The 144,179-nt window shown below is 43.9% G+C and overlaps 1 protein-coding gene across 2 annotated transcripts; it reads right to left on the bottom strand.

Annotated features, from left to right (window-relative positions):
* Positions 1-23,696: 23,696 nt before the first annotated feature.
* Positions 23,697-121,014, bottom strand: ARHGAP25 (Rho GTPase activating protein 25; the record flags this gene model as incomplete). 2 transcript variants are annotated; one of them, XM_080711302.1, is made up of 11 exons in its annotated part: positions 23,697-23,904; positions 27,223-27,755; positions 31,165-31,361; positions 32,184-32,305; positions 34,061-34,134; positions 36,428-36,560; positions 42,960-43,167; positions 65,467-65,580; positions 70,653-70,740; positions 78,410-78,609; positions 120,954-121,014. In XM_080711302.1, 11 exons carry the CDS (start codon positions 121,012-121,014, stop codon positions 23,697-23,699), a joined length of 1,938 nt encoding a protein of 645 aa, XP_080567428.1. The 2 variants fall into 2 exon arrangements, with proteins under 2 accessions (XP_080567428.1, XP_080567429.1); XM_080711303.1 differs by lacking the exon at positions 65,467-65,580.
* Between the last annotated feature and the right edge of the window lie 23,165 nt (positions 121,015-144,179).

The following is a 144,179-nucleotide window of genomic DNA, read 5'->3' as shown; positions in this document are numbered from 1 at the left end:
CATGTTGGAGATGCCCGGAGATCCTTGGGTCTCAGTCTGTCCTTACTGTGCTCTTTCCTTGTGGCCACTTCAGAGTAACCAGACTTCTCTTAAGGTAGCAGAAAGCTCCCAGAGTGTGTGTTTTGATAGAAAGAGAGACAAGCTGGATGTGGTGGTGCACACTTGTAATCCCCACACTTAGGAGACATAGACAGGAGCATCACGCAGGTTGGAAGCCAGCCTCACTGGCTTAAGAGACCCTGTTTCCAAATAAAATATAAAAAAAATAGGTCCGGGAGTGTAGCTTGGAGGTAGAAGAGTTCCATCCCCAGTACCACCAAAAAAAAAAAAAGAGAGAAACAAATTTTATCTAGCTTTGAAAGCCATGCAGTGTTGATTGGAGTTACTAAGACTAACTGGAAATCAAGGGAAGGGAATTAGACTTATCTCCTGATAGGAAACATGTTGATTAGTTTTCAGACATCTTTATAAACTTTATAAAGACAGGATCTGAGAAACCTGCGCACTGTTGGTATCAGGTTTCTTTCTATGACTCACCCTGAAGGTCGAATCCACGCCCCCCTCAACCAGGTCTCTTCTCTATCTCCCCAGTGGACCAGGTCACCTGCCTCTATTCTGACCTTGGAGTTACTGAGTGGGATACAGACTTAAGTCTTTCATGTCCTCCCCATCCTCAACCATAAGAAACACATATCAAGTTCTCTAATTTGAAATAACTCTTGCTATATTTGAAATAAAGGATGTTCACGCCTTCCCTTCCCTCAGTTCCAATAATCAGAACTTAGGCAAGCAAACAAAGATACATTCAAACTGAGATAATAGTCACTAAAACAAAATTTTGTAGAAGACTTCTTGGCATGGCAAATAATTCCTAGTGGTATAACAATCTTTCTTAAGTCAAATTGTGTTAGGTTTTTAAAAAAACTTGGCAACTCCAGATGGCCAAACAACATATTTAAGCAAAGCTATAAACCTCTTCTTTTGTTTATTAGTATATTTTAAATCATCATTGGTGTTCTTGCTCTTTGGGAAGAGGAATCAAGAAACTTAACTGAAGTTACTTTGTCGGTCACTGGAAGGATTAGTCCTAAGATCTAGATTTTGCAACTTCTGAGATCTATATTCAACTTCATGTGACTATGATGTTTTTTAATGGAGTTTTATTTCAGGCTCTGCCTCAATACTACTTTGGTTTAATGAAGCAGAAAGCAAATGAGCCAACAACAACAACAACAACAAAAAAAAAACCCTAGCTCCTACTGGACCATATTTCGCATTTTTCTAACTTTTCTAAATGTATTTGAACAAAAGTCAGCTTTTAACAAATAAATACTGCCAATTGGTATTATTTAATACCTAGGGATCCGCATGATGGGACAGAATGCCAGCTGTTTGAGGAGTTGCAAAGTGAGAAGCAAAGTGCTTTTGAGACAACCCAGGCCATGGTGTTGAAAAGCTGCGTGTGGAGTAAGCCAAGGTCGGAGGCAGGGTGGATTCACACCGCGAGTACAGTAGCTCAGTCCCATGATCTAGCACCTTCAGGTTTGTTGTGTTTTGCCATGACAACTGCTTATCTCTGGTACATGTTTTTGGATCCATGGCTGACACTTGAGGAAGTGGCTTTCCTTAACTGGCTTGACAAACAAAGACCAAATATGAGAATTCAGCCACAGAGCAGAAGATTTCCACATGGAAGATATTACGGGGTTTATTACAACTGCTCTTTTTGTGACCCCATAAGTGATATGAAAAAGACATTCATTGAGAAATACTGATTACTCTCAACTCCTGATATCACCAATAAGATGCAGCTAATCAACCACCTAGAGCTAATTCAATCATTTTAAAGCTTTCCCTGGGGCTTAAAACTGTGCTGGGAAGATGAAACTTTTGCCTCTAACCCTTGCATTCCAAGTCAACTAGGCCGATCTGAAGTCTCAGTGCCAGACTGCAGACTCCTGTGCCATTCAAAGCCCGCATGGTCATCTCTTGTCCAATTGTAGAGGCCCTAGTTTCTTTCTCTTGCACTTAATACCTTTTTTGTCTTTTTGGAACTAGAGATCAAACCTAGGGCCCTGCACTTACAAGGCAAGCACTTTGCCATTTCTAGTTTCTTCTTCTTAGACTATCAAAGGATTCCAGGGTTTTATGAGCCCTTGGAACGGGGATGGCAACCCAAAAGGCCAGGCAAGAAACCAAAACAAGGGCAGTATGGACCACTGGAGTACTCAGGTGCCAGCTGTCAGCAGCAGCTGCAGCTATGCAATTCCATACAAAGTTAGGCCACATGCTCTAAATCATCACGACCTTTTGTAGATAAGCTAGAAATGTGGAATTTAAAAGTTTTCAAAATTTTCCATCTGATTCCAGAAAGTGTTTACATTCTGGGATGCACACATAGGTGCCTGTGTGTGAGATAAATCAGACTCCTATTGCCTCTTTTATCCCTTTTGACTGTGAGGATAACCTGAATATGGGGAGAATCACATTCCTCCTGACTGGACCAGGACCATCCCCACTGAGCCCATAGATGTACAACGTGAACAGAATGCAACTGTTTCCTTTGGGGTCCATCCCTCCATTTGACTCTTGGCTGCTGACCAGGAGTTGGGTCAAGTGCTTCCCTGTGCCCCGAGTTCCAGGCAGTTTGCTTCTGCTCCTTGTTGATACAGAGCCAACAGCATCTGCTAAGTCTCCAATAAGCCTGTTAAGAACTGTGCTCATTTCTAGCCTTGTTCCTGCAGCTCAGAATTAGAATGGACTTTCTTCAACCAAAAGCATTCTCCTCCTCCTCTTCCACCACCTCCTCCTCCTCCTCCTCCTCCTCCTCCTCCTCCTCCTCCTCTTCCTCTTCCTCCTCCTCCTCCTCTTCCTCTTCTTCCTCCTCCTCCTCCTCCTCCTCTTCCTCTTCCTCCTCCTTCTTCTCTTCCTTCTCCTCCTCTTCCTCCTCCTCTTCCTCCTTCTTCTCTTCCTCCTCCTTCTTCTCTTCCTTCTCCTCCTCTTCCTCCTTCTTCTCTTCCTTCTCCTCCTCTTCCTCCTCCTCTTCCTCCTTCTTCTCTTCCTTCTCCTCCTCTTCCTCCTCCTCCTTCTCTTGGTACTGGGGATTGAACCCAGGGATATTCTACCTCTAAGCTACACTCCTAGCCCTTTTTATTTTATTTTTCATTTTGAAGCAGGATTTTACTATGTTGCTGAGGTTCTTACTAAGTTGCTGGAGCAGATTTCAAACTTTTGACCTACTGTCTCTATCTCCCAAGTACTGGGATTGTAGGCATGCCCCACCACACCTGGATAAGAGAACTCTAATGGTTTTTAAGCTAGCTTGTGCATCAGAATCACTGAAGGGATCATTTCTAAAATAGGTTCCTTGATGTCATCTAGGAGAATCATATTTAGCCAAATGCATATGACATAGGACAGAAGTTCTCAAAGCATGTTATTCTTAGGACTTTTTTACCCACTTAATAAGTACTGACCCCCCAAAAAAATTTGAGTTTATGTGGGTTATATCAACTAATATTTATCATATCAGGCAATGAAAATTTTCAAAATACATATTGTTTAATTCACTTTAAGATTAAAACCTTATTGTACATCTTCATAAATATAAATAACATTTTGGTAATAATATATTTTTAAAACAAAATCTATGTCAAGAGAAGATCAGTACTGTTTTACAGCTTTGAAAATTACATCAGTGTATGACTTCATAAAGCATGGCTTCATAAAAGGCAAATATATTCTCCTACTACATTGCAATCTGTTGTTTTGATCCAAATATATGAAGAAAATGATTGTGAATGTTCTTCCATGCTACACTAAAACTTAACGAATGATGTTTTTTTAAATATTCTAAAATTTATTAGTCATTTTTTAATATTCAAAAGTCAACATTTCCTGTTACATATTTTCACTCACCAGCTTAAGAAAGATGTTACAGATCTCACTGTCACCACTGTAATACATTTACCTGTGTCTCAAGTCAGCCACATGGACCAGCTTGGGATGCTGACCATCCATGCCCATTCTCCTCTAGAATGAGGCTTGAATGACAGTTTCTTGAATGTGAGTTGCAAGGTGGAATCTTAAAGCATATCAATGAACTTTTATATTTAGTCACATTAAAATTCACTGGTCTTCTGGCCCTTTTTGACCAAAGCACAATTCCAAAACATCCTATGTTTGCCATTTTGAAAATGATCTGTTCACAAATCTTCTAAATGTTGACACATTTCATTATACAATATCATCACTTATCCCCTGGCCTCTGGAAAACTCCCTTTTCTGTGAGAGGATGAGAGTTATAAAATAATGCCTTAGCATTGTTAGGAAAATAATTTGACATCTATGCACCCTCTGGTGTAGCAAAAAGATCCCTTTTCTAGAAATGCACGGATCTGCATGCAACATTGGTCTTTGCTACTAATTGGCTAAGTAACCTTAAGAAAGAGGCTTCGACCGGGCATGGTGGCGCACGCTTGGAATCCCAGCATTCGGGAGGCTGAGACGGGGGGGATCGCGGTTCGTGGACAGCCTCAGCTACCTAGTGAGACCCTCTGCAACTCAGTGAGACAGGGTTTCAAAATAAAGAATAAAAAATAGGGCAGGGGGTGTAGCTCGGAGGTCGAATGCCCCTGGGTGAGACCCTCTGCAACTCAGTGAGACAGGGTTTCAAAATAAAGAATAAAAAATAGGGCAGGGGGTGTAGCTCGGAGGTCGAATGCCCCTGGGTTCCATCCCCAGACCTGCAAAAAAAAAAAAAAAAAAAAAAAAAAAAAAAAAGAAAAGAAAGAAAGAAAGAAAGAAAGAAAGAAAAGAAAGAGGTTTCATTTGTCTGTGATTCAGTTTCCAACCACGCAATGGGAAGTTTGAATTTGAGTCAGTGTTTATCAGCAAAAGTAGAACTATATTTGAGGCAGAAAAAGTTGTTGTGAGGGACTGTCCCCCATGTTAGATGATATTTAATATCCTTGGCCTCCTTCCCTGAATACAAGTAGCAACATACCCAATCATTATAAAAGTCTAGAGCCCTGGAGATAAAACCCTTGGAGGGTAATAGTGCCTCTAGTTAAGATATACTGGACTAAATGAATTTTATATTTTTTTTATTTCTTTCAATTCTGTAGCAAATTTTATTTAAAAATTTAAAGTGCCCATTTTAAGAGATATTGATCACATTTTGAGTTCCTTTTGCTGTGTTTATATGTCTATTAAAGGATTTTAGATATTCTTTTTTTATAATTTTAAAACAGAGTATTGTTAAGTTACAGCTTGCTGTCCTGAACCATCCTGTCTCAGCCTCCCAAGTACTGGTATTAAAGTCATGCACCACTGCATCTAGCTGACATTCTTAAATATATTTTATTTGGACAAATGTTTGTGACCACACGGAAAGGAATAAAACTAGAAGAATTGGAGTGGGGGGAGCGGGAAAGAAAAAATGGAATTATTCTCCTGGACACATTTTATAGACTACAGATTCCTGAAATCCTTAGCAGGGGCCAGTACTTTGCACATACCCTTGTTCAGCTGACCAGAGAATTGAAAAGGAAGCGCTAAGATCTTCCTAGGCCACCAGCCTTCGGGGACCTCAGACAGACACAAGGGCCCCCTGGCCAGCCCGACTCCTGCCTGTTCTGAGGGTGAAACGCTGGTTCTGGGGCTGTCTTTGGATCCCAGCGTGCCCCTCATTGGCTGTGTTTCCTTAAAAAGTGCCTTAAACTTTCTGTCTGAGCTCCCTCATAGGTTAAAAGAATAAGCACTCCAGTCTCATAGTTTGAGGCTTAAATGTGAAGGTTAAGTGATCGTGCATTCAGAAAGTTGTGTGTAAATCCCAATGGGTAAGGAACAATACATGTCATGTACGTCCCAGCGCCCTCCTCTGACAAGCCTGGGCCACCTTTCATGTTACAGCCACCTTCCCCTCTAACGTATGTTTTTGGTATTCTTTTCCCATAAGGTCTTTTTTTAAATATTTGTATTATACTTCCAGGTGTACGCATTGGTGCTGGTTATGATAGAAGAACCATCTTTTAACCTTGGGTGGGTTCAGCAAAGGGCACCCAGATAGCTCTTATACTGTCCATTCTGTGAAGCAAAAGACCTTTCCACAGCCTGTAGGGCTGGCACACCATATGTCTGAAACTGGATTCTCTTATCAATGAAAGATCCACAGAAACAAGCCAAAATGAAATGCCCAGCCTCTTCAGTTTTGCAGTGACTACTGAACAAAAATTCCAGATTTTTAAATTAAAAAAAAAAGAGAGAGACCATCCTTGGCACGTGAATATATGAGCCCGTCCTCCTGGCACAGCGAGCGTTTGGAAGCTCTGGAGGTGGCTCTAGGGGAGCATTGCCTCTCCTGAATTTGGCAGTTCACTCAGAGGTCGCGTCTTCTTTCTTGTCCTCTTCCAAGAAGGAAAGAGCTCGGTTCAGCCTTGCATGATGCTCCTTGCAGAAACTCCCTCCAGGCTCCAGAGGATTTTCGCTTGAACATCTCCAGAGAGATGAGGGAGGTGGAGAGATAGAAACAGAGGCACCTACCTCGGGTTAATCGTGGACCGACTTGTGACTTGGCTTCCGGCTGACTCACGGGCTCTGAGGAAAGGATTCTGACAGATGTGTACGTTCCGTCAGCATTGCACAGATAAGCAAGGTGACCTCATGGCGAAGCGTCCATGCGCTTGTGTCTCCAAGTAAACACTCTCCAGTGGGGCTTCTGGGCCTGCGTTTCTCATTTTTCTTCCTAAGTGGTCCTGACACTTAGCCACTCTTCCCTCAAGATTCTACTAATGACCCATTTAAGTGCTTTCTTGGTAATTGGCAAGATGGTTGTAGGGTCTTTTCCAATCCCGGAAGTGTACACATCTAGATATCCGTAGAACTAGAAATAGCTTCAGAATTCACCCAGCTTAACCCTCATATTTTCCACATGAGAGCTGGAGCCAGATGTTGAAGGAACTTTATATAGCAGGGCTGGGTTGAGAAGCCTCAAATCATAGGTCTTTTTCTTACTATAGGGTTTTTGAAATTGGGGTCCATGTAATGCCCTGAATGGTCTATGTACACAGACATGCAAATGCTCCAGGATGCATCTTGGGGCCTTTTCCTAGAATTTCACTTTTACCCCGCAGTCAGTACAAAAAACAGTTTTCAAATCACACATACCACTGTAGTTTTGGCCCAGCAGAACAGAAAACATTAAATATTTGTTGATGAATATTTAAAAATAAAATATGCATCTCATTAAAAGACTTTAGTTTGCAATGAAATTTTTTGCTATCAGAAACATGTCAGTCAAAATATCTGGAAAAATTACAGTGGTGCTACAATCCATGTCTCAAAGAAGATATACTATGATGTTTGTGTGTCTCATTTATCTTTCTATATATTTCCAAAGTTCAGTGTATTTTGAAATTGGATGAAGAAAGAAACTGCATCTTTTGTTACCCTATCTGAAACACAATTCCTTCCCTCCCCTTCGATTGTAGGTATTCTCAACCTGCATACCCTTTTATTACTTCTCTGAACTCCTAGAGTAAGTCTCCAAGTACATGCTACACTGCACCCTATCCCTTTAAACATTCAACACACTTGATTAATGTCTGTCCTCCCAGTTACACGGTGGGTTCCTTTCTTGTGGCACACAGAGTCCATTTTGGTCTCAACATTCTTTTTGCTATGGCAAAATTGTCAATATGGCAATATTCTTTCTTATTGCCTTACCCAGGACTCCCAACATGATAGGTTTTTAACAATGTTTAATGGAAGCAGAATTGAGTTTCCTGAGCTAATCATAGTAGTGATTGGAGGTACCTGGCTGGTCCTGCTTCAATAGGGAAGCTCAGCCTGCCAGAATATTAGCGGCTCACTTCATACAGGGTATTAGACAGTGCCCAATTTTTCTTTTTGTCTCTTTGGACTGGGGATCGAACCCAGGGTGGTGCACTTGCCAGGCAAGTGCTTTGCCACTGAGCTACATCCCAGTCCTGCCCAATTTCTAAAAGCTGAAACAGATACAGGTCACTGATTGTTCAGACCCAGTGGCCGATCAGGGTTATTTGTCCATCTCTTCCACCAGGGTCACCAGTTCTCAGAGTCATCCTTTTACCCTGCTGAGAGCTAGGAGAGGGAAGAGGTTCGTCAGGGAAGCTGAAGGAAACAAACAAAAAGTTCTGGTCTGAAAAAGTATTAGCACTTGAGGTCAGGAGAAGAAGGATTCGAGAGATATTCTCAGGAATAGAACTGCCTGCACATGGGGAGGGGAGGGACAGGATGGGACTAGAGAACAGAGTGTAGGCAATTTCAGATGATTCGTGTTTTCTAGCTCAGGTGATTGGTTGACTGTCAACCCTATTAACCAAGAATGGTGACAAAATAACTAAGTATGGCAAAGGAGCAGGGGACATCTGAGGGGAAAAGCAAGAGTTCCAGTTTGGAAATGTTGGGCATTAGAGGCCCGTCCCTGCAGTGTATCTATCCAGCAAGTAGAAATAAGAATGTGGAGACATGAAAAAGGTCAGGGACAGACACCTGTACTGGGAAGCTAGATGGTTTTGGTCTGCCAGTCACCACCTGACCTGCTCTGTTTACATCTCTCTACCCAAGACCTTGAGGTCTCGACCTTGATTGACTCCATCCCCTCTCTCAATCGGTGGTCACTGTGTCTGTGGCCTTTGAGTCAGCAGGACAAAGTGGCAGTGGCTGTGACAGCTTCAGTGAAGACATGGGTCAAAACCTGGAACTGCTCCACCCCCACTGAAGATTCAGCAGAATCCAAGAGGTGGCAGGGCCGCTGGAGTCCTGGCTCTGTCGGTGATGCTTCCGGAGGTAGAACCCATCAGTGAACAGGTCATAGAAATACGGAGATTTGCAGGTCTTGATAGAAATATGTAAACATGTGAACCATTTTGTAGAAATACGAATGTCAAACAAGGTCAGCTGCAATATGTGTAACAAGCAGATGGGAGTGAATTTATTCTAGTCTCCTAAGAGATGCAGCTCAGCCCATCCCTCTGGATGCTCAGCCAAGTGTCTACCGTCTCTTTGTTGCTGAGACCCGTTCCTGGACTTAAAAAGACCCCGGCTTCCTTGACATTCTCTTCATCTTACCCTAATTTATCAGCCCCGTGTCTATCTTTCACAGATCTAGCATCCATTGGTCCCTCCACCCTCTCGCTTACGTTCTCAAGTCACCTTGTCTCTTTGTCCCCTCAGCTCATTCACAGGGTAAAGTGTCAAGCTTAGATTTATGCCACTTTCTGCCTTCTTCAGTCCTAGTCTCAGGAGGCTGATGCAGACTCTCTGTGGTCTCCTGGTCTGCAGGCCACAGACTGTGACAGTCCCGTCATGCATCACCACACTCTCCATGTTTTATTGAAGGGTATTCCAAAGCCTTAACTTATTTTCATGCTCTGGAGCCTTCGTCCATCCTTCAGATCTCAGCTACTGCCGTAGCTTCACCTATAACCATTAGGTCCTTAAGTTTATGTGGTGCAGAGCACAGGTGTGCACACCTAAGAGTGAAAATGGAACAATTACACCTAAAACTCCATGCTACAGCAAGGGGTGATGAGAAGGGATCACAAACGATTAAGATAAAATTAAAAAATAGTAGCTAACACTTACTAAGTTCTTACTAAGAGCCAGGCAGCGTTCCAAGGGTGTCACCTCATTTAATCCTCATGACAACGTCATGAAGAAGTGGATAAAAAACAGATTCCTCGTTTATGCATGCTTCTCTGCTAAGAGAACCCCGATTTAGTTCATCACCATGGCACGTTTAGGGAGCCAAGATTAAACACACAAGTCAACAGAACATCTGGGGTGAAGAGAAAGTGATTTTAGACTCCAAAGAGGGTAGAATGTAAAAGATTGAGTATAGAGAAAGCTACTGCTGGAGGTTTCTTTCTTTCTCTTTTCACTCTCTTTTTCTTTCTTTTTTCTTTCCTTTGTTCTTCCTTTCTTTCTTCTTATCTCTCCACAGTCTTCAATACTTATGTGGAGACTAGAGAAGTTAGAGACTGGTCTATGGGAACACAGAGATATAGGTTATTATGAAATATTAAAGACATCAGACTATCTGCCCAATAGATGAAATATTTTCAAATAACAATTTAGTCTTCATAATTCCTAGTTCGATTCTTCCAGTGGCCACACTGGGAAGTAGAAGAAAAAGGGACCAAATGGAGTCAGACACAGATATTGACAAACATAGCTGGCACCAGGCGAATCTGCAGTGTATTTGTTAAAACAAAGTGTTTAAAAATCCAGAGTTACACGCCCTTGGTTTAATCCCCAATACCCCTAACCTTCCCCCCCCAACAAAATCCAGAGCTTCACCAATCTGTCCAGTAGCAACATTTTTAAAGTTTGAGCTGGAACTAGGGCCCCACACTGTTAAAGGCTCTTCTTTGAGGTGTGAATTTGGAACAATTAGTATAAAATCTTGTCACCTTGATTTCAATCCAATCTTTTCTTACTTCTTCTGGGACCTGGTTTTGTACAGCCAGACTGCCTGCGTGTTCCTGAACTTACTGATGACTTTGCCTTGCATACTCTTGCTGTTCTGAACCCTCTCCATCCCTGCTCCGAGTCCTTTCTTAACTACTTTCTGCTCACCATAGCACTGCTCAAAGGCCATCTTCTCCAAGTAGCTACCTGCATTTGGTATTGGGTGCTTCTTTCTGCTTGTTCCAACAGCAACCTCCACATGTCTCTATTATCACAGCTCCTGTTGACCAGGACATATCATATCTATGTACTGGGACTGTCCCTAATCACTTAATCGCCATATCTACTAGGAACATTGGCTTTGCCAGTCCTTCTACTGGAATGTTCTTTTCAAAGCGCTCTCTCTCTCTCTCTCTCTCTCTCTCTCTCTCTCATTTTAATAATCCTCCTGATTTTCAAGCAGAGCACCTTATTTGTTTCTTTAATAACATTAATCACAATCTGTAGGTCCCTTTATTATTTGCTGCCTTGTACTCTGTCAGTCCCCTTCTAGAAGGATCATGTGAAAGAAAAGACCTTGCTTTCTTGTCTCTATTATAAAATTTGTCTCTATTATAAAATCTGGCACATAATGGCCAAAACTAGTACCTAAAATTCAATCTGGGGGAGCTTTATAGTATAATTTTTAAAAAACGAATTGTCTACAATTTTATTGCTGAAAAATATTTAATTTTACTTTTTGCAGTACTGGGGATGGAACCCAGGGGCATTCTACCTGCAAGCTGCACCCTCGGTCTTATTTTTCAGTCTTTTTATTTTTTGAAACAGGGTCTCACTGAGTTGCGAAGGGCCTCACTAAGTAGCTGAGGCTGTCCAAAAACTGTGATCCTCTGGTCTCTGCCTCCCGAATGCTAGGATTACAAGCGTGCATCACGCTTAATTAATTAATCGCTTATATTAATTTCACTCTAATATAATACATAAAACATCCTAAATGTTTAAGTAGAAGCCAGGCAGAAGGTTCTTGCATTGGCATGGAATCTCCCAGTGACGAGGACTTTATACTTCTCTGGAGAATGTTGAATCTTCATGAACTTTGAGTCAAAGCATATCCTCTCTTGAAATGACTGGTTGCACCCTTCGGCGCCGCTTGTGGCTGGCAGCTGCCTGCACAGGGCCAGTGTCTTGTCGATTTGTGCTCCCAACTCAACCAGCCAATTTAGGACTACGTGGTGGGCAGGAGTGGGGCAACACATTCAGGAAACATCGCTTCCTCGATAGTTGGTGCTCCTTTGTTGCCATGGAATAGAGAGGACAGAATCTCCTTTTCTTCATGTTGCTGCTTTACTTGGCCTTCCTGGCCCTCAGCACCTTGCAGTGATGTAGAAGAGACGATGGGTGGGGGCCTCTGGCCTGCTGCTCTCGCCCGGTCACCTCAGGGCAACTAGCTCTCCATGCGCGATTCTGCCTCTACTCTGAATGTGCACCCTGGCCCCATGAGGCCCACCTTCTCCCAAAGCCGCCATGGCTCCTCTCAAAAGAGCAGCTTATCCTTTGGAAGAGAGGCAGGCTTGGCTTTCTTCACCTTCACATTTCTTGCAAACTCAGGTCACAGAACTACACAAAAAGACATGGGAATTTACTGAGCCTCACTTCCCCTCCCACTGGTTCACATTAGTAACTCTGGCTGGCCTCTAAGTCTGTCTAGTCTCTCTCTAGGAACCAAGTTTCCCCACCAACTCCTCTGTCTTGGTGGTATAATTAACAGAGAGCACAGCTGGTCTGAATTCCAACCTGGTTCCAGCTGTGAGGCTTTGGACTAGTCAAGTGACCTCACCAACCTTCCTTTGTTTGTTTATTTTATTTTGGGGGGTGGGATACTGGGAATTCAACCCAGGACCATTCTACCTCTGAGCTACACCCACAGCCTTATTTATTTATTTATTTATTTATTTATTTATTTATTTATTTATTTATTTGCAGTACTGGGGATGGAACCCAGTGGCATTCTACTCCCAAGCTACACCCCCAGCCCTATTTTTTATTCTTTATTTTGAAACAGGGTCTCACTCAGTTGCAAAGGGCCTCACTAAGTATTAGCTGAGGCTGTCCATGAATCGTGGTCCTCCTGTCTCAGCCTCCCAAATGCTGGGATTATAAGCATGTGCCACTATGCCTGGCTGCCCTTTTTATTTTGAAACAGTCTTGCTAAATTGGCAAGGGTCTCATTAAATTGCTAAGGCTAGTCTCAAACCTGCAATCATCCTGTTTCTGCCTCCCAAGTACTAGGATTACAGACATATGCCACCATTCTCAGCTTGTCTGTTTGTTTATTTTGTGAAATAGAAATTATCATCCTACTAATACTTCTTAAGACTCAATCATTATAAAATGGAATAATCCATGTAAACTGCTTATACAATGTCTGGTATATTGTTAAACCTCAAATTTAACAATAGCAATAAAAGTATAGCTAATTAAAGGTACAGCTAATTGTGATATATAATCAAAATTTATCATCATCATGGTAAAAAGAGCAGGTGTTAGCATAAAGCCAACCTACAATTACTTTTTTTTTGTTTACCACTTATTCTCATTGGGTTCTTTTCCTCCCATATAAATGAAAATAATAATCTCCCTCAAAATATTGATAGTCAGATTAAGTGAGGTTGTGTTCAAAGTAAATAAGTAAAATCTTAGGGGCTGGCTAATAGCAGCTATTTAATAAATAGTAAGTGTTCCAAAAGAGAACTCAATGCTAGCACTTTCTTCTTTATAAAAAAATCAATAATGTTTTTTTCTCCAAAGTTGTTTTTCTGTCACTATGAATTAGATTGTGGGTAAAGTGACCAGACACATATCTAAAGGTATCAGTCTTCAGTCTACCAGTCAGCCAACATATATTAAGTCCGAGGACTCCAAACCTTTTTAGTTCCTAGTGTCCTTAAGTTCTTAGAAGCTGTTTTGTGATGCCTCTGGCCCAAAAGAAACACCTAACTACACCGTTTATTAAGTAAGGCTTACATAATTTAGTAATCATTATGTCCTAATAACTTAGTGATATTTTTCAATATATGTGAAAAAGAATGTACATATATTAAAAAAGAATTCTTTTAAAAATTTCAATTGTTATTAATTATAATTGCTGGTGGGATATGCACTCTTATTGGGTATTGATAATTTCTCAAACCTCAGAATCCACTAAATTTGCTTTGCACATTGATTTGCATGTGGTACTTGTGTTTTATCTCACTATCAACCAAAACCCTGGCTCCAAAATATTTCATGTGATCAAAAGAAATGCAACCTCCTGGTGAAGCTGCAGACTGCCTCGAGCTGCTACTCTGCTCTGGGTGTCTGTGTATATCAAAGATCACAGCTTATAATATATCATCATACCGAGCCAGGCGTGGTGGCACACTGGTAATCCCAGTACTTGGGAGGCCAAGCAGGAGCATCACAGGTTCAAGGACAGCCTCAACAACGCAGCAAGACTCTTAGCAACCTAGTGAGATTCTGTTTCAAAACAAAAAGTAAGCTGGGCGTGGTGGCGCATGCTTGTAATCCCTGCGCTTGGGAGGCAGAGACAGGAGGATCACGCAGGTTCGAAGCCAGCCGCGCGCTGGCTTAGGAGACCCCTGTTTCCAAATAAAAATGTAAAAATGGGTCTGGGAATGTAGCCTGGAGGTAGAAGGGCTTTCAGGAACCCCAGTACCACCAAAAAAAAAAAAAAGTAAAATAGGACTGGGGATATGTCTCAGAGGTAGAATTCTTCTGGGTTCGAAAGAACTGTGCTCAGCACTGAGTCTAATTCAGCCATGCAGGCAGGTGGTCTGTGATCCATGAGTTTTACAGTTAGTAGATGAAGCCCACATGCATAAAATAATCTTGCCAATAAATGTATTACCCCCAAAAGATGATAAGCACAGTGACATCAACCAGGGAGCTGCCAGCTAGGCCTGAGGGGGAAACCTATCCTCATTTTGTTCTTAGCAGGTGTTTCCCTTGGCTGAAACAAACCCACAATTGTACTCGGCACCATCCTTCCTAAAATAATGACTCAGATGGGGAAGACAATTGGTAAGTACCGAATTATGGTATTAAAAATAACAATGTTCATCTTAATGAGATGCATCTGGCTGGGGCGGGGGACGTCCACATCCTACATTAGCCTGGTGTTCAAGGAAGACATTTAAAAGGAGCTCTCCACGAAAGATCACTTCCTTGTTTCAACAAAGCTTTTGCTACAACCCTGGGAGTTGGGCTGGGCAGGAGGGTTGGGGATTTTAGGATGAATGTCTTTTGTCCAAGGCCCAGGTGGGCTGAAGCTTATGACCTAAAAACAGGTTGTCGGGCTTCCTGGGCCTCTGAGCCCTGGACCCTCATCTTCATCTCCAGATCTCTGCTCTTCAAACTTGCACATTTAAGGGGCAGAAGAAGCAGATGTAAACTCCAGGCTTCTCTTGCCAAACTATCTGTGTGGAGTCATAGGACTTCCAAAGATAACATTGTAGAAAAGTTTTGGCTTCTGTCTTTCAACCTGTGGCCCCAGACCCAGCAAAATACCCTCTCCCTGGATTCTAGTCCACCCTTGAGTCGATGGAAAGGCATGAGCCTCGAGCGCCCACTAGTGGCAGGTGTGGGCACCAACACTGCTTGGCTTGATACTTGTTTCTTACATTGGGCTTAACAGCCAGGTCTGTGGTCTACTAGAAACACAGTTCTCCAAACACCCATTCCAACAATGAGTGGTAGAAAATAAAAAACAATTAAAAGCAACTGGTAGTTTTCCACGGACTTCTGGGGAACAACTAATGCTTCCGGGCCTTTACCAAAGTCTCTTCATTGTTGACCTCAGCTACTACAAGGGAGGTTTGAAGTCAGCTCATTCCTATCGTTGCCTCTCCCTTCCCCTACTACATTTTTTTTGGAGAATTGTTCAGGATTAATAAATGTGTACTTTTTCACACACAAATGCACCCTGACTTATGTTTCTTCCCTTTCACCTGCAGGGAGACAGCTGCTGGGGAGGTCTGGAGTAGTTGACTCGGGGAAGCTGTGCTCAGGAATTAGGAAGAAGACTCTCCCCTTTCTTTGGCAGTGTTTTCACAGGGTCTGCCTTTCCATGGAGTCAGGATGCTGAGATGGGGGACCCCAGCATGAAGGAATAAGGATGCTCCTCAGCCTTCCCAGAGTGTAGACCGCAGGTCCACCTTGTGCTGAGGAATGGTGACCCCTGTGCTGCCTCAAGGTTCAGCCCAGGTTCCTGGGGGATCAAACTGTAGTTTGGGGAAGACTCTTAATAGTAGTAAAGAATGTGCTCGTCCGGCATATCACTACAGATCCATCGCAGCTATAGCTGGGCAAGTGTAGGTCAGGCACTCAGGGTTCCTGGGTCAAGTTAAATCCTGCCTCCTTACTCCAACTGATATAAATAGTATTATTCATAATAATACCATGACAAGTAATTCAAGATTAAAAAAATGCTGAGTATCACAATTAAAAGCCAGCCTATTATGACCCTGTCCAGTGACTTTCTGGTGACACCTGTGGTCAGCAAGACTTTAGAGTTCAGATCTTATTTATCTCTAGTGGTAGAAAATAAAAAAACAAAATGAAATAATAGCCTGTGATTTCTAGTTCAAAAGATATTAAAACTGGGCATGGCGGCGCACACTTGTAATCCCAGTACTTGGGAGGCTGAGACAGGAGGATCTCAGTTCATGGCCAGCCTCAGCTACTTAGTGAGGCCCCCTGCAACTTAGTGAGACCTTGTTTCAAAATAAAGAATAGAAACTAGGGCTGGGGGTGTATCTTGGAAGTAGAATGACCTAGGGTTCAATCCCCGGTATTGCAAAAAAAAGATATTAAGACTGTTACTGGTTGGTTGGGGAGCGCTGAATGATAGGGAGCCTTCTTCGTTAGAGAGTTAAGTGGCCATACTCAAATGGTTCCCCAGGGCGAGGGGCTAAATTGTGCCCCCTCCCTCCAACTCATATGATGAAGTCCCACCTCCTGTGATCTCAGGACCTGACTGCGTTTGAAGATGGAGACTTTAAAGAGGTGATTAAGTTAAAATGAGGTCATTGGGTGGGTGCATGCTAATCCAGTTTGCCAGGTGCCTTCACAGGAAGAGGTGGTCAGGCACAGATGCCAGGTGAAGACATAAGAAGAGGCTGGCATCTGTAATCCCTGGCCTCAGATGCAGCCCACACTGACCCTGCCAACACTTTGACCTTGAGCTCCAGCCTTCAGAATTATGAGAAAAACGTATTTCTGTTGCTTAGGCCCCCTGGGCTGTGGCACTTTGTTTGAAAGCCCTGGGAAAGTTCTATACCAGGTGAGAGTTTCTCTGACAGTTTTAATGGTGGTGATGCAGAATTCAAAATAATGTCATTGAACATAATAGAGCTAGGATCCCAATTTTGGTCGTTCTCACACTGTAGTTTCTATATAAATGGCAAATATGAGCTGTTTGCCACCTTGGGCTGTTTTATAACAATTATTTTCAAAAGATTGTTAAAGAGCATTTTGGAGGTGGAATGTTTTTAGTGGAGACTGCTTTTCACACCCACAAGGCTTCACAAAGCTCTGGCTGAACATGTAAGGCTGCTTCTGTGTCTGTTCCAGGTATTTCCCCCACGCCGGGTGTCCCATGTGAACAAGGGTCCTGGGAGGAAAATGGAGGCCCGGAGCCCCTTGGGCTGTGTGAGTGCATGGCTGGACCGGAAGCTCATCATGTGCCCATTGGGTCAAAGACTTGAAGCTTCCCAGAGAGGCTTCGTGTGCCAGAATCCAGAATGACCCATTTTAGCAGGCTGCATCAGACACCCACATGCTGTCTCCATAGTGTGAACCTTTATCCTGGGCCCAATTTACTTAGACTTTCTGAGAAAAATTTTAGTCCCACGAGGAGATCAGTGCAGGGTGACAGGGCTCACTGTGACGGCAAGAAGGAATCAGGCACACAGCCTGCTTTAAGGAGAATTCCTCATCTGGAGGCCCTGAAGTGCAGGGCCTCTCCATCCTCATTTAATAGCTAAACTCCTATAGCACTTTCGCTTGTACTGGCTTATTTTGTCTCGAAGCCCATCTCGTGGGGTGAGTAGGCCAAATATCTTCAAACTCCCAGTTACACAGGTGAGGAAAATGGTGTTCCCTCAGGGTGACCGAAACTGACACAGACGCTGCCAGCCAAATAATAGTATGGAAATGTGCTTGGAAGAGATGCCCTAAAGCAGCTGACTGCTGGTTCCTGCAAAAACACTGTCTGAGCATTTGTCCTGAGGCCTTAAGGGAATGAAACAAAGGGGGGTCGAGGGCCATGCAGAGCTGACCCAGAAGATCTCATGGTAAGCTGGGACAAAGGGTGTGTGTGGATGTACATGTGTAGGGGCACAGATTCTGCAGAGGGGCAGCCAGACTTGCTATTCTCTCGTAGCCAGAATGAAGGTATCTGAGCATCATTGGCAGACAGGTTTATAAGGCAGAGTGGTGCCACACAGTTCTATCAGATGCACAGTACACCATAAACTAGACCTAGGAATTAAAATCTGGAACAATTGTCCTAAGGTAATACCCATGATTCGACTTAACCAGCACCACCAACCACCTGGACTAGAGAAAGAAAGTCACTTTTGTATCAGAAGTTCAAATTCCTAAATTTGCAGCCTGATGAATCTCTCCATTACTAAATCTTTTTCATCTTGACTTCTTTGTCTGTGAAAAGATCTCCCTGTCTTCTATAAGTAATAATAATAACAATAGCTTTATTTACTTAAAAAGAGCTAACTTAAGATGAACATTTTGGAAAATCTCTTGAGACCTGAGAATCCCTGAACTCCTTGGGCCTCTGAGTTTTTACCTGGTGGCTATTGGTAATAGTGGTACGCCTACACTTTCTCCTTCTTAAGGTGTTAGACAGCCACCTCACTCCACTGCTCAGACAAGCTGAGCTGGGCCACATGTTCAGCTAGCTCTTTCTCTAAAGGCAAATTACTGTCCTCTTTCGCAGCCCGAGGAGGAACAACTTCAAGAAAAATGAGCATCTTAGCCGGGCGTGGTGGCGCACGCTTGTAATCCCCGCGCTTGGGAGGTGGAGACAGGAGGATCGCACAGGTTCGAAGCCAGCCTCAGCTACTTAGTGAGGCTCTCAGCAACTTAGTGAGACCCTGTTTCCAAATAAAATATAAAATAAGTCTGGGAGTATAGCCCGGAGGTAGAAATGCCCCTGGGTTCCACCCCCAGTACCACCAAAAAAAAAAAAAAAAAAAAGAAAGAAAAATGAGCATCTTGATTCCTTGCCTGAATATTAGCAACGATATAACACAAGAAGCAAAGGCCAAGTCCTTCAGCGCATGCATAGATAGGCCTTGTTTCAAAGTGTTCTCATGGTGATGCGTCCTCTGCAGGTCCATCTACCAGGGGTGTTCTGAAAACAGATGATCATGTGAAACAGGCTGAAGACATTCCAGTGCACACCCCAAAGCTGCAAACCCCCAAATCTGCAAGCCCCAGCCAGGACAGACAGGAACTTCCACAGGACACAGCCTATATTTAACTTATGACTCATCTCAAGATGAGGAACAGATGGGGAAGGCATGACCCTATTTCCTCTCACAGTGCCACACCATTCGCACCGAGTCCTTCATGTGAGCATGGAGACATTTTTCTTCCCCTTAAAGATCTCACTGGTTAAGTATACCCTTCAAACGTATACAGTCTGCCCTACAGGACGCCCTCCTGGTCTTGTGGGAAGAAAAAAGACTTCTCTAAGTGGAAAAGAAGGTTGAGGATAAGCAAAGGAGTTTGACACTGAGGTCTGCAAGGCTTCTTAGCTACAAAGGGACCAGAGACTCCAAAGAGGCCCTGATCCCAGAATTAATCCTGAGAGGTTTGAGAGGTTTTTTGAGGGTGAAGCTGATACATGGGGACCAGCTGGGCGTTTAAAAATAACCAATTCAGAGCAACTGCCGAATATTCCAAGTTGATAGAAATGGAGTGGGAGCCGAGCACCAGATTTGTAAAGAAAGCTCCTTGAATGATTCTACTGTGCAGTCAACACCGAGAGCCACTGTCGTACGACAGCATCGGAAACGCAAAGTAGATGAAGAAAATGGTGCTTTGTTAGGTGGGTCTTGGTTGCGATCTTAAGTTGAGGCCAGGTTTGTAGTCTAGAAGCACTCAGCCACTGAGGTTTGGTGAGTTACACATTCTTCCTAATATTCTCGGTCGATTCCTTGTCTGACTTGCTCCTCGGAGCCACAAGCCCTCCAACTCCAGCCCTCTCTGCTGTCGGCCAAATGCCAGCCTGGGCTGGTGGCAGCTGGGTCTTGCCTCTCCCGGCCTTCTTCTGCAGGATGGAGGACTCTGTGTAATTCTCGTGAAGGCTGCCCATGTTGATTGCGGAGGGGGTCTCCACGGGTTCTCTCTGCTCCCCGGCAGGCAGGCAAGCACATGGCCTGCTCTCTGCTGGTATCTGCACAGGAACTGCTGGAATTTGGAAGTTTACCCGACGTCCGCACACACGCGTCTTCCCGTTCCCAGCCGGTGGAGCCCAGCCAGCGGTGGCTGCGGCACTGCGCTGCTCGCCTGCCTCCCACCCTCTTGGCTGCCACTGAGTCTTTTGCTTTGGGCTTTTTTAAGCAGAGCTTGAGGAAGTTGGTCAAAGCAAAAACTGTTTACTGCTTACATCCTATGGGGCAGTTCTGCACTAGAAATGCTACACTGGGTCCCGCCAAGCCTCAGACTCTGTCTAAAATCTCCTGGGAGGAAATGAGCCCAGACTATCCCCTAGTACAAACTGTCCCACCCAACACACAAACCTCCTGGAGAACCACCAAATTGCCTTCAACTGAAAATAAATGTGAGCCAGACATGGTGACAAACACCTATAATCTCAGTACTTGGGAGGCTGAGACAGGAGGATTGCAGGTTTGAGGCCAGCCTCAGTAACTTAGCAAGTATGTTTCAAACTTAAAAGTTAAACCGAAAAGGGACCAGGAGTGTAGCTCAGAGGTAGAATGCCCCTGGGTTCAACCCCTATTACCAAAAAGAAAAAGAAAGAAGAGGAGGAAGAGGAGGAGGAGGAAGAGGAGAAGAAGAAGGAGGAGGAGGAAATGTGTCCCTAAAAATGTGCTGTGTTCATGGCTGAGAGGGCAAAGAAACCTGGGCAGGAAGAGAGTGAGGGGTTCATTTTACTTTTTTTGTGGTACTGGGGATGTAACCCAGGGGTATTTTACCTCCAAGACACCCCTAGCCCTATTTTTATTCTTTATTTTTGAAAACAGTGTCTCAATGAGTTGCAGAGGGCCTCACTAAGTAGCTGAGGCTGGCCGAAAACCGCGATACTCCTGTCTCAGCCTCCTGAGTGCTGGGATTACAAGCATGCGCCACCACGCCCGGCGAGAGTGAGGGGTTTAACGTGCCCATCACGAACTGTTTCAGGTTCTCAGCTATGACCGGAAAAAGGTAGATTTAGTACAGTCCTGTCCATGGGAGGCCTTTGAAAATAAGGGTGTGACTTCCTGGATCCAGCCTGACATAGGCCAGTCTTCAGGACGGTCTTCCAGAAACGGGCCCCTTGGTCCTGGAGAAGCCTGACGCTCTCCCATCATGCTTTCCATGTTTTTCCTTTCGGGGTGTTGAGAATGGTGATGCCAGATCTTCTCTGGCCCTTCCTTAAAACTCAAGAGCAGTCCAGGAGGATCTCTGCTTTTTGTGGAGAAAGACACGGGACCAAGGAGTGGCAACTTAAGCAAGCAGATCCTTTGACTGCTCGGTGCTTCTGAAGCTGGGGTGGGCGCTCTGCTGTCCCACAACACTGACAGGGACAGAACAAGGGGTATCGCCAGGCAGGCGAGGGCTGGGATGCAAATATGACTTTCACTTAGCCTGAGCTCTAGTTGCCAAGCCTAGCAAGGTACTAAACACGGGCTTCAACCCAGATTTCAAGGCCTCCTCTTTGGACCCGCAGACAATGGTTCCTTGGAATATGGTGACGCTTCCATACTCTGCTTTATCATCTGGGTCAGTATGAGGCATGTGTGGGAGAAGGCAGAGATGTGTGCTGGCAGAACCAACCGTAGGCATGTGTCGACTCAAATCAGGTATCTAGTAAGTGTCGCCATGTTTGTGACTCTAATTAAAATGCAAGTACACCCGGGAAATTAAATATTTTATTGCTTTTCTTAATAGTTCCCAAACTATCCCCCCACCTTCTGCAAGCAGGCTTCTAGGATGATGCTCTGTGCTGCTGCCCCCACATCAGCATGGTCCTTTTGGGAGCTGGGGATGGCCAAGCAGGGCCTGAGAAGCAGGAATAAGAAACATGGAACTATACATCTGTGCCTTTTTCTCTGTGGATAACAAGTCAAGGCCAAAGGCAAAGGGAATTAACCAGAGTGAAGAAAACAAAGAGAGAAAAAAGATTAAGAACCATGCATGCGGGGGAAGGCTAAATTCTCACTGTGGTAACCAGATCAGAAGTCACTAATTATGCCCACGTGGCTTCTAGAGTTCAAGTACATTTAAAGGTGTAATGGAACACAAGATATAAAATTGGCGAATGTAATACCTGAAAGAAAACCAGATCAGTGATCTCCAGACCATAAAGCACATTGGTGAACATTTACTAATCTTTGTTTTTAATTTCATTATTATTCAGTATCTGTTGTGTGTCTGTTTTATAAGATACAGGATATGGTAACAGAGTAGAAGTGCATGCATACTTAGTCATCCCTCAATATCTGTGAGAAATTGTTCCCAGGACATCTTGCAGATGCTCAGATCTGTGGATGCTCAATTCCCTGATATGAAATAGCATAGTATTTGCATACAATGTACACACATCATCCTGCATCCTTTGAATCATCTCCAGACTACTCATAACACCTAACAATGTAAATGCCGTGTTAATTGTCGTTATGCTAGATTGTTTAGCAAATAACAAGAAAAAAGTCTGTACATGTTCAGTACAGATGCAGTTTTCCTCTTTCAATTTCTTTTTTTATCTGCAGTTGGTTAAACCCATGAAAGTGGAATATGTACACACAGAGGGAAAACTGTAATTTATAAATAAATAAATATATCTATATTGAAGATGTGTGCTCAAACACTTTCTGTTGATGGAGTATATAGTCAAAAAGTACTTGAAGGCTCCCTAACTCAAATGGTGACAAAGCCACCATAACAGACTCAACCAGTCTACCTGGGGTTCAGGGTCCTGACCAGGGACTTCTGCAAGGCTGACTTGACATGGAAGAGGAATAGTCAGCTGTCTGCTGGAAAAGCCTCCTCTCCTGGCTATTGTCTGATGTCCTATATCCCTTCGCAGGGTAAAATTGATTGCATTTTAGCAAAATAGAAAAAAAAACATTATAACTATTATTATGTAAACCAACAATGAGCCTCCGAGGAAGTCCCATCATAGTATGAAGCCTTTGCTATTCCATACATGACTGGGGTCACCGAAAGGCAAGAGAAGACTGGAATACAGCCCACACCCTGCTCACCAAGCCCTGTGCTCCTTAGAGGGCCGCATCTGCTTTAAGGAAGGAGTGTACTTTACTGAATTCCACAAAGGCATGCTCTTTGCTTTTTTGACTTTATTCGAATGCAATTTTGTCATCAGGTTTGCTCTTATAAGCACTGTTTATCACTTGTTTATTCTTTGTCCAATGTTAAGTCTGAGAACCCCTGGAGAGTGTGCATCATGGTAGGGAAGGCAGAATGGAGTCCCGGCTTCGGCAGATGCAGCTTCTCCAACCAAATTCAGTCATCCATGGGTGAGCAGCTGAGAGCTGAATATCATTGTCTGTCTCTGTGTCTCAGCGGTGCCCCGAGGCCATCCGACTAGAGTTATTCCACACAGAGAACACAGATGAAATATGCCTCAGCCCAGTCTCAGGTTGGGGCCAGCCTTCTGCCGGGGTCCTGTGATGTCTGCCTCAAATGTCTCCATTGGACCGGGTCATCCACCATGGAAGGCCCCATTTCACTCTGCCCAAGACCGCAGTGGAATAACTCAGTCCCTTTGACTGCAGCAATGGGTGGTCATAGCTGTCCCTGTCCACTCTCATTTCTCTTCCAACCCCATTGATTCGTTTACTAGGGAAGGTGACATTTCACTCCAAATGTCCTTTCTCTCACAGGGAGCAATTTTTCTCTCCGGTTGCTTAGTAGCACTGAGAAGAAGACAAGAGTCGAACCTCTCTCGGGTTGTTCCCGCGGTACTCCTGGGACCTTCAAGCCTCAGCCTTGGGCTCCTTCATCGATTTGACAAATTCCTTGACTTCCTCTTCCAAGACCTTGTTCCTCCTCTCCACATCCTCCCGGGAGCGCTCTACGTTGCGGAGGCTGATTTCCAAAGCTTCAGACTTCTTCTTTTCCTTCTCCAGTTCTTCATTAAGCCTCACCACCTTAGCCCACACCTCATAATTTTCCTTCTCAAGGCTACGAGAAAGGAGAGAATGAAATAACAGGTATTAATTCTAGAGTCTTCCTTCATGACCCTTCATCACTGCTCACAACGTCCTGTTCGTCTCCCTTTTGCAAACCTCTGCCTCTTTTATTTCCCTCCTCCCACATGAAGACTTCCTGGTAATCCTGAATTCTCAGAGCGCGTCTGAGTTCTTTGTCATTTAACACCCTCTTGTGACAGGTCTTGTATTTTTTTCCTGTTGTTGTATGTTTTGTATCTTCAAACAGGTAATAAAATCTTTGAAAGAAGGGGCCATCTCTAATGCATGCGTATGTCCCCCTCTGTAGTACCCTGTATCTGTCCTGTTCAATAGAAACTATGGAGGAGAACTGGCTATCCATTCTCCAGATTCCCAGCACCTTTGTGTACATACTTCCTGTTCCTGTTCCCATGGGATGCACGGTTCAGCACTTTCCTTACAGAGGTCCTCCTGGGGGGTGGGGTCAAGATTTGAAGAAGCAAAGGAAACTCCCCAGGCCAGAGAGTCCCGCCCTGGCTCTGAACCTTGCTCTAGGCAAAAAAATCTACAGGTTTCCTGACTTTTGGGGTTTTCATTGTCGTTGGCCCAAATCCTAATATAGTTCCCTTAGATATGAGTGTACACATTCTATTTTTTTAAGCAAAAGGAGAAAATTTCGGGCCTGTGGGGTGAAATTCAGATTGTGTACTGGAAATTTCCTTCAGAATTTCATCCTGTGGGGTACTGCCTTCAAAATCTCCAAACAGCTTGCCCACCATCATGTGCACACTGAGCCCAGGCCTCTGAGTTGATCTGCAAGGGCGTGGGCCCATTCTGCATGCCTCTCTCGGAGCCTTGCCTGCCCCTGCCTATCTCTCCTGAGAACAAAGTAAGTCTCATTCCTTTTGATTCTCTCATCACAAATCTAGTTTCCCTCTCTAAGTTCCCCATACTCTTCCAGCTTGGAAAATAGCCCGAGGGAGACACCATGCTGGATCTTGACCACTGATTCCAATGGAAAGGCAAATTCTGTGTGGGCTCAGGAGCCTGGCTGACCTAGACACCGGTCCCGACCTCAGCAATGGTTAGTCATATGACCTTGAGGAATGTTTTTATACACCTGGGCCCCCATTCTCCTGGAAATGGGGCTACTACTTGTTCCACAGAAGAGCAGTGGGGGTTCTATGAGAAGATGGTTCTGAAGCACAAAACTTAAGAGTGGGCATTGGCAGGCTGCTAATCTTCCTCCCTCTGCCATGGACGGATAAGATCCCCTGACAGATGGCCTCACAGGACTCTGTCTGTTCAGGGGGAGCAGCCACCTGTGTGGCAGCCAGTTCTCTCCTACTCTGTAGATGACACCCGTGGTAGAGCATAATGTCAACCTTCTGCGGGGCTGCTCTAGTCTCACCAGTATGTCACAGAGTCTTGTCATTCCACCAATGATTGATTTCATTGATTTCAGGTTCTTAGACAAGGGAGCTACATTTTGCCTTCAGAGGGACAGCCTTCTGTAGGAGACCATTTATGGGGACTCATAACAGTCTTTCTGTCACATACCTGAATCTTAATAGATGACAGATGCATAAAAATAAAAACCCATTCATTTACATTTTAAGAACTTCTGGCCAGTGTTTATAAGGGCGAAGCTAGACCGATATTATCTCTTGTGGAAATATAATTTGTTGGCCAATCAGTAGTGTGAATCAAGGTTCTAAGAAAATGCTTTACCTAACCAATAAACTATGGGCAAGCAGTCTAGGAATCTGCATGAGACTGTGGCAGTGAGTGCCCAACTGGCCCCGGTGCTCCATGGGAAGCCAGTGACCAGATGAAGCGGAAGCCAGGTGGTAATTATCCAAAAGCTTCCTTAAAAAGGCCCACCCGGCCCTGGCTTCCTGTACTTTGCTACCCCAACTCCTATCAGTCACTGGTCCCTGTTCCAGGTACTTCTCTCTGTGCATCAGCAAGGCAGACCTGCTCCCTTAGCATGGCTCTGCACCCACAGTTCTGATTCTCTTTCCCCAACATGCTCCTCCTCCATCTATGGACCAACCTGTAGCCTCGTCTCCTTCAGGCCTTCACTTAAACACTGCCTTCTTGGTGAGCCCCCATCACATATGCACACTCCATTTAACCTTAGAACTTCTAATGAACTCCCTAACCTCCCAACCCACTTTAATTTTTCCCCATAGCATTTCCTATCACCTGACATAAAAGATATTTTAATATATATATATATATATATATAGTGGTACTGGGGATGGAAGCCAGGAACATTCTACCTCCAAGCTACTCCCCCAGCCCTATTTTTATTCTTTATTTTGAAACAGGCTCTCACTGAGTTGCAAGGGCCTCACTAAGTGGCTGAGGCTGTCTGCAAACTGCTATCCTCCTGTCTCAGTCTCTCAAATGCTGGGATTACAAGCATGTACCACCACACCTGGCTTCAATATATATATTTTATCATCTGTCTATTCTCATTAGACTTTTATCTCTGTTGTTCAGTGCTATTCCTCAACACCTTGAATGGCCCATAGGCGGTGGACTTCAGAAATAATGTGCAGGATCTATAAATGACATTAACATAAGAGTTTTCCAAGTTCCTCTTAATTCATGAACTCATATTGACCCTTAAAGAACTTCTACCTGGAATTTATTGATTAAGCTACTTAGACCAGATATTTAAGTTTTTATAAATCTAATCTAAAGTTTAAGGTTTTCATTAGTTTAATCACCTCATCACTTCCTATGCCTTTTTTGTTTAGGCTCGGATGCTATAAATTACTGTCTTCCTTTGGAGGCTGAGACAGGAGGGTCGCAGTTTTGAGGCCAGCTTCAGCAACTTACCAAAGCTTTCAGCGACTTTGCGAGATCCTGTTTCTAATAAAAAATAAAACAGGGCTCAAGGTGTAGCTCGGAGGTAGAATACCCCTGGATTCAATCCCCAGTACCAAAATTAATTCATTAATAGGTGTGGTGCGGTGGCACATGCTTGTAATCCCAGCATTTGGGAGGCTGAGACCAGAGGTTCACAGTTCACAGACAGCCTCAGCTACTTAACAGGGCCCTTTGCAACTCAGTGAGACCCTGTTTCGAAAATAAAAAACTAAAAAACAGGGCTGGGGATGTAGCTCAAAGATAGAATGCCCTGGGTTCTATCCCCAGTAACACACACACACACACACACACACACACACACACACACACATTAACTACTGTCTTCCCTGAGATATTTTATCATGTGACTCTGTTGGCAGATGACACCAATCTCTACCATTAGTTGGATCTTAAGCAAAGTCTTCCCAGTGCTTCTCTGCACACAACTTACCTTTTAATCTGTTCCTCATACGTTTGCTTCTGTGTTTCTATTTCCTTTCGTAGGTCCTGGACCACCCTCTGCAGAGACTCAAGTTCCTCTTCTCCAGAGTTCTTCCTTCCAGGCCTAGTTTCAGAGTCTGTGTTGCTAAGGGCATCTCTCTTGGAGTCACAGACAGGGGGAGAGAGGACTCCCGCTCCATCCGCGGGGGCCCCTGGCTGGGCAGGGATATTATCGTAGGTGGAAGTCCGCTGGCAGTCTGAAAGTTGACGCAGGTCTTGAGACACGGTTCTCCTGTGCCCTTCCCCCGCCTTTGCCTCTGATGAAGGTGACCAGAACTCATTCTGAAAGATCTCCACTTTGCTGCTGTTGGCACTCTGAAAAGCTGATGTCAAGAAACATTTCCGATTAGGGAGTGTCTGAGTCCTTTTTCGGGACTGCATCTTCCAGTCTCCTAGCTTTTCCCTGGGGGCTCTGCTGCGGCCCTCCTGAAGCCGGTCACCTGGCTGCGGTCCAGCAGGGCTTGTGGCATCAGAATCACTTGCCTGGGAAAAAAGACCATGGATATTACACAGGTTTTTCTACCCATGTATCACACGTACAATATATGGATTAAAGACCTGGAAGAAAACGTTTCTTGTATGCGCACCTGTGACTCTCTTAACTAGAGTACCATCTCTTTTTATGTGTGTGCAGTATTAGGGAATGGACCCAGGGGCGTTCTACTACTTTGGTACACTCACAGACCTTTTGGGGGTTTTTTTTGAAGCAGGGGTCTTGCTAAGTTGCTGAAGCTGGCAGTGAACCTGTGATCCTCCTTTCTCAGCCTCCTGAGTATGGTGAGTACAGGCCTGTGCCACCACACTTGCCAAAATACCATCTTTTAATTTACCATGTTAGTTAGCTAATTATCTGCATGGCAATTTTTCGAAAGGTTGTTGCACTTAAGAAACGTGTTCATACTCTAGAGATAAAGTGTTGAGTAATATCATTTGCCTCTTTGTGGTAAAAGAATTCCAACCTAGGATTTTTTTTTTAAATAAGGTTAGAATGGGAAGTTTTCCTCACTATGACTCAAAATCCAGAAACCATAAAGAAAATTTTAATAAATTCAACTGACATGGACTTCCAAAACCTCTAAAATTAAAAAGAACAAAATAAGAGAAACAAACACATGTTAAATTAAAAAAAAATCAAGTGATAAATTGGCAAAAGTATTTCCAGTGCCGATGGTAAGTAACTCTCCCTAATATATAAAGGGGTCTATGCTTGTTGGCTACTCTTCCTATTATGGAAAGCTTATAAAAGCTGAGAATGAAGACCATGTCAATATAAGTATGGGCAAAGGGCAAGATTAAATGATTCATAGAGGAAAAATGCAACTGACCCTAAGAAAATAATAGAAAAAGCACATTAAAATTAGTGAAATACTAGTTCTAACCTATAATATGGGTAAAACCCTGAAATTAGACATAACACTCTGTTGGTCAAGTTGTAGGAAAACAAGTTCTTTAATACATTTCTTGTGGAAGTAGAAAATGGCACAAATTCTAATAATTTTCACCAAAATTACACATTCATTTCTACTTCCCCACCAGCCCAGAAATCCCGTGTCTAGCATTTATCCCAGAAATAGATCTGTCTACCAAAAAAGGCATGGTCAAGGGTATTCATTGTAGCCTTGTTTGAAATGCAAAGGCATGAAAATAGCTTGTTAATCTATAGCATTTGGCTAAGTAGATTATGATTACATGTACAAAATGCAATTCATATAGCTGCCAAAAATGGGAAGTCATGTGAGGTAGCTGTTTATGTATTAACAGGAAAAAGTCTCTAATACTAGTTAAGAAATATAATACTGCTACATTAAAAAACTGTAAGACACAATGTAACGTGTGTGTGGCAAGAAAGTGGGGGTGGGGAGAGAAAAAGAGAGATACATACAGATTATACTGTATTTTGGGTAAAAGCAGAGGTAAAACATTATTTTCATAGCTCCTATTTGCATAAAATATTAGAAGCATGAATAAACAAATAAAGGCAGGAAGGGAGATGGTATGGGACAATAGCAGACAGAGTAGGACTTTTAAATGTATACGTTTTTCTATGTTTTTTGACTTTTTGAATCCTGTGTCTATATTATATATTTTTAAATTAAATTGTAAAGAAAGGGAAAGGGTGGTGGTGGAGGGAGCTAAAAACATAAAATGGGAAAAACCGAGGCTCAAGCCCTCTTTCTACCTCTGAGCTAGTTCCCTACTTCGCAACAGCCCGGGGGTCAGAAGCACCTGGGGCCTGAAGTGGGAGCTGGGCCTGGGTCCTCCCCAGTATGGTACAGTTTTGCCATTTTGGGACAGCTGGTCAACCTCCCTGGCTTCAGCTCCTCAACCAAAAAGCATGCATGGAAACTTCTGCCCTATGGTGCCACAGTGAGGGCTTCGGAGGTGATCTGCTTGACTTTCCCAGCACAGCAACTACACATAACAAACACCAGATAACTGGAACCTGTTTATTGAACATAACAATGTCTGTACTCAAGGACTGCTGAGCTGACGTTATTGCATGAACTATACACTGTGTGTGTGTGTGTGTGTGTGTGTGTGTGTGTGTGTGTGTGTGTGTGAGAGAGAGAGAGAGAGAGAGAGAGAGAGAGAGAGAGAGAGACAGATAGACAGACAGACAGACAGACTGGGGACTGAGCCTAGGGTCATTCTACCTTTGAGCTATATCCCCAGCCCTATTCTTATTTATTTCATATTTTTATTTTGAAACAGGGTCTCAATCAATTGCAGAAAGTCTCACTAAATTGCTGAGACTAGCCTCGAACCTGTGACTCTTTTGTCTCAACCTTCCAAATATTGGGACTACAAGGATACTCCACCACACCCAGCTGCATGAAATATAAGTATTTCTAAACTGCATTTTAGTTTTAGAGTGTTAATAAGATGCCTGTGTCTAGGCTAATCTAAAAAAAAAAACACAGGCACTACCACTACTACTATTTAGTTTTCATCTTTAGGAGTAATAGTACAACAGGTCATTTTTTTCTTTTTAGTACTGGGATTAAATCCAGGAGCATTCTACCCTCTGATCCCTTTTAACTTTTTTTTGAAACAGGGTCTCACTGGGTTGCTGAGACTCTTACTATGTTGCTGTGAGGCTGGCCTTGAATCTGCAATCTCCTATTGTAGCCTCCCAAATGCTGGGATTATAGGCATGCACTAACACAGCACCACACCCAGCTATAGGTGATTTAAGTTATCTGGTCAACCAGAAATCTTAAGTTTATTTTTTGGCCACACATAAAGAATCAAGCTGCTATCTAAAGTTCACACGTTCTTTTTAAAACTATTTGTCCCTAAAAATATATAAAAATATTTGACCTTTGTAAATTACTGCCCTCAAATAGTCTACATTTTGGAGTCTGCAGAGCTTTTGGACACTGGGAACGTGAGCTTCAACCCTTCATTACAAATTAGGGGGCTGACATCGCTGAGAAAGCTTATCAGGGAATGAGAAATAATACACGAACACATCACATACCCTGAGAAGGGAATCACGTTTCAGGGTTAGCAGGAAACCAGTTCCTCTCTGGACTGTCACCCAGAATTTGCAACGCCTCTCAACAAAACATTTACAATGTGAAATCTATTTTTTCCCCTTAAACTTCCTTGGTCTGTGTTTGAAAAGGTCTCTCAGAGCTGCAGAGAAGGCCCTGGTGCCCAGTCTTTGGGCATTTGGTCACATCACTAATCGTGCCTCCAGATGCCAACAGATAGAAGATTTTGAAAGAGCCCAGGCTTAAAGATGTGTCCAGAAGGGTTTGTTCCCACCTCACCCACTGCCACAGCATTTTCCATTACTCCCCATTTGCCACTCTGGAGTAGCTCTTAAATGGAATGACCTGGACCAAAGTCAGAGTTCCAGAGGAGGCAGAGTCTCTCTGTGTCTTACCACATTACTGAAGCTGTCTGTCCTAGAGACCGGGGGGTCTTCAGTGGCATCCCAGCCTACAGAGCTTCGGGGCACTGGAGCTTTATTGGGATCATGTTTTGGGGCTGGAGGAGACAAGGGTGCATCCTTGGACTTGGGGAAAAGGACTTCATGGTCTCTGATCATCATGGTCATCACTCTCTGGATCTGAGGAGTTCCTGAAAGAAGAAGGAAGGAATTTGTGGTGCTGGATGGGATGGGAGTGAGGTAGCCCTCGGTGGCTTCTACACATGGGATGTTGCCATACTTTGGCCCTAAAACCACAGGAGCCTCAAAGGCCTTGGCTCCTCCCAGGACCTTTCTTAGTTTCTTGGAATAGGAGATTATGGTGAAAGGGATGGATAAGAAGGAGGTTGTAGAAGTAGGGTGAAAAAAGGGATCGATTTTCAGCCTATATTAGACTGGATCAGTTTTGGATCCGGATAATAGGCAATGTAACAGGAGAGGAAATAAAGACATCTTTCTCCCTTGATGTGGTCTTTAGCTTGTCATCTTGTTTTTTATTGGACACACAGAAAATGTGTGCTAGGCACACTGCATCCCCATACTCATGGCAAAGATGAGCACTCTATGCCAGGGCATTTGCTTATTGAGACCAGACACAACCTCACAAGCCTTCTAAATCAAGCTTTCTAGCAGCCCTTTATTAGGCTAATTTACACAACAAAATCCTATTTACACCATCTGGCTAAGTGTATTTAAGAGTGATAAAAGACCAGGAAACACTAGCTAGTTGTTTTCATGTAAACCTACTATGCTGTGTGACCATGGGTATAATCCTTGCCCTCCTTCCTCTGTTGTGGTCTGGAAAGTGGGCCTTATTCCTGCCCCGCTTACCTCAGAGGGCTATTAATAAGATCCACACAAGGTGATCAGCTGCAAAGGCTTAGAAAGCTGCAAAGCAGTGTCCAACCCTGAGGGACAGCGCTGCCACGGTCACTCCCTCCGCTCCTGCCTCCCTTGCAGGACCAGCTATGTACCTCTCATGATCACAGCAGGGTCTTCAACCTTTGACCTGATGAGATTCACACCAATCACAGTAGCCAGGTTGTCCACACTCATCTTGTTGATGGCACAGTTGAGCTGAATTTCATGCAGAAACCTGAGGGTGGCCAAGAAATCCTATAGTAGCAAGCAGGACGCTGCCAGGAGAAAGCACTTCCATGTACCAGCAAGGTACTTGCTGGATTCCAACCCCTTCCTCCTGTCTAAGGAATAGAACCAGGCTGCTCTGCCCACAACTGGGTCCTAAGACCAGGGAGGATGAGAAACCATGGGGGTCTGCCCAGCTGCTGGGATGGGATGAGGGCTAAGGAGGCAGAATCACATCAGCAGGTGACTGGACCCAGTTCAGGGAGCTAAGAAGCTACAAGGAGGACTGAACTTTGACCTCCCACTTGTCTTGCCTTTATAGGCTGACTCTCCATTCTCAGAACCCCTCCCACCCACACCACCAGGGAGGAAACTATCAGCGAAAGGAGGGCTCAGAGATGGGGATTCCATGAATTCCGGTGCCTCGCATAGAGCACAGAACACCTTTAACTCTCAGTAAGCATTCAGTAGTTAACAATGCACTTCTACATTTTTATAATACAGTTCTACCCATTTGGTGCATGAAACTCTCAGTTTCACTGTAAAACAAACAAAAAATTCAATCAATCAGTAAGGGATTTTCTAGATACTTTTTCTAAAACCAAAATTCTTTTTTTGGGGGTGGGTCCTGGGGAATGAACTCAGGAGTTTCTACCTCCAAGACACATCCTCAGCCTCTTTATATTTTATTTTGAAATAAGGTCTCAATAAGTTACTGTCTCCCTAAATTTCTGAGGCTGGCCTTAAACCTGTGATTCTCCTATCTCAGCCTCCCAAGTGCTAGTATTATAGCAGTGTACCACCATGCCAACCATCTAAAAATCATTAAAAAATGAATAAACTGAAACAACATGAGTCCATATGTAGATAAATTATTAGATAGATGGTGTCCAAATAATAAAATATTATGGAATATTATAAATGTATTGTCCTATTTTATGACATAGGGAAATGTCTACAATATAAGAATAAGTCAAAAAGAAAGATGCAAATACACAAACACACATATATGTGTATGTAGTAAAATTTCAATTCAATCTAAATGTTCTCTTTCATTTTTATTGCTGTATGAAAAGATATGTCACAGAGAGACAACATCCAGAAAGAAACATCCCAAGTATTCACAGAATTATTCCTGGATATAGAAGGGGGCTGTCCGTAATTTTTATTTCTTATTTACAGTTTGCTCTATTTTTCTGGTTTCCAAATCAAACAGGTTTTTTTACTTTTATCATTGGAAACTGCAACACATTTTTTTCTACAAAGTAAAAGACAAAATTTAGGTTTGTGTGGGGTGAAGTCTCAGACTCTAAGCCCAGCAGACCAGGGTCTATCAGCACACCAGGAGTTGCCACAGGAAAGGCACAGAGCAGGTTCCCAGAGAAGGCTAAAGGAAGCCAAAAAGAGTGGTCCAGAACCGGTGTCTCCAGGGCATTAAGTTATGGTCCTGTGTTGGAAAAACTGGAGATAATTCTAGAAACATCATAAGGATTCTGGGTTCTCTTGCGCATCCCAGAACTCTGGGCAGCACTGGGTCCGGAGAAGAGGAGGGTGTGTGTGCAGTCTGTGTGCTGAGCAGGGCTTCCGGGATCCTCAAAATTATCTTGTGCAAACAGGAAGCTCCCTTAGTGCTGCATGGAAAGGGGTGACCCCTTAAGGTACTGGGCTAGAATCTCTGTGATCCCAGAAACCCTCCCTCCTCTATAAACAAGGGGCTTCTGATGTGGCTGAAAACTGTCGAGTTGGTGGGGGGGGGGGCTCTCACCTGCAGATGTAGCTCAGGAGACTGTAGTTGTCCCGAGGAAGGCTGGAGAGCTGCTTTATCAATTCCTGCTGAGCCTGTGAAGAGGTTTTTAACACCAGTAAGTGAATCTGCCCATGTGCTAGCAATGAAACCAGGCAACATTCACTGGTGAATCTGTGTGGAAATGATACTTTGGCAGCCATTCCTGTTCCTAGAGTTTTGTTTTCATTATCTAGGAATAACTGTACATTCTCAAAAAGTTGCAAGAAATGCTATAGAAAAGGTTGTAGCTTTGGGTACCATATATTTATTATATTTATTTATAATTATGCCACCTTACCCCCAAATTTGAGGCCCTGTAAGTCAGGAACTATTTGACAACTCTCTCACACAAGAATTGTTTGCTTAATGAATCCTTGAGATGTAATAATCCACCGAAGAATTGGGCCACAATCAAATATCTCAGAATCCCTTTAAAAATGGCGAGGAAAGGGGGATACTTCTGAGAAGGCTTTCAGACACTGTGGCCTGGCTGAGACCTGCTGGGACACAAGGAAAGGATGACCAAGCTGGAGGGCAGGTGCAGGGCTCAAGCTCTGTGATGGCTACAGAGGTCAGTGGTGGTCATGTGAGGAACACGTGTGCCTAGGAGAGGAAGTAGAGGGAGCTCTTGGTTCTTTTCAGCTGTTAGTAGAGTCTGTAGTCACCATTTATGACCTTACACTTGTGAGAGGGCACAAGTTCACCCAAGTTATGTGCATGCTTCTCAGACTCAAGGACTCCCTCATCAGGACCCTCACTTTCCTTCTGGAGAAAATTCACCCTGCAGCCTCATCAGCCTGTAGAGAGCATGGTGGTGTAGAGCCTCCAACCCAGAGCACCTGCTTCATGATGACATCCCTCCTCTTCAGCGAAGTGGAGTGAATTCTTTGCGAAAGTTGCTACTGACTCGTACCTCCCTCCCAGCTACCACCTCTGCCATACTTTCACCTTGGTCCCTCTACCCTGCTACAGACATAGAAACTCTCATATATGTTGCGATTGGGAGAAGTTTGGGAGTAGCAGGTCTAATGTGAAGAGGTTCAGGGGTGAGTGTCTCAGAACTGCATCTAGGGCCCTCTTACTTTCTCAAGCACTGATGGGTGAGATACCACCTAAAACAGTTATGTTTTAGCCATCTGAAAATCTTATTCTATTACATTTTATTACTTTCACAAAGGTGAGCCAATATACCTGGCTAATTTAGGATTTTTCGTATCTCACAAAATTAATAAATTATATATAAAATATCCTATATCAGAGCATGTGACTTAATATTTGTTTGGAAAAACAATTACAATAGTTACAGCAGGTTAGCTATGTCTTAATTGTTCTCTTCCTGCTGTAATTTTGAAATGTAAAAGAGCCTTTGTTGTGCCAATAGCTACTCAAATTATGAGGCTTTACACTACCAGTCAGGGTGGAAATTCTCACAGCTGTATTTTCTTTTTTTCTATTTATTTATTTATTTATTGTGGTACTGGTGATTGAACCCAGGGGCACTCCACCTCCAAGATATACCCCTAGACTCATTTGTGTTGGGGAATATAGAGGTAGAATCCAAGGGCCTTCTAACTCTGGGCCATACCCCCAGATCTATTTTATTTGGAAACAGAGTCTCTGATGCTGTCTGAGAACCTGTGCTCCTCCTGTCTCAGCCTGCCTAGTCCTAGGATTACAAGTGTGTGCAACTGTGTCTGGTTTATTTAATTTTATTTTTGAACAAAGTCTGACTAAGTTGCTGAGGCTGGCCTCAAACCTCCAATATGGTGATTGTTGACTATAGGGTCTCTCTAGAAATAACTTATATAAGATCAAAAATCCTGCCAGTGAACTTATATACTCTCACATGCATGATGTTGCAGAGGGTGATCACAGACTCTACAGGCAGCTGTGGCTGAAAAGAACAGAGAAAGCTCCCTGTCCGTCCCACCCTGGCATAAGCATTTCTTAAAATCCCACACCTGCCACCCACAGCAATCACAGAGCTTGATTAGCCCAAGCCTGTGCCTGCCCCCCAGCTTGGCCGGTCTGTCCTGTGCCCCAGCAGGTCTCAGGCAGGCCATAGTGCTCAAAAGCCTTCTCAGAAGCATCCTCTTTTGCTCATCATTTCCCAGTGATTATGAGATATTTGCTTATGGTCCATCTCCTTATTGGATTATTACCCACTGGGAAGGCTATGCATTGCCAATGACCGGTGCTACCTGCCTTTTGCTGCCAAGGAAGTCCCAAGGAGACTTTCTCAACAAAGATTTTGGGGACTCCTGACCCACTGTCACCTACCAGAATAGTATTCAGGAAATCTACTGCTTTCGTTAGTGAAGGACCACTAACGAATGAGACACAAACCTTTGTCTCATCTGCATTCATGAGCTGCCCGCAGAGCAGGAACCCCTCGTACTGGTTCCAGGGAACCACTGGCTCTGGGAGGTCTCGGAGGTAAAGCTTCAACAGCGAGGCCACCGTGTGCACATCCGTATCTCTGGAAGAAAAAAAGGAACACTCTTTTGCAAAGGACACTCCAGAACTCTCCTCACTGCCGTTGTCCAGATGGTCCACTCAATAGAACTGTGAGTTCTGGAGGGGACTGTTGTATAGGAATCTGATAAAGAAGAATCAGACAGAAACATTTTTGCTAATTCCTCTTTCTGGAATAACAACAACGAACATTTCCCCCTCTGCCTCCAAGGTAAGCTTAAGGCCTACCTTTTCATTTAACATTCTCTAACTATTTTAGTCTTTGACTGCTTGCTTCTTTCTTCAAATCATTTAGTAGCTCCCAGCTAGGACTGTCCAGTTAGTCTCTATTTTTTTAATGTGTTAATTTCTTTATATCCTTGACCTATTGATCTCTTTAATCTTCCAGCATGCTTAAAATAGTTCTGAGAGTCATTCATGTATTTCCTCACTAATTCATTCAATCAATAAGTGATGATTGAGCCCACATTTCATTTTGTTTTGTTCTTGTCAAGCACTAAGATTATAGTAGAAAACTCATAGGACACACAGGACCCCTGGCCTCACTGGATCATAGAGCTGGGGGTGTGGCATGCCAATGTTACCAGGTCCTTACAATACTGTGTGGTTGATGCCAGGATATATAGGGAGCCCAAGAAGGAAGTATATGGACTTCCCACCGAGGAAGCATATGGACTCAGGAAGTATACCATATGGAAGTATAGAAAGGGATGCCCAAGAGAGGGCTGGGAAGCCATCAGTGACTCTTCAGATGAAGCAGCATCTCAGGTAAGATCTGAAGAGTGGCAGGGAGTTACAACACGAGTTGGTGGCCCGTGTGTGAGCCTGGAAGGTGGAAAGAGGATTCCCTGCTGCAGGAGCTAAGACAACATTCAGATGATTGTCTGAGGCGGTTCAACTTCTCCAGTTTACAGCTGGACTTGGCAAACCACAGCCTGGGAGGCAAACCAGTCCAATGCCTGCACTTGTCCAGCCTGCGAGCTGAAAATTATTTTTAGCTTTTAAATGGTTGAGGGGAAAATTCTAAAGAAGACTATTTCATGACATGTGAAAATTATACAGAATTCAGATTTCAGTATCCATAAAATAAAATTTGAGAACATAGCCACACATGTTCATTTATGCATCATCTTTGCTTTTTGCCCTAAGAGTATCATGTAGTTGTTGCAGCAATGACGTCTACCCTACAAAGCCTAAATATTTAATATGTGGCCCATTAAGAGAAGTTTTCTGATCACTGGCTTACAAGGGCTATTGCATTTATTCTGTAGCGCTGTAAGAGAAAATAAATTTGAATCTACCATATACAGTCATGTGTTGCTTAACAAAGGTGATCTGTTTGTGGGAAATGAGTCATTAGGCAATTTAGTCATTGTGTTAACATCACAGTGTATTACCCACACCTAGATGGTATAGCCTACTATACACCAAGGCTGCATTACCATATACTGTCGACCTGTGGTCTGTCGTTGACCAAACTGTTGTTATATAGGACATGATTGTACTTGAAGCTCATTAGTGAAGAAAATGTTTATGTCATTAAGAATTGGCATTTTTATGAGGAAGTCCTAGCAATATCTTGAAAATTATATGGTGGGAAGAGGGGCAGGCAAGCTGGATATCCCCTTGGTTTCAGCACTGGGGAACTATAGAATATATGGGTGGATGTGCCTCTTGGAGGAGAGGAGGGAGGGATGGATTTGGCAGGAGAAAGAGACAGGGGCTGCTTGGGGCAAGAGAAATAAGAACACCAGGACTGATGATTGTAAAGCTCTGTCTTTGAGTTTTGTGTACAATTTTCTTTATGTTCTTGTTCTTGATAGCCAGTTGTTGGCTCTGTCTTCTGAAAGGTTCCCCTCTCTGCAAAAGGAGAAGCTAGATCTGACACACAGTCCTGCCTCTGCTCCGTGGCTACTCTCAGGACACCTAGACAGGGACCATTCACTTAACAAGGGAATTCTAAAAAATCCTATCCTGCTGAGTCACTGTTTAAAAGTATCCTTGGGCAAAATTAAGCTGGGATGTTTCCAAGAAAGTGGCAGAAAGACAATCTGACTGACAATCTGCAGGAGCCACATTCTTCTCAGGTCCTAAAGCCCAAGGCTCCTAGTGTTCCTATGTTGCAGTCCAACCTGCTATCTTTATCAGAATCTAGGACTCTGGTTTGACCAGAGCCTCCCCACCCACATAGAGTAATTCTCCCAAGTCTCCTCTATTCTATTAGTCTAAAGTCATGTGAATGCCTCTAAGCCCCTCCTTTCCTTTCGTTGCCCCATTTCAGAAGGTCATTGACTTTTGCCAGGATTCTGCTCCAACCTCCAATCTGATGTCCTCTCTCTGGCATCCTGCTCACTGGTGCACTGACCGCCTTCTGACACAGCCCCAACACACAAAACACACCCACAAAATGAGCGAAGAAAGCAAAGAATTCAAACTGAGGGAAACCGCATAGATGATAAGACAAAAAAACTAGATCTCTTGAAGGGAAACGATGACAAGAAAAAGGGCAAATAGTTTGATCAGAAGAAACAAAAGACAGCAAAAATATCTAATATTAGGAGAAAGGGATTATACCGACAGACATAGCAATAGTATGGATTATGGATAGTTCAAAGTTATACTCCAAGGACACAAATTATAGATAGATGATAGATAGATGGATAGATAGTAGGATATATAGACAGATATCATCTTGGAACCTCCAGAAAACCCAATTCATTTTGCTAGTCAAAGATGATGCTGAGAAGTGATGCCCCTGCTGGGCCTGGCTGAATCCTCATTCTTGCTTATCTGGTCTCAACATAAACATCATTTTGGGGGGACCTTCCTATATCCAGCAGACCATGACAAAAACTCTCCGTCACAACTTTTCATAATACTCTCCTTTTTTATTTTTAGCACTTGCCATAATAGAATTTAGTTCTTTCTGTAAAATTCTGCTTTAATATCTGCACTCCATCGTATTAGGGCTGACTCAGGGATCACTCTCATGGTCTAAGTTTGGGGCATCGTTTTTCCTGAGTTGGCTATTTCTCTAACTTAATGGAACAGCCTTAAATAATTTCTTTTTAAAATAAAAAAAAACTGAGAGTAAATCAGGAGCCAGATGGCTTCTGAGTTTAACAGTGGATTCATCAGAGATCACCCAAAGCTTTCAGAAGACTCTGCCAATCCCTGTCAGAACACCCCTGATGCTTAAGGTGCCGTGCCCACAGAAATAGAGGCTTGGGGAACACATCGGCTTTGTGGCTAGGCAGCATGCAGCCCAGTAAAAACTTGTTAAACAGACTTTAATTGGAATGTCTGTCATTAATTAGAATCTTACCAACAAGGGCTCCTTTGAGGCAATGGGGGGAATTTGGTGGAAATCTGGTGGAAATGTGCATATGGTCCATGGAAAGGAGCTGGGGGATGCATGTTGGCCTCATGCCAGGGACACCTGGAAGAGGCCCCTCACCCCCACCAAGTTCCTCTCTGCCACCCATTGACTTTGAAATTTAAAAAAATATATATATATATTTGGTGGAACTGGGATTCCTGGAAGCTCTTCTACCTCCGGGCTACACTCTCAGACCTATTTTATATTTTTTATTTGGAAACGGGGTCTTTTAAGCCAGTGCAGCTGGCTTCTAACCTGCGCGATCCTCCTGTCTCTGCCTCCTAAGTATGGGGATTACTTACAAGTGTGGGCCACCACGCCCAACTGAAAAAATTATATATATATATATATATATATATATATATATATATATATATGTATGTATAAATATATATGTGTGTATAAATATATATATATATATATATATATATATATATATATATATGTATATATATATTGAGCTGACAGAAAAGCTACAACCAAAGTAAAGGTTTACTAAGCCAATAACCAAAGAGAGTTCACCAAAACTGGTACATTGACTCTGAAGTGAAAATGCCCAGTGTTGGGATGGTTTCCTGTGAGTAGTCTGTCCTGGAGGTAGGAGAGAGGTGGGAAGAGGCTACTTTGGGGACTGTGTGTGTGGAATGAGGAATGGGGGGTGGAATGGGCCAGGAGAAAGGAAGAGTGTTTGTGGAGTCATCAGTGGCTCCAGATGAGAGGTTTACTCTTTGTGTGTGTGTGGTGGAGGGTTACTGGGGCTTGAACCCAGGGTGTTCTACCTCTCAACTGTACCTTCAACCCTATTTTATTCATTTTTAAGAATTTGAAACTGGATCTCATTAAGCTGCTGGGGACCTCACTAAATTGCGAAGCTGGTTTCTAACCAGCAATTCTCCTGTCTCAGCCTCCCATGTACTGGTATTACAAGCATGTGTCACCATGCCTGGCTTCAACACAATTAATCATGAAGCCTACTCTTTAGGGCTCAGGAACAAGCTGCCTGGATGTTGGTAAACTGCTTAATCTTTTTAAGGCTGCTTCATCACATGTAGAGTTACAACAATTTCATTCTCCATGTTTGTCTGGAGGGTCAAATCATAAAATGTGTGAAATTCACTTGCAAATTGTTGTTCAATGTTTAATTGGGTACTCATATCATGCCCTGAAGGGCAAAAAAAATGAAAAATTGGACACTGAGATGAACTCTACAAACTCCCAACTATTCTCTAGGCAAAAGCTCATAGGATGCTATATTCTGATAATCTGTAGATGAAAAAGAAGTCCTCTCCATTTAGGACACACTCTTAGAAGTCTTGGCCCCTAAATATGTTTGAACATAGCTAAACAACAGCAGGAAAATGCACCAGTCCCTCCTCTCCAAACAGACTTGTTCTCTTAAGAGTCACGTGGGCCTCAGAGTCAGTCCATGGAGGACCCAGAAGAGGTCAGGTGACCCTTTCTGCTTGTGTTACTCCCCCACCCCAGTCCTAGAGGTAGAGATGCCATGACGAGGTGTGGAAACTTTTCTTTTTTCTAGCCCAAGAAATTTATGGGAATTACTGATGCCACTACCCACGCTGACTTGATTGTGGCTCAGCTATAGCCTAGGGCTGTTATTGGCAAATCATGGCAATCTCTTCTTTCCTTCTGCTTTACTGTTTGTTTGCATTGTTTTAGCAACAATCCAACTATATCTTTTGATCAACTCAATGCTAATTAAAAACTTGAGAAGAAAAATGGAATATAAAGGTGGCTGGCAGATTGGGACAGGTGCCTACTCATGAAATGCAATTTATGGTGTTGCTGAAAGGTCCCTCAATCTGATGCCCAACATTCACTATAGTTCTGTGAATGACTCTACTTGATGTTTCCCTAGCAGATGCTATGGAACTAAAATGTACTCCCTTGGTAAATTAACCGGTGCCATGCAGAGGGCAGGAAAGACAGACATCTCTTGGTCCAAATTAAGACTTTGGCAGTGGTGGTAGAGAGGAACAGACGGACTTCAGAGATACCTCAGAGGAAGAAGGAGCAGCGTTGGTGGTTAGAGTGGGGGACAAGGAAGCAGAGCAAACACTGTCACCACAAGCATGACCCGAGTGTTCTCAGGATCTACCATTCTGTCCTAAATAATCTCTGCAAGTTTTGGAAACTTGGTAGGGTGCTCATGTATGTTACCAAATCTTGGTTTATAATTTGGCTGATACACATTAGGGTTATGAATTTTGGCTGATAATTTGGAAAGAACAATCAGTCTTATGCCAGCTAGATAAGTGTATGTAGATGGCTGGGGTGACTATGGAGGAGGGACAGGCATGAGGTCAGAGTTGGGGACGGGCTTGTGCCATCTGAGTGTAGCAGAGAAGGAAACCACAGCTAGGTGGCTGTTGGAGGTGGAAGGCAGGGAGGAGCAGGATAGTGGGGAAAAATATCACTGCACCTAATATGCCTCAAACAGGCCTGGGCAACCTCCACGGAGGAGACCCGTTAGAACTCCCGGCTGATGTGATGGTAAGTACTCCCTCTGAAGGCCTCAGAACTGAGTTCAGCAACACCATTCTATGGGCTTGGAAACAGGAGAAATCCTGGTCCTGGCTACTTCTGGAATCTTGAGCAAGATCATTGGGTCTAGATATGGTGCCTTCACTCCCACACATGCGTTTGCATAGCCAGCTCAGATTTCCATGTTTCTCGTCTGTCTAAAGGGCAGACTGATCCTAGGTCTCAGTTTTCTCCCCTATTCTACATTCCCTTCTCCTATATCCTGGACATCACTTGGATCTTCCCAGCAAGGCTCTAGTCCCAGGTCACATTATAACTCTCACATAAACTAACAGTATCCCCTCCTAACTGTGCTCCAGGTGCCAAATTTCAAATTGCAAGCAGAACAAAAAGGCTCTTTCTGTTGGAAGCCAGGGCCCTTGGACACTTCCATGCAAGTCTCAGTTGTAACAGAAAGGTCCTGTCACCTAAGCCAGGCGGGAAGCATGCAAACGCAGCACACCGCAAGCGAAGACAACACACCTGTCGAAGGAGGGCCTCTCGCCAGCATCGAAAGCGTCCCTCAGCTGCTTCACCAGGTTGTCCTGCCCAGGCAGGCGGAAGATGCCCTCTTCATTCACGCCATGCTCCAGGATGAACTCTGCACATTTCTCCACTAGGATGGGCACCAGGTGGGGGCCGAACTTCTGCTCATAGGCCACAGTCTCATCCAGGCGCTGGCCAAAGACCGCTGGGAAGAAAGAACAGTACCTGCCCATCATTCTCATCATCCTTGGATCTACTGATGGATCAAAGTGCTTTGCCTACGTCTTGATTTTTCTGTCACCTGTGACTTTAGAGGTATCGGTACAACAATACTATAAACGTAACACAGAAGACAAATTACTTATAGTATTTCCTGAGGCTATAAATTGGAGGACTGTATGTTTGGGGCAGCCTCTGTCAGTCTTTTTTCTATTTACTCACATTTTTCAAGCAATTAAAAATTATTTTTATTTACTTTTAATTTTTTATTGGTGCATTGTATTCACACATCTTAAGGGGATGTGTAGTCACATTTTTACATAGTTAAAATAACAGCTGGCTTTTACTGAGTACTTGTATGCTAAGAATTGTGTTGAGTACTTTTCACATCTTTTCTGATTTAATCCTGTTTTTACTTTTTTGATAATTGTATTGGTGCACTGTAATTATACAACATAATGAAATTCAAAGTGATATATTTATATATGCACACATCACTTGGTGTGTTTCCTTCTGGATTCCCCCAACTTCCCCATACCTGTTAGTGAGATTGGTAGTGATACCTTCATATATGTACGTAACATTATTTGATCTGTTTCCTTCCTTAAGCCTCCTTTATCCCTCCCCATTCTTACTCCCCCAATTCCTTTCCATGATTCTACTGATAGCTTTCCTCTTATCTGAAGTCCACTGTATTTTCTATTTTCTCTCTAGCTTCCACATAAGATATAAAACCCATGACCCTTGACTTTCTGAGACAGGCTGATTTCACTTAGCATAATTTCTCAAGTTCTATCCATTTTTCTGCAAACAATGTAATTTTGTTCTTCATGGCTGAGTAAAACTCCATTGCGTGTGTGTGTGCGTGTGTGTGTGTGTGTGTGTGTGTGTGTGTGTGTGTGTGTGTACACCACATTTTCTTTATCCATTCATCTGTTGACAGACGCCTAGACTGGTCTCCTAACTTAGCTATAGGAAATTGTGCTGCTAGAAACATGGGTGTGCAAATATACTATAATATTATAACTTTAATTCTTTTGAAAAGATACCAAGAAATGGTATAGCTGAGGCATATGGAAGTTCCATTCTTAGTCTTTTTACAACCTCTATATTGATCTCCACAGTAGTTGTACTAATTTACAATTCCACTAACTGTGTATAAAGGTAATGATGTTGAACATCTTTTCATATATTTGTTGGCCATTTGTATTGCTTTTGAGAAGTTTCTATTCAGTTCAACTGCCCATATTTGCTTGGGATATTTGTCTTTTTGGGTTTATGCTTTATAGTTCTTTCTATATCCTAGATATTAGTCCTCTCTCAGTGGAATAGCTGGCAAAGATTTTCTCCCATTTTGTAGGCTCTTCCTTTAGACATTTGTTTTCTTTGCTGTACAGAAGCAGATAATTTTGAGAGAAACTCCACAAGGTGGGGCATTGTTGTATCTACTTTATTGTTAAAGACACTGAACCTTAGAGGTATTAGTGAATTTGCCAGCTCAGGCAGCACAGGGCATGGCATGGTCAGAATTCAAGTCCAGACAGTAAACTCCCAAGAATGTGTGCTGCACCACAGCATCCAGCCGGCTGTTTTGAATTCTGCTCGTGTCATGAATCACCAAAGCCTAATAGTCATATGCACTTGTCTCATACTGTACGAAACCACTGTAGAATTTAAAATAACTTACGCTGCCTACTATATTCTACTATTATAAACATTGCCACAGTGAACACATTCATTGACCTCTCAGACTTCTTGGAATGCATGTACTGCAAATGCATAATGCTTAATTAATTACTTCATTAACTAATTAACATTTAGATGGATGAACAGAGACATTTGATTCTTTTTAACTATTTTCACGGGGCAAATTCCCACACGTAGAATTACAGGGTCCAGGGGGTTGAACATTTTTATGACATGATGCTATGCAAATTGCTTTCCAAAAATATTTTTCCAAATTGCACTGCCTCCAGCAAAGCAAGCGTGGACCAGCTCCACCTCAGATCTGTCAGCATTTGGCTCTGTGATTTCCCCACCCCCATGTGTTACAAAATTAGTTTCTAAATGAAGATGATCCTTGCCTACCTTTTCTCCCACCAGGACCCGAGACCCTTCGTTTACTGAAGGTTCCAAAAACAGACAAGACTTCAGTTCTGTCCTGCCTGATTTTCCCTCAGCCATAACTGGGGCTCTGCTGCACCCAGCATTTCAATCCCTAAGACACCAGTCTGCAAAGTCCCTTGATTTTCCCCATGATCCCTTGCCCTCTACTGATTCTCTCTCTCCAGATCCTAATTAATGTAGACCCCACCTTAACATGCTTCTACTATGCCCTGGAATCTGCCATGTCCTCCTGACTTCCACTCCTGTCTGTAACTGCCACAGTGTCTTTTGTCTGTTATTTTCAAAAGCTTTCTGCTATCTGTCTTCCTAAATCACTGGATAACTCCAGGACCATTTCCTCAGTTGTTTTTTGTTTTTATACTGGAGATTGAACTCAGGAACATTCTACTTCCAAGCTATGCCTCCAACCCCTTTTTTATTTTATTTTGAAACAGGATCTTGCTAAGTTGCTGAAGGCCTGGCTAAATTGCCCAGACTGGTTTCAAGTCTGTGATCCTTCTGTCTCGGCCTCGCCAAGTAATGATATTAGAGGTGTGTGCCAACACACCTGGCCACTGTTTTTTTTCCATTGGTACATTATAATTATACACAATACTGGGATTGTTTGTTACAAATTATACATGCACATAATATAATTTGGTTAATTTCATTCTACAAATTTATATTATATACTAATATAATATAATATATAAACAAAATATAATTTCATTCTGTAAATGCCATGGCACTGTTCTTTTATATTTTTATTTTTATTGTGGTAATGGGGATGGACCTTAGGGTTGTTATACCTCTGAGCAACATCCCCAGCACTATTTTATTTTTAATTTTGAAACAGAGTCTCACTAAGTTGTTGAGTCTGGCCTTGAACATTCAATCCTCCTACCTCAGCCTCCCAAGTACTGGGATTACAGGTGTCTCCCACCATGCCCAGCTGGCCATGTTCTTCAAATTGTTCCCAAAAGCCTGGGCGCTCCTAGGCACCCTTTCCTCATCATGTCCTAGGTGCCAGGACTTGAGGGTATGAGACCAAATTTCAACCAGATCCATTGCATTTCCCTGAGACCTGGTTAGATTACTCTTTCTGTGGCAGCAGTTTTAAAACCAAGGCTGGCATTCTTTGGGCTAGCCTGGCATCTACCAACCTTTTTACTGACCTGTCTCCAAAGGTTCCTTACTCTGATGCTCCCCAAACGCAATGCTCTCCAGTCTCCACGTCCCTGGACAGTCTCTTCTCTCAAATGACATGTTTCTTCCATTCCCTTCCTGCTGGAATTCTATTTGTCTTCTCTGGCCCCTCTCAAATATTGTCTCTGCTGGCCCTTCCCCAGCCCCTAAATGGGGAGACCACACCCCTTCTCCATGCACCCATATCTCTCCTTCCATTTCATGCCTTCCATGTGCCTCTGCCCTCTGCATGAACCTGGGGCTGGGAGTACACAGAGGGTCTCTTGTTATCCCCAGTGTTTAGCATAATGCCTGGCACAAGGCAGATGGCCAACACATTTTGCTGAATTACTTAATGAATTAATTTCGTCTTTTAGCAAGTGCTTCCCATGATCAATGGACAATTTGATATTGCTATTTCTTTAGCTAAAACTCAAGTAGGCATCCCCTGCTAGGTGCATGTGAGCGCCCTGCCCCATATCAGTGGCAGCCGGGTAGGATGGGCTGTAGAGGTGAGGGACATGTTCAGATTGGCTTCCTGCTTCCAGTGAGCTTAACATCCAGTTATGAAAATGAAAGGACCTACACAAAAATAGTGGCATACAATCAGGGAATGTCAGACTAACTGTACTGAATTAGGTTTCTATTTGTCTGTGAATGCACTCTATAGTTATTTCCATCAATTTGGAAGGATATGATTGGTATGATATGACTTCAAACCCAGACACGTGACACTGGAGAAATTTCCTTTGAGGGGTCCAGGGAGAGGCAGACAATTTTTGGAGCAGTTAAATCTTGGGCTCCAGGGACCCACTGGGCTCTGATGGCTCCAACACAATGTCAGGCTAAACACAGAGAAGTCCGTCTTTCCTTCTCATCCAAGTCCACTAGTCCTGCCTGTCCAGCCACTCTTCCCCCGACACCCACACTCAGTCAGTCCTATGGTCACTCTCACCAATACATCAATTACCCAGCATTACTTTTCCCTCTGACATCTGCATCCTGCAGTTAACCCTCCCCTCCCCACACCTGCACCAGGCCCCTGAGAGCTGTGAGGGACAGGGCATATAATTCCTAATTTTGTAGGACCTTGGCTCTAAATCCTCACCATGTACCCCACTTCTGCTTTCCTCTCCTCTCTGTCTCAGCAGGTAACCTCTCCAAATGGAGGAGACAGTAGACCTCTCACCACCAGTGCTGCCTGTCTGCCTGTCCCTCCTTCCCCCTCTGCTGACTTCCTGTCCTCTCTCAAAAGAGGAGAAGGCCTGTTTCCCCTCTAGGCCACATTTCCCCAACTTTCAGCTCCATCCCTTCCATTTCTCCCAGGATTTATGCTTTCTCTTTTCTCTCTGTACCATAATATTGGGGATTGAACCTGGGGGTGCTCTATCTCTGAGCTGCACCCCTAGACCTTCTTATCTTTGTTTTGAAACAGGGTCTCACTAAGTGGCTGAGGCTAGTGTCCACCATCAGCTCATACCTTACATTTTACTTCTTTGATATAAAGAACCCATGTTAGTCGAGGTCTTTGCCAATTTATTAACAATCGCCCACCCAACTCTCACGCAAATGACCGATGCTAACCTTTTTTCTCTCCATCAAGGTAAGCATAGAAAAATGTGTCTCTTTTGTCCTCCCAATCCTTCATTGCCATTCACGCCTAAGCCTCTCAGCCCATCGAGATCCAGGTTCATTAGTCTGCATCTCTCCATCAACTCTTCTCACTGAGATCTCTGGCGCCGAATCCAGCCTCCGATCATTCCACACCTTACTGATCTTCCTGGAGACTATGCTGACACCTTCTTCCTCTTAAGATCTTCCGATGTGGCCACAAAACTATGCATTCTCATACTGTTTCCACCTCCTTGAGGAGCCCTTTAGGTCTCCTCTACTGTGTCCCACCTTCCACCTGCTTCTTTAGTGTGTCCTTCTCTGGCATTCCAACTCAGACTTATTTTCCTCTTATTCCATACATTCTCCTTAGAAAAATTCACATGATTCCACACATTTGGAGATCCCTACAAACTGACAACATACACATCTGCATCACACACACACACACACACACACACACACACACACACATGCACACACCTCACGTTTATAGATGACCCAGATCCCCCCTTCTCTGATATCCCCATGAGTCCTACATATAATGCAATCCTACTAGTGTCTTCTTCAGTCTCACTCTGCTCCCCTTGGAGTCTTCCCCACAGGCAATGACACTGAGCCAGTTAGTGAAGTACTACAGACTCTCCCTGTCACTGGAACACAGAGCTGCTACACAAGGCACCTGCATCAGATGACCCAGTTAATAAGACTACAAGCGTGAGAATGATCCCTTACTGCCTTCTTCCCCTCCAGACAGATCAGTGCATCCTAAATATGCTTCTGCCGGCTTTCTCTTCTCACTGCTACTATATAGACAATTCTGTCTAAATTATTGTAAGGATTTCCTCTGCAACTCTGTTTCTGGCAGATTCCTTTCACCAGAATTGATAAAAAAAAAAAAATCATTCAGCAAAGATAGACTGGGCATCTGCTCTGGGTCGGGCTCTTTGGGAGCTGGAGATAAAGATAGAAAGAGCGCAAGGTGGGGTTTGCTCTTAAAACCTCTTAAACTAATGTCCTTCCCCTACTCCTCACCCGGATACCTAGTCTTTCTGAGTTTAGAGGCGTCTCAGTGGAAGTTGGTCATTCTGGGCTTATAGAGCTCCCTGGGCGCACCTCTATTTTATCACCTCTCATGTGGTTTCACGATGATTTATTTACATGCCTCTCTCTTCCCCTGGACTGTGGGCTCCTCAAAGGCAGACAGCCCGTCTGGCTCTCTGTCTATTTTTATTACCTGGCACAGAGACTGGCACATGATGGGCCTGTCCTGCCAGAGCTATTACTACCTGCTGCCTCCCGTTCCTCCCCTCTGCAGCCTTCTCTCTGCTCAGCACTTCTCCAAACTGGCTCTTATCAAGGAGATCAATGGCTTTTTCATTTTTAAGCCCTGATCTCCACTTTACCTTCTTTATTAGCAGCGTGCAACCCAGCAAGTCACTTCCTCTTGACATACTCCCCTGCCTTCGGTAAGCCCCACTCTCTCCGTTCCTCATTTACCCTCTTGTCTGCATCCTCTCAGCCTCCTGGGATGATTCTTCTCTCCCTGTCCTCCAAATGCCAAAGCCTCCCAGGGCCTCCCCGCCCCAACTTCACATTCTTCCTCGTGATCCAGTGGCATTAAACATTGTTCCTATGATGAAGACTCCAAACTTTACATCTCCAGCCCCGAAATCAATCAAAACTCCTTCCTCCCATTGAAACTCAACACTGCCTGCTCTGGAAACATTAGGGCACATAGCATCCCTTCTTGAGCGAGAGAAAGCCCATTCTTGCTTTCTTTAGTTTGCCTAGGTCAGGGTTTGTCACTCTCTCAGATAAAATGTAAGGCATTTGGAATTCAAAACTTCCACAGAACTCCAAAGACTCAGTCCTGAATTGTGCTGACATCTGATCTCCAGATCCTTGTCTCCACCCTTTGTTTCTGGATAGAGATGAAAAGAAAATCTAGATGTAAGGAATAGATGAACAGGGAAAAGCCAGGGTAATGACCAGAGGGGCCTGTGGGTCAAGAAGACATCAAGGCAGGAGTTACTCAAAGACCGCCCCCTGCTGGGCATGGTGGTGCACTCTTGCAATCCCAGCTACTCAAGAGGCTAAGGCAGAAATTGTGGGTTCAAGGGCAGCCTGGCGAGTCTAGCCAGATGCTGTCTCAATATAAAATTTGAAAAGGGTTTGAGATAGCCAGGAGTGCTGGTGGACGCTTGTAATCCCAGCACTCGGGAGGCTGAAACAGGAGGATCGCCGTTCGCAGACAGCCTCAGCTACTTAATGAGGCCCTCGGTAACTTAGTTGAGACCCTGTTTCAAAATAAAGAATAAAGAATTTTGCAGGGGGTGTAGTTCGGAGGTCAAATGCCCCTGGGTTTCATTCCCAGACCCACAAAATAAATAAATAAATAAATAAATAAATAAATAAATAAATAAATAGGGTTTGGGATGTAGCTCAGAGAGCCCCTGGGTTCAATTTCAAATATATATATAAAAAAAACCACTTTCCTCCGCAAGGACAAGAAAGGGCAAAACCAGGCTCCCCGTTCTGTACCATGCCCTCCTAGGGAGTATCCAATCCTGTAGGGGACTGGTGTTCCCCAGCTCTTTCTACCCTCCGGCAGCAGGCTGGGGTCTAATCAACTCAATTACTTAGAGCGCATCAAACCGTTAAGCCAGTTTCCATCAGCAGAGCCATTTCCACCCTAACGGTTAAAACTCTTCAAATTTTAATTAATTATAACTATTATGCATATTGTGCTTGTTATAATTGTTAAAGGTACTATAATAATTATAACAAGAAGCCAGTCTAATTAAGTTGATTTTATTCTGAGAACCGCTCTAGTTGCTTTCCCGTGTGCTACCTTTAACCCTCAGGAGAGCCCTACGCAGTAGGTTGTTCCATTTTACAGATGACCAGACTGAGGCTCAGATTAAGAATCAGCGTAAGGTCCCATTTACCCTGTGGTACTATATTCAGGACCTTAACTCCTTTTCCTCAAAGTCATTTTAATAAAGCCTCAGACACCATTGAGTCTCATGGGGAGGGAGTCAGGGGTTGAGATTCCCTCTGAACCCGGCCCATGCCACCCCACCTCCTCTCTCCCATACCCCACCTTGCTCTCCTCCAGCCCCCAGACTTGAAGCTCTAGATAGAAGGTGCCCCATTGCGAGCCATCACAGAGGGTGACACCCCATCACCACAGGCTGGGCAACTGTCCTTTCTCTGCTCACAGCTCATCCTTCACCCTTAGCCCCAAAGCCCGCTCCCTCAACCAGCCAGGGAGCTCCAGAACACTCGGTTGGTCAGGGGGAAGTCAAAATGGAAAGGTCAGCTGTCACCTCCTTCCTCATCTCATTCTTTCTTGTCATCACTCGAATACTGGGAGTTCAGGAGGAAAGCCCCTCCCTACCCGCCTCCGGCCAACCAGACCCAGTGGAGAGCCCCCTGCCATCCCAGCACTGGTACCTGCTTCCCAGGGGCTCAGCTCCAGGTGCATTCCCCATTCCAGACAGGAGAGTGAAGAGGAGCTGGGAAAAGTGTCTCATAGTAAAACAGAATCACAAAATAGGAAGAAAATACCTTTCTTTCGCAGCTTAGGGGGTTTCCTCCCAAAATCCCAGCAAAAGAGCAGCGCCAGGGCAGGAAAGCCACAGCCCAGCTCCCACCGCGGCATCCTGGGGATACGAGGCATGGCGGCCCGAGGACCCGCAGCCCCTGACGCGCCAGCCTTGGGCCTTCTCTCCTCCCCACGCTGGATGAGCCGTCCTCTCTCCCTTCCACATCAGCACATGCCTGCAGACACTGCTCAGCCTCTGACTGGAGCGCGGAAACCATGGGCTCTGCCTGCACCTGCCCGGCCCTCCAGGCCTCCCTCCCACATGCTTCCCCTCCACACTCACCTTTACACACAGGACTCGTGGCTTTTAAAGAGTGAACATAAAGCTGTCAGGGCTGCAATAAAAGTAAGTGCCTCCTTTTACTTAGCAGCTAATTGTCAACTGCCATTCAGGGAAATATCTCGGAGGCGGGTGGAAAAAAAAAAAAAAAGAAAGAAAGAGAACCCCACGCGTAAGCCCTTACCAGCATCGCTCCATATATCAAAGTGTCTGGCAGGAACACAGAATTTCACTTAGCGTTTATGAAGCCAGCCCACCCGGCCCTGGATATGCTTTCAGAGCGGCGCGTGGCTCCCAGATAATGATCTTGGAGGTGGGCTGTCTACCAGACTGAGATGCTTTTTCAGCCCTGTGGAGAAGATTAAGCAAATAATGCCCCCGCTGTCCAGATGTACCCGGGAAGCTTGCGATGAACTCTGAGCCACAGAGGAACAGGGTTGTCAGGAAGGGCCGGGAGCAGCCGCACACTGCCAACCCAAGTTCATCCTCTAGTGCTCTAGGCCGGGAATCAAGGGCTTATCTCAGACACACCCCCTCCTCCACTCCCACAGGCTGGCAGTGTTATTTCCGGGATGTTGTGCAAACCTGTTAAATCTTCTGTGTCTCCATGGCCGCAGCCCTCGTCTAAGCCTCTGTCCGCCCCCTCTGGCCTGGGTGACAGCTTGGATTTCCCCTTTAGTCCCCTGCCTTGGCTCTGATCTGCTAACTCCAGCTCCAGCCATTCCTCACACAGCAACTACAGGGATGTTTTAATAGAATCCGATCTTATTATCACTTTCTTGATTGAAACCTCCCAGTGGCTACCTGTTGGTCTTAGGATGAAGACTGGTGTCTTTGGCTCTATTGATGGCAACTTGCCCTCCCTCCAGAGCCCGCTCTCTTTCCTGCCACAGGATTTTTGTACCTTCTGCTCCCTCTGAGATGCCATTCCTCTTTCCCTCTCTATCTGCTTAGTCTCTGCTGAGTCTCTAAGGGGACACTAATTCAACACTAGCCCAGGGAAGACTTCCCTGACCTTCTTGACAAAGATATGTTGTTGTTTTTCCACCTGGTAGCATCTCTCTTTCCCTTCCCTCTTCCTTCCTTCCTTCTTTCCTTCCTTCCTTTCTTCTTCTTTCTTTCTTCTTTCTTTCTTCCTTTTTCTTTCTTGTACTGGGGATTGAGCCCAGCATTCTACCTCTGAGCTGCAGCCCCCCCACCCAATTCTTTTTATTTTGTGGTTGTCGTTGTTTTTGTTTTTGAAACAGGGTTTCTCTAAGTTGCTGATAGTATCATTCCATTCTGCAGCTGTCCTCAAACTTGCAATCCTTCTGTCTCAGCCTTCCCAGTACTGGAATTACAGGAGGGTGTTACACCCAGTGGGCACTTTTCAAAAATGTCATTTTGTGGTTTTCCTTGGTTTTTTTTTTTTTTTTTTGGTGGTGTACTGGGATTCCTAGAAGCCCTTCTACCTCTGGGCTGCACTCCCAGACCTATTTTATATTTTTATTTGAAAACAGGGTCTCTTAAGCCAGAGAGGCTGGCTTCGAACCTGCGCGATCCTCCTGTCTCTGCCTCACAAGCATGGGGATTACAAGTGTGCGCCACCGCGCCCAGCTTCCTTGGGTTTTTAAAATTAATTCTTTTATTTTTTTTTATTGGTGCACTGTATTCATACATCATAGTGGGATACAAACTTTTGTAGACATACATGCACACATCGCCCAGTCAGCCCCCACCCGATCCCCACCCCATTCTCTCCCCATCCCTCCTTCCCATGCTTGGCTTAGTGGTTGACATCTAGTATTATAGCAATTTATCCAAACTTAAAAATGATAATCTCACATAACAGTTTCATTTGTCTGATACCAAGCTTTTGATGACTTAAAGATAACATTTCAATATTTCTTTTTACTTTCTTTCTTACAAGAGAATATTTTTTTTTCTATTTTTTTAGGTGAAACTATCATATATTTATATATTTATTTTTCAGAAAAAAAATCTATCCTAATATGGAATATGGACTCTAGATACCCAAAACGATCTTGAAAAAGAACAAAGCTAGAAGATATATATTTTCTGATTTCAAACCATATAAAGCTACCATAATTGAAACAGTGTAGTACTATTCTAAAGGCAGATATATAAACCATTGGAGTTAAATAAAAGCCTAGAGCTAAATTCTTCCCTATATTGTCAAGTTATTTTTGACAAGGTTTCCATGAACATTTGGTGGTGGAAATAATAATCTTTTAACTAAATATTGTTGAAAAATAATAATTACATGGAAAAGAATAAAGTTGGACCCTTACCTAATCCCATATACAAATATTAACTCAAAATAGATAAAAGACCTAAATATAAATCTTAAGACTATAAACTTTTAGGAGAAAATCTGGGTCATTAAACCTCACAACATTGAAATTGGCAGTGATTTCTTGGATATGATTTCAATGGCACAGGCAACAGAAGAGTATACAGACTCCCTAAAAAATAAAAAAAACTATTGTATATCCAAAGACAATGTAAACAGAGTTAACAGTTACTAATAGCATGGGATAAAATATTTCCAAATGCTATATCTGAAGGTATATTAATATTCCAACTAGAAATCCTAAAAATTAACAACAATAAAGGCAAACAATACCATTTAGAGATAGGTAAAAGACTAACATAAGTAATGAATCTCCACAGATAACCAATCTTAGTTGTTTGTTGGATGGAAACTCTTGTTTCTCTGGTTCTGGTGTGTGTTACCTATTTCTTCTTTGTAGTTAATCTCTTTGAGTATTTTCTCTAGTGCTGGTTTTGAAGACATAAATTCCTTCAGTTTCTGTTTGTCATGGAAGCTTCTTATTTCTCCATCTAATTTGATAGAAAGTTTTGCTGGGTAGGACATTTTTGGCTGGAAGTTGTTTTCTTTCAGAATTGGGAATATGTTACTCCAAGCCCTTCTGGCTCTCATAACTTGGTTTGGGAAGTCTGGAGTGATTCTAATTGGTTTGCCTCTGAATGTCACTTGGCCCTTTGCTTTTGTTGCCTTTAAGATTCTCTGCTTGGCTTCCACATTGGTCATTTTGACAATTATGTGGCGTGGGGATCCTCTTCTCCGATCCTGTCTAAAGGGAGTTCTATAAGTTTCCTGGACCTGTGTATCAACCTCTTGCTCTATGTCTGGAAAATTTTCTGCTATTACTTCCTTGAAGAGATTGTTGATCCCTTTGGCTTCACTTTCTTTTCCCTCCTCTATTCCAATTATTCTTAGGTTAGCTCTCTTAAAATGGGCCCATATTTCTTCAATATCAGATTCCTGCTGTCGGATATTTTTTCCTAGATTAGAAACTATGCGTTTATTTTTGGAATTATCGTCTTCTAAGAGAGAGATTCTGTTCTCCATGTGTTCTAATCGGTTGTTTGTGCTTTGAATTGAGGCCTTTACTTCATTAATTGCATCCTTTATCTCTTTTTGGCTCTCTCTGAGTTCTTTTCGAAGCACCTCTATTATTTCTACAGTTATTTTCCTGATTTGATCTTCTAGAAATCTCTGATTTTCTGTTTTATCGGGTTCTGATGTTGTGGGATTGTGGGCATTCATTGCTCCAGTATTATTACTCTTTCCCATGATTTTGGAAGTTTGTGCCTTCTCTGGGTTCTTCCCTTGGGTCACTATGACTTCACTTAAGGTGTTCTGGATCTCGAGTCAGTAGTATCTCAGACCCCACTACTCCTTTACTGGGTTGTATCACAGAGTCTCTGACCCAGAGAGTCGATAGAGGCCGCTTTAGACTGTGGGGGGTGCCAGGTTGCACATTCTCCTATGGTGTGATATCTCTGCCGCCGCCCCTCCCCCACTGGGTCAAGTCCCAGGGAGTACAGTACTGGGATTTCTCCTCTGTGGCCTGCAATTTGACTCACTGTTCTTGAGTATGCAGATGTAGCTCTACTGAATTCGGTGAATTCTCTGCTGCTGCTGCCGGTGGCAATATGGCGCCGCTGCTACACCCTCGGCCGTGAGGCTGGCGTATTTCTTCTTGGTTTTGATTTCTACTCTGAATCCCTGCAGCGTGTGCTGAGCTCAGCCACTAGGAGCTTTAGATTTTACCTTCGGCGAGAAATCCTGCCTGGCTGTTCCGCAGCGGCTCACCTCGGCTTGCTGTAGCCATCCGGTGAAACTGCTGCTGCCACCGCCAGTAAAGCACTACTGCCGCGTCCTCGGGCGTGAGGCCGGTATATCTCCTCTGTGGCTCTGAGCTCTGTTCTCAGTCCGCTTTCTCTTTGGAGCCTGGTGATTTTTTTGTTTCTCTGGTGATGGTGTTTTCTGGCTATGAAAGGCGCTGATTTTGTGGTAATGGAGATTGGTTGTTAGCGGGGCTCTTAAGCCCCGCTTTTCTTGGTCGCCATCTAAAATTAATTCTTGAACCTTCTAGTAGACTAATCTTTTTGAGAGAAAGGATTTGTTTTATTTTTCTTTTCTCTCCCTCCTATCTCTCCCTCCCCCCACCCCTCTCTCTCTCTGTCTCACTGTTTTATCACCATGGCTTGGGCTCAAGAAACAGTTGTTGAATAAATGATTAAGCAAGTATCTGCCATGTGTTAGGAGCTGGGAGGAGAAGAAGATGAGGGAATTAGTGGAAATGAGTAGAAATCATTCCCCTTAGTATGCCGTTTAGCTAGAGAGAAAGGACAACATCCCCCTACCCCACAGGCTAAACTGTGCTGCGGTGTGAAACTATTCACTGAAGGATACACAGAACTGAGAAAAATTATAGGAAGAAAAGGCGCTCACGGTCGATAACAACCCAATATTTACCTACTATACGCCTTGTATTGGCAAAGTTAGGGTAACACAAAAAATAACACACACGGTTACTTAAGACTCAGGACCTGCTCCAGGGCCCTAAATTGGATGGGGCGAGCAGAACTTTGAACAATCTAATGTACTCCTTAAGTGCCCAAACCTGCACCCAGAACCTCTGGGGCAAAGAGTTGGTCTAACCTTCCTAGACAGGTCCTTAGGAGAGAGTGCTGAAAAAGGGTCTTGTGACAAGCTAGCCTGCAGAGAAGAAGTCTGAAGGCCCAGGTGTCGCTCTGCAAGGTGTGAGGAACACCCTGGGCCAGCTACAAGGCTGGAGGAGAGAAGAAGAGGAAGTTGAGGGGCCGTGGAAGCCGTGGACTATCTATCCAGTCAAGGAAGAAAAGAAGCCAAAGGGGATTTGGTGGCAGGAAGAGATGTAGCTCTTCAAGACTGTCATCAGAGTAGCTGGATGCAGTGGCACACACCTGTAAACCCGGTACTTGGGAGGCTGAGACAGAAGGGTCACAAGTTGGAGGCCAGACTCAGCAACTAAGCAAGGCTCTCAGTAACTTAGTGAGGCTCTGTTTCAAAATATAAAATAAATAAAAAGGACTGGAAGTATACCTAAGAGACAGAAAGCCCTTGAGTTCAATCCCTGGTACCAAATAAATATTTTAAAAAGTACTTTAACCAGAGTTACTTCTATAATTTAACATTGGGAGTCACTAACTAGAGTGTATGGATGGGCTACAGGTATCTGACAGTATCCTGCTGCCAAAGGAAAAATTGGGTCTAGATATCATTCTGGACAGAGTCTCCATAGGTTTTTATCAGATTTTTTAAGAAAGTCTTGGAACCATAGATAACTTTATCAAGGCTCATTGCTGACATGCTTGAAGGGAAATCATTCTAGGGAGAGCAACTTATTTATTGAATAATTATTTCTCAAACAAGACAATCATCACTCAATGGTGGGGAAGAGACTAGGAGAGTCTCTTGGTGCTGCTATGGGAGGGGAGACCATCCCCTACCCTTCTGTTTAATAAATGTTTATTGAGCACTCCTACATTTAGGCACTGTTTCGGTTCTAAAATACAAAGTTGAGCCAGGCGTGGTGGCGCACGCTTGTAATCCCAGCATTCGGGAGGCTGAGACAGGAGGATCCCGGTTCGCGGACAGCCTCAGCTACTTAGTGAGGCCCTCTGCAACTCAGTGAGAGCCGGTTTCAAAATAAAGGATAAAAAATAGGGCAGGGGGTGTAGCTCAGAGGTCGAATGCCCCTGGGTTCCAATCCCAGACCCACTAAATAAATAAATAAATAAATAAATAAATAAATAATAAAATAAAATAAAATAAAATACAACGTTGAACAGGACAGAGAAAAACAGTTCCTGCCGGGTGGAATAAAGCTTTCTTTCTAGTGAGTGGAGACTAACTAGGAGCAGAAAACAAGTAGACTATTTGGCATGATAGAAAGAAGTAAAGAGGAAAACCAAGAACAGAAGGAGAGGGAGGGCTGGGAGGGGAGGGAGAGCGTAAAGGCTACACAGAGTGATCAGAGTGGGCTGGCCAAGGTGACCTTTGAACAAAGACCTGAAGAAATCACAGGACCAAGCCCTGCAGCCACCTGGAACTGGAGGATTCAGGACTGAGGACAGTGTGCGGGGCCTGGGCCATGCCTAAGGCCTTAGAGAAGATGAACCGGGGAGGCTGGAGTGAAGAGAGCGTGAAGAGTGTCCAGGAAATCAAGAAGGGGGAGGTGATCAGGATAGGTTGTGTTCCTGCATCTGTACAAAGCTTTTCACTTTCCCTCTGAGTGAGAGAGGAAGCTACTGGAAAGTGCTGAGCAGAAAAGAGTCAGGATATGACGGATTCCTCAGGCTTCCATGTGTTGGGAGGCAGGTGCGAAGGCGTGGAGGTGAGTTTGAAGGCTATCACTGTAATTTGGACAAAAAAGGGTTCCTTCCCCACCTGGGTGGCAGTCATGATGGCAGTGGGAAGCATGCAGGTTCCAAGTAGGAAAAGTCATAGAAAGTTACAACTGCAAGGCCGGGTTTGGAGCCTGCCTTGAGGCAAGGCCGGTACTGGGGCCTCCGAGGCCAGGATAAGAGCCTGCTGAGGGGTTAGGCCGGTGCTGGAGCCAGTGAGGCCGGCATCGCAGCCTGCCGTGAGGCATGGCCGGTGCTGGGACCTCCGAGGCCAGTATCGGAGCCAGCTGAGGGGTTAGGCCAGTGCTGGGGCCAGCGAGGCAGGCACCGGAGCCTGCCATGAGGCAAGGCCGGTACTGGGGCCTCCGAGGCCGGGATTGGAGCCTGCCGAGGGGTGAAGCCGATGCTGGGGCCAGCGAGGCCGGCATTGGAGCCTGCCGTGAGGCAAGGCCGGTGCTGAGGCCTCCAAGGCCGGGATTGGAGCCTGCCTTGAGGCAAGGCCGGTACTGGGGCCTCCGAGGCCGGGATTGGAGCCTGCCGAGGGGTGAAGCCGATGCTGGGGCCAGCGAGGCCGGCATTGGAGCCTGCCGTGAGGCAAGGCTGGTGCTGAGGCCTCCGAGGCCGGGATTGGAGCCTGCCTTGAGGCAAGGCCGGTACTGGGGCCTCCGAGGCCAGGATAAGAGCCTGCCGAGGGGTTCGGCCGGTGCTGGGGCCAGTAGGGCGGCATCGGAGCCTGCTGTGAGGCAAGGCCGGTACTGGGACCTCTGAGGCCGGGATAAGAGCCTGTCAAGGGGTTAGGCCGGTTCTGGGGCCAGCGAGGCCAGCATCGGAGCCTGCCGTGAGGCAAGACCCGTACTGGGGCCTCCGAGGCCAGGATAACAACCTGCCGAAGGGCTAGACCGGTGCTGGGGCCAGCAAGGCCGGCATCGGAGCCTGCCGTGAGGCGAGGCCAGCATCGGAGCCTGCCGTGAGACATGGCCAGTGCTGGGGCCTCCTAACCCGGGAACGGAACCTGCCAAGGGGTTAGGCCGGTGCTGGGGCCAACGAGGCCGGCATTGGAGCCTGCTGTGAGGCTAGGCTGGTGCTGAGGCCTCCGAGGCCGGGATTGGAATCCTGCAAAGGGGTTAGGCCAGTGCAGGGGCCAATGGCCAGCATCGGAGCCTGGCGTGAGGCAAGTTCACTCTGCGGCCTCCAAGGCCGGGACCAAAGCCAGCTTAGGGGTTAGACCGGTGCAGGGGCCAGCGAGACCAGAACTGGGGCCTCCCATGAGGCAAGGCCGCTGCTTGAGCCAGCGAGGTCTGGATCAGTCCACTGAGTAGCCAGGCCACTACTGGGACCATCAAGAGTGGGATCGGTACTTGCAACGCAGCATGCACAGAGAAATATCGCAGAAAATATAAATCAGACGCTTCTCTTAATCAGCAATAACTAGGAGGAAATGGGCAACAGGAAGAGGTTGAGCTATAGAAAGGGCCCTATAGTGAAGCAACTAATGTGACCAATCAGAGGGTATGTAATACTGGAGGACGGAGCCTCTTTAAAATGCAGGAGGTACATAAACAAATGTATCAAAGTAAATCACCAAAGAAGTGTGGGATGGAGGGAGGGGGAGGGAATGGGACGGGGGCTGGAGGAGGGCTAATTGGATGATGTGTGCTTGTATATCCTCTCAAGTCTTGTACTCCAATGTGATTGATATATGACTACAATGCACCAATTTAAAAAATAAATTAATAAAAAAATAAAATAAAATTAGTATAGCCTACTCATTTTTACAATCATTCTTTTCATCTCTGCATTTCAGCTTACAAGTTTATACTGACATTCCTTCCAACTTGCTGAATTTCTTTCCTTGACTGTGGGGAGTCTGTGGGTGAGCCCACCACAGGCATTCTTCATTTCTGTACAGTATTTTTTTACTTTCAGCATTTTGTTTTGATTCTTACTTAGAGTTCTTTATCTATACAATTACATAACAAATCCATTCTTGCATGTTGTCTTCTTTTACACTGAATCTTTATATTTAATCAGAAGTAATTTACATTTGATATTATGACATTTTAAAGTCTATGTCATGTCTGATATCTAATATTTGCTATTTCAATATCTGTGTCATATTTGAATCTGGACTTAATGCTACTTTTAATGTTGTGACTGTAATTTTCTTATTATTTAAATATGAATTGCATTTTTTTAAAAAGATGGACTTGATGTACTGGGTAATACAAGCTGTGGTAAATGGAAAAAAGAAAAAGAAAATTGCATGAAGGGCTGGAAGGCAGAGGCGGCAACACAGCTCGGTGACTTCACAATGTATGGGGGTTGGGCATGTCTACCAGTCTAGGGTGCGTTACTAGTGGGATCATGCAAAGGAGACCTATCCCTGCCCCTCCACAGCCAGACCCCTCAGACAGACCATCTATTCCCTCACGACTGACATTCCCTAACCTATAAATTAGAAAAACAAATATCTGATTTGCCTAATGGCCTTGAATGGAGCCATGTCTTAAACCGCCTTCTTATTCTGAGATCCAGGATTTTGGTTCAATGGATAACTTTATTTTTTATTTATTTATTTATTTTTTGGTGGTACTGGGATTCCTGGAAACCCGTCTATCTCCAGGCTACACTCCCAGACCAATTTTATATTTTTATTAGGAAACAGGGTCTCTTAAGCCAGTGAGGCTGGCTTCAAACCTGCACAATCCTCCTGTCTCTGCCTCCCAAGTGAGGGGATTACAAGCGTGCCCCACTATGCTGGGCTCAATGGGTAACTTTAAATTAAAACAGCCATCTGGGCATGGTAATGCACGGTTATAATCCCAGCATTCGGGAGGCTGAGACAGGAGGATCTCAGTTCGTGACCAGCCTCAGCTACTTAGTGAGGTCCTTTGCAACTCAATGAGACCGTGTTTCGAAATAAAGAATAAAAAATAGGGCTGGGCGTGTAGCTCAGAGGTAGAATGCCCATGGGTTCCACCCCCAGTACCACAAAAATTAATTAATTAATTAAAAAACAGCCAAGATGCCACATCAAAGTCAACACTGTTCTTTGAATAAGTAAGTCGTGTTATAGTCTGATTCCCCCCCCCACCCCGGATTTTCTACCACCTACAGGACTTATGCTTGATTGCTTCTCGGGTGGTGGCCTTGAGGTAGGATGAGGAGAAGTCCCCTGTGTACTAGGATGGAGGGTATCAGCTCAACATGACAAGACTCAGCCGCACATCGCAGAAGGCACACATCCTAGTCAAAGTACATCGGAAGCATTTTGACTCAGAGCAGGTGCAAAATTAGGCAACACCTGCTACCCCCGGGGAGTGAAGACAGCCTGAAATCTCACACTGGGCAAAGGAGAAAGTGTCAACAGGGCTCACAATCTTATAATCCAGGGCAATGCTGAAGGTCACAGCTAAGATTAACCAGAACAAAACGACATATAATTCTAGCTCTAATAAAAATCCTCATCTTGGTTCAATTAACCCAGTAAAAATCAACTGTGTAGGGTATTTAGAAAGTTGTTCCTGAAACCATGCAACTCTTTTTGGACTAGGTTGCAGATGTTATGGATGGCTGTGGCAGGCACTCCTGACTTTAGCTGTCCCTTTAGGTCCCTTCTTTTCTTGAGGACCTCACTGGTCACAGGCCATCGCTGGCTGCTGCCCCCAGGCCCTGGGCCCACAGATGGTCTCCTGGCCGCAGGTAGATTTTCTTTTTCGGGAGTTTGGGATAGGGCTGTGGAGGCTAACATGGTGCTTGTAGAAATGTAGATAGAAATGTAGATAGCTGGGGGCTGGCACAGCAGTGTTGGGGACAAGCCTGTGCACAAGGAGGCTTCGGACTAGATGAAAATAGGCAGGCATGCAGAGAAAAGCAAAATGAGAAACTGCAGGGCCACAGAGAAACCAACAGGCTACGCTTGCTGCCCATGCTCCATTTCTTGGCCCCTGTGTCTTATGAGGCCTTTTGCAAGTTCCTGCTTTGCATTTCTTTGAGGAGCTCTTCCATCTCCCAGTAGGGAGGATTCCAATCTCTTGTAACTAAATAATACCTCAAATGCATCAATTTAGATTCTGGCGATTTGGCAACAGGTTTGCCACCAGAAAACAAATGTTGCGGAAAATACCACTAAATCAAAGTCAATATGGGAAAGGAAAAGACGCAGATTCACATAGTTGTCAATGGACATGTAAATTCAGGCAAGTCCACCACTATTGGCCGTCTGGTCTACAAATGTGGTGAGATAGAAAAAGGAACCATAGAAAGTATTAAGAAGGAGGCTGTTGATAAGGAAGGGCTTCTACAAGTAAACCAAAGTCTTAGATAATTTGGAAGCTTAGTGTGAGTGTGGTATTGCCAGAGGCATCACCTATGGAAATTTGAGACCAGCAAGTATTATGTAACTATCCTTGATGTCCCAGGACACAGACTTTATCAAGAACATGGTCACAGGCACATTTCAGGCAGAATATGTAGCCCCGTGAGCATGCCCTCTGGCTTACCCATGGGGTGTGAAATAGCTAATTGTTAGTGTCACCAAAGTGAATCCCAATGAGCCACCCCACAGCAAAAAGAGGTAGAAGGAAATTGTTAAGGAAGTTAGCACCTGCATTAAGAAAATTGGCTACAAACCTGACACAATAGCATTTGTGCCAATTTCTGGTTGGAATGGTGACAACATGCCGGAGCCAAGTGCTAACATGTTCAAGAGATGGGAAGACACCTGTAAAGATGGCAATGCCCATGGATCCAGGCCACTTGAAGCTTTGGATGGCATCTTATCACCAACTTGTCTAACTGATGAACCTATGTATCTGATTTTCCAGGATATCTACAAAATTGCTGATATTGGGACTGTCCTGGTAGGTCAAGTGGGAGACTGGTATTCTCAAATTGGGTAGATGGTCACCATGGCTTCAGTCAAAGTCACAACTAAAGTAAAGTCTTCAGTAAACACAGTGAAGCTTGAGTGAAGCTCTTCCTGGGGACAGTGTGGGCTTCAGTGTCAAGAATGTGTCTGTCAAAGATGTTTGTGGTGGCAACATTGCCGACAACAGCAAAAGTAACCCTGAGGTCTGCTGAACAAAAAGATTGAGCACCATTCTGGTAAGAAACTGGAAGATGGCCCTAAGTTCTTGAAATCTGATGGTGCTGCCATCTTTGATATGGTCCTGGCAGACCTGCAGATGTTGAAAGCCTTTCTTACTATCCTCCTCTCAGTTGTTTTGCTGTCTGTGATATGAGACAGGGAACTGGCATGGGTGTCATCAGGGTAGTGGACAAGAAGACTGATGGAGCTGGCAGGATATCTAAGTCCACCCAGAAAATTTAGAAGACTATGCCACTAGTCCCCCTAACACCTGCCACTGCAGGCTGAATCAATTTCAGAACTGTTTGTCTCGAGTGCCCATTTAAGATTTATAGAAAAAGGCTGGTTAACAATAGCGATGCATTGTAAAACCTTCAGAAGGAAAGGAGAATATTTTGTGGACCACTTAGTTTTATGTTTATGTGTGTATGGCAGATTTAAGTTATTAGTTTTTAAAATCAGCACTTTTTAATGGAAATGATGTGATTAAAAATCTGTCACAGGATTTTTGAGACTCATTAAAACAATAAACTTGTTTCTCATTAAACTATGAGAAAAAAAAGATCCTATAGAAACATCGAGAAATTCAGAAGTTATAGAGTAAAAAGATATCAAATTGTGTCTATTATATGTTTACTATTCTTAAAAAATGTGGACACTGGCTAGAAAACAATGCATAAAACTACCTCTTATAATTTAAGGGGTATTTTTTTAACTTCCATAATATTATTGCAGTATTTTATACTTTTTGAAAGAAATTGTTGGAGAACAAAATCAATATTAATATTTAAACTCTAAAAGCTTCCATAAATCATTTCTAAAATAAGAGGCAGAAAAGTCAGTAAATAACTTTATATATATATATATATATATATATATATATATATATATATATATATATACTGCTAACCTGGAGTTGACACAAGGAGGTATATGCCTAAGAAGTTGAAATGATGTTCTGTGAACCCATCCATGTCAGTTATTTCATATTTTTATAGGATAGAAAAAATACTAGATAATACTAGATTCATGTGTTTGTTGATTTCAGATGGCTTTTTATTAGCTTTTGTTGTCTGTTATTTGGGTTTTTAGTAGTCAGGACCCTCCTCCAGTGTGGAACTATCACTAAGATTCTCAAAGAGTTCAAACACTCTCACAGTCATATAACCCAGAAAAGGGTTAAATGCAGAATTTACTATATTCCTATAAGACACCTCCAGTCCCACCAACCCTCTTCTGGAAAGAACTTTTATTTTCCTGTGCTGATAAGCCTGAGTTATCACTCCTGCTATCAGTCCTCTCAGGTCCCACAAGTCCCATAATTGGGCAGATCCACAGGGCCACATGGGTTAGTTCTGATGTGAACCCTGATGTTCTCAAACCAGGCATTTAAATCACAGATGAGAGTGCTTTGGTCCAGAGAGGAGAAAGGATGCTTCGTGGCATCATGCACATTTGATGGTCAGTGCAAAGAACTGGCCATCCCTCCAGTTGGTCCGGAGTTGGCTCTTTGAGATGACCCAGTAGGAAAGCTAGAAGCTCTGGACACTCTTCTCCTCCAAACTCAATAGAGAACTTGGCCATGACCACAGTCTGAGCATTGTTTTCTGCTTGTCTCCCTTGAATCACTGTTCAAAGAGGGCTCATGTCTGTAACTACTTCCTCCTCATCCCTGAGATGCCACGGGCACCTGAGCCCTTACCTCCAGAGGGCGTGCCAGCAACTCTCCTGAGGAATTTAACCCACTCTTCCATCTCAGCCTGGGAGCTGGCCATGAGGACATAGGAGTCTTGAATGCGATTCTGGTCCCATGAGGCTGGAAGAAAAAGTAGCACATAGGAAGGTCTTAGAGTGGTGATGGTGGACGAGGGTTATTTATAGTCAGGGGAAGGGAAGGAAAGGGAAGGGAAGGGAAGGGAAGGGAAGGGAAGGGAAGGGAAGGGAAGGGAAGGGAAGCTGAGCCCACATGAACTCCTTGGTTCAAGGAAGCACAAACAGTCAAAGAACACAAAGGCATTCTCTAATTATCCACAGCAGAATTAGATCTTTATCTAATCTTACAGTTTTTGTGGGAGCTCCAATTCAACAACTAAATCATTGAACATTTTGTTTGCAATTGGGATGGCTTAGGCTGATAGTTGCTTCCAAGAATGCAGAAACCAATCTTAACAAAAGGAAGAGGAAGTTCATGGTGCAAGTTAAGCTTTAGCGGTGACAGGATCAGGCCACCCAAGCCTGACGACTTCAGGTTAGCGTGTCAATTGTGGGTACTTTCCAAAGCTAGCTCTGTGACAGCAACCTCATGCAGAAGAGACAATGGAGACAAGTGTGTTCTCATGAAATCACTACTCCATGTTCACATTATTGTTCTGACCACTCAAAACCTTGCAAATGGTAGGTTCTCAACACTTCAGTTAATGGAAAAATGAAACTTGTTAAGATGTTACCATCTTCACTTTAAACCTAAGCTACAGACCGTAATTGGGTTGTCTCAAATGGACAAAAGGATGAAGGAAATGAAAGAGGAGAAAGGTGGTTACAAGAGGAAAACAAAAGAAGGAATGAGGGAAAGTGACAAAAAAAGTAGGGCCAGAAAGGTGAGAGAGGGAAAGGAAGAGTATCAAACATGGGCCATGGCCATGTAGTTAGGTAGCGGATCTGGGACTAAAACTTTGACAACTTCCATAAGCCTCCTTGCAAGTGGGAATACACAAAACTGGGATTTTATTTCATTGGTTAGAAAAAAAAAACAAAAGATCTTATGAGGGACAAGAAAATAAAAGCAATCCCTTTCAATTACATCGTAATATTGGAAATATGACATATGTCATATTTCTTTCTCAGAGAATAGTCTCAGAGAAAGACTATATTGTAGATATCATGTTTGTCCAAACTTGTATTTTCCTACAGGGCAACTAAAAGATTTTCAAAACTCCTTTGGCTCTGTTCTCTTAGACCTAGAAAAATGTCACTGAGCCTCTCTTTCTGTTGCTCTTTGAGACAAGATGATTCTAAATCTATCATGTCATTATGCCATCAGCTCTTCTAACCAGAAGGATCAATTTGTGAAAGCCTTGGTCATTCAGGAAAATCCTGAGATCTGGGTGTTTCCAAGAATAAAATTAAAAAGTGTGTGGGGAAGAACAAAAAAAAAAAAAAAACACTCTAAGAACCTCAATACCTCAATGTCTCTTTGAAATAAGTGAGGAGTTGTCTTATTTACATTTCACTGATAATAAAACTGAAGCCCAAGGATGCAAGTGTATCTACCCACTGGTACCCAGAAAGTTATTCCAAACTCAAGGCAAGGCCGCTGGTCTCATTTCCCCCAGCAGAGATCTCACTAGCCAATATTGCTTCCAAACTTGACCTCGGAAAAATCTATCTGGTTTCCTTCCCCTCCATGCCTACACTTCAGTCCTCTATCTTGTCAAAACATGCCAGTTCTCAGGAGACCCTTTAGTCTGCCATGAGCAGCACCATGAAAAAATCTTCCTCCATCAGCACCATCTCTAACTCCAGTTATTACAAGAACCTCCTCACCGGTGTCTCTGACCCCTATTACTTACTTTTTACCCTCAATTTCAAACCATTCTAAAACACGAGTCATGCCATGTCACTCCTATGCTTAGACCTGCCCAGTGGCTTTCCATCCGTCCAGCATAGAAGCTGAATTTCTTATAAGAAGCCTGTCAAACCTGTGCCCACACCTGACCAAATCCCCTTCTCTTGCCGTCACGCCTCTAACCACACTGGCCTACTTGGCCTTCCTTAAGCTTAAGAAATAGGCTTGGGCTTCGCTTCACGCTGGCCCTTCCCCCTGCCTTCCAGATGTGCCTCTGGCTCACGCCTTCAGCGCCCAACCAACACATTCTCAACGACACCTATTCTGTTGGCTTTAAGTGAAAAATAAATCACCACCATCCCTACCACAGCCAGAATGTTCTCTCTCTTGGCTTTAATTTTTCCCATAGTACTTATCCCGTGAGAGAACTATATAATTTACTTATTTATTTGGTTTGTTGCCAGTCTCCCTCCACTAGACTCTAAGTTGCATACAGGATGTTTGTTCTTTGCTGAATCTGCAGTTCTGTACTAGCACATGGTTTCTAGCAGTTGCTAATAAATTTGTTATAAGCCGGGAGTGGTGGTGCACGCTTGTAATCCCAGCATTTGGGAGCCTGAGACAGGAGGATCACGGTTCGTGGACAGCCTCAGCTACTTAGTGAGGCTCTTTGCAAATCAGTGAGACCCTGTTTCAAAATAAAAAATAATGAGCCAGGCGTGGTGGTGCACATTGTAATCCCTGCGTTTGGGAGGCTGAGACAGTAGGATTGCGCTGGTTTGAAGCCAGCCTCAGCTAGCTTAAGAGACCCTGTTTCCAAATAAAAAATATAAAATAGGTTTGGGAGTATAGCCTGGAGGTAGAAGGACCCTGGGTTCCATCCCCAGTACAACCAAAAAAACAAAAAAAACAAAAAGAAAACCAATAAAAATAGGGCTGGGGGTGTAGCTCAAAGGTAGAATGCCCCTGGGTTCTACCCCCAGTACCACAATAAGTAAGTAAGCAAGTAAATAAATAAATAAATAAATAAATAAATTTGTTATATAAATGAATGACAGCATTTCATACATAAGTGGTATAGGAGTTAAGTGAGGTAACATTTGCCACAGAAGAAAGAACCTCCTTTCTCTGGTAATTCCCTGGAATGAGAGAAGAACAATGAATTATCTTGCTAGAGATGAGTAAGGAGATGGAAGCTTATCCTAAATTGTTTGGCCCCCACACACATATACACAAAAAGCATAAGTACAATTAAAGGCTTCCATATGAACTGTGTACAGCTGAAGCTGGTGATCGCAGAGAGCAAGCCCTGATTAGGAAGCCCACTTCTTGTGCCAGCACTGACAGTTGACTTTTGTCTTGTACAAGAAGAGGACAGGAAGAGGAACTGACAATTCTCTGCATCACAATATAAAGAGTTGTCTCACTTTAGGTTGGGTGGAGCCTTGGGCGACAGTGGTAACTAGGAAAAATGGTTCTCTACATTACTCTTATTTTAGTATTAGTGTCTGTTCTTATAAATGAGATGTGTGTATGAGACAGAGAATCTAAGAATCTCGCCAGCAGTCTATAAAACTGCTATGAGTAAGAATAATATTCTTCCAGGGTACTGGACTTTGGTGCAAAGTCCACAGCGGATTTTCAACTGGAGCCCTTTGTAGGGTTTTCTGCATTGAAAGCCCAGGCTTTGGGACACCTGTTACCATGAAGGGTTTTATCCTGTGACTCGCACTGGGAAAGGGATTCTAAGAACAGGGTAGGTTTTGTGAGAAAGGGATTCTAAAAACAAGGGAGGTTTTGTGAGAAAGGGGTAGAGTTCTCTTAAAGAGGAAAAAGAGACTTAAAAAGTAAAATATTCCTCTAAGGAGGAAGGGAAGATAGATCTTTAGATAAAAAAGCAAGAGGGTGTGGCTCAGAGGTAGAATGCCTCCGGGTTCAATCCCCATTCTCACACACACACACACACACACACACACACACACACACACACACACGAGAGTATCCATGAGAAAACAACCCAGCGACTTACGGATGGTTTTGTTTTCTCTAAGTAATCATAGCCAGGTTTAGGGTTTTTCTCTGCCTTACACAGCTATGCATATCAAGTTATCCGTATCCAAATCTATATGACATTTATACACCGTGTATTGTGCCAGGTATTTCACGTAGATTTCTCCATTTATCCTTACTATATTCATTGCCTCCATTTTACAGATAAAGAAAGAGAGGCATGGAGAAATTAAAGGACCTGTTACATAAATAGTAAGTAGCAGGATCAGAATTTGGAGCTGCGCAAGCTGGGTCAAGACTTGGCAATTCTCCCCTGCTCTACTAGGCAGCCTTCTCTATACTTGTGGGATTAAGGAACAGGTTACACTTGGAACTTGTGGCCTCCCCTGCTGTGATGAGTAGGGCCAGAGCAGCAGGACTGCACGGCCAAACCAGCAATCATAAAGTTCCTGGCATGCCGGGCGTGGTGGCGCACGCTTGTAATCCCCGTGCTTGGGAGACAGAGACAGGAGGATCGCGCAGGTTCGAAGCTAGCCCCGCGCGCTGGCTTAGGAGACCCTGTTTCCAAATAAAAATGCAAAAATAGGTCTGGGAGTGTAGCCCGGAGGTAGAAGGGCTTCCAGGAACCCCAGTACCACCAAAAAAAATAAAAAATAAAAAATAAAAAAATAAAGTTCCTGGCAGGGCAGGACCTGGTGTAGAAGCAAGAGACAGGGAGAGGCAGCCTTGGTAGGGCCAACTCAGAGGCATAAGCCCAACTCCCCCTGCTCTAAATGTGTTGGAGGAAGGTAGCTCTTGCTTGGGAAGAGGCATCCTCCAGCATGCAGCTCACGTGTGGAATAGGTGACAGACAGCATCTGGCATGTGCTAAGTGTGCAGGAAGCTGAAACCACCTTTCATTTGGCCCTGTTGACCTGTATGAGACTGCTAACCCACCGAAATAGCAATTGCACCTTTTAACCCTTACATTTTAATGCCCCACTCACCTTCCAGACGCAACTCTTTTTAGCAAGGAGAGATGATGTATTTTCCATATCAGTGTTCCAATGCCTAAAACAGTACCAGCTCTAAGCACAAACTCTTACACAGTTGATCTGAATGAGCACTCACTTAGTTCATAGATATTACTCAGGGCCCTGAGACTAGTTAATCAACTGTGATAGGTTCCTTAACGATATACAGAACCAGTATATGTTCTTAACAGGTTGGCTGGGTAGGTAGTTGATGAACTCACTAAGTATAACCTTGGCCTCTAGGACCCAAAAGTAAAATAGGGAATATAATACATATCTGTCCCACCTTCTGGCACCCACCTGGAATGACTTCAAAGACAAACTTCCCAGCTTCTTCTGGATTTGTGGCAATCTCTTTGATTGTGCTTCCTGGTAGATACATGCAGCCCTGAAAGATCAAAAGTCAGGCCTTTAAGACAAGCAGGAATTTTGGATCTATAAACTAAAACTGGAAGACAGATGGGATAATAATGATGGGATGAGGAGGAGGGTGAGTAGACAGCAACATAGAGAGTTGGCACCCCAGTTTTAATGGGGTCCTTCTGCTACTCAGTTCATCAGGCAGCTATCTCAGGCAAGCTAGAGAGAGAATGGCCAAGTCCTGACAAGAGAATGATCTGGAAGGGTGTCAACCGACAACACTCTACACATTGCACTTTTCCAGGACCCAATGTCATGGCCAAAGTAGACATGTGATCTTTGTGAAGGCATGCTGAGGCTGCTGGGACAGCGCTGCTTGCCAGGTGGCCAGAGGAGGCACTTACGACCCGACCACAGGGAGCCAGTTGAGGGCAGGGCAGGTAACTCTAAGAACTTCTGAGCAGCACTTCCAGGCACCTGCCCCTTTGTTAACAATTTTAATGTGTTGTCCTTTAGTTTTTCTAGAAATCCTCCAACAGGGGATCACTGTGCATATTTTGCAGTGAGGAGACTGAGGGTCAGAAAGGTTCTATTATTTGCCCACACCAAACAGTAAATGGCAGAAGGGTAGTTCATCCCAGAAGCAAGTCCAAAGCCAGTGTGTCTCATGAGCCCAGCTGAGGTGGTGGAGAACACATAGCTTAACCCACCCCACCCCACCCCTGGATCCATGGAGGGGGAAGGAGAGAGACTTCATTATGTGACTTGAGATAACACAGATGTGTCATCAGAAAAATGAGGCACTCCCGCCACCGTGTGCGTGCTTGGTGCTTTGACGTTTGCAGTGTGTTGTTTTCACAGACACCTCATTGGGTCCCCACAGCAGCTCCATACCAAGAGCAAGATTTACCACTGTCTGGGCATGGTGGCGCATGCTTGGGAGGCCCCTGTGCTTGGGAGGCAGAGACAGGAGGATTGCGCAGGTTCAAAGCCAGCTGCGCGCGCTGGCTTAGGAGACCCTGTTTCCAAATAAAAATGTAAAAATAGGTCTGGGAGTGTGGCCTGGAGGTAGAAGGGCTTCCAGGAACCCCAGTACCACACACAAGAAAAAGATTTACCACTGTACATTTGTCACTTCTCCTTCGCAGGCAAAGGAACGGGCACTGAGAAAGTCTAAATGATTGCTCAGAGTGAGGCCGGTACGTTTCCAGGAGTTGATTACTTGTCATTTACCTCCCTTTGGATGTTGAAGGTAGTCTATCTGACTCTAAGCTGAGGAAACATGTGTCTTTATTCCAAATAAAGTATGACTGGTGACAGCGGAAGCTATCAAGGCAAAAGGGTTTTAAGAAAATTTTAGCCAGAAAATGGATGGACCTGGAGGACATTGTGTTAAGTGAGATTGTCAGTCACAGAAGTGAAGGGCATTTGTTTTCTCTCATATACAGAAGCTAGGGAGTAATCAACTCACTATCGAGAAAGATTGTTTCTTGAGAGTCTAGAAATAAAGTTGTGTATTGGTGGTGAGGAAGAGTAAAAGAAGAGGAGGAGGAGAAAGGGGAATAAGGTGAGGAGAATAAGAAGAAAAAAATGAGGGGGAGGGAAAAGAGAAGAAAAGAAGGGAAAAAAAAGCAAATTGTCTATAAAATAGAATTCTGTAATTTCTCAATTATCCTCTAATTTTATTACCTAAAATTAATCTCCAGCTACATAATCCTAAACATCTTTAGTAAATCATATCAGTGCCTTCAGAAAAATGACCCTGAGACTGTGTTGTTGCTGGGCTGTGTTGTTGTTTGAAAGAGTTACTGCACCAGAACAAAAGGCCATGTCTCTTTCAGGAAGGAAGGACCGCCGTTAGGAAGGGAAGGAAAGTCCATTTCAGAGCTCCCTGCCTCTCCTAAGTGCCCCAAATCATTTCATCTGAAGACTGTACAAATTTAAAAGTTATAAATTAATATATGCAATTAAAAATATCTATCTATATCTCCCCACCATTTATTGAGCAGTTATTGAGTGCCTGATTCCATGCTGATTTTTCTGAATACATTAGCACATCTAATCTTCATAAGAAATCTATAAGATGAGGACTAATATCTTCCCCCTCTGGACAGATGAGGAAATAAGGCCTAGGGAGGTTATTCAGCTGGCCCAAGAACACTGGGTAATGAATAGAAAATCTACGATTCAAACCTCAGTCAGTGTGATTCTGAAAAAAAAATAATAATAATGTCTTTATTTACAAGTCCTACTTGCTTGAAGAATTCTCAGTCAGAGTTCAACTTGTTCATATCAAAGTATAAGTTACTAATTCCAGGCCTTTTTTTTTTCCACACAGAGCATGGACCCTTGGACATAAAAAATAGATAGAGAGGTTGGGCGTGATGATACAAGCTTGTAATCCCAGCATTCAGGAGGCGGAGACTGGAGGATAGTGGTTTTCAGTCTCAGCTACTTAGTGAGGCCCTTCCCAACTCAGTGAGACCCTGTTTCAAAAAAGAGAAAGTCTGAAAAATAGGGCTGGGAGTGTAACTAGGAGGCACAATGCCCCTGCATTCCATCCCTGGTACTGCAAAAAAGGGAAAAAAATAGAGGAAGAGAGGCTAGAGGAAGTAACAGCAGTCGAGGTTGGGGGGAGAGAGACTCATAAGGAAGGAACTGTCCCAGGCAGGAAAGGCCCAAGTTGCTTGTAAACACTTTCACCTACTTCCCAAGTTGACTAGGGTGGACTATGTACATAGACAGGGGGAGGGTGAGAGGCCATAAGTCCTACAGCAAAGAGTCAGGAGAGACAGATATGGCAGTGATGTGCTGGAGCCAGCTTGTGTTGGTTCAGGAGAACTAACTGACATTTTTCAGGAGCTCGATGAGCCCATTGCTAAACCCACCCATCACTAAAACTTAAGCTATATGAAACTATAATAAAATGTTTTATACTAAAACAGATTTACTCAGAATCGATTGCTTCCTTGTGATTTACTATATTTTACTATGGTTTCTATCATTGTGGTTATTTGCGTTTATTTAATCCGTGTGGTGGAAATTCTGCTTACTATCGTGTTATTGCCCAACTCTTCTCAACTCTCACTTCCGTCGCCTCATGTTGGTGGTTTGAATCAATCGTGATGGAAATATTTACACCACACAAATTGGCCAATTCTGTACACAAATCAACTTCCCTGTCATAGAGCCTGTTGTTAAGCATTTACCATCACACCACCGATAGAAAGCTCCCTATTAGGTTAAATTTCTACAAATTCCTACAAATCTGGGTCAAAAGGTTTCTATTTTTAAAAGGAATAATGCCCTCCAAAAATGTTGTACAGATTTTTATTTCTGCCAGCTGTGCACGAGAATGCCTGTTTCCTAGTCCTCATCCACTAAAATTTCTAAAAAAATATTTCTAGAAAAATTTGACGAAGTTTGACCAAAAAAAAAAAAATTTGACAAGGTGACAGTGGTGTCTCAATGGCTTACATTGTACATCCTCTGTTATTACTGAGGTTGAATGATTTTAGTATATGTTTATTGGCCATTACATTTCTCTGGTAAATTGCTTATTTTTCTATTTAGCAGCCAGGAATTTTCTTATAGCTATGGAAAAATACTTTAAATATGAAGAATATTTGTCTTCCATATATATGTGCATATTTTTTCTCATTTACTATTTGAAATTTTACTTTATTATGTTGATTTTTAAGGTTGTTTTTTTTTTGTCATACTGAGAATGGAACCCAGGGGCATTCTATCTCCGAGAGACACCCCTCCAGTCCTAATTTTTAGTCTATTTGGAAACAGGACCTCACTAAGTAGCTAAGGCTGTCTGCAAACAGCGATCCTCCTGTCTCAGCCTCCTGAATGCTGGGATTACAAGCAGGCACCACCGTATCCAGGAAAGTTTGTATTTATTTATGAAATTAAATTAGTCTTTTATTTTATTTATTTATTTTTGGTGGTACTGGGGTTCCTAGAAGCCCTTCTACCTCTGGGCTACACTCCCAGACCTTTTTATTTGGAAACAGGGTCTCCTAAGCCAGCGCATGTGGCTGGCTTCGAACCTGCGCGATCCTCCTGTCTCTGCCTCCCAAGCGCGGGGATTACAAGCGTGCGCCACCACGCACAGCTTTAAATTAGTCTTTTACTGGGACTATCTCTGTTGTGCTTTTACAACATCGCTTCCCAAAGATCATGCAGATAACTACATCTTCTATTTTGTTTTGTTTTGCTTTGTTTTTGGTATTGGGGGTGGAACCCAGAGGCATTTTACCTCGGAGCTATACCCCAGGCCTATTTTTTATTCTTTATTTTGAAATAAGGTCTCACTAAGTTGCAGAAGGCCTCACTAAGTTGCTGAGGTTGTCCACAAGCTGTGGTCCTCCTGTCTCAGCCTCCCAAGTACTGGGATTACAAGTGTGTGACACCATGCCCGGCTTTCTTCTGGTATTTTTATGAACTTATTTTCTACACTTAAGTCTTTATGTAGAATCACAAATGGTGTGAAATGCAATATGAAAGTGTACCTTTGCGTTTTCCAAAGAGTTTAGCTCATGTCTGTAACTTTTATTTCTAGATATTTCCAATATCTAGCAATACCAGTACAATATTAAATGATAGTATAGTAACCATACTTTATTGTAAGTAGATTTTATTTATCTTAATGAAACAATGATAACAATATGAAGTCTATAAAGATGGCCATTTAATTCTTGTTTGTGATAATAATACCTACCTAAATGTCAGCCCAAATTCCCAACAGTACAACATTTGTTAAATAAATTACAGGTTATTTTGCCACTATTATGAACTTTATTATAGAATAATATTCAATAATAAGAAGCAATACTAATGACATGTTATTTAAAATTAAGTGATACTATCCTAATATTGCATTGATAACGTATGACTTTCTAAATTTCTACATTTAGGAAATGCCAGGTTTAGACAGCTATTTTCTTGTTATTGTCCCTAAAATATGCATATCAATATATATTTATATATATTAAGTAATATATACTTGTCTTTCTAAGGAATTATATTTTATTTCTAGAAGTTTTATTTTTAATTTTTATATTTGAGATGAGTGTTATACTCTATTGGATGTCTTTTGTATCACCTGTTGAGGGATTGTGTGTTTTTTTCTCACTTGACCTATGGATCTGATAGAGTATATTAATATATTTCCTAAAAATAAATCATCCCTGTCATCCAAGAAGACACTTTCCCTAGTTATTGTAGGCTAATTTAGTCCTATGAAAGCCTTGGGTTTTCTCTTCCGAGATAAGGGGGAGAAGCAAGGACCTTCAAATACTTTTTACCCTTTGACATTAATCTGTGTTTTTATCAAACAGTTTTTTACACGTTTCACATCACTGGATCATGTGACTAATGAAGGCCAGGTCGTATTGGCTCATTTTATAAAAGAAGCAAAGAGTGTTCTAGAAAATTCAACAACTACTTGGTCAGACAATGGTGGAGCCAGGAGAAGAATACCACTTTAAAGGAATTACTTGCCTCCCTCTCCACTTCAGGGAAACAGATGCCACCGAGGCCTTTCCATCAATCTGTGATGGCCACGGTGTTAATGCCACCTTACTTCCTCTCTGCAGATGAGAAAACTTCCTGCATTGTCCAAGTGCACCCACCACCGCTGGCTGGGCCTAGGATTGCTCAGCTCTGATAAGGTCTGGGTTGTTCTTAAAGAAAAGGAAGTCTAGTTACCACACACAGGCCACCGGCTAGAACCCAGTCTGTGGTGGGGTCTTTGCAGTGACAGAAACATCACTCAGAGTCAAGTATGGGGCCTGCTTACTGGATCCTTCTGATCTCTATGGCTCCTCAAGCTTGCCCTCAAACAGAGCTTTCCTCCTCCAAAATGACTGCTTCCTTTTGGCTCCATCCACCCACATGCTTTTTATCCTCACTCTTTTTTTTTTCCTGGCTCCAGAAGGTTTTAGAGTAGTCTGTCTTCCCCAATGAGTTCCTTCTGGCCAAACCCACCCATTCATTTGCACAGACATGACCACTGGATGGGTTCCCAGCCATCCTAGTTGCCCCAAGACATCCAGCTTTCAGAGAGGGTCCCAGGGTGATTGCTTACAGTGTCTTCTCTCACTCCCACCCTGCAATGCCCAAGAAGAACCCAGGAGGTGGAGCAGATAGCCCTAGGCCAGAGATGTCGGCTCAAAGCCCACGGCCTCATCCATCCATAGGGAAAGGCTGTTCCCTCTACTTTCAAAGTTTACCTAGAACCTGACCATTTGCTTCCAGCCTTGCTCCCCACTGAGATTCTACACATCACTGCCTCTTAACTAGATTGCCCTCTGTCCTCTGCTCCAGCTTCCATTTATCTTAGAAAATAGCAGCCACAGTCATCTCTTTACAATATAAGCTAAAGGATGCCACCTCTCTGCTCAGAAACCTGTACAGCCCCCACATCATCGGTGTCAGTGCCCGGTCCTCATAGCAGCCTACAGCGCCCTTAGTAATCTGCCCCACACCTCAGACCTCCACCCCTGCCCTCACCTCTCTGACCTCGTGCTCTCTGCTCCTCACCCTCTGGCTCTCTTCTTGACACACTAGCCTCCTGCGATTCCCCACACAGGCCAGACAGGTTGGCCGTGGGGGCTTCGTGTGGGCTGTCCCCTCTGCCTGGGATGCCCTTTCCCCAGAGATAACCCAGCTAACTCCCTCTCCTCCCCAGTCAGCTCAAACGTCAGCCACCCTTTCAGGAGATCACTCTGACCACCCGATTAACAACTACAGAACCTCCCCCAAACCCTTCACTTCCAGGCCTCGTTCTATTTTTTTCCTTATAGAATTAATCTTGTTCTAACAAACTCCATATTTTTTATACATCATATCAATCATCTTCCTAAACTCCATACGGCTGGATTTTTACCTGTTTTACTCACTGGTTTATTTCAAGTACCAATAATAGTGCATGGCTTTAGAACATGAATGCACTATCCCTTCAACCTAACAGATGCTCAATAGATATTTTTATTAATTTTTTGGACTGGGATTGAACTCAGAGGCATTCTATCTCCCAGCTACACCCCAGCCTTATTTTATTTTATATTTTGTGGTAGTAGAGATGGAATCCAGGGGCATTCTACCTTCGAGCTACACCCCCAGCCCTATTTTTATTCTTTACTTTGAAACAGGGTCTCACTAGGTTGCATAGGGCCTCACTAAGTAGCTGGGGCTGTCCGTGAACCACAATCCTCCTGTCTCAGCCTCCTGAATGCTGGGATTACATGCATTTGCTACCACACACGGCTTATTTTTACTTTTTTTTTTTTTTTTTTTTGGTTGTACTGGTGTTCCTGTAATTATTTTTACTTTTGAAACGGTCTCACTAGGTTGTTATGAGTTTCACTACTTGCTGAAGCTGTTCTCAAACCTGCAATCCTCCTGTGTCAGCCTCCCAGGTACTAGGATTACAGGCATGCACCACCACACCCAGCTTCAATAGATATTTATTGAACAAACAAATCAAAGAGCCTCCAAATCAATTTTCCTGCACCCCAGGTTGCCTTGACTTAGCAATGTGCTGGAGAAAGTCCACAGGGCTCATCTTGGGGTGGACCTCTCTGTCTCTTTTGCCACTCAGTCTACATGTTGGAAAGCAAGTGGGCCTCCTCTGGCTGGAGAGAGACGGCAACATTCATGGGGGTAAACGCCAGGCGGGTGGGTACCTGTGACTTTGTGTCCTCTTCGTCCTTGTAGTAGTAGAGATGCTGCGCCCTCAGCACGAAGTACCTTTGCTGCCAGTTCTTCACGATAGACCTCTGCTTCTTGAGCCAGCCCATCTTGAGAGGCCTCTCCAGCGGGTTGGGAGTGGAGGACGGGTGGGAGGCTGCCATCTGCTCGCCGGTCATCACGCTCCTGGAACGAGCTGTCGAGAGGAACAGACAGGCCGACTGACTGAAGGACCTAAAGCCAGGGCGAAGGACCAAGAGGGGGCAGAGCCGCAGCCAGCTCTGGCTCAAGGGTCCAGATCCATGTCAGAGAAGATCCCCGTGGAACTGGAGAGCGGCCCCGGGCCCTGCTCCGGCTCAGAGCCGGCCTCTGAGCGACGCTCGCAAAGTCCAGCAGCTGCCGTCAGCCCCCGCATTCTGCAAAGCGAAAGATTGGCTGGAGCCTTCCGAAGAGGAAGTGGCCACAGCATCTGACAAAAGGTGCTTCCTTTTCCTGCGTGGGAGTTACTATCTGACAAGAGAGAGGAGAAAATAATGCCTCGCCCCAGGGCTGGGGTGAGCCCCACACAGCTGCAGAGGCCGCCGGAAGCTGCCCGGGCATTCGTCCACAGCGCAGTTCCGAGGAGGAGCTAGCTGTTAGCGCTGACCTCATTGCCCAGTAGAATTCTGGTCCAATAGATCCCACTAAAACTCCAGACTCGTCCCCTGATCAGCCTGCAGGGAGTTGGCACCGCCTGAATTTCCCACCACATTTCATTGAGTGCCCTTTCTGTCCCAGGCCACCAAAGGAGTTGACAGCCGTCTATGCTGGCCTTGAGTAGCAGGTCTTCCTTGCCCTTCCAGTCAGTTTGTCACTGCTACTGCTACGGGGAAGAGGGCTCGAAGCCAGCACCTTCTCCTCGCTGCTGGTATAACCAGCTTTTGTCTTCCCCCAGAGTTCTGTCATTCCATTGGGTCCCTGCCTGTGCCTCCCTGCACCGTCTCCATGGTGACTCCACACCCAAGGCAACTGGCCCGTCCTTCACCCTGGTCCCCACTCAGTGTTTCCTTCCAAGGCTGGCCTTCCTTCTCCCAGCCCTGTGGCTCCTTGATCTTGGCTTGGGACACCAAGCTCACTAATACCCAGTGTCTGTTTTATTTTTATTTATTTTTTTTTTGTGTGTGGTACTGGGGGTAGAACCCAGGAACATTCTGCCTCTGAGCTACACCCCCAGCCCTATTTTTCATTCTTTATTTTGAAACAGGGTCTCACTGAGTTGCAAAGGACCTCACTAAGCAGCTGAGGCTGTCGGAGAACCACAATCCTCCTATCTCAGCCTCCCAGGTACTGGAATTACAAGTGTGCATGTCTGTATTCTTTTCTCTCTCCGGTGTGTGTGTGTGTGTGTGTGTGTGTGTGTGTGTGTGTGTGTGTGTGTGTTACTGGGAATTGAACTCAAGGGCATTCTACCTTCAAACTGCATCCCTAGCCTCCTCCCTTTAAATATGTTTATTGGTGCATGGCAATCTCACATTATTATGTAGTTCAGAGTGCTAGGGACATTGTTTTATTTTGAAACAGGGTCTGGGGCTTTGCTAAGCTGCTGAAGCTGGACTCAAACCTCTGATCCTCTTGTCTCAGCCTCCCAAGTACTGGGATCACAGATATGTGTGACCATGGCTAGCTTGCATTCCTTTCTTTCTGTCAAGGGTTGCTGGAGGAAGTCTCCATCTTATAAACCACCCTGTTCAGCGTTTGTTAGTCCCTGGAACTTTCACAGCACAGCTTCAGAAAGCCATCAACTGCATTCTCACCCGCATTTCATGTCACCTGGTTTGAGACCACTTTTCCTTCCCTAGCTCCTTGTGAGAGCTGACACAACTTCTCTAAGCCTCTGTTTCCTCCCTTGTTAAACTCAGATAATCATAGTCTCAACCATATGGAGTTGTTATGGAGATTAAAGTAACATATGCAAACTGTTTGGCACCATCCTCAGTTAAAAAGTGAGCATATGTCACTCTGATTATTGTCAACAGGTTACTTCCGCTCCAAGAGTGGAGATCATCTCTGAGAGTTTCTTCAACTTCTCTTTATTATTATTATTTTTTCAATACTGGGGATGGAACCCAGGGGCATTCTACCATTGAGCTATACCCTCAGCCCTGTTTTTTATTTTTTATTTTAAAATAGGGTCTCACTGAGTTGCAAAGGGCCTCACTAAGTAGCTGAGGCTGTCCGCGAACTGCAGTCCTCCTGTCTCAATCTTCTGAATGCTGGGATTACAAGAGTTCACCACCACACCTGGCTTCTCATGACATACTTTCAAACACTAAAATTTTATACAAAATGAGAGTCTGTCTTCCACCGACTGCAATTGTATCCAGGACTATCATCCTATGTAATGCTCTAGAGCTCTCTGAATAGAGCTCTGCCATAAGCTGGCTCAGCCCTCACTAGGGGCCTGTTCCTGTAGCATATTGTACACCTGTGTTTCAGCTTGCAGTCACATTGGAATTCCCACCAAGGACCTGGGGAGGTTGCCAAGTAGACTTTATTCAACCTTCTTTCTGTTGGACTAACATCATCATAAGAGTGCAACTAACCAATTATAGAGAAAATCTGACAATGACAATCTGGCAGCATGCTTGCAGAGGGCTGCCCTCTATCAGTGCGTCCTGAACTTTCTTCCAGATCTTGTTCCTCAGCTATCTGCTGTTTCAAGGTCTTTCACTGTAGTTATTAGTTACTCTAAGTCTGCATAAATGATCCTAAAGAAGCACAGGAGGGTTTTGGCAGGAGTAGAGTGGGAGGAGGGAATTTAAGGGACTATGTACAGCTCTGAGTCTCTACATCAGGGCATGTACCTGGCAACGATGCTTCTTTCTTAGAAAGAGGATATACATGGGCAGAAATGAAAGGTGTGGTTTGCAGACAAGCCTTTTTAGAGAAAGCGGAAGAGTGCAGCACTGAGGAGACGCAGGGGCATTCTCTCCCAACTTACTAGTCTCTGTGTAGCCCATCCCAGTCTGTATAGCCCATCGCAGTGTGACTTCTGGGACCATCCACCTGAAGCAACACCAGGCAGGGCAGGAGACCCTCTTCATGCAGTATTTAAGGAGGAGCCTGTAAATGGTTTCTGGGGCGATGCTACCAAACTGAGCCAACACAGGAGAGCAAGCGAGAGGTCAGGCAGGTGCCACAGTGTGGCTATGAAGGCTCAGGCCTCGTGGTCCACCCCTAGAGACCCACAGACCTTGTTAGAACCTACGGGAGATAGAAGAAATGCAAAGTCTTCAATAGCAAGGAAGAATGGGCAGGGGCTAGCAGAAGCCAATAAGACTCTGCAGATTGAAGAGAATTCAGGCTGCACAGAACTGATGCTCGTATATTGTTTGTGCTTATTTCTTGGAAATGTTTCATGCTTTGCCATGGCAAAACCAACAATGAAAGGACAAAAACCTCCTCTTAGAATCATACTGCAGAATAGCCTGGCAAAGGTAGATGAATAGATGTGCGGACCTTGTGTTCTCAGCTGGCTAAGAAGGGGCTTGGTAATCTTTTTCTTTTTCTTTCTGTTTTTGGGGGTGGTACTGGGGTTCCTGGAAATCCTTCTACTTCCATCCCAGACCTATTTTTTATACTTTTTTTGATTTGGAAACAGGGTCTCGTAAGCCAGCACAGTTGGCTTCGAACCTGCATGATCCTCCCGTCTCTGCCTCCCAAGCATGGGGATTACAAGCGTGCGCCACCATGCCCGGCAGGGCTTGATAATCTTGAAACAGAAAGGCAACTACCTGTCACCCTACCTATGATCAAGGCCTTCATTAACCTTGTTTTATTTATTTATTAATTTTTGCAGGTCTGGGGATGGAACCCAGGGGCATTCAACCTCCGAGCTATACCCCTTGCCCTGTTTTTTATTCTTTATTTTGAAACCGGGTCTCACTGAGTTGCAGAGGGCCTCACTAAGTAGCTGAGGCTGTCCGCGAACCGCGATCCTCTGGTCTCAGCCTCCTGAATGCTGGGATTACAAGCGTGCGCCACCACGCCCAGCTAACCTTGTTTTATATTCTAAATGATAGCACTCCCTGCGCATGTGACCAGTGTTTCTTGATTGCTTAATACCATCCCATCATGATTGACATGGACTATAAACCCTGGGCCACTTCTTACAAAAGTTACAGGATGAGATGGCTCAGTAAAAACCTCCCCAGTGCTAGAATGGGGCCCAAGCCCTGGGGCTGGGGAGGGTTGACAGCTAGGGCCTCAATGAGCCAGTGACTGACCAGGAGAACTTTCAGTACTATGTGCAGAGCGATTTCCCATCCTAACCCATAACATTGTGCACCAGCTAAGCCTCTCATGAATGATTCAAATATCAGAGAAGAAAGTCTGATGGGCCTTGGTTTTTGACTAACTTCCTGGCTAGTTTCTTTGAACAGTCTCCCTTCTTTGTGGGTGTGACTTGTTCCTGGATGAAATAAACAAAGAGATCTGTTACTATTAATGGCGCTGTTTCTCGTAATGAAAATAATAGCCGCGATAAGCTCTGCTTGCCGGCCAGGCATTGTACACACTGTGCAGGTTCTCAGGCCTTCAGGAAGGAGGGCTGAACCACGGCTGGGCTGTACAGGCCTGCAGGTGGACCAGGAAGGCATGGCAAGGGGGCTGCTGCTAAAGACTCATAAAACATTCCAGAGCAAGTGGAAAATGGGAGTCTCGGTGAGGCCAGAAACCCACTCTATGGTACTAGAGAGAGAAAGAGTAAGCCCCAAGCTAGCACTGCACTGCCCAGCACACTAGCCACCACCGTGAGTAACTGTGCAGTTAAATGAATCCGATTAACTTAAAACTCATTTCCTCAATCACACCAGCCACATTTCAAGTGCTCATAGCCCCATGCAACACGTGGCTTCAGTGTTGGACATCATAGTGGAGAACACTTCTATCAGCACAGAAGATGCTGCCAGCTAACATCTGCTTCTTGGAATCTGAGCTCTGGCATTACAAAGCATGGGATGAAATGCACCAGAAAGGTGGGGTAGCATTGCATTGAAGGGAGAAACTGGACAGAAGGCCCAAAAAGTAGCTTTAGGTGGCAGAGTGAGACTTCAACCTGGATCTGAGAGGTAAGAGAGAGCCATTTCCTGTTGCTGATCAAAGGAGGACCATGACACCAATAAAAAATTAAAAATAAGTAAATAAATAAATAAATAAATAAATAAATAAATAAATAAATAAATAGGCTAGTGGTATAGCTAGCCCATTTTTTACAGGGTAGAATGCCCCTGGTTTCAATCCCCAGGGGGGAAAAAAATAGGAGGACTGTGGAGAGCTGCGTGGTGCTGCGCCCCAAAGATGGCGCCGGTTTCCGCCTTCTAGCAAGCGCTCTCTTTGGTAAACAACTCCATATTTGGCTAGGGCTGATCATCAGGCCTGGTTCCGCTTGTGTGGACCTATGGGCGTTTGCCACGTTGCATGTCAGGGTTGGCTGGATTGAGACCTCTTAAGCTGAGGGCTGGCTTTCCCCACAAAGAAGATTGTTTTCAAGGTTCCTGAATAAACTGCATGAAGAAGAGTCCGAGTGTTGTGTCTTCCTTGCTGGTCGAGGTGGGCGCAACAGAGGACCATGAGAAAACACAGATGTGTTGTATAGTTGGACTACTCGTGTGGAAGTTTAACCTGTAGGTGGGTGATTAGCATATAAGAATGAAGATACCAGAAAAGAATGAAGAGAAATGAAAGAAGTGCTGCATTCCCAGGAATGTTGTTTCTGCAGCATAAATGAGTGGGGCGTGATGGTGCACACTTGAAATTCCAGTACTTAAAAGGCTGAGACAGGAGAATTACAGGTTCACGGCCAGCCTTAGAAACTTAGTTGCTCTACAACTTAGAGAGGCCCTGTTTCAAAATAAAAATTAAAATAGGGCTGGGGATGTAGTTCAGAATGACCTTGGTTTTAACCTCTAGTACCACAGGAAGAAGGAAGGAAGAAAGGAAGGAAGGAAGGAAGGAAGGAAGGAAGGAAGGAAGGAAGGAAGGAAGGAAGGAAAGTTGGTTTTGCACTAAGTTGGAGCAAGAGAAAAATTAAAGAAGGAAGTATGAACAGAGGGGTCAGCTGGAAAACATTGTCACTTCCTGTCTTCATCTTCCCATCTGACTTCTGACCTCCAAAATAATCAAAGGTTCTACCCTTGAGGTGTCCCTTCTGTTTTCTCTCAACTCTGAGTAGTCTGGGTTCTACTTTAGATGACTATGAACATGAGGGTGTGGTATGAATAATTCATTCAAAGCTGGGGACTGGATTATGGGTATTTTCACAATGTGTTGATATGAGTTGTGCATTTGTTTGGGAACCATGTTTGAATGAATTTGAAAAGGAAATAGAATTTACATGGCTTCACCCCAGAGACCTCCCAGTAGACCTGACTGTCCAGCTACTTACATGCACCTTGGTAAGACTCTCAAGCTCACCACATGGTTAGCCAAACTTACCACCATCCCCCTTCTGACCTTCTGCCATTCTCCTGTCTTGCACCAGCAGACACACCCCAACCTGCTCTTCCCCCACAGGTCTCTATGGTGAGCATCCTCCCAGCCAACCACCCAGACCAGGAGCCCGCCCCTTCCTACAGTCAGCACAGCAGACATTGCTTGTGACATGATCCCTTCAAAGTACAAATCTCATGTTCCTTTCCTGCCTCAAAGTCTCTGATGATCCCCAACACCTCTCTCCTAAAAGATGGGTCCAAATCCCACACCGTAGAGTCTGGAATCTTTTGGCTTTTCCCACCACATTTTCTGCTCTTCCTGCATACCTACCTTGCTCTTTACCTAAGACAAGATGTCTTTTCTCCTGCTGGAAACTCTCACCCACCTTTCAAGACTCACGTTAGGCCACATCTCAGTGAGAAGCCTTCCCAGCCCAGCCAGACCTGTGGCTGCCTGTCTCTGTTCCCTCTTTACTGGGGCCACCTGTGTATCCTGCACTTACCACCATGCATGGTGCTTTTTTCTTACCCCATCTTCCCTTTCCACCTGTGACCTTAGAAGGCAAGGATGCTGCCTTGTCGTTTGGCCTTGCTCATCCTGCAATCTGGCACCTATCACAGCACCTGATGAAGAGAGGTTAGGATGAAGTAGCAGAAGTCACAAGCTTCCACACCTACAGCTGCGGCTTGGTTCTGCTCTACCTCTGAGTTTCACCAGTTTCCTCCTTTGGAAAACCGATAATCCTAGGCACCTTGTGGGGTAGTTAAACCATAAGGATTAGTAATGATGAGTGAACAGGTCCCAGCTAGTGCCCACCTCTTAAAACATGGGCATTAAGTGGAAGCTGTTATTATTAACAGTAGTATTGTAGGCACCTTGTGTTGTTAACCATAATGATTAGTAATGATGAGTGGACAGGTCCCAGCTAGTACCTGCCTCTTAAAATATCGCCATTAAGTAGAAGCTATTATTATCATTAGCAGTGGTATTGTAGTATTGTTGTACAGATTCTATGTTAAGTGAGAGGGAGGGAAGAAGGGAGGGAGGGAGAAAAGGAAGAGGCTAAAAGATAAAGAGAGAGATGTGAAAAAAGAACAGTAGATGGACATTGCACAATGTCTCAGGTGCAAATTGAGAGGTCTGAATTAGATGGACAGCCCTGAAGCAGATGGACAGGACTTAGCCACTGCCTGAACAGCAAAGAAGACCTTTGTGAGGCTGGGATTTGGGTGGCTCAAGTAAGCCTGCCTTCCCCACCATTCATTCATCCCATGTTGGGCATGCACCAGGGGCAGTGTTTGGGGGTAGAGCCAGCCTAACAGCCAAACAACCCTGCCCCAAAGTGTGCAAGTATTGGGAATGGCTTAGGAAGATTTGAGAAAGCTCTAATTATTAATACATACATTTCAAAACTAATTGTGTCAAAATGGCAGTCCTGGGGAAAGGAAGACTTGGTTTTGGTCAGGAAGCAAACAGCTATTGAAACTTAGATTGACCTAGCTAAAAGCAAGTCTATGGGAGAGGGGAACTAGGACTTCCTCATCCTCAGTCTAAAGACAGGTTTACATAATGATTGGATAATCTAGGTAGGATGGGAGGAGGGGTCGACCTTTGACCTTTGTGAAAGGAGACACCTTGGGGGAGGAACCTTACAGGGACATTTACTACGTCAGAATTACGTGAACAAGATGGAGGACATTTGTATAAAAAAGTCTGGTCCACGTGTTGTATCTTTGGTGGGGCATTCACTCGAACCCCCCCACCCGTAACTATCTTCTGTATTTCTATCTTTTTAATAAACTTCTTTAAATCTTCAGCAAGAGTCCAGGCTAACGTGTATTTATCCTTAGCTCAGGACAAGAACCCTTGGTTTTTCTGTTTTTGTGGTTTTATTGGGCAATTATTCCCAGGGGTCTAACAAAGATCCCTGGGCACAGTTTCCCCCAAACAGTAACCCTCACCTCCAACCGTAACATAAAGAGCTCACAGACCTGAGAGCCCTGTAATGGGAAACAGGGAAGGAAGTCAGAGCACGGGCTGTTTTGAACAGGCAGATGAGCCCAGTCTAAACATGGCGAGGTCTGAGGGTGAACCGAGAGCTTCAGGCTTTTCAGAGTTCTGCTTTTGACAGGTAAGGTTTCTGGATTAAGAAAGAGGTTAGAAAGAGAAAGGAGGTGAAAGTGAAAGCCAGGGGATTTGAGTGACATAAAAAAATCTCAGATCAGAGAAGTAACATGATGGGTGTTCAAAAACCAAAGAGGCTGGGCCCAGCGGAGACGAGTTCTCAGAGAAGTGTTTATCACTTGAGGCCATGGAGACAAGCCTAGAGGTGAGAGAGAAGGGCCCCTTTCCCTCCCTTTCCCTCAGGACTTGTACACAATCTCCATATATCCTAGAAGAGAGTCTGGCAATATCTTTTGAGTGAATAAAATGAACTCTTTAAAGGAAATCAAGAACCATCACCAGGGAATATGAATATATATATATATATATATATATATATATATATATATATATACTTATATTTATATTTTTAACAAAGATTAGCAAGTTTATCTATTTGTGGGACTTCCAGATATGTCTATTTGAGCCCATTCAAGCAGAGTGGCAGAGAGAAGATATCTTTCCTCATCTAGTAATGAAAAACATCAATAGTTACTCACTAATTTTTTAAATACTTTCCACGGGCCAGCTACAGAGCAAGCACTTTATTTGTCTAGTTTCACTTAATGGTGACACTAACTCCTAGTGGGGAGTACCACACTGTCACCTCTATTTTAAAGACAATACACTGAATCTATGAAAGGTGAAATGATTCGCTTCAACCACGCTGTTAGAAATCCTATTTCAAAGCAGACTATTCATGCTTGGGCCACATGGTGCAGAAAGGAATGTGGACTCCAGTAGTAAAGGAGGCATCCACCCTGCAAATCAAAGTGGTTAGAGAGTCAGAGTGGTGTGGACAGGAGAGACAGCACTGCGCTTCCTCTGGGCAGAGAACCAAGCCACAGTTCATAACATACCCTATGCAGCACCTTGTCTTAGTCTGCTTCCTGTGGCTATAACAGAATACCTGAGGCTGGGTGATTTTACAGAACAGAGACTGATTTGCCTCACAGTTCTGGAGGCTGGAAAATAGTACAAGAGCAGGGCGCCAGCATCCGTCCAGGGCCTTTGTGCTGCAGCGTCTCACAGTGGGGTAGGAGGGGACTGAGCAGGAGGAGCAAGACGGGCCAAAGTCACTTTTCTAACAACTCCCCCTCGTGGCAATGAAGCCACTCCTGAGATAACACGCGCTCTTGGGGGCAGTCTTCCTAACTCAGTCACCTCTTGTTGGGCCCCACCTCCCAGCATAGTTGCATCTGAGATTAAGTTTCCATCTCATGGACTTTGGGGCCACATTCGAGCCTTAGCACACCTGCCTCAGGCCCCACCTATTTGCCTTAACATTGTGCATAAAAAACTTAGTGCATAAAGAATGTCAGGATACTAGTTCCACCCAGCATATACTCTGCAAGGCTCAGCAAGCCTTGAAAACACAGTGACAGAGAATTGGTACTGAAACCTCAAGCCCACTGCAGAGGCTAGGCTGACACCCGACAGGAGGATGGACACATTAGGTCACCCTGCTGGGTCTTACTAATTCTCTGCCTGAGCTCATTTAAAAAGATACAAAAATCTGACCAAAGCCCAGGGCGAGCAAGTCATAGGAGGACTGACGTATGCCAGTGCAGGTCCAGTGCTCAGACCCACACCACACAGCACCCTGAGCTGAAACAGGAGCTGTGGGGAGCAATCTGAGACAGCGGTCGCCCCTCCTCCTGCCACGATAAGCCCAAACCATCCGCCCTTGACCACATGCTGCCTGCTGCTCACTGCGTCACCACTGGCTCACCTGCCTGCAGCGCCTTGACCATCCTGTGACAGGAAATCGGGAGCAGGAGCCTCACTTTCCACCCAGAAGAAAATTAGGACATTTGACTTGAGAACCTTTGGGCTCACTTTGTCCCTTTGAAAAGCACTCATCATTCAGGGGTGGGGAATAGGGAGACTTTTAAAGTCTTTCTGATTTAAAACTTAATCATTAGCAAGGCATGGTGGTACATACCTGTAATCTCAGTACTTGGGAATCTGATCAAAGGAGGATTGCAGGTTTGAGGCTAGCTTCAGAAACTTAGCAAGACCTTCAGCAAGTTAGTAAGACCCTGTTTCAAAAAAAAAAAAAAAAAAAAAAAAGCCGGGCGTAGTGGCACACGCTTGTAATCCCAGCATTTGGGAGGCTGAGACCCGAGGATCACATTTCATGGACAGCCTCAGCTACTTAGTAAGGCCTTCTGCAACTAAGTGAGACCCGGTTTCAAAATAAAGAATAAAAAATAGGGCAGGGGGTGTAGCTTGGAGGTCGAATGCTTCTGGGTTCCATCCCCACACCCGCAAATAAATAAATAAATAAATAAATAAATAAATAAATAAAAATAAAAATTTAAAAGGGCTATAGGTGTATATTGGAGGTAGAATGTCCCTAGTTTCAACCTCCAGTGGCAAAATAAAATAAATAAAACCTATCACTAGACTTTAGGATAAATTTATCCAATGATTACTTCCTGGAATGTGTGTGTGTGTGTGTGTGTGTGTGTGTGTGTGTGTGTGTGTGCGCGCATGCAAGAGAGGGAGAGAGAGAGGAGAAGAGAAGAGAGGGAGAGAGGGAGAGGGAGAGGGAGAGGGAGAGAGAGAGAGAGAGAGAGAGAGAGAGAGAGAGAGAGAGAGAGAGAGGCTTTCTGTTGTTTTTTCCCCTTTCAGAGCTCTAGAAACCCAAGCTAGATACAATTCTTTCAGGTTTTGCTGCCCTTTGGCAACTTCTTAGGTTGGGTTATCTCTGCAGCCCCACCCCCACCCCGTGTTCACATTTGGGTCTTTCCAGGACACCCCTCCAGTATTCAAGTTTGGGGGCTTTTGCATGTCTTAGGAACTTAGAGTGCAGTTTCCACCTCTGGTCTGCTTGCTTCTCCATCAGTTACAACACCTCTCCCGCTCTCTCCGCCTGTCTCTGCATAACAGGAAGCCGAGTGTAATAACAAGAGGCTTGCAGAATTGATAACGCTTCCTTCTGAGCACTGCCCAGAGCTGACTCTTTCTCAGCACTAAGCAAAGTGGAGATTTGACCATCGGATGGTCAATGTAGTCTGAGTTGAGAACGTGGCTGATTCGTTACACATAAGAAAGCTATCTGCTTTCCCAGACACACACATAAGGAAGAACAATCTACATTACGTAGAACTGTGGGATCGTTAGCTCCGTGAGCTCGGTCTGTCGGTCCAGTGGTGTATTAAATTGAGATTATTAAGAGAAGCGTTGGCCCTTATTGTCAAAGCTAGTCTGTCAAATACAGTCTGATTTAAAAAAAAATTCATTACCCATTGAGGCAATTTCTTTATGAATAGAAAACAAATGATACCAAAAAATGGCGATTAGTTTTATTAAACATGATCAGGGCAATGTGATAAGGAAATAAAATGTCCACGTTTTTAAAGAAAGAAATTGCATCAAGTCCGGGATTTGCTTTAAAATAGCTCAGAAAAGGAAAGAAAAAGAAAGAAACATAAAAAGGTGATGGAATCTTAATACTTGCTCAATTTCAGTAACGTGTGTGCATGGGGGTTCCTGACACTCTAGGCTAATGTTTCAAATGTTTACATAATTTAAAAATATATCTTTTTCAAGATTACATTAGCCTTATTTTTTTTTTCACACGTCAGCAATTGCCCTGAACTTCAACTTGCTGGTTTTCCCAGGCCTGCATTTACAGACCTGTTGGTTACTCCTCCAACCCACAGCAAATGACACTACCCAGATGTTGTACTGTACACGTACACTCTCCTCCCAGCAGGCCCGCCCCTCCATTTCCCCTCCCCCTGTTCTGTGGCTTTATCAGTTAATGAATGGGAAGAACAAGCGAGAGGGAGAGGTTCCTGGTGCATCCAGTGTGGAGTGTTTCCTGTGGAGTCACTTCACTCAATCAGTGAGTGGTGGAGAGGGACAGAGGGCAGCAGAAGCCCCGTGGGAACAGCAGGGTGACCCCTGGAGGAGCCCAGGAAGGGGCGGCCACCTGGAATTCTAGGGGCCGTGACCTTCTGGTGACAGCACTCATTCCTAAATTGACACTGAATCCATCCAAAGATGACTTCAGTAAGAATAAGGAGAAATCTGATGGAATGAAATGATAGTGTGTGTATACATTATATGCATATGTATAGATATGTATGTCTGTGTATACACACACACACACACACACACACACACATATCTGCCATACACACAAAAAGCTCACAATGGAAACAGTGAAGAACTAATAGTCTTTAACTATAAAGTAAAAAAGGACTAATAATACCCAACATATGTTATAAAGTAGACCATAAACTCCAAAAACAGAGAGGTGTTTGCTTGTTTTGGTGGTCCTCTATCCTATCTAGAACTGCAGGAATGCAAGGATACTTGAATTCAAATTTAAGAAAACTAATAAATGGTTCACTCTACCAATAGTTAAAAGGATTAAAAAGTTATATATTCTCAAAAGATTATGAACTTGTATTTGATAAATTCAACATGGATTTAGGCTAAAAGTTAATTATCAGGACTCAAAAATACAATCTTAGGTGGTAAAGATAATATATTTTAATTCAACAATAAGTGGGAGTTGAAATAATATGTTGCTGAAAATTCAACTACTGAAAATTGGAAGAATTACAAATTCTTAGAAATCAGGCCAAGTATTCGCTCGGTTGTTTTTAGCTGCTTAAGGAAAAACAATGATGTACAGAGGAGACTTTTCAAAGGAAGAGAAAATGTCACAGTGGGAAAATTCTGATCCTGTGTCATACAGTTGAGAGCTGTGGAGTGTGTGAAAGCTTCCACTGCTGTGAAATTTGCCAATCTGTTAAAAAATTATTTATAGTCTTTAGAGAAGAAATCATTCTAGACTTCATGAAACATAGTCAAATAGAAAACATTTTTTAAATCGTCCTCAGAGCTGCTAACTTGTGAGGAATTAATGATATTTTAATTTTTGTAAAGTCATGTCATTTATGCATACAATTATGCATACAATTATGCGTTCCTGGAGCAGAGGCTTCAGGTTGTGCCTCAGGGTCCTGGAGTGAGGCACGATGCAGATTTCTCCTGTGATTCTGCCACTGACAGCAGGCGGTTCCGTTTCCTCTTCAAAGCTGTCAGACTTTATCAGCTGCCTAAAAAAAAACACTGCTTTAGGGGGTTTCCCTTTTATCACCCAAGGGCCTCACAAAAATGTTCAGAATCATCTTGCACACATCTGTGGGCAGCTGTGGTGCCTCCATCTGACCTGGGCTCTCAGCTCATACTGAGACCTGATGCATTTCTGACTGGCCAGACCTTCCCAGTTCTCACAGGAGAACTAGAATACCATTCTTCTTTCTTTTTCCTTTGTTTGTTTGAGCCAACTATCACTGGAGAACAAGGGAAGCTTTGAAGGAGTAGGTACAGAGGCTGAAGGAGCTGGGACCATGGATCAAAAAACAGGAGGTAGAGGAAGGAGAACCAGTATTCAGCACAATGACACCATTTGATATTTGCATTCATTTTTTTGTATGTAGATTTTATTATATTAAAATACTTTCATTTTATTCCTAGTTTGTCAAGTGCTTTTATCATGAAAGAGTATTGGAGTTTGCACTTTTCCACATGTGTTGAAACAATTGTGCATTTCCCCCTTCATTCTGTTAATATGGTATAATATATTAATTGATTCTTTTATGTTGATTCACTTTGGAATTCCAGGAATAAATTCCATGATAAATAATCTTTTATTTTATTTTATTTTAGGTACTGAGGATTGAACTCATGGGCATTCCAACTTCGAGCTACACCCCAATCCTGCTTTTCATTCTGTATTTTGAAACAGACTCTCACTAAGTTGTGGAGGGCCTCACTAAGTAGCTGAGGTTGGCAGAGAACCCGTGAGCCTCCTGTCTCAGCCTCCCAAGTACTGGAATTACAAGTGTGAATCAGCACACCTGGCTGATAAATAATCTTTTGATGTCCTATTATTTCAACTTGGTGTGTGTGTGTGTGTGTGTGTGTGTGTGTGTGTGTGTGTGTGTGTGTTACTGGGAATTGAACCCAGAAGCATTCTGTCTCTGAGCTACATCTCAAACTATATTTTATTTTTTTATTTTAAAACAGGGTCTACGTTGCTGAGGGCTTTCCTAAGTTGTGGAAACTGAGCAGAAATCTAAATCCTCCTGTCTCGGCCTCCCAACCACTAGAATTAAAGGCATGTACCATCACTCCTGGCTTGGTAGTATTTTGTTGAGAATTTTGGTATCAGTGTTAAAGAGGATATTGGTCTATTGTTTCCTTGTAATATATTTTTTACTAGTTTTGATATCAAGATAAGGCTGGCCAAGTAGAATGGGTACAAAAGTTTTTCCTTCTCTTAATTTCTTTTGGAAAAGAGCAAAAAATTGCTATTCTCTTTTATAAGTTTGGTAGAATTCATGAATGAAGCCATCAGGTTTTTTCTTTGTCAGGAGACTTTTGATTAAGGATTCCACCTCCTCTTTAATACTATTTATAGGTATATTCCAATTTTCATTTCTTCATGATTTACTATTAGTAGGATGGTGCTTCTAAGAATTTTTCTACTTAGTTTGGGTTATTATACTTTCTGTCATACAAATGTCCCAAATGCTCTCTTACAATCTTTTTTATAAGATTGGTAAGATAGGTAATAATTTCCCGTTTTTATTTCTGATTTTAGTAATTTGCGTCTTCTTTTCTCATAGCCCTTTGAGTTTAAGGTGTGTTAATTTTGTTGTTCACGCAATCATCTCCCACATAGGCTCAAAATATTTTAAAATTAAAGACCCTGCAGCCTCCCAGTGGGTAGCCTCAAACCAAACCCACTCAACCCGGGCTGGGTTCACTGCCATCTGGTGGCCACTTCCAACAGGATGAGGTCCAGTGGCTGGCTGGGACCTGCAGTTCAGCAACAAGAAACAGTTTTAGGGGTTTCCATTAGTTGTCACTCTCTTATTGGTCCAGACCAGGAAGACCAAGCTAGGAAAAGACTGAGCTGGGGAACCCATGTTGTGCTTCCCCACCAGCCTAGTCTTTTCCTCCACATTTCTAGACACACAACACCCAGAAAAATATCTTGGGCAGAAGAGAAAGCCGGAGGATGGGGGCCATTTTTATATATGGGCAAATTATTACAGGCTTCTTTAATGAGGACTTTTTTCTGTTCTTGGAAATGCAAAGCAGTAATTTTAAGCTTTGTAAGATTACAGACCTCTGAGAATCTGCATGCACACATGTAATTCTTTTCTCTTTTTGGTGCTGGGGATTGAACCCAGGAGCATTCCACCTCTGAGATACACCTTAGGCCCTAGTATTTATTTATTTATTTATTTATTTATTTATTTATTTATTGCGGGTCTGGGGATGGAACCCAGAGGCATTTGACCTCCGAGCTACACCCCTTGCACAAATGTTATTCTTTATTTTGAAACAGAGTCTCACTGAGTTGCAGAGAGCCTCACTAAGTAGCTGAGGCTGTCCGCGAACCACGATCCTCCGGTCTTAGCCTCCCAGAATGCTGGGATTACAAGTGTGCACCACCATGCCCGGCTTTTTGTTTTGTTTTGAAACAGGATCTTGCTAGGTTGCTGAGGCTGGTCTTAAACCTGAGATCCTCTTGTCTCAGCCTCTCAAATACTGGGATTACAGGTGGATACCACTACACTTAGCTCACATATAATTCTTTATACAATTTCAAGAGGGTTATGGGCTCACTGAAACCAGTCCAGGGACATAAAGAAAAAGACCTTGAAGACAGGTCTGATTATAGTGTGGATCACTGCAAGCCACTCTGATGCCATTTAGAAAAAAGAAAAATGGCAGGGACAGGCATAAGCAAAGGAGGAGGGAAACTCCTGTCAACAGGAATAACGAGTGCCCACTGTCCTCTGTGATGTGCCAAGTGCCCACGAGGCTCATCAGCCTATCTATTCATGATGAAGATCCTCCACCTATCATTTTCACCCTCACACCAATTCCCAGCTAGATACCTCCTGGCCTCTCCTGTCTCCTGCTGGTTTCCATCCAAATTCCTTGGCTTCAGTAGCCCAGCCTCCCTGAGGCAGCCAGCAGATCCTGCAGCCCCTCTGGGCTCTGAGTGAGGATGAGCATTTTTTAATCCCACATGGGATGTGATGAAACATTGAAAGGATACTCCACAGGTGATCACATTGACAGCAGGTGAAGTAAGTGCCAGCTGGGCATGCTGGAGGGAAAGGAGAGTGGCCTCCTCTTTTCCCTGGGTCTGTTGATAAATAGCATCAACAACTGGTTGATTCCTGGCCTTCTCCCCATAAATACCCACATTATAAACAAAAAGTATCCACCTTTGGTATTAGCAACACCACCCTCAAGTGTCAGTTTTCCTTTATGGGTTATTTATACGTTACTCAAAACTATACTCTAGAGTATAAATAATGCTTTAATGTACTGTTTTAGAGAGGACAAAATTTTCAAAACTCCAAACTACTCCAAAATAAAATAGCACAATTCCAAACATCTCACAAATTGCTGCTCCAGGCCTCCCTTCCAGTCCAACACTGTTGTCATTGTGCGGTGGTGTTGCCCAAACTTTTCCATGTGTATGGTCACTCAGGAGCTTATGAGAATAGGAATACCTAAGTCATACCCCTGGCCACTTCAATTAGTATCTCTAGAGTGGAAACTAGCAATAGAACTTGTTAAAACCTCCCAGGGTGGTTGAGTTTGAGAACCAACCAGTTAGAAGAGGGGTAGCAAACGCTCATGGCCATAGCCCAGGGCTATTTTTGCATGATTTCCTCGAGCCTGGGGGCGACTACTCTGAACCATGAAAATAACACATGCAGGCTCTGAAGAGCTTATGGGGAATAAATTTTAAAAATCATGACATCTGGAGGTTGGGAAATGGTGGGAAAACTAGCAGTGCAGCCCAGGCCTGAAATGAAGACAAGCGAAGTGGGTCAATTTGAGAACTGACAGGACCGACGATATACTAGTCGAGGTACGGTGCGGGTCCTCAGGTCAAGGGTAGGCTCAAAGATGACCCAGTTCCCAAGTTTAAGGTGGACGAATGCCAGGAGTGGCTATATAATTTGTAGAGCTCAGTGCAAAATGAAAATGTGGATCTCCTTGTTTAAAAGTCACTAAGAATTATGAGATGGTGACAGCAGAATGTCAAACCCAGGAGAACAGAGCAGACATTGCACAGCCAGCCAGCCGGCTCTGAGAATGGGACCTTGGTTAGGAGACAGAACAAGGAGTGGTATCTAGAGATGGTGCACAAAGAGGTGACTAGAAATGGAAGACCACTGAGTCAGGGATTCAGTTTCTCTAAAGGACCCACAAAAGTGCTAGTGGAGGTTTTCTACTAGTCAGTGAACTTCTCAGGGACTATCTGAATGGCAGGATGTGTCCCTGACACCTGAAAGCACTAATTGGCTGTCCAGTGCTGAGGGCACCAGAAAGTCTGGAACGGGCTAATCTGGGTGAAGAAGATGACGATTGTATGCAAACTTTGCAACAGCAGCATGTACATCGGAGTTCAGTGCAGGAAGTAGAAACTGTCTTACAAGGATTTAGGTGCTTGTAAAATTTTGGTGGGGCTGAAGGAGCAGTTCTTCCTCCTAGAACACCTTCAAAGCCATGAATTCTGCTTCTCTTAGGGAGTCACTTCCGTTGAGGTTGCCAGTGAGGAAACTAAGTCTCACCACGGTGATGGTTGATACTGTTCTGTGCTGAGGATCTGGAGACTGGACTCTGGAGCTCTGCAGCTAGGAAGCCTCCTGAGCTCTGACCTTGTCCAGCAACAGCAGCATCCAGGAAAGAGACACTTCCCATCTTTACCATCTTCCAGATCCCATCTGAGGAATCTAAACAGCATAACGCAATGTAGTTCCAGAATCCTAGCTGCAAGGGAATCTGGGAGGTTTCATGGTTAGCTTTCTTCTGCTATCCACCCACCATGGTTAGCTTTCTGACCTCTCCGTAGAGAAGATAGAATGAATGTCTAGTGAAGCAGTCTAGAGTGGCAACTGTTCTGTCATCAACGATACTCCAAGTGTAATTGCTTTCTGAGTATGTAGGTGATAAGCCCCACTTGGCTACTGAAAGTTGACTTGCAGCATTTTAAATAGGGTCCTCTCAAACTGCAAAACCATATGGAGGTTCCTCTGCCTGCCCACCTCACATTCTCCACTTTCTCCTCCTCCTTTTTTCCTTGACCTGTCTTTGTGCCCCTCCACATGCCAGGCATCTCTATCTTACCATTACTTCCTTCCTGCTTCCTTCCTTCCTTCCTTCCTTCCTTCCTTCCTTCCTTCCTTCTTTTCCTTGCCCTCTTTTATCCTTGCCCTTCATCTCAGCTACCAATTTATACTGACCATACTACAAAACAGATACAGAGCTTTAGTTTTGGTGTTTTCTGAGTAGTTACTTTTCTCCTGCTCATTAGAAAAATGTGAATTAGATTTTTCCCCAAGGGAGATTTTTCTCCAATGAAAAGAAAAAAAAAACAAAATTAAATTGTTCATGTTCCCTATGGCCCTAGATATGAAAAAGCTTCCAAGAGACTGAATTGGTTGCTTTCTAGATGGTAAAGAGAACCGATGTCCAATCAGAGAGAAGAGGCAAAGAGGAGGCAGATGAACAAGAACCCCTGACTCTGCAACAGAGGACTTCAGCCTTGGCCATCAGGAAGATTTTGATTATAGGAGGAAGTATTCCTTGTGACCTTCTTCAGCAGTACAAGCACTGTGACTCCGGCCCTGACTTCCCTCGGGAAGAGCTCAGTGCTTAGCCACCCACGTGCTGTTCCCAATTAGCTTCAGAAGCTGAAAGTCCTACTTCCCTCTTCATAAGAAAGTCAGAACTATCTCTCTAGGTCAAGCCATTGCTTAGTCACCAATAGAGATAGCAAATATTTAGATTAAAATTTTTTTAAAAATGCCTTGGTCTTAATTTACTTAATTTCACTGGGGAGGAGGAAAGTTAGCGGGGCAGACCTCAGCTAGCCCATAAAAACCTCCTTGATGCCTACTATATTCCAGGCACTGCTCATGAGCATGGATGATCTCAGAATAAATGAAACAGAGTCCTAACTTCAAGAAGCTTGCAGTTGAATGCACAAGCATGCAAACCAATGAGACCGTTTCAGGCTCAACAGTGTTATGAAGAAAACAAAGTAAAATAATGGGAGAAGGAGAGGCTGGAGTAGTGGGGCTGGTTCTATTAGATACTATGGTCAGGAAAGGCATCTTTGGAGAGGCGGTATCTGAATCAAAGCTGAATGGAATGGAGGACAGGCCATGTCAAGATTCAGGAAAGGGCATTTCAAGCAGGATGGCAGACAGGGCTCGAGACAGCCAGGAACAGTGTGTGTTTCCAGAACTGGAAGGAGGTGTGCCCAGGCATAAACAGCAGAGAGACATGGGCCCAGGGATATAGGCAAGAACCTGGCCCACAAGAGGAGAACATGAGTTTGAATTTCATTCTAAGTACTCTGTGGTTTTAAGAGAAGAAATGGCACATGATGTCTGCTTTTAAAATCTTATTGAATCTGATCATGTGTGGAAAATACATGTTACCCAAGGTGAGTGGGGCAGGAAGATCAGTGAGCCAGCTACAGGAGCAGGGTAGGCAAGAAATCCCAGGGTTTGCAGCATTAGAGAAAATGGAATTAATTAGAGTATTTCATCGGTGATGAATCCCAAATTTTTTTCCAATGAATTAGATGAAGGGTAGGAGGGGAAAAGATGAGCCAAAGTTGACTCCAGGGTTTTAAATGAGCAACTTGGTGAATCTCAGAGCTTCTTACTGAGGTCAGGTAACCGAGGTGGGGAGAGAGAATTCAGAATTCTGGGCTGGTGGGGCCTGAAGAAAGAAGCCTCTGAGGCATCCAATCAGAAACGCTGAGCTGTCCAGCACTCAGAAGAGAGGTTGAGGCTAATGGCAAACGTGCAGGTGGAGTCCTGGAAGGGATGAAATAGCCTCGGTAGCAAAGTTGGGTGAAGAAGAAAAAAGACCGGGTGACTGAGCCTTGGGGCGAGAGCCAGCCTTATAGACAGGCAGCCTGTGACGCCACAGAATTTCCCTGCACCTGTGCTCAGTAGTCACCATCAAGAAATTCTTCATGCTTTTGAACAAAGGCCCCCACATTTCATTCTGCACTGGGCTCCACAGGCAACACAGCTGGTGCTGCCTGGGGCACCTCACTGTTATGAGACCTTGCAGAGAAGGACACTCCACCCACCGAAGCTGACCAGGGAGAGCAGCCAGAGAAGTCAAGGAGAGCCGGGGGCAGGGCATCAAGGAAAGCTTGAAAATAGAACTATGTTGCCAGGCGTGGTGGTGCACACTTGTAATCCCCGCGCTTGGGAGGCGAAGACAGGAGGATCGCGCTGGTTTGGAGCCAGCCTCGCTGGCTTAAGAGATCCTGTTTCCAAATTAAAATATAAAATAGGTCTGGGAGTGTAGCCTGGAGGTAGAAGGGCTTCCAGGAACCCCAGTACCACCAAAAGAAAGAAAGAAAGAAAAGAAAGAAAGAAAGAAAGGAAGGAAGGAAGGAAGGAAGGAAGGAAGGAAGGAAGGAAGAAAGAAGGAAGGAAAGAAAGACAAGAAAGAGAGGGAGGGAGGGAGGGAGGGAGGGAGGGAGGGAGGGAGGACAAGAAAATAAAACTATGTCAAGGAGAAATGGCTGACTTCATCAAACGTTGCAGGATAATTGCATAAGATGAGGATGGAGCAGCCATGCTTGGTGTGGCAAGGTGGATGACTTTGACCAGAACCTTCCTGGGTGGTGCACACCAGTGCTCGGTGTAGCTGCCTGCTGAGTGAGAAGATACCAGGTCCATCCGTGATATTTGAGAGCCTCTGGCAAGAATACAAATGCAGGTCCTTGTTCCAAAGCCCACATCCATTTCTTACAGCCAGGGTCCTCACACCCATGCCTGAGGACACTACTGCCCAGAAGTCCAAACTCTGTTCCATGCCTCCCTGCCACCCATCGCCCATGGAGCAACCTCTGTGAAAACGCGGGACATTTGTGCAGCTGCTGGCTGGCCCCAGGAGGGGACTCCTCGCCACAGGAGGAGGAGAACAGCTGGAGCAGGACCTGCTGAAATATGGTCTTGGGCAGGGGCTCCTGTTGTCCACGGTCCTGCAGCTGAGGACATAGGTAAAAGGAAGCCCTTGACGGTGGGAAAATAAAGTCATTGTCATTAGTCTTACATATTTTTCTCTATGATATATAAAAGTGAAAATGATGGCTGTTAAGTCCTTGAGGAGGAAAAAGGAAAGGCTTTGGGGAAAAGGCAAGTATGGTTTGAATGATGATTCAAAAATTCCAAAATTCGCATTGAAACTTAATCCCCAAAGCAACAGCACTAGGAGGTGTGGCCTCTGGGAAGTGCTTAAGTCACGCGCTCATGGGCAGAGCCAGGGCCCTACGGTAGAGCTTCAGGGAGTGGGTTCTCTCCTGCTCTCCCACCACGCAAGGTCACGGTGGTCATCTCCCTTTGCCCTTCCATCCCTTCTGCATGGCAGTGCCATTTATAACAAATAGGATTTCATCAGACACAGACAACCCACCTGCCAACACCTCAGTCTTCATTTTCAAGCCTCCAGAACAAATAAATTTCTGTTTTTATAAGTCACCCAGTCTCGGGTATTTTGTTATAGCAGTACAAACAGACTAAGAGAGTAGTTGTAGACACACTGTCTGGCTCTGCAGAGAGCCCATCTTAGATGGCTAGTCACAAACTTAAAGCAAATCCAGGCAGCTCAGTGGTCTGATTTCTCCAGTGATACTCAGCTGCCCAAGTACCTGCACTGCAGAGGTGGATTATTGTATTTAAACGAAGCTGAGGGTTTTCCAGGTGGCCATGATGAGGACGGCAGGTCCAGAGGATTTAAAGGTACATGTTGAGTGGTGGATTTAATGCTAAAGTTTGGGATCTGTGGTAGGAAGGATGTAATGGGGTGATCGATAGTGAAAAAGTGGGAGGACCAGTGGAGTGGTGGCTCATGGAGGTGATGTCAGAATCGCAAGAGTGGGCAAGCTGGATGCCTAGGATGTGGGAGGCCTGAAGGTGAGATGTATAGGCGAGGCTGTGGCTCCCTTATGACTGGGCTGCAGGGGAAGCCCTGTGAGATTCCATCAGGCAGGCAGAGCTACACTCCCACTTGCAGATGGGAAAACTGAGGCTCAGATGTTAAAGTGACGAAGCCAAAGAGGCGATAAAAGGCTGAGCTGAAAACCAAACCCAGCTTTATCTCCTTCATGGGCTTTGTTCTTAAAGACACCCCTGCCATACTCTCTCCCTCCAGGTCTGGCTTCTTAGGTAAAGCAAGATTTTTTTCTTTTCTTTCAAAAACCACATTTCTTTTCTTTTTCTTTCTTTCTTTTTTTCTTTTTTTTTGGGGGGGGGGGGAGTCTGGGGATGGAACCCAAGGGCATTTGACCTCTGAGCTACAATCCCTGACCTATTTTTTACTCTCTTGTTATTTATTTATTTATTTATTTATTTATTTATTTATTTATTTTGGTGGTATGGGATTCCTGGAAACCCTCTACCTCTGGGCTACACTCATTTTATATTTTTATTTGGAAACAGGGTCTCCTAAGCCACAGAGCCTGGCTTCGAAGCAGCGCGATCCTCTCCAGTCTCCGCCTCCCAAGCTCGGGAATTACAAGCGTGCGCCACCACGCCCGGCTACTCTTTTATTTTGAAACCTGTCTCACTGAGTTGCAAAGGGCCTAAGTAGCTGAGGCTGTCTGCAAACCGTGATCCTCTTGTCTCAGCCTCCCTAATGCTGGGATTACAAGCGTGGGCCACCACGCCCGGCTTCAAAAACCACATTTCATCCGGGAATTTACTTTTTATCTATAAAGACAAAACGATAACTATGTTATCAACTTGTTTATAATTCTTCCAGTTATATCCCGGGTTTTCTGGACAGAAATAACAGAAACAGATAAATTTATCATAGAAATGACACTGTAGAGCATGATCTTCGGGCGCCCTCTACTGGCTATCAATTAGAACAGCAATCTGGATTTGGAAATGATATTGTGGTTGGTTGGTTGGTTTTGGAACATACTTGAATTAGCATGTAAAAATTTACTCCTTGTAGATATTTAGGAGCCGGGCATGGTGGCACACGCTTGTAATCCCACCATTCAGAAGGCTGAGACCGGAGAATCGGTTCGCGGACAGACTCAGCTACTTAGGCCCTCTGCAACTCAGTGAGGCTCTGTTTCAAAAAAAAAAAAAAAAATAGGGCAGGGGGTGTAGCTCAGAGGTCGAATGCTCCTGGCTTCCATCCTCAGTACCGTAAATAAATAAATAAATAAATAAATAAATAAATAAATAAATAGGCTATGGTCCAAGCGAGGCCAGAACAAGCTACAATAGTTATAAGAAAACCTCATCAGCTCTTTAAATGTCATTGACCATTACGCTGCTTGTGTCTGATTTTATATTTTATTTTGAAACAGAGACTCAGTAAGGTGCAGACAACCTCACTAAGTTGCTGAGGCTGGCGGTGAACATGTGATCCTCCTGTCTCAGCCTCCCAAGGACTGGGATTACACGTGTGTGCCACCACGCCCAATGTGAATGATTCTTTTTAGTGGGAGACCCCTGCTTCCTTCATAGTGTATCACTAATGGGACTGTGAGAATCTTAATCTCTTTCTCATCTTATATCTTGAAGCTAGCACAGTGTCTGGCATATCATGGGTGCCCAGCAAATCTGTGTTAATCGGAATAGAAGGAAAATGCAACAGTTTTGAAGAAGGAGAGAGTGATCTGACTTGGGCAATGCAGTTTGGCTTCCCAGGAGGAGAAGGTGGTGGCCATGGTGGTAAGGAGGAAGCTTACGATTGACTAAAACACCTGGGAAATAGAATAACAAACTTAGGAGACAGATCTAGGATCTACGAGAGTAGGAACTTTTGTGTGATTCTGGAAAAATAAAAAGAGCCCTGAAATATACTGACAGGCGTGCCTTTTACTGTGTGAGCAAGAGTACAATCCTTCTTAAAGCAGAAGGAAGAAGCCATCACGACATAGCTCAAGCAGGTTAAAAAAGGAACTTGGAAGGACTTCTGACCATGGGTACTAGGAAGAACCTATTCCTGGTGTAAAGATGTTTTTCCCTGACTCCATCTGTGTCCCAAATGATGTGGCCTCAGGGGAAATTCAAGAAATAGAGCACCTGTCAAAACCACGACATTTGTTTTCTCAAAATACCTCGTAGCTAGGGTGACTTTTCTGGCTTTCACACTGAAGATGCCATGTCCTTGAACTTCCTAAATTGCAGGCACCTTGAGACATCTGGTCACCCTGGATGGGAGGGAGAACTTGGAACCCTCGGAGAAGAGAGCCCAAATGAAGGTAAAACAGATGGGTCTCAGCACACAGTATTAAGGTTGAGCTGAGAATGGACTTGAGGTGTAACTCTATACTTCTTATCAGCATCATTATGGGCTGTATGCAGAAGATGTCTCAACCCCTAGCAACACGGGTTTCTAGGCTCTAAGTGACCAGGTGTATGGAATAAAACACGGAGCCATTGTTAGAGGGGAAGATATGCTCACAGGAACTCTCAGGTAGCAACAGCAGAATGCAGGGCCAGAAGATCAGAGCCTCCTTTTGAAGGGCCTGCTGTGTCCTCATAGTTCCATTCAAGAATAACAGTCTGAAAATGAACAGTAGGTCCGGTGCAAATGGGAAAAAATGCTCTGCTGCTGCTATAGCTCTCACGGAAGCGATGACACACAGTTAAACACGGAACCCCAGCGAGGCCTAAACTAACAACTCTCAGCCTCTCTTCAGTGGCCAGAAGTACCTGCGACAGCAGGAGGCAGCAAGCAGAATGGAGGAAGAGTGGATCCTAAGTTGTGAATGAGGGTCTTCCAGCCGGTGCACGACCCAGAGCCACTCCTTTTTCCCAGGGTAAGTTTGAGGAGCTGCCCCTGTCACAGCAGCTCAGAGACAGTGGCCTCGCCTCCTGGCTACAGAAGGCACTCTGCAGAAAAGTGCCAGAGGCGAACACTGTCCTTGTGGAAAGTCACAGGCCCAGCATTTCACTGATTTGGGAAAGATCTGGAAACAAAAAAAACAAACAAATAAAACCAGAAGAGGAAGGAAGGGAGGAAGGATGGACGAAGGAGGACCGTGGAGACACAATGGATGGATTCATGTGAATTAAAGAAAAACAGAGCATATGGCGATTGGCAGCATAAACAAAAGATGAGCAGTCAGCTAGAACACAGTAGGTTTGTTGTGGGCCAGGGATGGAGGGTTTGGGCAAGAAAGTGGATTGGCAGATTTTGTAAAGACCACATGTCTAAAGAAAAGGGAGGAGAACTCAACTTGATCAAAACAAAACCTTGGAGCTGCTGGCTGAGGCTGTCACCAATGTCTTGATTCAAAGGAGTTGATGTCAGGCCTAGCTACATAGTGCTCATGCTGGTAATAATGAAAACTAATGCATACGGAGAACTTGATATCTGCCAGCTATGATGCCGAGAGTCTTACAAAGACTGTCTCGCTTAATTCTCACAATAACTATGAGTTAGCGCTATGATTATGCCCATTTTACAGTTGAAGGACCTGAAGGTCAAAGTCACATAGTCGATTTTTCCAAGATGGCGACGGAGAGACGCAGCGTCCCTCACTAGCTGAAGCAAATTTAGTTCAACTACTGAGACAGAAGTGTCTTAATAAAGAAAAAATTAAACGTACGATCCAAAACAGACTTGGGGAGTACGGCAGAAAAAATCCAGCAACTGAAATGCAAGGTTCACCACAACACACAAAGAAAGCAGATAGTGAGCTGAAGACTCGGCGGCTGGTGGAGTGCGGGCGCAGGCGCAGTCAGCCTCAGGGCCGCTGGCCCAAACGGGACTTTTGGGTCTTTAACATTCCCAGAGAAGCTCTAAAGTCTAAAGTGACCAGAGAGTTCCAATACCTGAAGTTGCAAGCTAACTGGAGCTCCTGAGCGGCACGGTTCACCCACCAAAGGCGGCCCCGCAGACATGCCCGGAGATCGGCAGGGACCAGGAAGTGGACCTGCTCACCGTGGGAGCGAAACGTCAGCAGGATACGGAAGAGCTGCCAGACCTTCAGAGCCACAGATTGGACTGCCAGTGTGAATTCAGAGGAGCCACGGACCCGACGAACACACAGTAAGTGCGATATCTGTGAGTGCCAGTGTGTGCAGAGTGGGCCACTTCAATGCCGGGATCGAAGAAGAGCGCTTAAGGCATGATACCTGCACAGGGCCACAAGGGAACACTCCAAGCAAATACAAGATTCACCATATATCAGTAACATAGTAGGACTGTTATCTCTTTTATTTATTTATTTTTACTATTTTTCTATCCTTTTATATTTTATTTTTTACTATTGCAGTTTGGTATTGTTTGTTTTACTTTTTGGGTCTTTGGGTTTGTTTTGGTTTTTGGTTTTCTGGGGGGATAAGTTTTTGGTTCCATCTTTTTTTTATTTTTTACTCATATATATGGCGGTTAGAATTCTGTTTTATTTCAGTTTAGTCTCATCCTGTTTATTCTCTTACTCTTTTTTGTTCTTTCTGGGTGGTATCTTTCCTTTCTTTGTCAAAGTTGCTGTCTATACATGATGTATAAAAGTTAGCCTTTGTACCCTATTTTGTTTCTTTATCTGTTTGTCTTTGCTGTTTTCTCCCACCCCGTCTACAAAGTCTTTGATCTAGGCTATATACTATCTTCCCTCAAAACTTTCTCTCTGTCCCCTAATCATATCTCTGTGTTTAATACACAAAATTTCTCACATCTCCATACTTATATATTCCAATAATTACAACAACTTTACTATCTAAACTTCTCCCATTCTCAATCTGATATAATGTTATTATATGTGAATTCTTTCACAACCTAATCATATTTTCTACCTTATCTGACTCCTGTACCCACCACCCTAGCTACTCCACCATCACTTAACCCTCACTACTCAAAAAAGTTTTGCTTACCGGCTGACTTTTCTAAAGTCCTAATACAAAGACTGGGCTAAAATAATACCCACTAACGATGGGAAAACAGCAGAAAAGCAGACCTGAGAACTTTGAAAATATGAGAACTAGGAATAATGGAGAAAAGACAGAAGTCACGAATACTGACCTACAAGAAATGCAAGTAGGGGAGTTCCGAATCTTGATAAACAATATGATGAAAGGATTTAAAACAAGTTTAGAGGAGATGAAAGATGAGTTAGATATACTAAGAAAGAATCAGAAAGAGGTCTGGAATGAAATGAAAGAGTCAATAAATGAAATGAAGTCAGCAATGGAAAGAAATTCTGGAAGATTAGATGAAATGGAAAGTAGAATATCACTGTTAGAAGACAGTTCATCCAACACTGAAAACACAGTCAATAGTATACAGAAGTCAGTATAGCAGCAAAACCTAAACATACAGCAAATTTGGGACAACATGAAATGCCCTAACTTATGGATAAAAGGCATTGAAGAAGGGATAGAGGTACAGACCAGGGGCATCCGTAATCTCTTCACAGAAATAATTTTGGAAAATTACCGAAAACATGGAAGGAGAGATAGATCTTCATGTTCAAGAGACATACAGAACACCATTAAGACAAGATCAAAGAAGGACCTCCCCACGCAACATAATAGTCCAAATGACTAACGTAGAGGCCAAGGAAAAGATCTTAAAAGCAGTGAGAACAAAAGGTCGGGTGACATACAGAGGCAAAACAATAAGAATCACCCCAGACTATACAACCCAGGTCATGAATGCCAGGGGAGACTGGTATGACGTGATCCAGACCTTGGAAGAAAATAACTTCCAACTGAAGCTGCTTTATCCAGCAAAACTACTATTCAAAGTCGACGGCGAAATAAAAGTGTTTCAAGATAAACAAAATCTCAAAAAATTTATGAATTCAAAGCCAACACTAGAGAAAATACTTAAAGAAATAAACCATAAAGAAGAAAAAAGAAGCAGACTTCAGAACCAGAGAAGAGAGGAAAGTGATCAGAGGGGCTTCTAAGTAAGGAAGAAAGAAAAAGCTACCAAACAGATGACAGAAAACAAAAATCATATTTCAATAATAACTCTTAACGTCAGAGGACTTAACTCACCAATCAAAAGACATAGACTGGCAATGTGGATCAAAAAACATAACCCAAATATATGCTGTTTGCAAGAAACTCACCTAACAGCCAGACACTCACAGACTGAAAGTGAAAGGATGGAAAAAGATATACCATGCTACTGGAGAACAAAAAAGGGCAGGGGTAGCAATCCTGATATCCAACAAAACAGACTTTAAACTAAGGCACATCAGTAGAGACAAATCAGGGCACCTTCTTTTATTAAAAGGAACAATAATACACCAAGAGGATATAATGATAGTAAACGTTTATGCTCCAAATGTGAATGCAACCACATTTGTAAAACAAACCCTTCAGGACATCAGATCTCAAATAGACCCAAATACAATAATTCTGGGAGACTTTAATACGCCTCTCACACCACTGGATCGATCTTCAAGGCAAAAGTTGAGTAAAGACTCTTTAGAACTAAAGAAAACTATAAACCAAATGGACCTAAAAGACATATACAGAACATTTCATCCAGAAACTACAGAATACACATTCTTCTCATCAGACCATGGAACCTTCTCCAAAATAAGTCACATCTTGGTACACAAAGAAAGCGACAGCAAATTCAAAAGATGTAATATAATTCTTTGCATCTTTTCAGACCATAATGGAATTAAAGTAGAAATCAACAATAGGAAACTCAAAAGAAACTATGCAAATACGTGGAGACTGAACTATACACTATTGAATGATGAATGGGTAAGAGCAGAAATTAGGAAAGAAATAAAGAAATGTTTGGAAATAAATGAAAACAGAGACACAACTTAACAAAATCTATGGGACACTATGAAGGCAGTATTAAGAGGAAAGTTTATTGCATTGAGTGCCCACATAAGAAGGACTCAGAATCACCAAGTTCAGACCCTATGGGCACAACTCAAGGACCTAGAAAGACTGCAACAGTCCAATCCCAAAGCCAGCAGAAGACAGGAAATTATTAAAATTCAAGCAGAAATAAATGAAATAGAGAGAGAACAAAAAAACAATTCAAAGAATCAACAAAACAAAAAGCTGGTTCTTTGAAAAGATTAATAGAATTGATATACCATTGGCCAACCTAACCAAAAAAAAAAAGAGAATCAATGCAAACTACTAAAATCAGAAATGAAAAAGGAGATATCACTACAGATAGTGAAGAAATTCAAAGGATTATGAGAAACTACTTTAAAATTTATACTCCAAAAGACAAGAAAACATGGAAGAAATCGATAGATTCCTAAACACAGTTAACCTACCTAAACTGAACCAAGAGGACATAGCAAGCCTAAACCAACCAGTAGCAAACAATGAAATAGAAATGGCAATAAAAATTCTTCCATCAAAGAAAAGCCCAGGCCCAGATGGGTTTCCAGCTGAATTCTTCAGTAAAACCTTCAGTAAAGAACTAATACCAATACTGCATAACTTATTCCAGGAAATTGAAAGAGATGGCACTCTCCCAAATTCCTTCTACGAGGCCAGTATCACATTAATCCCCAAAACAAATAAAGATACCTCAAGAAAGGAAAACTACAGACCAATATCTTTAATGAACATAGATGCAAAAATTCTAAACAAAATACTAGCCATACGCATTCAAAACCATATCAAGAGAATAATACACCATGACCAAGTTGGTTTCATCCTGGAAAAACAAGGTTGGTTCAACATACGCAAATCAATACATGTCATCCACCACATAAATAGAATCAAGAATAAAAACCACATCATCATAGCAATAGATGCTGAAAAAGCCTTCGACAAAATCCAACACCCATTCATTTTAAAACACTACAGAAAGTTGGAATAAAAGGAACATACCTCAACATCATTAAGGCAATATACAACAAACCCAAAGCCAACATTATACTGAATGGGGAAAAGCAGCAAGAAATTCCCCTAAAATTGGGAACAAGACAAGGATGTCCACTATCACCACTCCTCTTCAATATAGTCCTTGAGACTCTTGCCACAGCAATAAGACAAGAGAAGGAAATCAAAGGAATTCAAATAGGAAGAGAGGAATTAAAATTATCCTTATTTGCAGATGACATGATCTTTACCTAGAAGACCCTAAGAACTCAACCAAAAGACATCTGGAGTTAATTAACAAATTCAGCAAAGTTGCAGGATACAAAGCAACCTAAAGAAATCAGAGGCTTTTCTTTACACCAACAATGAACCCACAGTGAAAGAAATAAAACAATCAATTCCATTCACTATAACCTCAAAACCAATAACATACCTAGGAATAAACCTAACCAAAGATGTAAAAGACATCTACAACAAAAACTATAAAACATTAAAGAAAGAAATTGAAGAAGACCTTGGAAGATTGAAAGACCTCCCGTGCTCATGGATAGGCAGAATAAATATCATCAAAATGGCCATTTTGCAAAAAATGATTTATAGATTCAATGCAATTCCCATTAAAATACCAACTACATTCTTCAAAGACCTAGAAAAAGCAATCATGAACTTTATATGGAGAAACAAAATACCCAGAATAGCCAAAGCAATTCTCAGCAACAAGAATCATGCAGGAGGCATCACAATCCCAGACTTCAAACTATACTATAGATCAGTAGTAGTAAAAACAGCATGGTACTGGCACAATAACAGGTACACTGACCAGTGGAACAGAATAGAAGATACAGAAACACATCCACACACCTACAGTCAATTAATCTTTGACAAAGGGGCCAAACTCATATGCTGGAGAAAAGACAGCCTTTTCAACAAATGGTGCTGGGAGAACTGGCTATCCATTTGTAGAAAGATGGAACTAAACCCCTATATCTCACCATGCACAGGAATCAACTCAAGATGGATCAAAGACTTAGAAATCAGACCAGAGACTGTGAAGTTATTAGAGGAGAACATAGGCTCATCACTACAACATATAGGCACAGGCAGTAACTTTCTCAACAAAGCCTCCATAGCTCAGGAAATTAAAGCAAGAATCAACAAGTGGGATAGCATCAAACTAAAAAGCTTCTTCTCATCAAAGGAAAACATCAAGAACCTAAAGAGGAAGCCTACAGAATGGGAAAAGATCTTTACCAGTCACCACTCCAATAGGGGGCTAATATATACAAAGAACTCAAAAGACTCTGCACTAGCAAAACAAACAACCCAATCAAGAAATGGGCAATCGAATTGAATAGACACTTTACAAAAGAAGAGATACAAATGGCCAATAGATTCATGAAAAGATGTTCTTCATCACTAGCCATCAGGGAGATGCAAATCAAAACTACACTGAGATTCCATCTAACCCCAGTCAGAGTGGCAAGCATAAAGAAATCAAACAACAACAAATGCTGGCGAGGATGTGGGGAAAGAGGAACTCTTTTACATTGTTGGTGGGAGTGCAAACTAGTTCAGCCACTATGGAGATCAGTGTAGAGATTCCTTAGAAAACTGGAAATAGATCCACCATATGATCCAGCTTTACCACTCCTGGGTATTTTTCCGAAGGGGTTGAAAACAGAGAACTACAGCAACATATGCATACCTATGTTCATAGCAGCACAATTTGTAATAGCCAAAATTTGGAAACAACCTAGGCCCCCATCAACAGATGAATGGTTTGCAAATTTATGGGAAATACACACAATGGAATTCTATTCAGCTATAAAGAAGAACAAAATCACGTCATTCGTAAGAAGATGGAAAGTGCTGGAAATCATTATGTTAAGTGAGATCAGCCAAACACAGAAAGAGAAGGGACATATGTTTCCTCTAATATGCCCAAACGAGTGAGCATTGGGGATACCAGAGGGACTCCAGATAATGGAAGGGAAATCTCAGCAAAGTTTGAATGGAAAACTAAGAGAGGAAGAAGGCTGAACTTGATTGATGAGGGGCTAATTCCAAATAGGTGTAAAGGTACGAATATAGCAAGGTTAGCCTGGGTATTAAGTATTGGGAGGAGGGAAGGGAAACGAGTGGGGGGAGGGAACCAAACACAGATTAAATGTATAACATTTACTTTCAATGAAAAATTTTAAATTAAAACAAAAACAAAGTCACATAGCTCGTATTTGTAACACTATCTTCAAATTTAGGCAATCTGACTCCAAAGCCAACTTTCTAATCACTGTACTGTGGCTGACTTATTCCATCATAGTTGGGTTTCACATTGTAAGAAACATCTTTTTGGGAGAACATTATAAAATTATCATTTTTTTAGTCTTTTTTTTTTTTTTTTTTTGAAACAGGGTCTCACTGAGTTGCAAAGGGCCTCCCTAAGTAGCTGGGGCTGTCCACAAACTGAGATCCTCCAATCACCGCCTCCCGAATGCTGGGATTACAAGCATGCACCACCATGCCCGGGCCTAAACTTATTTTTAAATATTTAAAATTATCCTTCAGCAGACTCAGGAACTTTCAACTGTAAAGCTTCCGCTTTCAGTTTGAAACTCCAAACCCACCAGGAAGTACACGGCTGGTTCAGCTGCCACAGGCCCGAATCCCAGCAGTCGACGATCCCCGGCCTCATCTAGAGCCAGGATCTGGCTGTGCACATTTTGGAAATAGATGAGTAGTTGGGGAGGAAAAGAAAGAGTAAGGCAGCTGTCACCACAGTCCATCACAGTCCTGGGGCAGCGACCTCGGAGCTTTATGGAGTAGATGTGGTAGTAGCAAGTGGAGAAACACTTTCTTTAAAAAGGTGAAAGTGTGGGTGAGAGGGTACACACAACATGAGCATCAGGGCAGAAAGAAAGCTCCTTTAAAAGTGACCATTCTAGCTGGGTGTGGAGGCACACACCTTTAATCCCAGTAGTTGGGAGGCTGACGCAGGCAGATAGTAGGTTGAAAGCTAGCCTCAGCTACTTAGCAAGGCTCTCAGCAACTTTGTGAGGCCCTGTTTTCAAATAAAATATTTAAAAATGGGGCTGAGGGTGTTGCTTGAAGGTAGGATGTCCCTGGGTTCCATCACCAGTATTGCATACGTGTGCGCATGCACGCGCGCGCGCACACACACACACACACACAGAGTGACCATTACCTAGAGGTGAGCAAATGAATGAATACAGTGGCTGGTCCAATATACTGAAGATGCCATAAATTTATGTAACCCCAGAGAAAGAATATGAGTGCTCACAGAATTATGGTTTCATTTGTGAATGAAAAGAAATGATCTTCAGCACTTCTGTGTTCTTTGAGCCCTTCTTAGGAAAATTTTAATGCTCAGTTGTTAATAAAAAGAATTAAATCTACCTACAGGGTACCTGAAGAATTGTATGTTGATATATTGCATGATTTATACTCTCTTCTTAAAAGACTAAATGGGGCTTTCATATTCACATAGAAAATAATCTTCAGTGAACACAAAGTTTTGTCAAAGACAGAGAATCTGAGTATGCTAATCAAAGGGGTGGAAGTTGCTATAACTAAGCTTTAATTTAGCTCAGCTTTAAATTTAGCTCAGCTTCCCAGCAGCCAAGACAAAGAGGAGAACACAATAAGCTGCACTGTTTCAGCAGAACAGAGGAAGCACAGCTGTCCCTCAGAGAAGGCCAAGTTATCTCTGAGCACTGGATTCTCCAATACTTTCCTCACATGGAGTTATGCACAGGAGTTATTGGCATGATCCATTCCTCCTCATTTCCACTTTTCCAGCACAATTAAGAGCAAATTTTATGGAATCATTTCTTGCAGTAAAGATAAAAACTGAGTCTATAACATTAAACCACAATTCAGTGAACCCTGTTCTGGGAGGGAACCAAGAAAATGCAATTGGAACCCAGCTGTTCCTCTGATCTGAGGCTGGAAATGAGATTGTCTATACAGAACAGAAACAAGTGTTTGCTGAGCATCTGACATACATAATGTGTGGGGAATATTGTCTTTCTCTGTGCTTATGTGTTATCAATCTTGTTTGTAGAACTAAGCGATTTTCCCTAGGTTTATTGCTGATTAGCACTAGAGGCCCAAGTTAAAAAATTATTTCCCTCCCCACTTCTCCCCTACCCCTTCCCTTTCTTTTCTTCTCTCTTCTTTCCTCTTCTTCTTCTTCTTCTTCTTCTTCTTCTTCTTCTTCTTCTTCTTCTTCTTCTTCTTCTTCTTCTTCTTTCTTTCTCTCTCTCTCTCTCTCTCTGGGATTGGATTAAAGGGTCCAACACTACCTCTGTGCTGTACCCTTTGTATTTTCTAACAGGGTCTCACTAAATTGACTGTGCTCTGTCCTTTGACCTGTGATCCTGCTATCCCAGCCTCCCAAGTGCTGGAATTACAGACATGTGGCACCATGCCCGGCTCCATGAACTCCTCCATACCTTGCCCACCAAGCTTCCTCTATTTCTATCAAAATACAGAAAGGAAGATTCCGCCCTTAGACAGTCTTCTCCAGTGCCAAGTGGAGAACATTTTTTCCCCCGGCAATTCGAGATTATTCACTCCCACAAAAGCCTAGAGAGTGCTACACACTTAAAATTGTATTTTAAAAGTCCTTCTGATTAAAAAATACAAATAATCAGTTAGTTAATACTTGTCCATATCCTGCAAGTTCAGAAGCTGTTGCAGATCTCACCTCAAAGGGAGTCCAGCATCTTTAAAGCCAGAAACTTCACTGTTTAGAGAGTGTGGGGAAGGATTCATACTCTATCCAGTGATTAGCATCCTTGGGGACTCCCAGTGGACTATACTGGGGTCAAACCATGGGTAGGAACTGGGGGGTTGCGACAGATCCCAGAGTGAGAGAGGGCTCCAGGCAGGCCAAAAAGAGTGGGGGGACTGAAGACAGCGAGATGTGGCCCAAGTCTGCAGCACCAGTGTGTGTGCCTGGGGAAGAGGTGGCAGAAGGGAGGGGCAGGTGAGCAGGGCCAGATCTCAAGGGCTTTCTGTATAATCCCCTCATAAGGGATTAAGCTATACATAAGCTATTAAGCTATACAAAAATAAAGTGTTATGTTTCTTCCAAGAAGTAAAGCCTATGCACAGGAAAATCAGCCTGGACTCCCTGAAGAATATACCTACATGTCTCTACCAAGGAAAGGAGCATCAGCCCTGCACAGAGGGTGGAGGACCAGATCTCCTGCTCACTGGCGCCCCCTGTGGCTCCCAGAGTTCTCATCACAGGGCATCTCTCGCTGTCTTGGAATTGTGGCTCTGTCTGCCTCCTCTGGGCTCTGCATGCACAGATAGCATGTCTATCTTTATATACCCACAAACCTGTGGGTATCATTTTCTTTTTACTTTTATATTCCTTTCTCTTTTCTGGTAAGTGTTTTTGAGGGTTTTTTTTTAAGCCTTCGAAGAGAAAATGGTAATGAGTAAAGGTTGAGACAAGACATGTGGATTATCACCTCTCTTTGCCACTTTTATATCTCAGTTCCTTTGGGGGATTCTGCAAAATTCCCATGTCATTTTCTGTGATGGAACCCCTCCGAATGTCTCTTGCTTCACTAAGGTTTCCCCTGCTCTCCCTGGGTACCATTTTTCTCAGTTGTTATGCCCACAGCTGGGCCTTGTTTAAGCTCCTTACATCCTCCGTGTTTTCTATCTTAACTTACCTAACTAGCAAACCACGGAACAGCCTTATTTCTTTTCTTTCAACCTGCCCTCTATGTAGAATGACCATTATCACATAATTTAGCCCTCTCAGTCTGTTTTAACATCTTCCCAATACCTGCAGAGTGGGCATTCCTCACTCAAGGATTGCAGTCATACTGTGTGGCATATAAACAGAGTTCTGCCGACTTCCGGGAAGATGGCGACCGAGAAAAGCGGGGCTTAAGAGCCCCGCTAACAACAAATCTCCATTACCACAAAATCAGCGCCTTTCATAGCCAGAAAACACCATCACCAGTGAAACAAAAAATCACCAGGCTCCAGAGAGAAAGCAGACTGAGAACAGAGCCACAGAGGAGATACACCGGCCTCACACCCGAGGATGCGGCAGACGCGGCAGCAGCGCCATACTGCCGGCGGCACCGGCGAATTCACGGGACGGCTACAGCAAGTCGAGGTGAGCCACTGCGGAACAGCCAGGCGGGATTTCTCCGCGCAGAGACATCTAAAGCTCCCAGTGGCCGAGCTCAGCACACGCTGCAGGGATTCAGAGTGGAAATCAAAACCAAGAAGAAAAACACCAGCCCCACAGCCGAGGGCGTAGCAGCGGCGCCATATTGCCACCGGCGGCAGCAGCAGAGAATTCAGCGAGGCTAGTACAGCTACATCTGCGTACTCAAGAACAGTGAGTCAAATTGCGGGCCACAGAGGAGAAATCCCAGTACTGTACTCCCTGGGACTTGACCCAGTGGGGGAGGGGCGGCGGCAGAGATATCACACCATAGGAGAACGTGCAACCTGGCACCCCCCACAGTCTAAAGCAGCCTCTATCGACTCTCTGGGTCGGAGACTCTGTGATAAAACCCAGTAAAGGAGTAGTGGGGTCTGAGATACTACTGACTCGAGATCCAGAACACCTTAAGTGAAGTCATAGTGACCCAAGGGAAGAACCCAGAGAAGGCACAAACATCCGAAATCATGGGAAAGAGGAATAATACTGGAGCAATTAATGCCCACAACCCCACAACATCAGAACCCGATAAAACAGAAAATCAGAGATTTCTAGAAAATCAAATCAGGAAAATAACTGTAGAAATAATAGAGGTGCTTCGAAAAGAACTCAGAGAGAGCCAAAAAGAGATAAAGGATGCAATTAATGAAGTAAAGGCCTCAATTCAAAGCACAAACAACCGATTAGAACACATGGAGAACAGAATCTCGCTCTTAGAAGATGAGCAATCCAAAAATGAACTCATAGTTTCTAATCTAGAAAAAAATATCCGACAGCAGGAATCTGATATTGAAGAAATATGGGCCCATTTTAAGAGAGCTAACCTAAGAATAATTGGAATAGAGGAGGGAAAAGAAAGTGAAACCAAAGGGATCAACAATCTCTTCAAGGAAGTAATAGCAGAAAATTTTCCAAACATAGAGCAAGAGGTTGATACAAAGGTCCAGGAAACTTATAGAACTCCCTTTAGACAGGATCGGAGAAGAGGATCCCCATGCCACATCATTGTCAAAATGACCAATGTGGAAGCCAAGCAGAGAATCTTAAAGGCAACAAAAACAAAGGGCCAAGTGACATTCAGAGGCAAACCAATTAGAATCACTCCAGACTTCCCAAATCAAGTTATGAGAGCCAGAAGGGCTTGGAGTAACATATTCCAAACTCTGAAAGAAAACAACTTCCAGCCAAAAATTTCCTACCCAGCAAAACTTTCTATCAAATTAGATGGAGAAATAAGAAGCTTCCATGACAAACAGAAACTGAAGGAATTTATGTCTTCAAAACCAGTGCTAGAGAAAATACTCAAAGAGATTAACTACAAAGAAGAAATAGGTAACACACATCAGAACCTGAGAAACAAGATTTTCCATCCAACAGACAACTAAGATTGGTTATCTGTGGAGATTCATTACTTATGTTAGTCTTTTACCTATCTCTAAAGGGTATTGTTTGCCTTTATTGTTGTTAATTTTTAGGATTTCTAGTTGGAATATTAATATACCTTCAGATATAGCAATTGGAAATATTTTATCCCATTCTATTAGTAACTGTTAACTCTGTTTACATTGTCTTTGGATATACAATTTTTTTTTATTTTTTAGGGAGTTTGTATACTCCTCTGTTGCCTGTGCCATTGAAATCATAACCAAGAAATCACTGCCAATTTCAATGTTGTGAGGTTTAATGACCCAGATTTTCTCCTAAAAGTTTATAGTCTTAAGATTTATATTTAGGTCTTTTATCTATTTTGAGTTAATATTTGTATATGGGATTAGGTAAGGGTCCAACTTTATTCTTTTCCATGTAATTATTATGTTTCAACAATATTTAGTTAAAAGATTATTATTTCCACCACCAAATGTTCATGGAAACCTTGTCAAAAATAACTTGACAATATAGGGAAGAATTTAGCTCTAGGCTTTTATTTAACTCCAATGGTTTATATATCTGCCTTTAGAATAGTACTACACTTTCAATTATTGTAGCTTTATATGGTTTGAAATCAGAAAATATATATCTTCTAGCTTTGTTCTTTTTCAAGATCATTTGGGTACCTAGAGTCCATATTCCATATTAGGATAGATTTTTTCTGAAAAATAAATATATAAATATATGATAGTTTCACCTAAAAAATAGAAAAAAATATTCTCTGGTAAGAAATAAAGCAAAAAGAAATATTGAAATGTTATCTTAAAGTCAACAAAAGCTTGGTATCAGACAAATGAAACTTATGTGAGATTATCATTTTTAATTTTAGATAAATTGCCATAATACTAGATGTCAACTACTAAGCCAAGCATGGGAGGGAGGGATAGGGAGAGAATGGGGTGGGGATTGGGTGGGGGCTGACTGGGAAAAGTGTGCATGTATGTCTACAAAAGTATGTATCCTAGTATGATGTATGAATACAGTGCACCAATAAAAAAAAAAAGAGTTCTGCTATTGAACAGTGTGATGTGAGAGGCAAAGGGACCAGCACCACTGCTCCTGCCAGCTACTTGTGTGTGCCCACGCCAGACCTGCTCAACCTACACCCAGTTTCAGAGACACAGACACCAAGAGCCCCTGAGCTCACCTTTGCTGGTCCAAGTACACTTGGCTCCCAATCTAATGTAAAGTAATGAATCTTAAGTCATCCACGTCTAGTGTCTGCAGGGAGACTTTGTGCATGGAGGATACCAAACAAGTTGTGTCTTCCTTTTGCCACTCAGGTTAGCCCTCACCCCAGAGATGACATTAGCCTGTTCCCCAGGTGGCCAAGAACCTCATAGCTTGGACAGCAGGAAGCATATCCCTCATGGAAAGCATATAATTTATCCCTAAAGGTAAGTCAATGATAACAGAACCAGGTGTTTTCATTTGAACAAGTAATAATGATACGGCCTCTGCACAGACAGGTGTGATCCCTGGAAGGAGCATCCCTTTGTGCTTGTGTTTATTTCTAAGGAAGGCATGTTCTTATCCTAGACTCTCCTACATTCATGGGAAACTTTTATCTATCAGGGACTGGCAGCTACTCAGTAAGCAAAGCATTGGTCGTGGCAAATAGACTACTACCTGAGCTCCAGAATCTAGGCTTGTCTGGATTAGTACAGGCTAAGTTTGGCAGTGAATCATAAAAAAATCTTTCTACAAAACTGAACTCCCAAGCATGCATAAATAAGCTCACCATGAGCTGTATGGTTTCAAATTTTTCAACCGGGGAATGAACAGAGTTTCAGAGTTCATGTAAAGCATAAAATATGCTCAAGCCAACTGGCCTGGTCACTGTGGTACTCTGTAGATCTCTCAAGACTAGAGGTTCAGAATGTCTACCAAAGGCCAAGTGTGGGCCCTGTCTTAGCAGAAGCTCTTTAGCTAGACCAGGGCTTTGGAGGCAGCTGCAATATTTCAAAGAGCACGTGTAAGACTTCGGGCAATATACCTGGCCAAGCACTTGGGACTGTGTTTTAGTTTGGGTATTTTAATACATTTTAAAATTTTAGTACATGTTCATTACAGAAAGCCTAGAAAATACTTATTGAATAAAAATATATGTGTGAGTGGATCTCAACTGTTAACCATTATTAGCAAATAATATAAATCGTTGCAGATTTTTGAAATTTCCTTTTTCATTTGGCAGATAGTCAAATTAGGCTAGGCACATCTCAAGCCTCCCATATGTTTTTTCCTTCCTTTCCCCTCCAGAAGTTACAATCACCCTGAAATTCCTTGATTTTCTTTATAATTTTGCCATATCCATATATAATTTTTAAATGTACTATGAAGCATTCCATTTTATTCTTCTGTGACTTCCTTTTATTGATCAAAATTAAGTTTTGCTATTCAATTTTATTTAGGTATGTAGCTATTATTAATTACACTGTGATCTTGTGCAGCATTCCATCTCATAAACATGCTACAGTTTATTTTTCCATCCACTTATTTATTTATTATTTTGTGTGTATGTTGAGTGGTGAGGATTGAACCCAAGGCATTGACATGCTGGGCAAGCACTCTACCACTGAGCTACATCCCGTCCCCCTATTCTATTACTGATAAACATTTGGATTGTTTCCTGTCTCTTGTTATTACAAACATTATTGCTTTAAAAAATTCTACACATTTATTGGCATTCAAATGCACAGAACTTTTATGGGGAATCTTAGGAGAGAAACTGCTGCTTCATAAGGTTTGCACATCATCAGCTTCAGTGAGCCATGCCCAATGGCTTTCCAAAGTGGCTGTGTCCTTGGTGTATGAGAGAGTCCATTGCTTCACATTCTGGACATTTGATATTGTCGAACTTTCCAATTTTAGCCAATGTGGTGAGAACAAGTTTGTCGTTGTGTTTTTTAATTTCTACTTCCTGATTATTGAGATTATAATTTCATGTATTTACTAGCCAAGTGTTACTTCTAGTCTGTGGATAACATATTCATGTTCTTTGTCTATTTTTAAATAATTCACAGTATTTCATATATTCAGTTCTATCTCTCTGTATCCATGTATGAGGCTATCAAAAACTATACTTTCAAATCTGACCTATTTTAACAAGAATGATAACCTGTGTTTTGTAAAGACTTTGTAAACTGGTCTAGTTATGAAAGTTTTAAGTAACAAATGTTTTTATTGCTGATTTTCTAAAGAATGAAAATAGATTCCGTGTCATATAAATAACGATAAGGTTAGTATCAAAACCTGCTATTGGCTTTATTCAGTTTATTACTTGAAGACAACAATAAATAAATTTTTATTATTGAAGTGTTTCTCAATATTAAGTTTCAGGGGGTATTGTAAACAACCACTCTGCATAGCTAGTTTAATTATATATCTCATAATCATATACCCACTAGCCATATGCTCCCCTATTTTGACTTAGGGTGACTGAGAAAAAAATATGCTTGAAATTAGATCCAATATGGATGGTCTTGAAATTCACAATAATCTTCTAACTAAACATTTCCAACCTGCAGAGCAAAGGAGCTTTCCCTGGATGGCTGATATCTTCTCAATGGAGCAAGACATGAATGGGCCAGACCCCAGGGGAACCTGCCCCTGACCCTGGAGTGACCATTCAGTTAGAAAGACAAATACACCAAAGAGTTCAGAGGAACCATATATGCACCAGTGGAAGGCTGTCATGGCTCTAATTTCCGGGTCAAAATTGATGGTGGTAATGGATAAAAGGAAAAATGTATGCCCCTGGCCGCACGTCAAGTTGAAACTGCTGGCTCTGCGTTGCCTCATCCTTCCAATCCCAGTCCCCGCCAGGATCCAAAGGTCACGTGCAAGAGGGTCTGTGGTGAGCACCCATCCCCGCATCACCATCTGCCCGCCCGGCCCCCGTGGTGCTCTCCAGTGCAGCCCAGCCACACAGGGGCTCTTGGCTCTCTGAGATGGAAGTGGAGTACAGAGTCCGTCCCCTGTGCTCAGAGACTTTTGCTTTCACTACAGCCCTGGTGCAGCACTCAGGATTTAAGGCAACTGGAAGCCTAACTCACCTAGAAAAAGGAGGACCCCTTCCTGGGAGAAAAACTCAGTTTTGAATGTGAACTGTAGCCTAAGACCATAGGAAGAACCCCAGATCCCATAGGCCACGGGGTTCCACTCCACTGCCACCTCCAGAGGAAAGAGAGCCTCCTCCAGGCACAGAACTTTGAGTCAATATATCAACCTAAATGCAAATGTAACCCAAACTCAGGTTTTCTACAGGCTCCATGCTTAAGTAGGCAATGTTCCCCCACAGACCAACATGCAAATGGAGGGTGCTCAGATCTAAGAACCACAGAGGCAACGAAAAGACCCAGACCCGAACCCTACCTATTTTTGCAGCCTCTGCTTTCAGGTTGAAGTCCCAATTCCTTGGTAACTTTAGGGACATTTTGCTTGCAGTCTGGGCGAGTCGCTGGTGAAGCGGCCAGTCTGTCGCGATGGGTGCCCTCCTGGCCTCGGTGATCGCTCCTCGGGTTTGTGTCTGTTGTTTCTCCCTTGCGATGTCTTCTCAGGCAGAGGTAGAGGTGAGGTTGGCTTGCACTGTGCCTCCTCCTTTCCCTCAGATGAAAGGTCTACCCATCCGTCTCCTGCAGATAGCACCCAGACTCCTCTGCCCCCACTCACAGCCCCCCTGGGGCTGGCACCCTGCTTCTCTTGGTTCGGTTTTACCAGAAATATCCTAGTCGACACTTCATGTCAAGGGAAGCAGAGCTCCTGTTAAAAACAATCTTGGGCCTCACTGAGACAAAGTTGTGAAAAACAACGGCTGCCTCTTGGCTTTTTTTTTTTTTCTCTTTTCAACTGTCTGCTTCCTCGTATTTGAGGAAGTGGGGGCTGTTCGGTGATGATGCATTATGAGGGCGCTTTCTTGAGAAAAATCACTTGGGAAATGCTTGTGAAGTTAGGGCGAGTGCATGTGTGATATAAGGCTGTGGTTTGAATAAAGAGAAAAACTCCAGAACTCTCACCAAAGACTCTAATACTCGCTACTTTCAAAGAGCTCTCACCTAAAGGATCAGATACTCAAAACCAGTTGGGAGACAGACAGTATTCTGCCAAAGCCACCTTTTTAAAATTTTTCTTTTGGTGGTACTGGGGATTGAACCCAGAGGCACTGGAGATGGAACCTAGGGACCTTCTAACCCCAGGCTACTCTCCCAGACCTATTTTATATTTTATTTGGGAACAAGTTGCTGAGAGCCTCATTAAGTAGCTAGGGCCGGCTTTAAACTGCAGGATCCTCCTGTCTCAGCCTAAGTACTGGGATTACAAACATGTGCCACCATGCCGGGCTCAAGCATTTAAAAATGCTGTCTGTGTCTGAAAAAGAGTCAACTCTCTATCTGCTCTGGAGAAAGGTTCCAAAGGATCCCAGCCTGCTGTAGGAAGGGTTTTGATGTATTTATCTTGTAAGTCAATTTTAGCTGTGTAGACCCACTCAAAAGTCATCATGGTTCTTTGGCATTATATACATGGTGCAAGCTTTAGAATCAGACCAATGTGGTCTGATTCTTAAAAACAACAACAACAAAATCACCCTGGCACCCTACTTCTCTTGGTTCAGTTTTACCAGAAATATCCTAGTTGACAAGTTTTTTGTTTTGTTTTTTACTTCCTAGCTGCACAACTTTAACAAGCATCTGAATCTTTCTGGGCCTCAATCTCATCAGGAAAAAAATGAGGTTGGTAATAACCATGGCTGCATAGAGTTGTTGGGAAGACATCTAGTACAGAACTTGCCTCAGAGTAGTTACACCACAAACACTAATTCTACTCTTATTCTGTTTAACCAAGTCCTGTGACAGGCTTTCATATATTTAACTGCTTCAGCCTAACCTCATGGTTAAGCACTGAGACCCTTGAACCAGACTGCATGGGTTCAAATTCCAGCTCTAAATTTTCTTGCTGTGTGACTTTGGACGTGTTTCTTGGCTATTGTGTTTCAGTTGTCTTATCTGGAATAAAGCCTACTTCATAGGGCTGTTATCCTTCTTAGATAGCAGGTACAAAGCACTTAGCATAATCACATAATCACTGCTCACCAGCATGCAAGCTCCGCATCCTTGAGCCATCCATTCTCCAATTCCCCAGGACCACTCTCATGCTTTCTTCTTCTTCACCTCCCACATGCTCATTCTCTGTTGATGACCTGGCTTCCTGCTTCATTAAGGAAACTGATGCAACTGGAAGTGAACGTGTGCAAGCTCCCCCCAGCACATCCACTCACCCACCTGCACACGAGCATATATCACCCTTCTCCCAGCTACAGGGGATCACTCCCCATCTCTACTGCACCAGCACATTCTTCTCTCTTGGATTTTTCCCATCACTATTCAACTTACTGTTTTTATCCTATCTTTACAAAAAATTTCTTCATTCCCCTTCTCCCTTAGCTTCAGTTTTATTTTTCTTCTTCACTTTTGAGTAAAGTGTTGGTAAGAATTTGTCTGCACTTGCAAATGTCTCTCCTTCTATTCTCTCATGGATTCCTTCTATTGATAATTTTTGGTCCTATAACTCTATAGTGTGTCTTATCATCAAAGACACCAGTGACTTTTCTGTCCACTCCCCATCTCTTCTCACTGGCCCATCAGCAGTGATGGACAGAGCTGACTGCTTTCTCCAGCTCTGGAGCCTCTCTTTTTGTCTCCCAGGGACAATGACTGGCCTGGCAGTCTGTCTTCCTTTTGGGCTGCTCTGTTTAGGTTCCATGCTAATTCTATCTCAACTCTCTAACCTCTAAGCATTGAAGAAAACAAAGACTCAGTCACTGTACCACTTTTCCATCCCTACATACAGTTTGGTGAGCTTATCTGTCTCAAGATTTTAGATACCATGGATCTACAATGATGCCAATGTACATTTCCAGCCCAGATCACCCTCTGAACTCCAAATCTCTGCTTACATCTCTAATAGCCATCTCGAACTCAACCTGCCCCAAACTTACATTCAGGAACCAGGCTGATGAATTAGTGGTAACTTGGGGCACATTCTTCTCATCAAGAATGAAAGGAACATAAGGAGGAGGAAAGGACCGCACAAGCACCCTTAGAGCCTTAACTCCCATTCTGTCCACACATATTCCATTGACCAGCACAGGTCACATGGCCAAGCCCAAGTGATAGAGGCAGGATGGAGGACACTCAGTGCCCTCCAAGCTCCCTCTACAAACTGCCCTCTAGCAGGGCTGCATTGCTCAGACCTTGACTCAGCCAGCTGGAGATTTGGGGGCTTCCCAGAACTCTTGCACTATTGCCTGCATGACCCAAAGGCCACTGTTCTTCATCCTGTCCTGAGGGAGTTATCCATCCCGAGCCCTAACTCAGGAGCATCCCCATAGGGAACTCGACCCCACTGGAAGTTTCAGTCCTAGGATCTTTAACTTAAGAACTCTGAATATAGTCTGAAGGTGGCATTTAGAAACACACAGGGAACTTCCTTTGCTCTTCAGGGTGGGTTCCTGTAAGTCTTGGAAAAACTCATGACCCATGGGGGAAGTTAGTTGTGCATATTTGGGAAGGGGATCAGAAAAAGTAGCCCTGGAAAGGCAGAACATGTGGCTCAGCTCCTGGGTAGGAGTAGAGGGCTGCGGTCTGTTCTATTATTTCTTCATACAATGAAGATCCAGATGTCTGAACGAGCACCCACGATAACAAAAGCAGAAATTCATTCATCCACTGTAGCCGGGAGAAGGTTGACATATGCTTATGTGCAGATGGGTGGGTGATGTGGGAACATCTAGCTTCTTGTTCATGTTAAACATTTAAGGGCTAAATTTTTTGCTGGAATATTGAAGGGAAGTTCATGGACAAGCAGACTTGGGTTCTGCTTCTCTCCCTTCCCGTTCACTCCCACATGTGCCTAACAGTCTGTGGGAGAACAATTAATTACAGTATGAGAAGGGCCATGTTGGCAGATGTATAGGGAGCTATGGGAGTTCATATGGAAGAACGTAATTGGAACACTGAAGAGGAGGAAAGGCTTCTTGGAAGAAGTGTATTTTAAGTTACAATTTCATGAACAAGTTAGGAAGACAAGAGAGTTAGGGAAAGGGCTCCAGATGAAGCTCACAGCATGCAAGAAGCACAGAGACAAGAAAGGTCTCTATGGCTCACTCCTGAGAAGGATGAAAGGGGGAGATGGAGGAGGAATGAAGGGGCACAGATAGGCCGGGCTGCATGGGGCAACGTCATACAGGGCCTGGTGAAGCTTGGTAAAGAGATTTGACTTCACCATGGAGGAAACAGGTCACTAAGGGGTTTCTAGCAGAGTAGGGGTAAGGAGGATGCAACAGGTATCCAAGTAGGAGGGAGGGAGGAGACAGGTCAGCAGAGTGGGCCTGGGGGAGGGGAAGCACACAGAGCTGCTTATGGTGTTTTGTTTTTTGTTTGTTTTTCTTTGTTTAGGTTATTTGTTGGCCTTTTTGGAACTGGAGATCTAACCCAAGGTGGTACACTTGCAAGGCAAACAGTTTGCCACTGAGCTACATCTCTAATAGCTCTCTGAAAGAGCTATCAAAATGATAAAACCAAGAGCCCCTGGGAGATTATTATAGGAGAACAAAAGAAGCTGTGATCCTGACTCTCACTGGAGAGGTGGAGGCTCCCCACAGAGGCGGTGCACACAGAGAGTGAGACTGTAGCAGGGTGCGGCGCCCTTTGAGAGGTGGGCTTAGTTTGGGCAGCACTGCACTTAGGGACTTAGGGGGCCCTGCAGTGCAGATCTCCTTAGCCATGCACGCCAAGAGCTCAGACCCACTCACTCATTCCCTCGCTGGCTTACTCCTTAAACATTTACCCAGGACCCTGAAGGATGCTAAATAAACAAGAATGATTAGGAACCCCCTCCCGAAGTGAGCCATGAGCCACGAGCCACGAGCCACGAGGGAAAAGCCAGCACAGTGGCAGGGCTGCAGGAGGCACCCAAGTGGTGCAGGCGTAGGGTGGGGGAGCAGGAAATGGTCAGCTCTGCTTGGGTGGCCAAGGGTGGCTTTCCAGGAAATGTGACCCCGGGGAGGGAGGGCAGTCAGGAAGCAAGGTGGGGGAGCAGGAGGTGACAGGGCAGGCAAGAGAAATGACAAGGGAATATTTAAGGAATGGTACCCATTTAAGGAAACGTCAGGCGAACAGCTGCTGGGGGTGGCTGAGGTTGCAGGGGACACTGGGCAGGGCCTGAGCCACCTGCTAAGAGACTGGACTCCACTCTGAGGAGACACAACTTGCTATTTATTTATTTATTTTTGGCGGTACTGGGGATGGAACCCAGGGGCATTCTACCTCTGAGCTATACCCCCAGCCCCATTTTTTATTCTTTATTTGGAAACATGGTCTCACTAAGTTGCAGAAGGCCTTACTAAGCAGTTGAGGCTGGCCACAAACCTGTGATCCTCTTGTCTCAGCCTCTCAAAGTACTGGGATTACAAGCGTGCGCCACCACGCCTGGCTTGACACAACTTTTGTTCTGTTTTTTTTTTTTGTTTTTTTTTTTTGTGGTACTGGGGATAAAACCCAGAGGCATTCTACCTCTGAGCTACACCCCCAGCCCGATTTATTTTTTTATTTTTTATTTTGAAACAGGGTCTCACTGAGTTGCAAAGGGCCTAAGTAGCTGAGGCTATCCTCAAACTTTGATCCTCCTGTCTCAGCCCCCCAAATGCTAGGATTACAAGCATATACCACCACACCCAGCTTGACACAACTTTTTAAATGTTCCTTCCACTGGTATTTTTACAACTACAGAATTCTATGTCTGATCTTTGTAGAAGTTTCAAAGAAGTATGAAGAAAACAAAAATTGCTGTTACCATTTAATGTGTATAGCAGCCCCCCACACACACCTTATCTGCAGAGAATATGTTCAAGATCATAACTGGAAGCTGGGCATGGTAGCGCACACTTGTAATCCCCGCGCTTGGGAGGCTGAGACAGGAGGATCATGCAGGTTCGAAGCCAGCCTCAGCTGTTTTAAGAGACCCTGTTTCAAATAAAATATAAAATAGGTCTGGGAGTGTAGCCTGAGGTTAGAAGGCTTCCATCCCCAGTTCCACCAAAAAAATCAAATCTGGACACCTGAAACTTTGGATAGTACCAAACCTCATTTATAGTATTTTTTTCCTATGCATACATGTCTATGACAAAGCTTAATTTATAAATTGGGCATGGTAAGAAATTAACAATAACTAATGAGAAAATAATGTTATTTTGTAAAATAATAATAAATTCAGTAGTAAAATTGCCAGTGTCACTACTCTTGTGTTTTGGGGCCATTACTAAGTTGAAGGAGTGTCCCCTGAGCACAGCTGATCTGAAAACCGAGAGAGCAGACGCTGGCCCCCTTGGGTCAGGTGCACCGAGTTGACCTAAACCCTCGTACTCTGGTGAGGCGGTGCCAGGTGTCACTGTACTCGCATTTGTGGTATTGTTTTCCTTGTACTAGACGTAAGAAGAAAAGATTAATATTTTGTATCCACATTGCATTCAAAAGTCGGGAAAGGAAAAGTAGCCCCACATCAAGCCTCTTGGGATTAGCGCCTTTCCTCATGGGTCTGGCTTGTATTTCCCAGCTGGCTCTTGCAGGTGTGTGAAGGTGGGCCCCGTGTTGTGGAGACACTTGACCAGAAGTTATTTCTTTAACCAATACCGAATGCTCAGGACTAATGGCTGCATTCTGCAATCTTGAATCACAGTATGTGTGTCCTAGAATGTGGCATTTGGAGATGTCAAAAATAAATGTCTTTTTCGTGTGTGTGTGTGTGTGTGTGTGTGTGTGATGCTAGGGACTGAACACGGGGACATTCTACCTCTGAGCTATATCCCAAACCCTATTTATTTATTTATTTATTTATTTATTTTGAAAACAGGATCTCACTAAGTTGTGGAAGGCCTCAGTATAATGCTGAGGCTCGCTTTGACCATGAGATCCTCCTGTTTCAGCCTACCAGGTACTGCACTAGAACTCCCAGCTCATTGTATTTTAATACAATACTTTAAGAAGATTGGGTTTAAAAGGCACAAGTTCCAGGTTTTATTCCATTTCCTTTGGCTATATGGAAAAAACACCACCTGGCAGAGGAAGGGACCCCTGCCCTCTGAACTTTGCCCCCGGAGCCTGTTCTTCCCAGCCCTGAGCAGTAAGCAGGAGGGTCCCATCTCTTGTGTGGCTTCACCTCCAACAACATGTGTGGTGCTGCATCTAATGTGTGCTCACAGTTTGAGAGTTTATTAACCTTTATTTTTTCTAACTATTCCATAGCAAAGAAAAAATATTTCTGGAGGCCCAAAGGCCAAGACTGGCATTGCTGCTGTTGGGAATCTAGTTGGAAGAGATCACTCTGGATTGTGGGATTAGGGAGAAGAATGTCTGAATGGGAAATTCATTACCCAGGAATTACAAACTGAACCTGATGTTTTAAAATGGAGGCACAGGGAGCAAATCAGGAGAAAAAGTCCCTCACATAACACTTGTTCTGACGATCATTATGGATTCCATTTTATTAGGTCTGGCCACATTTTTGACAGCTCTTGACCTGCAAAACTGTCATATGGTTCAATGTGGCAGGTCCAGTCTACTTCCTGCCACTCATTCATGTGACAAATAGCAAGAGAATTGTTCACCTCTAGTGTTACAGGCACTGCTCAGGTGCTAAGAACAAAGCCAACAGCAAGACCGACAAAAATGCCTGCTCTCATACAGTTTATTCTAGTGAGAAGACTCAGACAATAAGTAAAATAAATAAGTATAATATGTTCGATGGTGGTACTTGCTATGAAGAAGAAGTGCTATGGGAAGGATCAGGTTAATGGAGAGAATGGAGAGAGCATGGGAAACTGCCTTCTTTCTCCTTCCATTCTTCCTCCTTCTCCTCCTCCTCCTCCTCCTCCTCCTCCTCCTCCTCCTCCTCCTCCTCCTCTTCTTCTTCTTCTTCTTCTTCTTCTTCTTCTTCTTCTTCTCCTTCTTCTTCTCCTCCTCCTCCTCCTCCTCCTCCTCCTCCTCCTCCTCCTCCTCCTCCTCCTCCTCCTCTTCTTCTTCTTCTTCTTCTTCTTCTTCTTCTTCTTCTTCTTCTTCTTCTTCTTCTTCTTCCTTCTCCTCCTTCTCCTCCTCCTCCTCCTCCTCCTCCTCCTCCTCCTCCTCCTCCTCCTTCTCCTTCTGAACCCAGGGGCATTCTACATGTAAACACACCCCTCAGGAATCCCAGCCCATTTAAATTTTCATTTTTCAAACAGGATTCTAAGAGTTTCACTGTAAAGCTGTCTTGAAACCTATAATCCTCCTGTCTCCGCCTTCCAAGTACTGGGATTGCAAGCATGTGCCACCATGCTTGGTGGAAACTGTCATTTTAAAGAGTTGGACAGCACAGTCTTCATGAAATAGGTGACATCTGAGTAAAGACCTGAAGCAAGTGAGAATGTGTCAGGTAAACACATATGGAAGAACCTTCTAGAAGAGGGAAGGGCAAGAATAAAAACCCCAAGCTCCACCAAAGTTGGGAACAAACCTAGCTCAAGAGATCAGGGAGGCCATGTGTTGGAGCAGAGAAAAGAAAGGAGAGATTATTGGAGACAGAGTCAGAGAAGTAATAGAGGACCAGTTGTACAGGACTCTATAGGACCTGGCCAGGACTTTGGCTATTACTTGGAGCGAGGGTTGTCTCAGAGGAGTGTCTTGATTGAACTCATGTGTTTAAAAGATCACTATGGTTTCCATACTGAGAACAGAATGTAGGCTGGGAAGGTAAGAGAGAAGAGACCTGGGAGGCTGAAGCCACAGTCCAGGTGAGTGAGGATAGGTAAGTGAGGACATTGGTTCTGGACCAGCGTGGGCCATCTAACACATGACCCATGGCTATGCAGTTGCCACACTGCACAGACATGCATGGGTAGGTGGGTCTGGATTCCAGGCAGTGGACCAGGTGCCAGCCCAGAGCCTGAGTGTGGAGCCACATCCTTTTCACAAAGGCTCTCTCTGCTCAGGAAATAAATCATGGGGGAGAGACTCTTCTAAATTTTACAAAAGCAATACCATATGGACCAGTAACAGCTCTGTGGCTAACCCAGGAGTATGGTGAGAAGTGCTTAGACTCCAAGTGTATCCTGGATCAATTCCATTAGCTCTACTGACAGATTGGATGAGGGTGTGAGAGAAAGGAAGGAATCAAAGGAAACGCTAAGTCACTGCCTGAGCAAATGGAACAATAGCTGTCCCCTTTGCTGAGACGGGAAAAGACAGAAGAAGCAGGCTGATGGAAGGCAGAGATTCGCACATATAAAGCCAAAGATGCCCAGAATACATTCAGATGGAGATGGTCCAGTAGGCGGCTGGATGTGAGTCTTGTGTCGATGGCTGACATCCATTGGAGGCTCACTTAGATGATATAAAAAGATCTATTTCCTTAACCTTCGATTATTTTGGTCATGCAAAGTGGCTCAGGAAGCGCACTGGCAACTGCAATTGGTAACAGCCTGAGGGGTCAGCAGGCACCTGAGACTCCACACTCAGGGGGCACTGCAGAGATTAGGCACAGGGAAAGCTGGCCCAACTCAATCAGCTTCCTGCCATGTTCTCCTCTTTAGAGAAGGGAGCTAGTAAGGAAAAAGTTGTGTTGAGAAGAAACAACCAGCATAGGTTCAAGCTAAGCATGGTGGCACTTGCCTGTAGTCTAGCTACTCAGAAATCTGAGGCAAAATAATGACTTGAGCCCTCAAGTTCAAGACAGTCTGAGCTACATAGTAAGGCCACATTTCAAAAATGAACAAGCAAGCACAAAAATAAACAAAATAAACATTATAGGCACAGATGTCAAGTGGTCTGAGCTTAGAAGCTAGGTGTTTAGGGACTTGGGGAGAAGCATTAGCTCCCTAACAGCATGTGAAATTGAGTCCACAAGGAATTCAGAAGAAGGCTAGCCATCTTTGTAAGCTTACCAAAGAGTTTGCAAGGTCATTCAGCTGACAATCCTGCTTAGCTGTACAGTTCTGTTCTCTAACCCCACTGACTCATAGGTCAAGGTCTGGCCCTGTCATATCTGGATTAAAGTGAGATTATTTACTCCACCCCACTCGCTTCCCAATGTAAGATGTGTTCCTGCCCAACCAGATGAGATCTTTCCTCCTCCTTACAAAGTAAGTCTGACTCCTCCCACCTCACAGAGCAGTAATCTCTATGGGGATCTAGGAGACTCTGCCCTGCTTACCACAGGTGAGCTCAGGGACCAGACAATGAATTGAACTACCCAAGACAGGGCCACAAGGTCCAATGTGACTCCATCCCAGCAGTGACAGTGCTCCTTTTCTCCCCCCAACCTTCAAAGCCAAGGGACCCAGTACCCTGTAGCAGAGGGTATAGCTATGGTGCAAGGATACACTCTCCCATCCCTTGTCCCTCTATGCTCAAGGGTCAAGAAGTCTCCCTGGGGAACAGGAGTCCCTCAGGAATCCCTCCTTGTCAGCACTGCTTAAGAACTCAGCTCACACCAGCCTTCAAGGATGGGTGTCCATGGTAAGGATGCCAAGGCTCGGTGTCCTTTCTTTCCTTTCCAAGTCCTCTGAGCCCGTATGGATTGGTCACTAATCCCTAGAGGGAACCCTAGTGCACAAAGGATCACTTTTCCTCTTCTTCCCCCTTGATCATGGGATGGTCATCTTCCATCCAATAACTGCTGTAGATTTTGATCTGCCCTTTCGTACTCTGCCCCAGCCATTACATATGGCTGCAAGGGGGTTCCCGATAGATGAAGTCCAATCCTATCATTTTCAAAGCCCCTCTAAGTTTTGGGTAGCCTGATGGCTTTTTGCTTGGCAGCTGGTCTCTGACTAGGTCTACGGGCCTAGCAGGCTGACCCAGGAACCCCACAGGCAAGTCCTTTGGCATGCTCCTTACTGGTGTTGGCCCCCACTCCCCTTAGCCTTGGCACTGAGCCTTCTATCACTGTTTATTAACAGTCACAGGGTACACTGGCTGCCTACAGGCTCTCCTAAACCCAGGTTTTTCCTCCTGGCCTTGGACATAGCCCACTTCCCAAGGTAGGTTGACCAAGCCAAACGCCAATTTGCACCAAGATTCAAATACATCTGTTCTGTTTTGCCCAGGAATCTGCTGAGCCTTTCAGACTGTGTTTTTTTCAGACTCTGGATATTTTCCCCATAGTTTAGAACTGAGAACTCCTCCATATCTTGTCTGACAAAATGCTGTCAGGTTGACACGGCAGATTTGTCCACCCACTTTTCCTTTGTGGGCTTCCTCTACCCCTCTTGAGACTGGGAAGCTGTCCCCAGCCTGCCTGGGGTCTTTCAGTCATGCTGGCAGAGCAGGCTATGTCCAAGTGCCTGCAGCTCTGGCAAGGGGATTCAACTTTTGCAGCTGGGGTCTCTAGGAAGTGACATGCCCCACACAGGTATGTAAACTTACTGACTCTGAGCCTAGTTCAAGATAGGGGTTGGTGTGTCTGCTGCTCCCTCCTGGTCAGCAATTCTAGAAACCTCACTATATAGCTAAGGGTTCTGCATTAGGGATCTACTGCCTGTCAGGTGCAGGTTAACTTCATAGGCCCCCTGATCCTGAGTAGGGGGATTTACTTTCTTTAATACATGCTCAGTGGATAGAGTTAACTGCCTCTCCTTAATGGATAATCCTAGATCCTTAACATTATAGGTGCTAGGCATGGTTGTTCAATCCCAATACTTAGGAAGCTAAGACAGGAGGATCGCAGGTTCACAGCCAGCCTCAGCAACTCAGTGAGGCTCTCAGCAGCTAAGCAAGATCCTGTTTCCAAATAAAATTGGGCTAGGTTTGTAGCTCAGTGGTAGAATGGTTCTGGGTTCAATCCCCAGCACCACCAAAACAAACAAACAAAAACATAGGTAACTTTTTTTGTCATATGCTTGATTCCAGATAATCTGACAAGAATTCCTTTTATGATCACCGCCTCTCAGTGAGTATAGTATCATGGAATTTTCTGGTTATTCCATACTCCTACCAACACTGAGAACTGAGCATTGGAATTGAAATGGCCATCTCAAGGAGAAAAGCACAGCCACCATCAGCCTTTCCCCTAAAGAGAACGTAGAAGTGCTGGTGTCCAAGATAATACAGGGCAAAAGTGATGGAGTGCAGCCTTTTGACTATTGACCTTCTGTCCAAAGATGTCTGCACCAAGTGACAATTGCTCAAGTCTGCACAGAGCTTTAAGGAGTTGTCTAAGAGTGCTCACAAGTCTGTAAGTGATAGGGAAAGATGAGGGAGCTCAAGAGCCTGAGTCAGGGGGTAAGAAGGCTTTATAGGGACAAGAGGCCCTTGAGACGGACTCCCTGGATTTAAGTCCTACTCCGCCAGCTCACAGCCTGTGAGACCCAGGCATGGTGGCCCACCTTCCTAAGCTCTAGTGCTCTCATATGCAAAGGAAGGTGGTTTTTTTAATCTATTTCCTAGAGCTGAAGAGATCAAGTGGGAGAAGGATGTGAAGTGGGTATGAACACCCAAATGTTGTCTTTGCCAGTGTGTGATCTGAAGTTACACACTTCTGCCAGCTCTTCCCTTCTCCTGACAGGTCTGGGTATTATAGACTAACAGGAACCATGAGTTCCATGAAAAGCAGTTCATATGGCATAATGTCTGGCGTGTAGCAAGTTCTTTATTTTCTTTCTTTCTTTTTTTTTAAATCTACCCTTGAGCTACACTCAATTTTTTTTTTCTCGGAAATAGGATCTCACTAAGTTGCTCAGGCTGCCTTGAACCTGCAATCCTCCTGTGTTAACCTCCCAAGTACTAGGATGATGGGTGTGTGCCACCATCCCTGACTTTTGTTGGTGATGGTGGTGAGTTTGTTTTTGTTTTTTGTTTTGTTTTGTTTGCAAGTTCTCAATATATGATAGAGAAGAAAATCATTTCCATTGATAAAATTATGAGTCATGAAGATCCCTTCAAGCTCCACTTCATATGAGTTATTTAAAAAGTAAGCTGGGATGCTAACAAGTTAAAGTGTGCTATCTCTGGTCCAACATGGAAACCTACCCTTTTTTCTTTAAAAGGCCCACCAGGCTGCAAAGCCACCTTGGCCAGATACAGAGGGGCAAGTACAAGAGCATTAGGGCACTGTCCATCCACAAAGCAGGGCAGTGTTGTGATGCTGAAGGTGGTGACTAATTCTGGACCACAAATCATTGGTGTGGTTTAAGGAGCCCCTCCTTCCTGGTCCGGTGGCTCAGCACGTGGGCAAACAATGGCACACCCAACTCATGTAGCTTGGACTCACTGGGTGAGGGGAAGTGGTATGCTGGGGAGGGGTAGGCAGGAAGGGGGAGAGCAATAATCCTGAGACAGAGAAGGGCAAGAAAGCCAGGCTGCAGAAAGGCAAAACCCGGACTGCTCGGCGCCAGCCAGCTCCTACTCTCCTGAGATCACAAGTTGCTCAGCTGCCAAACAGGAAGTGACAAGGGCAGCTGATTCCACAGATGATATGAAACTCAGGGTTCACACTGAGTAACTGTGCACAGAGCACCCAGGCCCGAGGGGGAGGGGGCAGAGCTGTAGCAGGAGCCTGCAGCTTCAAACCAAGTCCACACTTTGGCAAAGAGGACACTGTGGCTTTCACAGCCATTTCAAATCCATTTCCCCTTTGTGACTCTCATCACACCCTCATGTGAGAATATGGCAGCTCTTTCTCATCCCATTGTAGGGAAAGGCACATAATTTGCATACAAGGTCAGGTGAGGGATAATTTGCATACAGGTCAGGTGAGATCCATATCATCCCATGGGTTCTTGCACACCCTAAAAATATACAATGTGATCCTTCAAATATACAACAAGATCCATGAAAGAAGTATACAATGCAAAATGAAACAAGGAATTCATAGGACTCAAGGATTGTTAGTTCTGATGGTAAGAAGAAGAGATGAGTTAGGACCAGTTGCATAAAAGAAATCGCCATACCTTCTCTGTTACACAAAATCTTTGTGGGGTTTGAAGTAGCCAGTACAATTGACATTTGTGTCTGCTTTCATTGGAAACATAACTATTGCCAAGGTTAATCTAGAGTTGGGATATGTTAAAGCTGCTCCCATGAAGTTTCATGATTGGACCCAAATACATGTGCGTGAGGGAGGATAAAGGCAATATGAAGGTTAATCCACACAAAGGCTTGGAGTCAGGCTCCTAGAGCACTTTAGGTGTGGAACATTCAGTCACATCTGTGAGCACAGCAGACTTTCTATCAAAAACAAAAACAGAAAACTTCCTTTAGTTTTAAAGATGATATTGCTCAAACAGAGGGGCCTATTGGAGATCACTCTGGAATATCCTAAAACACCTAGGGTGGTGGAAAAGCATGGCAGAAAAAAGCCTCCAAATTTTAAAATCATACCGATTTTGCTCACCTTGTTAAAAAGCTTTTGAGTCTGGGAGGAGGGAAAAGAATGAAAACAGACTGTGGCCTTCATGGACCAAGAAATGGCCCTTTTTGATCATATCAATAGCAAAGTAATTATAGCCACATAATTGAAAGGAATTTGGTCTTTACACAGGGCAAAACTTCCCCAAGAAAATATAGGAGCTATTACTTTAAGACTATTTGAATCGTTTCTATGTCTGCAATCTCTGTTTCAGTTTCATTCTTCTGTTCCACTAAATCTTTGAGCCATGGTTCATCATGGATGCTCATAAGAGCTGTATCTTCCAAACCAGCCCCCACCAAGGGACAGCATTTCTACCTGACCCCTGTGATTTTTAAAGGTGGGGACCCTCCTTGTCTGGGTGTGTGATTTCTGGCCCTGATCAGCCAGCTGATAGTACACAGGAAGTTGCCAGGGTTTTTCACTGAAACCATCAATTTGCTCTTTGCTAAATATGTAAAGGTTCCTTCTTAAAATGACCATGGGCTGTAATCAGTGGACATAGGTCACTGGGCAACTCTGAGTAGTCAGATGTCACTTGTGCTGAGTTTGAGGAATAAGACAGGAAATTCTGATGAAGGAGCCAGGTACCAGGAGAAGTGCAGTGGACACACACGCACACCCCTGGGACTCCGGCTGATCCCTGCTCTCTTCTTACTCACTGGGACTCCTTCCTTTCTCCTCCTCCTCCTCCTCCTCCTCCTCCTCCTCTTCCTCCTCCTTCTGATTGAACCTAGGACCTCACCCATGCTGGACAAGCACTCTACAAGTGAGCTACTTCCCTGGCCCTTTTTAACTTTATTTTGAGACACAATCTCCCTAAGTTGCCAAGGTGAGCCTGGAACTTACAATCCTCCTCCTGCCTCAGCCTCCCAAGTAGGTGGGATTACAGGTGAATGCCACCACATCTGAATCACGGTAGTTTCTGAACCCTATACTTCTATCTACAAAGACAGGATGATGGTATCTACTGTGGGGTATTCTTGTCAAAACTGGGCTCACAAGTACCTGGTTCATGGTAGGCAGGTGTTGATATTTAATATAGTTAAATAGCAGCGATAATAATTGTTAAATTACTTTAAAGTAGGATCTGTAGTGTCTGACAGTTGACCATGGTAAACTAACTAATGTCCCCTCAAAGATACCCATAGTTTTACTATCTGTCCTAGAACTTAAGAATGTGCTCCTTTACATGTGTATAGGGAAAAAAAACCTCTATATTCTGAACATTTTATTCATTTCTGATTAACATGTAGATTTTTTCTTCTCCATACCAACCAATTCTCTAACACCAGCTGGGGTTCCTACCACTCAATTCAGTTCTGACACTATTTACCTGGGGCTTGCAAGTCCTACAGGTTAAGGGCTCAGTCCTATAAGACTGCTCCTATTTCAGTCACCATTCACAAGTCCAAGCTGTCATCATATTTCTGATTAGCCAGCGATAAGTCAGAGGTCCCATGATCCCTCCACTGATGCCATAATTTGTTAGAATAGGTCACAGAACTCGGGGAATCACTTACTATGTTTACTGGTTCATTGTCAAAGAATATTCTGAAGGACACAGATGAGAAGGTGTGTAGGGGGAGGTCTGCAAAGCTCCTGAGTGCAAGGGATTTTAATCCTGTGGAATTGGGGTGCATCTCCCCCTCCCCCGGCACATATATGTGTGTGTTCACCTACTTGTAAATTCTCCAAACCCTGTACTTGAAGGATTTTCAGAGGGTTTATCATGTAGACATTACCGATTATTATCTCAAGGTTCAGTTCCTCTCCCCTCTTCAGAGGATGAGAGCTGAGGTTGGGGGTTCCAAGCTTCTAATCATGGCATGTTCTTTCTGGTGACCATCCCTATCCTGAAGTCACCCCAGCACCTAACAAGAGTTGCCTCATTAGAACAAAAGGTGCTTCCTCCTGCCCAGGAAAATTCTGAGAAATTTAGGAACTCTGTGTCGGGAACCAGAGTCAAAGGCCAAATACTAGAACAAAAGATGCTCTTAGTTCCCTGTCACTTAGGAAATTGCAAGAGTTTTAAGAGCCCATGTCAAGAACCAGGATAGAAACCAAATATCAGAGCACAAGATGCTACTGGCACCCTATTGCTTAGAATATTACAAGGTGCTTAGGGCTTGTGTTTCAGGAACTAGGAAAAGAAACAAATGTATATATTTCTTATTTCATGATAAAGGTAAAGGGACTTTGCAGAGGTGGTTAAATCAAGGATCTGGAGAAGGGAACAATATCTACGTTAATGTTCCTGATTATAATCACACGGGCCCTCATAGGAGGTAGACAGGAGGTGGCTAAAGAGAGACATGAGGGCCGAGGGGGGGCTAAAGCAAGTGATGCAGTCAGTCTCTGGAAGCTGAAAAAAGCAAAGAAAATCAGATTCTACACTCAGAATCTCCATCAGGACCCATCTCTGCTGCCACCTTGACTTCAGCACAGTCAAATCCAGTTTGAACATCCATCCTGCTAAATGATTAGAGAATAAAATCTGTGCTGTGTGCCACTGAGTTTGTGATCATTTGTTATAGCAGAAAGAGGAAACTCATACAATGATCATGACGCCAATTTTCCTGGATGGTCCTCAAAGCTGGCTGTGGACGTGATTCCCAACAAAACAACCTGTTACATATTTCTGGAAAAAGATTACCATAGATTTTTTATATACCTGTTTAGTAGCAAGTTCAAAAGTCGGCAAATGGGAAACTGCATAGAATGAGAAGAAGCAAAGCCCTGAGGCAGACCCTACATCACTGTTCTCAGACTTGTTGTGCATTGGAATCACCTGGGTTCTTGTTGAAATGAAGATTCTGAATCAGGAAACCTGGGGCATGGCCTAGGACTCCGCATTTCAACACATTCCCAAATGATGTGACACTTCTGAGCTCCAGGCCACACTCTGAGAAGCCAAGATCTTGAAGATCACTTTGAAAAAAATTCACTTAATTGGCAATGAAGAGACTTCCCTTAAATGGATCTGCCATTAGCTAAGTTCCCAGTTCTCTCTAGCTCTTTCTGAAACTCCTGACAGGTGTCAAGTAGTACTCACAGCTACGAGCACGCCATTCACTTTCATTTCTACCAAGCAAACTATACAGATTGTCTACAGTAACTCGATGGCATCTGCACCCCAGCTAATGCATCCCAGTAATAATGTAATATAAGCTCTACCTGTTATTCAAATTATCTGATGAAACAGATGACTTAAACCAATGAAATATGAGTGCAGAGAAAAATGGATCTCTTACAATGAAAACTAAGTCAATGGCTTTGGAAAGAAAAAAACAAATGTATATAATCATAAAATGTTAATCCACATGTAGGTAAATGGAAGGGGGAGTCATATAAATCTCTACACCTGAAATGACTTAAAAATATGTATGAGTTTCCACTCCTATTTTAAGGAAACCAACACTTAACCTGCCAGTGCCTCATGGATAAAATTCATACAAGCTGGGCAGGTGGCTCAAGTCTCCCAGTAGTTAGGAGGCTAACCTAGGAGGATCACAGGTTTGAGTCCAGCCTCAGGAACTTATCAAGACCCTGCTTCAAAACAAAAAGAGGAAATAAAAATAAAAGGGGCTGGGGTATGGCTCATAAGTAGAATGCCCCTGAGTTCCATCCTCGGTACAAAAAAAAAAAAAAGTTTACAAGAAAAGTCATAGAAACGTGTCTACTTTTTAAGTTAAAATGCAAAACGTCAAGTGACTGTTGCCAGCCCCAACAATGGTGGCAGGTGTGCTGGTTCACATTTCAGACCTTTGCCTTCACATACATACCACTTCAGATTTTACCTAGTACCCTTGGTCGAGCCTCCACACCCAAACCTGGCGGGCTGTGATTATTCTCTTACAGATGAAGAGCGTGAAGCTCAAAAAGAAAGCAGTGCATCGACTCGGTTCTAGAACCAGTTAAAACCTCAACATCCTGGCCTGGGGCCAAATCATGGTACCCTGTTCTTTATAAAAGGGGCCCCTCATTCTATATAGCGTAGGACCGATGCTATACGGTTTAACATATATTTAACTCTAACAGTCACGTTAAGGAATACACATAACAATATTGCTAAGCATACAGGACATCCTATTGTGGCATTTAAAGAGGGAAAGAGTTTGCATGTTGTGTTCGCTAGGGTCAAGGAGTAAAATGAAAACAAAATCATATCAAATTGAAGGAAGTTTGAGACAGAAATAGTCCAATAAGGATGCTGGATCGAGATGGCCCCAGAGACCCCACAGTGGTTTCTCACCAGTGTAAGTGCTGCCTGAAGATAACATCATGTGGCTGAGGGCTGAATAAAAAATATATATTTATATTTATATATATATATATATATATATATATATACCCACACACATTCTCAATCTGGTTGTGATGAGCAATGGAAACCTCACTTTCATGAAACTATGAAGGCAAAGGGGCCCGTATTCAGTATCATCTGAGTCACCTTCTGAGAGAGAAGGCTGCTTGTTTACCCAGGCTTCAGAGGTGGACACAGGTGAGCCGGGATGCCCTCGGGAGCCCGCCAGCCTGTCCTTGTGCAGCTGACACAGTGCAGGGTCCCCGTCTATCTGGGAGGCTCTTATAGAAAGAGTGAAGCTTCCACATGGCTACACGGATGTTCACTTAGCGGCTCTTCTGCTCCTTCTCCTCCTCCTCCTCTAACTCAGGGACATTCTGAGCTATATACCCTAGCCCTTTTTTTATGTTTTTGTTTTGAAACAGGTTCCCACTAAGCTGCTGAGGGTCTCAATAACTTGTTGAAGCTGTCCTCAAGCCTGCAATCCTCCTGCCTGTTTCCCAAGTACTGACATTATAGGCATGCACCACCACACCTGGATCCTCCTTCTTCTTTTTAAAGAGGTCACAAGGGACAGTGAATGCCAAATCTCAACACAAGCTAATAAACAACTTGTGCCTTCTGATTCAAGTTGGCAAGCCAAACATACTCCTTTATATCTCGGCTCTTTCCAAATTCTACCTAAATGGCAGTAAAGAAGGACAAGAACGAATGGAAGGATGAGAAAGGATCAGCCTGCCCAGGGACAACAGTTAGGAACAGTGGCTCAGAGAAAGCTGCAGCAGAGCAGGGAGCCCAGCAGGGCCCTGGGCTCAGAAAAGGCAGGTATGAAAACTACTCAAGAAATACCTAAGGAATAAGCCCAGGTAGGCTCATTCTCCTACCCCTCACCTCACCCACTCTTGCAAGAGACATTTACGCCCCAGCCTGCACCTGGAGAGCTGGCCTTTGCAGCCACTTATCCACATGTCTGCGAGGAGAAAGGGCTACGATAGTATTTCCTCAGAGCAATTGACTACTAAATCCAATGCAACTGGTTTATTTGTCACACAAACAGAAGTCCAATGTGGGGCTCCAGGACGTGTGTGTGTAAGTTTCTCCCCGTTCTTGTTTCCCCAAAAGAAAGATTCCATCTGGGGGACACAGATAAGGTGGACATGAAAGGATTTATTGGGTAGGTTCCACATGAGGATCACCAGGCTCATTGGTGTAGGAGCAGAAAGGAAGGATGGGAAGGGCCTCATCTGCCACATGGTGAGGTTCTTGTACTGTATAGAAACCCCACCCCTCCTCGTGCATAGAAATTTGGAAAATTACTGCTTAGTGCAACTGTGCTAAAGTCACCATACTAATTTTCCTCTGGTCTCAAAAGCTGCAAAGTAATGGCTCCAGGTCTCAGATCACAGCTGGGCAGGGCAATCCCCATCTCTTCCCAGGAGGGCTCCTCCTGTCCCATTTCTTTTCCCCGCCCTGCTTATTACTACTCACAGTTGCACATCAGAGACTTTCTACCTCTTAGTTCTACTCTGCTCAGCATATCTACTCAGGCCACGAGCATGGCAGCAACAGTCCACCCCTTAGGCCCATACTGGAAGAGCATGCACAGGATGGTCCCAGCAGCTCTCCTGTTATTCCCACCTAGATCTTCCAAGAGCAAGAACTCTTTTCCCAGAAGCCCCTAAACAAACCTTTTGCCTTGCCTCATTTGTCAGGACAGGGTCACATGCCCACCTCTAAACCAATCTCTGGCAACAGAAGTGGCTGGGGGCCTGTCTTAGGGCAATGCTTCTCAAACTGAAGCCCCTAAGGCAATCGGCTGGGGAGCTTGTTAAAACATCACAGGGAGTGCTGGGCTTCATTCATCCCCAGAGGGAAACCCAGGGATTTGCAATTCTGCTGAGTTCCCAGGCAGTGTTGATTGTTATGGATGAGACTATGTTATGGTTTTGGGGAAACCGTCCCAGAGGACCCCTGTTAGGGTTCTGGGCACAATTTCACTCAAAACACAAAAACCCCCAAAACAGAAAAACTGCAGGTTCTTGTCCTGAGCTAAGGATAAATATACATTAGCCCGGACTCTTGCTGAAGATTTAAAGAAGTTTCTTAAAAAGATAGAAGTACAGAAGATAGTTTCAGCCCCATGCCATTCTTGGGCATGGGGGGGGGGGTGACATGTGGACCAGACCTTTTATACCCATGACTTCTATCTTGTTTACGTAATTCTGACCTAGTAAACATCCCTGTAAGGTACCTCCCCCCTGCCAAGGTATCTCCTTTCACAAGGTCAATCCCCTCCTCCCATCCTAGCTAGATCATCCAATTATTATGTAAACCTGTCTTTAGAATGGGGATGAGGAAGTCCTAGTTCCCCTCTCCTATAGACTTGCTAATTACCTTTTGCTAGGTTAATTTACATTGGAATAGTTGCCTGCTTTTTTTGGCAGAAACCAAGTTCTTTCGCCAATTTTGTAAATATAGTAATCAGAGCTTTCTCAAATCTTCCCAATACTGGTACATCGATGTTACTGGCTTGAGAACTGAGTTTGTGGAGGCAACCCGCAAGGAAAGGGGCCGGCCTCCTCTGGCTTTATAGAGCACCGACTGACTTCCTGCCCACGGGTTTCAAGTTAAGCTCAAAGCTTAGTCATTTTTCTCCACCGGGGAAGTTATGATTGTAACCATCGTAGTAGCTGAAGGCAGAAATGTTCAGAAGTAGCTATATCTGGGGAGCAGGTGGGAGAGGAGAAGGATGAAGGAGAGCAGTAAGACATGATTGTCATATACCCATCTGAAGGGATCGGATTTTTTTCATTGGCATTATTGCTTTACTAGAAATACTTTTGTAGTACCTGTTTTTCTACTAAAAGATGTTCTCAACTTTCTACCACCAGGCGTTTCTGTGTTTCAAGTTGCAAATGAGGCTTAATGTAGTAGAAAGTAACTATTCTTTCAAGAAAACCTATAATTGAGTGAATAATCAATCACGAAATAGTGACCTGTGGAGCCGGGCGCGACGGGGCACACTTGTAATCCCAGCATTTGGGAGGCAGAGACAGGAGGATCCGGGTTTGCAGCTAGCCTCAGCTACTTAGTGAGGCCCTTTGTAACTCAGCAAGACCCTGTTTCAAAATTTAAAAAAAAATAGGGCTGGGGATGTAGCTCAGAGGTAGAATGCCCCTGGGTCCCATCCCCTGTACCACAATAACAACAAAAAAGAAATAGTGACCTGTGACTGGCACCAACATTAATCTTATGAAAGCACCCTTCTCAACTGTAAAAACATTTTGAGGACTTAGAGAAAACCATTTACCTCCCTTCCTCCCCAGCTGCCACCATCAGCACAGAGGACCTCCAGGAGGCCAGCACTCAGGCCCCAGAGAAGGAGCTGCGTGTCTGGCAAGGAAAGGAGCTACCACTGGCCCTCAGGAAGTCCAGAGAAAAAAAGAGAAGGAGAGAGAAATTAGGCCCTTTGAGAGGAAGGGGCCCGTCTCTGTGTGAATGATTTTGTTCTGATGGAAACTAAAGAGGTCAAGTCTCATCCAGGCGTGATGGTTCGCATCTGTAATCATAGTTCTTGGGAGGCTGAGACAGGAGGATCACAGGTTAGAAGACAGCCTCTGTATCTTAGTGAGACCCTGTTTCAAAAATAAAAAGGGGCTAGAGGTGTCTCTCAGAGGTGACTGGGTTCAATCCCCAGCACCAAAAAAAAAAAAAAAAGAGAGAGGTGAGGCCAAATTTTAGGCATGACATTTGATAAGCAAACAACCCAGGAGGAAGAAGAAGACCAAGGAGGCAGAGGATCTCCAAGCACTGCCACGCAGAGCTAGAAGATGCCACAGAGATCTCGGTTTTCACTCTCTACAGTTCCAGTCACTGGAGATTTGAAGGCATCTTCACCTGCATCTCAAGGGGTAAGCCAGCCCCCAGCTGGCTCCTAGTTATATAAGAGCTAGAAAAAGCCCCTAAATTTATGTCAGAGAGCAAACATATCCATCCTGTGAAGTTGCAGATAACTTAAGACTCTGACTTCCTCGGAAGGAGCGGCCACTCACCTGCTGCAGAAGCCTCTTCCTGTAGGGGTGGTGGTGGTAGTGGGGTGTCATCAGGATCCAGAGCCACCTGCTCTGGGCGTCAATGTAGACGGAAAGCTGACTGTACCCCTCAGATGGAGCAAATCCTAGAACACTGGAGCTGATGTTCATCTGTGGAAGAAACCAGAAAAGCTAAAATTGGCCCACTGAAGGGGACTCTCTGAGTAAATAAATACGAAAATCAATAAAATCTCTATAGCTTTTTTTAGCCCGATTCACTCCATAATCATTTTTCATTCACCATCTGAAGAATAGAGACTTCAATTCAAATGCTACTTATGCTCCATTAGGGTCTGCTCACCATCCCCCTTAATACCCAGGAAATAATCCAAAGTTTTGCCACTCGTACAAAATTATTGTTATTATTCCATTTGCTCAGGGACTTAATGGATTCCGCTCATCCATTTCTTTTAACAATTCTTTTGAAATTCGAGTTTGTATCTTTTTTTAAAAGCATTTCCATTTCTCTTCACAATTGGGACACAGGCTGCATTATTATTTTTTCCTTCCTTTTTATGGACAATACTCCTTTTCCTTTCTAAATTATCCATTTGGCCCATTTGCTGACCTAACATAAAATTAACCTCATGCTATCTGCCCTGGGTAATTGGCTGCTTCCTTTTGGATCAAGTGCACGGGCTTGTCATAAGACTCTTCGATAAAACATCTTTCAGAATGGATAATACTATTACTTTAAGGAAAGTCATTCTTCAACTTAGTAGAAAAAAAATAAAACATGAGGAGAAACGCATTGGCCATTTTGTCTCATAATCC

This window comes from Muscardinus avellanarius (assembly GCF_963383645.1).
Source record: "Muscardinus avellanarius genome assembly, chromosome: 15".
NCBI lineage: Eukaryota > Metazoa > Chordata > Mammalia > Rodentia > Gliridae > Muscardinus > Muscardinus avellanarius.
The sequence above is the reverse complement of the archived record's forward strand: the minus strand, read 5'-3'. Positions and strand labels throughout refer to the sequence as shown.